This window comes from Eurosta solidaginis, chromosome 4 (assembly GCF_040869045.1).
Source record: "Eurosta solidaginis isolate ZX-2024a chromosome 4, ASM4086904v1, whole genome shotgun sequence".
Lineage (NCBI taxonomy): Eukaryota > Metazoa > Arthropoda > Insecta > Diptera > Tephritidae > Eurosta > Eurosta solidaginis.
Genome location: NC_090322.1, coordinates 194831294 through 194975472, shown reverse-complemented (window position 1 = coordinate 194975472; position 144179 = coordinate 194831294). Strand labels below are relative to the sequence as shown.

General features: G+C 37.2%; 1 protein-coding gene across 3 annotated transcripts; it reads right to left on the bottom strand.

The window, feature by feature from the left end:
• Window positions 1–41129: 41129 nt before the first annotated feature.
• Window positions 41130–125958, bottom strand: LOC137250857 (coactosin-like protein). 3 transcript variants are annotated; one of them, XM_067784480.1, is made up of 7 exons: window positions 125753–125958; window positions 125453–125661; window positions 93565–93832; window positions 46322–46404; window positions 46011–46251; window positions 41884–41983; window positions 41130–41459 (listed from the first exon to the last, which is right to left on the bottom strand). In XM_067784480.1, the coding sequence occupies exons 1-7, from the start codon at window positions 125930–125932 to the stop codon at window positions 41452–41454; spliced, it is 1089 nt and encodes a 362-aa protein (XP_067640581.1). In that variant the 5' UTR covers window positions 125933–125958; the 3' UTR covers window positions 41130–41451. The 3 variants fall into 3 exon arrangements, with proteins under 3 accessions (XP_067640581.1, XP_067640582.1, XP_067640580.1); XM_067784481.1 differs by lacking the exons at window positions 125453–125661; window positions 125753–125958 and adding an exon at window positions 102035–102411; XM_067784479.1 differs by lacking the exons at window positions 93565–93832; window positions 125453–125661; window positions 125753–125958 and adding an exon at window positions 91048–93547.
• Window positions 125959–144179: the final 18221 nt, after the last annotated feature.

Sequence of the window (144179 nt, the reverse complement as noted above, 5' to 3'; positions counted from 1 at the left end):
AAAAAGGGGCAAACATTTTAAAGAGGACCAAAAAAGAGCTAGGGGCTAAACAGGAATTTTCGGAGCTAAACGCAAAAAAAAGTGCTAGATCTGGCTCCAAAAGCACCAAAATGGCAACACTGGTCTCTTAATAGCCATCACCTAGTAAGTTTTCTGACTCCGTATCACGCTCAGTTCTCACGGAAATGCTCTGGATCATTGGAAGACTTGAGAAGCAGATAGTCCGGGAGCCAGCGACAGTTTAGGGTTAGTCATTTTACAAAAGCTGAAAATTTGTCCTAAGCTTTATTTGGTATCACTAGTAAGTGAATGGACCACCAGCTCGCACGGTTCCGGGGGGTGTAGCTGCGGCAGCCTCCCACACACGTAAAATAACAATAAAAAAAAACTAATACCCCAAAATCTGAAATTTTGTTAATATTTTTAATATGTTATAAATAAATGAAAAAACGTGTCCAGCCGAATTTAGAGTGGGGGATTATGCTCCAGCTTTTCACGTAAAGAAGTGAAAAATATGCGCTGAGTAAACTGATACTACAAAAGCTGAAATTTTGTAAACTAATAGTTAAATTAATAACTTAAACGAAAAAAACATCCAGCTTTAAATTTAGTGGGGGAAAAGTGTCCAGTGGATGCTGTGCATGGGTATGCGCTCGGGCGCGTCGTATCTTTGACTGCATCGGCTGGACACTTTTCCCTCACTAAATATAAAGCTGGATATTTTTTTCGTTTAACTTATTTAGTCAACTTGCGGTATCAGATATCTATACTTTTCTCATTAAACACAGCGTGCAGTCCATACAGTTATTATACTCACTCACCTGTTTTTGAATTTAAAGTAAATATTTACACATTTAAATATGTATACATAACATAAAAAGTAAATATGCGGACATAAAGAGTGCCAATAGTAAATATATAGAAAGCCACTTTGCATAATACTGAGCCAAGATTGAATATGGCAGTTTTACCGAATATTATAGCCCAAGCGACCGAAACTTCTAGAAGCGGACCGCACGGCGGTGAGTCTATTGTATCTAATATTTCAAGGCTCCTTTCTCCCCACCACACCGTCCTCAGATTCGGCATAGAATTCGAGCAGATGAACAGCTGTGAACCGGCTCTATCCCCTCTCCTACTAAAATTTGGATGCTCTGTCTTTGTCTCTCCCGCTCTGCTCCGAATTTGCCAGAGTGACGCCAAGCTATCCAGTGCGACCGTTGAACTTGTTCAAATCGGAGCTGCCACAATGTCTAACGTACATCCCTTTTGTGTATATTGCTCCAAAAAAAGCGGAAAATTACATCTTTTTGATGCGGCCAAATTAAATAAGTGTTTATCGATATTAAAAATTCGGAAAGACGGTGATTTGACTTTCTCCAACGTTGTGTTGCCGGAACAGCCGAACAATTTTCAAAGATACCACAGCCAGTGCCATAACCGTTTTACAGCATTACCGCCTAAACAACGAGGATATGATCCCAAAAAGCAGGCATCTTCATCTTCAAGTACAGAGTAAGTACTTATATTTTTGTTGCAAATAGTATTTTTTAATGAAATATATACTTTTGGTATATACCTAGCTATATAGCTATACAGCTATATCAACGAATATAGACTTCTTATAGAAGAAAAGTCACGGGTTAAAATCGAGGGACGAAATCTTGGTACACAGGTATAGTGCGTTATAGGTTTCTCCTGTATAGTCCTGGTACACATCTATAGTGTAGTATAGGCTCTACATGTATTTCAAAGTGTGACCCTGGCGCCAATGCAGAGTGTTCTTCTATACGCAGTCTATATTCGTTGGCTATATAGCTAGATAGCTATATAGCTAGCGTGTAATTGTGCTGTGCAAAATGTATTTACTTATATTTTTCGCATAGCGTTTGCGTCTTTTTAATATTTTTAGTCGTACTCTTTTCTATTATGCATTATTCATTATTTTTTTTATTCACGATAGTGCTGTGGAAGGCGAGCATTTCGCTACAAACGACGACGTTGCTGAAGGCGTCCATGACGGTACATGCGAGGCTGCAGTTCAAGGAGAAGGCGAGGTTGCTGCATACTATACAAATAATAAATTTTTAAGTAATTAATAGTAAACCTACTTTTTATTATCCTCCTTTAGAGCAGAAAAGTTATACGTATACTATCATCCAATAACTGCATGGACGGCACGCTGTGTTTAATGAGAAAAGTATAGATATCTGATACCGCAAGAGCTGAAATTTGGTAATACAATAGTTGACTAAATAAGTTAAACGAAAAAAATATCCAGCTTTATATTTAGTGACGGAAAAGTGTCCAGCCGATGCAGTCAAAGATGCGACGCGCCCGAGCGCATACCCGTGCGCAGCATCCTTCACTGCATCAGCTGGACACTTTTCCCCCACTAAATTTAAAGCTGGATGTTTTTTTCGATTTTGTAGTATCAGTTTACTCAGCGCATATTTTTCACTTCTTTACGTGAAAAGCTGGAGCATAATCCCCCACTCTAAATTCGGCTGGACACGTTTTTTCATTTATTTATAACATAATAAACATATTAACAAAATTTCAGCTTTTGCGGTATTAGTTTTTTTTTATTGTTATTTTACGTGTGTGGGAGGCTGCCGCAGCTACACCCCCCGGAAGTGCGCCAGCTGGTGGTCCATTCACTTACTAGCGATGCCAAGTAAAGCTTAGGACAAATTTTCAGCTTTTGGGCTTTTGGTCACTAAAAAATGTCGCTGGCTCCCGGACTAAGAGGTCGTGATATTTTTGTACACATGAGTTGTGATAGGCAGATGTCGCCGTTGAAGGTTGGATTTTCTCGGCTAAAAGCCAAATATCGCCACCTATTTTTGAAAAAGTGGGTTTATTAAAGGAAGAGCTGCCTAACTAAATGCAAGGGCCCGTAATCATAGTCGAAATAAAATAGAGTTTTATTGGTTTAAGCATTGTTCTCAATTAAATATTTTAAGTCTGTTATAGTCCACTTAAATACTATTGTAACGAATTTACTGAATTCCGCTTATTTGAAACCTTCTCCTAACGTTCGAATCACTACGAATAAATAACTCCACTATTCAATAATGCAAAATGGCTTTTATTAAAGTACTTCACAATAACACTACTATTGCTCGCCAGATAGCGTCTTAAATCAAACTGATTGTCGCGCCTCTACTGTTGCTGCCTTTTATACTGTCTGATTTCCTCGTTGCATATTTCTAGGCTTTTCTTTTTCTAGAACTTACTAGTTAGTTATCAGCTATAAAATTACTCAGCTGTAACTACAGATGCATGATTTTATAGCTTGTGAGCGACACTTGCACAACCATTGCATACTTTCGGGAGTATCTCAGATTTATGCATGTGGTTGAGCGTTGCTTCTCCGCTGCGTGTACGTACATATGTGTAGACATAATGATTGAATTATTGATGTGCATACAAGTCACTGCTTAGCATCGGCTTAGAGATGATATTATCCCTTAGTGCTGCTAATTTTCGTTACACTGCCCTCCACCTAAGTCTGATCGTCCCGATCAGACAAATCTCTCGATCTAAACGCTGCCAGCATCTCCAAATGTACCTCTCTTCTTTTTCGTGGTTTCCAAATGGTTTTTATGCGGTAGATGGTATCACTGATATTCTTCACAACTTTGTACGGGCCTTCCCAACTGCACCAACTGAACTACTTCTTTGCCATCGACATTCCCTCTGACGGTAAGACTGATTGATTTTCTTTCAATTTGCGACACAGATATCACTGGACATTCAATAGCTGGGTTAAGTTTTCGATCTTTACATCTGACTCGCTCTTGCTTATCTCCTCCAGCTCCACAAGTTGGAACTACCAGGACCGGTGCTGCAATGACGAGCAATGTGACCTGCGTTACCGCACTTGAAACATTTGATTGCACCATTATTCTTCTGTTGCGTTCCTTTTAAAGCTTCTAAAATTGCGTCTACCCACTCTGGCCTTTCTACTTCCACACGGCGTGCTTTGAAAACTGGCTTACACAGAAGCGACGCTGTTTCCTGAATCAGAGCATGTGATACATTTTCTCCGAATGTTGGCTTTGGGTTTGCGTATGTAGCTCGCTTTGTTTCGACGTCCCTTATGCCATTTATAAAGCTCTGAATCTTTACCCTTTCAGTGTATTCCACGGGTGCGTCCGCATTCGCTAAATGTGCCAGCCTTTCAACATCCGACGCAAACTCTTGCAATGTTTCGCCAGGCCTCTGGAAGCGGTTCAGTAACTCCATTTGGTATATCTGTCTCCTATGCTCAGTTCCGTATCGTGTCTCTAGAGCGCCCATCAATGCTTCATAACAGTTCCGTTCGCCCTCTGGAATGGTTTGTAAAATCTCAGCTGCAGGCCCTTTCAATGCCATGAACAGTGCAGCAACTTTATCTTCAGCATTCCAGTTGTTCACTGTTGCGGTCTTCTCAAACTGTAGCTTAAAGACCTGGAAAGGAACAGAAGCGTCAAAGGATGGTGTATTTACCATTGAATTACTCGTTGAAACTGCTGGGCGATTTAGTTGCAACTCCTGTATACGACCTCTCAATGTTTCAATCTCGGCATCAATTTTGTCTTCGAGTTGTAAAATTTTTGTATCTTGCGCCTCCAACTTCTAGCAAATACGTCCTTCTTGCTCTTCCAGTTGAGCAGAGATCTGCGATGATATCTGTGCTGAAATTTGCGCCGACATTTCGGATATTCGTGCCACTTGTGCTTCAATCTTAGATGTAATCTGTGTCGACATTTCTGAAATACGCGTTTCTTGTGCTTCCATCTTGGATGTTATACGTGTCTCCTGTGATTCCAGTTAGGATGCTATACTTGTCTTCTGTTCTGCCAGTTGAGATGTTATATCTGTCTTTTGCGATTCCAGTTGGGATAACATTTGTGACGACATTTGCTTCAACACTGCTAGTATCGCGTTAGTGTCAACACTTGCCAATGGATTCGGAGTCTCTATCTTCTCCTCTATTTTAGTCGTTGGCTCTTCCACATCAGGATAAAATACATACTCGTCTATATTATTTCCTTCCAACTCCAATACCTCTCGTAGCCGTGCTTGAAGTTTGATCTTATTGCCGATTGTATTCAATGCACAGCTCTCCAACTCCTTCTTCAGTTGCTGGATCCTCAATTCACTCAACTTTGCCATGTCCAAGTTGTATTCGCAATCTTCGGAATTTATTCAGCAATTCCTCTTCTGACACCAATTGTAACGAATTTACTGAATTCCGCTTATTTGCAACGTTCTGCTAACGTTCGAATCACTAAACTGTTGAATAAATAACTCCACTATTCAATAATGCAAAATGGCTTTTATTAAAGTACTTCAAAATAACACTACTATTGCTCGCCAGATAGCGTTTTAAATCAAACTGATTGTCGTGCCTCTACTGTTGCTGCCTTTTATACTGTCTGATTTCCTCGTTGCATATTTCTAGGCTTTTCTATTTCCAGAACTTACTAGTTAGTTATCAGCTATAAAATTACTCAGTAACTACAGATGCATGCTTCTCTCAACCCCCATGCGCTTGTATATGTGAGCGGCACTTGCACAACCATTGCATACTTTCGGAAGTATCTCAGATTTATGCATGTGGTTGAGCGTTGCTTCTCCGCTGCGTGTATATGCGTACATATGTTTAGACATAATGATTGAATTATTGATGTGCATACAATTCACTGCTTAGCATTGGCCTATAGATGATATTATCCCTTATTGCTGCTAATATTCGTTACACTATTTTATCTCTAAAAAAGTATTTTAAATTTAAAATGACATGAGCCCGATTTTTTTTTTTTTAAATAGGTTTTAAGTTTGCTGTCAAAAGTTGCGAGAAATTAAACAATTTGCTATTTAAACGCGATGAACTTAAATGAAAGTGAAAAAGGGCTTCCCCAACAAGCAAATATACGTCAGGAGCTAATTTATTATACCTAGAATGCGTATTAATATTTTTGTGACGAAAATTAGACAATTTTAAAATGTGCGATGGTTACTTGGCTCCACATATGCGAAATCTTTAATTAAGAATATTCCGCATTCAAAGATATTTGTAAGTTTTAATATTTTAGTATCTTTTGAGGAAAAAGTAGCATCCTATACTGATTTTGGCATTAAATTTAGAAATAAATATGCAATGGAAGGAATAATTTAACACAGGCGTCGATTTTAATACATGTAAAAAAATTTCGGGAGAGGTGTCAAATGACGCGTTTTAATTTCGGAAGAAATAATCCGAAGGCGGCAAAGTAATACTTGTACTCTGTCAAGATGTTTTTGCAAAAAAAAAGTTTAGGACTTTCATGTGATTGATGTAATTTTGGTGATATTGTTTTACACAGAAAAGAATTAACTAAAAAGGTGTTTTGTGCTGATAAAATTTTCATCAGTTTCGCAGCTGTTTGAGGGTAATTATTCGGTTTTTTTGTGAATATCTATTAATAAAAGAACAATTTCTTATTTCCGAATTCTAATTATTGAATTACATTACAGAATTCTTGAATTAAATCCTGCGGGCATTTCCTTTTGTGTCTTCTATTTCCCTTTACATTTGCTAACTCCTCTTAAAAGAAAGTGTGAAATAAAACAAGAATTAGCAACAAAAATTGTAAGAACTGCTTGGTACGGGCGCTGCTGAACTACTTCCCCCCTTTATAACCCTCTTAGTCTATGTCATGATCGATTTGAGTTCAATGATTTTCTAACATAAAAGGGACTTACACTTTGCAGGTCCATGTACAATGGCTCAACATTCTAGGTCACTATACTAAACTCCCTTTATTTATGCTGACTTTGCGAAGACAAACCTAAATTTGTTTTAACCTGATATCATTGAATTTCCGGCATACTTATTAGTATCGAGGTTAGACATATCCCTATTCGGTTTCGGGTCTATTAAATTAAACGGCTTTAACGAGTAGGGCCGCCTAACATTTAAGGTTTGCATCATTTTGGCCGTCACATCTGTCTTAATGCAAACAACTTTTCTTTACAACATTCTTATAAACCATATAAATTATTCAACATGAATACGAGTGAATGCAGGGCCGTAGAGATAAAATCCAGGCCCGGGACTAAGCAATTTACGGGGCCCCTCGGGTATAAAGAGTGGCTTTTCTTGCTTTTTCGTTGCAAAATTTTTATAATAATATCAAAATTTAACTGTCTTACCAAAACGCATTCAACACAAAGCATGGCAAGTCCTAAAACTCGGATCTTTAGATAAACACAATATATGAATGTTTTTGATTCTTGAAAGGACGCTGAAGCAACGTTCAGCACTAGCTACAGTGACAGGTATAGTGCAAAAGATACGTAAAGCAACACAAATGTTGGGGAAAATTGTATATAGATTTTGAACATAGATGGCATTTAGCAATTCCAATGGTGACAGACCTTTATCAAAATTTGCTTCGTAAATGTGTTTCAAGTGAATTATTTCGCATTCTAAGCTTTGAGAAATGTCGGACTTGTATTTTCTACAAATTTTGTTGCACTCGCCCGAACCGTAGTTTCATCCATGTCTTCAAATTGCCACAAAAAGGAAAACGTCTCGCTCAAATTTCTCATAGCTGTAAATCGTTTAGTAATGCCATTGATTACCGAATCAGCGATCACTAGGAATGTATTGTTTGTAAAATCAGACTCTGAATCATCCATAATGATCCCATTTAAATCATCTTCAGAATGTCTTTTGGGTGATCTCTTTCGAATGTCCGTAAACTTTGGCGAGATGTTGAATTGAATAGCAACTGTTTTGCATTCGTTTAAAATTGTCTCCCATTGGTTCCTGATCAACTTCAGCTAATAAGGCATTTAGATGTCGGACCTCAACATCTGTGGTGGCGTCTCTAGCTTGGAGGACCACGTTTCTTTCATTAATGGTAGTCAGTATTTTGAACCAAATTGAGGACAGCAAGATATATTCGAACTTGTTGATGTACTTGAGAATGCCGGTAACATCTCTGTATGCTTGCGCAGTCAATTTTGGATTTTGGCTGAAAGACTATGAAAAGAGCTCGGTACATTTTTTTGAGGATGTCCCACCGTTGTGGAGTGCTGTTGAAAATAGTAAAACATTTTTGTACAACTCCGAAGAAAGTAATTACAGCCATACAACATTCTGCAGCATCAAAACCACATAAATTGAGACTGTGGGTTGCACAAGGCGAGTAATCAGCATTCGAGTTTTTGTCGAGAATGTGACGTAGTGCTCCGTTGTAAGCTCCTTTCATATTGGCGCCGTTATCCTACTCTTGTGCACGACAATCTTCAATCAAGTATGGGAAATTAGATCAGCGATTTTCTGACCAGTTTTTTGGTTACAATTCACGAAAGTCAAAAACCGTTCTTGAATTGTAAAGTTTGTTGCTTTCGAATTGAAATGGAGTTAGTGCAAAATTAACGTAGTCAACGTGACTAGCATCAGGCATAGCATCAACGATAATAGCAAAATACTTGGCTTCCTTGCCTTGATCTAATATAGTTTCCCTCACGTGCTTTACACAAATTTCTATAAACTCGTTCTGAATCTCTGGGGAAAGATAGTGAACTTGTAAACGTTTGTGCTGTCGTTGTGAAATCCTAACTTTCTCCGAATGATCTCGTAGTATCGCATCATAATGGTTTATGAGATGTTAGATGCCCAAAAACGGTCCATTGTTTCCTTCACCAAGATATACATATACTTTCGCTTTTGAAAGCGAGGCCTCCAAAAATAAAATAGTGTCCAAAATTCTATATAAAACTTCTTTCCACTTTTGAGTTTCAGTGATTAGCTGTTCATTGATAAGTGTATCAATTGTAGCCTCCTTTTGAATTAGATTTTGTAAAGATCGCCATTGAATATAACATTTAATGTGATCTTGAGTATTTTCGTGTGATGGCACTTATCGTGTAGCTTCTTCCACACCTGCAATTTCGAATATCCGCAGAACAAATTTTGGGTCGATTTAAAGTATTGGTGCGTAATAGACGACATGGTAGGCAATAAAAAGAATTGCTACTGGCACTCCACACTAACCAGTCACGCTCCATTCTCTCTCCATTCGGGAAGATTCTGTTTAACAACGAGGTAGGAAATGCCTCGTCATGACAATCACGTGGAAAAATAAAACAACACTTTTGATGACCTCGACGAATTATTTCGTTGACTTCTTCAGATCGCAAAATCTCATTATTCACGGTCCCGATATCGAAGTCGTTTAAATAATCTGGACTTTTGATACAGAGTTGGTGGTATTGTTCGAATACTTTTTGGAGATGAACCTTCATCAGTGTCACCACGAAAATTTTACGATCTCGGATTCGTGTAAACATACATTTTTGTTTGATGTTTTAATAGTCCCCTCAGGCCCAGGCAAAAAATCATTATCAATATTCGTTGCTTTTGAAATTCGGCTTAAAATTTGCACATGGAACAACCAAAGACTCTCCTGAATTAAAAAAAATGTCTTAGTACCTCTAAATCGCGGGGCCCCTGAAAAACCCGGGGCCCCGGGAATCAGTTTTTTGCAAAATATGGTCGGGCGAGTGCATGGAATTTTAGTGTTCTTTGCTCAGTAAACAAGAAGGGGAATCCTGCAAACTGCGCCAACTATCGCGGAAGCAGCCTTGTGAGTATAACATTCAAAGCCCTTCAAGGGTATTGTGCGAAAGATTAAAGCCCACTATGAATTGACTTATTGCACCTTATCAGCGCGACTTCAGACCTGGTAAATCTACCATCGACTAAATCTTGGAAAAAACCCGCGAACAGAAAATTGACACACATCAACTTTTCGTCGGCAGCAAGAATAGGAGCTGCCTATATGCCGCAATGTCTGAATTTAGTTTCCCCGCAAAACTTATACGGCTGTGCAAAATGATGTTGAGCAAGACCTTCAGCTCAGTCAGAGTTGGGCAGGACCTCTCCGAGACGTTCGAAACTAAACCAGATTTCAGACAGGCTGGCCTCTATCGTGCGATTTCTTTAATTTGATGCTGGAGAAAAAACACAAGCTGCAGAACTTAACTGCTCTGGAACAATATTCTGTAAAAGCGTGCAATTACTCGCGTATACTGACGACATTGATATCTTCGGCCTGAACACCCGCGCCGGTACTGGAAAGGGAAGCGGAAAGGAAAGGTTTAATGGTGAATGAGATCAAAATGAAGTACATGCTATCATGAAAAAAGAGTCAGCGCACAACCACGCCATTGTTAGCAGCCATAATTTCGAAATAGGAAAATACTCCTTTTATTTGGGAACCAGCATTAACACAAACAACAACGTAATCTCTGAAATCCAGCAAAGAATCCCTCTTGTCAACAAATGCTACTTTAGACTAGGTAGGCAATTAAAAAGTAAATTCCTCTCGCGGCAAGTGAAAATCAAGCTCTGCAAGTCATTCAATGTAGGCACCCATCCTACTACATATATGGTGCAGAAGCATGGAACATGAAAACATCAGATGAAGCGGAGTGATCGAGAGGAAAGTTCTTCGAAAGATTTATGGAGCTCTACGTCTTGGCGATGGCGAGTACCGAAGAAGATTTAATAATGAGCTGTACGAGCTTTACGCAGACATCACCATAGTCCAGCGAATTAAAACGCAGCGGCTACGCTGGCTAGGCAATGTTATGGGAATGAAAGATGACGCTCCGGCTAAGAAAGAATTTTTAGCGGAATCCGCCTGTGGAAGCAGAGGAAGAAAGCGACCCCCGTTCCTCTGAAAGGAGCAGGTGGAAAACGATTTAAATTCCCTTGGTGTGACCAATTAGCGCCAGTTAGCAGAGCGAAGAAGCGACTGGATAGCCTTGTTGGCCAGCTATAATCGTTTAAACGGTTAAGCGCCAATAAAGTTAGTCAGTAAGCTTTGATATAAAAAAAATTATTACGTTGAGCAACAGCTCTTAAAAAACTATTCAGAAAAGTTTTTTTTTTTAATTTTTTTCAAGTTTTATGACTGTCTACTTTTTTGGAAAGTAGAACTCGAGAACTATAGAAAAAGCTAGCCTTTTAAAAATTTATACTTGAATAAACCAGAGAGATAAAAGCCAACGTACTGGCCATGATACAAAAAATGGAGGTAGTTCCATTTACGCCCCGATTCTGAGCGTTACCGGTAAAATAGTACCCAGAACATTATGTAACCGAATATCGTTACCAGTTCTTTTATCCACGCTGTCATCACCGAAAAACTCACCAGCGTCTGTGGAGAAATTTGAAAGGTAGTTTTCTTCGCTTTCACGGTCCATTTGGACAAAAAATGGTCCCTTCCAAAACCATTTGGTCCGCTGGTCCCTTTTCTTCAATTTTGGTCCTGTTTAGGCAGTAGCCACGATTGGTCCTTTCTTTCTTTTTCACTCAGGTAAAAATTCACAATATTGCCCAAAAATTCGCCACACTTTCGTTAGCCCCCATATAATTTTGAATTTACTTCAATGAAACTCTCACCATAAAAAATTGTTCAGTCACTAAAATGTACCAGAACAATAACATTTCACATAGGATATAATTTATTCCGGGCATTAAAAAGAAAAGTGTTGGCAAAACATTGTCGTTAATTGTTGATGAAATAACTGACTAATCAAAAAAAAGCTCTTGTTTTATAATAATATTAATGACGGCTAGATATTTCGATCGGTTAATGCTTGGTTTCCTCGAAAGCGGTGCCGCTATATAGCGGCCGTTACATAGCGGTAGAGTACATTGTCAAAAATATTGCAATGTAAAAGTAATTATGTGGAAACTAAGAAGACGGTGAAGTTCACCGTGATGTAATATAGCGGCCGGGCATAAAACAACCCTGCCGTCATGACGGTAGAAACTCGTTCATCACCGTTTTTTCCCACCGCTGCACAGTGTTTCGTGTAGAACAAGCTAGCTGGACAAAATTATTTTATGAGATTTTCCGTTTCATATGCAGTCATTTATTACAACTACGTCATTTTTTTCAGCCATATGTTCTTTTTTTAAATTTTTTTCCAAAATTTTACTTCATATGCATACATTTGCTTATTTCATATACAGTAACTCATGTGAATAAGTGACATAGATCCAAAAAAATTTAAAGGACTTAAGAATATTACTTTATTGTACTTAAATTGAATGGACTACAAATCTCAATACTCTAAAAAATTCTAACGGTTCCGAAAAAAAAATTAAAATTTTTTATGAAAATTCGTCGAATTTTTCAAACATTTTTTAAATATAATTTAGTTTTTGTTATAGATCGTGACAAATTTTCTTATGGGAAATTAGTTAAAATAAATTTGCGAAAGCGAAAATTGTAAGAATTGTCCAAAAAGGGGTGTCTACTTATGTGAGTGACTGTACATATGTACATACATATTTTGTATTTATTTGAGTATTTATCCTGGCACTACAATTTTTACAAAATTATTTTATAGTACCAGTCAGGAATGTAAAAGTGAATTACAATAATAATAATAACAATGTAAATATCTAAATTAATTATGTGAAAATTACTTATTAAAAAAATTTAAAAGTAAAGTATCATACAAAGTAGAAAATCCAATAGATTTAAATTAAATAAAACCTGATCCAACAAAAAGGTATAGGGTAGGTTATCTTTTATAATTATGTTATTATTCGCTATCATCACTTTCATTCGATGAGTCACTTGTGGAATAGTCATGACCATGCAACACTACTGTGAAAGCTTGAAACAACTGGGGTATTTATTGACTCCTCAATATTATCGGGGGACAGTAAATTTAAGACTTCTGAAGTCAGACTTTTAAATGTTTTCTTAGGTATCTCCCTAAAACTGTTAACTAAAGGATCCGATGTTATAAGCAACATATTCATAAGATCTCTATTCATGGCTTCACGCGACTGCTTTTATGTGTTATCAACCCTGAATCGTCTCAAATCTTTGTTACGGGCTTCCTGTGCTTCCTCAGAAAGTTGACCAATAGGTAAAATTGCTGATTTTATAATATCAGTACTATACACTAAGATTTTATGAACTGTAACAGGCATATTAAACCATGGATAGAGATCTATGTATAGTTTTTTAGTCTCGACCGCAAATTTTTCAAATCTTTTGATATTTATATTTACCCAGATGCTAATGCGCGAAGGAGTGTCGAATCTTTTGATGAGCGTTACATCCAATTCCGTAATCTCAGCACTAGCCTCAGAATTTTCGAAAAACCTACGAGCAGTGTTGCCGTCATTGGTATTGCCGAAACCTGGTTTTGGTTTATCAATCCAAGTACACTTTTAAATTTATTCTGGATTTCGTTTGAACGTAGCTTTACACTCTCTTTATCTGCCTCATTCCTAAGCTGCCATTTTTTTACTTCGAGGCGATAACTTTTGTGAAGCAAGCATTCAAAACATCTTATCTATGCATGGAGAGTAGACAAACCAAAACCAAGATTATCTCGGTTAGGCGTAAAGTCCCGTAACTCATTATTCATATCTTTTCGAGTGGCACCACAAATATAACACTTTTGTGCGGAAAAAGTTTCAGTCAAAGCATTGCAAACTTTTCCGTCAATCATTGTTAGAAGCATATTGTGATTTACGGAAACTTCGTATTCTTCGAGCATGTACTTTGTTGGCAACAACGCATTTATCTCCTCTAAAAGTTTGTTCGTTTCAAAAACAATAAAATCTTTTGTTTCCTTAGAAAAAATAAATTTAATTGGACGACAATACATGATAGAAGAAGGTCGAGGATTCTGCCAAACAATGTTACCTTTTTCATCCTGTAATTGAAGAGGAACGAAAGAAAATATAAACAAAAACTCATCAGTGTCAGAACTGCATGTAAACTTTTGCTTATATGTGCTATGGCCAGAGCATTCATCGCAACCCTACTTGCTGATTAAAGTATACGTCAAGTTTGTAGGTAATAAACTAACAAAAACTTCTTGATTTGCTAAAACTAAACGCTCAACAGTTTTATCTAATACGGACTGGACTTTAATTTCCGCACGTGTTTCACCCACATCAATTTCATTTGGATAGCATTCTGCCTTAGCTTTTCTTAGACTATAAAATGATGGATAAACCTTATGGCCTGACTTGATGCTCCACTTTCGAGTCGTTTTGTACCCATGAGTCGTCGGCTTTCTATCTTCGTAGTATGCTAAAGCTTCTACATTGCTCAAACATCTTGCATCTGGCTCACATGTCATCTTTTTGCCGGATATTTGAGTGGTTTCCTATGATTTTTGTATAATGTTAGCAACATTTCTGTTGCCGGACATACGCGTTGATACTTCTGCCGCATAAAGTAACTCACCAGGACTTCTAGATTGCAAGAGGTCATCCACTCGACGCCGTTTGGTTTTTTCACTGCAGCTAACAAAGTCCTTCCTTCGTATTCCGGGGCCGGGGTTACCTGAAGAAGTGGTTCGTTGGTCTGATGGCAACTTTGAATCCCCCGTTATTGTAAATGTGAAGTCTGGCCCCGAAAGCCACTCCGAGTTTTTATTCAAAAATCGTTCCTTATGGATTCCAGAAGTGTTCCACTTTTGATCCAGCTTCGACGATATGCCGATATTTGTAAGCTTAAACTTTTTATCGAATACTCGGCTGCTTCGCTTAAATCGTACCTAAGTAAAACAAAACTCAATAATTCTTTATATCTGGTTTCCTTCGAATGTTGAACCCAAATGTCAAAAAGCTCCGTTCTTGGTACGGTTATAACTAAACTGCTTTGTGTTGTTGATTTTCCGACAGGGTGAATAGTTGATGATTGTTTTGCTGCCATCTTAAGTGTCGTTGATCGTTCTGATTTGTTATCAGTTGTGCAGTATTTATATTACATTCAGGTATTGGCGTAGATGATACCAAATGCGGTTGTTTTGTGTAGCGTTCCTGTGTGGTTATAAATGCATTAGGATTGCTTTGTATGTACCTGTTTTTATGCCTTGGAGACTGGTGCGGTTGATTGTGGCAGGTTGAAGTCAGTGATCTTCGCCTTTTTGCTTTTGGTGTGCTCTTGTTGACCTTGCGCGTTTATTTTTTTGGCTACGTGTTTGTTCCCTGTACCTGGGAATTGGCTTTGCCGTTTGCAGATCAGCTTTAAAGGTTCAAATATCTCGTCGGAGCCGGTACGTACATACATCCTATTTTAACTATATCTACAAAAAAAAAAATTTAAAATAGATGTGCAAAGAATTCGCAATGGTTTTTTCTTTCGACTATTAGAGAATACTTGCGACTATAACATATTGGTGGAAGACATAGACTTATCCTATGTCAAAATATAGTACCATTTTTGGTTGCATGCACATATATTTGTTTGTTCAGCTTGAATTAACAGAATGTCTTCATTATATTTAGTAAGATTTTATATGGAAACATCCTAAAATTTTGTATTTTATACTAATAAAATAAAACAAAAAATTTGGTCCTTTTTTCGGTGAGTTTTGGTCCCAAATGAAAACGTGGTGTGGCAACCGTGTTCGCTTTACCGAAAATGTCTCACTTGTGGATACGAGGTTAACGAATAAACGGGACGATGTGTATATGCATATTATGCACGATAAGTTTCTACATAGGTATATTGTAATTTATTCTGTGAATGTACATAATGTAAAAAAATATGTATAGCAAGAGGCAACCCTTTTTTACTATTATCTTTACTTATTTGCGCTTACAATTCTTTATTTTTTAGTTTTGCCTTTTTCTAAACAACAGCTGGTGTGGTTATTTCGATGTAACCACCTACTTTTGTGGGTAAAAAATCATCCGGCTACTTTCGCGGGTAGAATACCAAAAGGGTGTAAAAGTTGCCATATGATTTCGTTACCGTGGTGAAGAATGTTGTTACCACACTAGAATCGGGGCGTTAGTGTGACGTTAGCCACATCACTTTTGCGGGGACAATGACAATTTCACCAAAAACAAGCTACCAGATTGAAAAAATGCTACTAATTTTCTAATATTGATGGATTTCATATTAACGGATACGACTAAATTACTTTCATATTTATTTTAAATAAAAAATAAAAATTATATAAAAGTGTTCACTTAAAAGAAAAATGAAGTTTAATATTCAACAAGAATTTCGCAAATTAATCAATGCATTTTACGGCCACTCCTGCCTTCTTACTTCAATTACTCAATATATATGAGCAAAAATATCAAAAAAAAGCAAAAATCCCGTTATTTTGTTTGTTTTCTTTCATTTCTCATTACACTTTTCTTGGAATAAGAACTTTGTTTTTGTCCAGCTAGCTTGTTCTACACGAAACACTGTGCGCTGTTGTCAAAGCGGTGAATATTTTGTCAAATATTTCAAATTATTTATAAAATAAACAACATTTTTGAATTGAAATTTCTTATAAGTTTTTTAAAAGAAAAATAAAAAAAAAAAACTAAAAAAAAACATGAAAAAATGTAAAATTAACTTTTGCAACTCGTCTGCCGTAACAGTTCATAGTTTCCAACAAGGCGTTGCCGCTAGAAACGGTGAGTATAGCGGCCGCTCTTTAGCGGTCGTACATAGCGGTACCGCTTTTGGAGGAAACCAAGCCTTTATACAACACTATGTAAAATATATGAAAATAAAAATTGCTTCTCGCCTAGGATAGCTTATAGCGAGCACTCTGCCGTGAGCATAACACTTATCAAAACTTATACAAAGAAATTCTATGCATTACTTCTCGTTTGGCACTTTGATATTTAAATCTTTCTCACCCAGCTCAATGAGTTCAATGAATTCCAGGACTATTGCGGTGTTAAGCCACGCAAGGTATGATTGGAAACTAAGTATCTTGGCACAAGAAATATTTTAACTCGAAGACAAAAGGAAGCAAAAGCAAAAGAGATTTGATTTCGGAAGAAATGCTTTGTATAAAATTATTCCCGTAGGTGCTAGCAGAACCCCTGAGGCCTGGGATCAAAACTCACACTTACTGAATCTAGGCTCTGATATGAAGTTTAAACGGTTCTGGAAAAAGTAAGGATCTATAAAAATAGTGCTAACAAAATTGCCTAGTTTCATTTATAATTTACTGAGTTTTCCACATACATAGTTCGGCAACACCAGAACGTTTGATTGGTGGAAGACATAGACTTATCCTATGTCAAAATATAGTACCATTTTTGGTTGCATGCACATATATTTGTTTGTTCAGCTTGAATTAAAAGAAAGTCTTCATTATATTTAGTAAGATTTTATATGGAAACATCCTAAAATTTTGTATTTTATACTAATAAAATAAAACAAAAAATTTGGTCCTTTTTTCGGTGAGTTTTGGTCCCAAATAAACGGGACGATGTGTATATGCATATTATGCACGATAAGTTTCTACATAGGTATATTGTAATTTATTCTGTGAAAGTACATAATGTAAAAAAATATGTATAGCAAGAGGCAACACTTTTTTACTATTATCTTTACTTATTTGCGCTTACAATTCTTTATTTTTTAGTTTTGCCTTTTTCTAAACAACAGCTGGTGTGGTTATTTCGATGTAACCACCTACTTTTGTGGGTAAAAAATCATCCGGCTACTTTCGCGGGTAGAATAAAAAAAGGTTGTAAAAGTTGCCATATGATTTCGTTACCGTGGTGAAGAATGTTGTTACCACACTAGAATCGGGCGTTAGTGTGACGTTAGCCACTTCACTTTTGCGGGGACAATGACAATTTCACCAAAAACAAGCTACCAGATTGAAAAAATGTTACTAATTTTCTAATATTGATGGATTTCATATTAACGGATACGACAAAATTACTTTCATAGTTATTTTAAATAAAAAATAAAAATTAGCGGTTGGAAATATTTTAATACGAAATATCAGCATAGAAAAAAGGTTTTTAATACGTTTTTTGCGCTCCCGAACGCATAACGGTAATCCGTAACGGCATAAACTAATCGAGATAGATATATCAAAAAGATCTGGGCAAAAGAAATTCATTTAGACATGTCCGTCCGTCCGTTCGTAAACACGGTAACTTGAGTAAATTTTAAGGTATCTTACTGAAATTTTCTATGTAAGTTCCTGGGCACTCATCTCAGATCGCTATTAAAAATGAACGAAATCGGACTATAACCACGCCCACTTTTTCGATATCGAAAATTTCGAAAAACCGAATTCAAAGCGATGTAACTTGGTAGGTGGGTTGACCGTATGACACAGAATAAAAAATTAGTAAAATTTTGGACAATGGGCGTGGCACCGCCCACTTTTAAAAGAAGGTAATTTAAAACTTTTGCAAGCTGTAATTTGGCGGTCGTTAAAGATATCATGATGAAATTTGGCAGGAACGTTACTCCTATTACTATATGTGGTCTAAATAAAAATTAGCAAAATCGGATAACGAACACGCCCACTTAGAAAAAAAAATTATTTTAAAACTCAAATTTTAACAAAAAATTGAATATCTTTACAGTATATAAGTAAATTATGTCAACATTCAGCTCCATTGTGAAATTTGGTAGGGGCATAGATTCTATGACGATAACTGTTTTCTGTGAAAATGGGCGAAATCGGTTGAAGCAGTTTTTATACACAGTCAACCGTCTGTCTTTCCGCTCAGCCGTTAACACGATAACTTGAGCAAAAATCGATATATCTTTACTAAACTTAGTCCACGACTTATCTGAACTCACTTTATCTTGGAATTAAAAATCGGCGAAATGCGACTATGACCACGCCCACTTTTTCGATATCGAGAATTTCGAAAAATGAAAAAAATGCTATAATTCTATACCAAAATAGAGATTTACGCCGATCACTTTAGCGGCGGCGGCGGCGTAGGCTCTATTATATACCGGCGGTGGCGGCGTGGGCGGCGCGCCGGTGTACGCCGGTGTTCTTACTTTAAAAAGCTTGATTTTTCTATTTAAAAAAATTATAGTTAGGAAAGGTTTTGATTGTATGTATTTAAGGAAATCAACTTGTTGGTCATTCCGGAAAGATCCAGGGTTTTTGCCTCAAGATCTCGCAGACCGTTCAAAAATTTTCAGGAGTAGCTCCTTGCTGAGGGATTGTCCCTCGTTCGCTTACTCTAGAGAGGCTTCGAACCTAAGCCCGGTCATTGGAATTGGTACTGCTGCGTCTGCTGAAAAGAAACAGAGATACATAAAATAGTCACACTTTTGTCTGTATATCTCGTGCAAAGCGTATTTCACCTAGGGTTAACTCCTAATAATCGTCGCGAACACAATTCCTTTAAATCATTCGTGACTCCTTGGTGGCCACGCACAAAGGCGACTTACGGTTGCTATTAAATGTCTTTTAATACTCATGACTCTCGTGGCATAGGGCGCCTCCAGTTGTTTCGGCTGTTTTTAAGAGCTATTCCCGATGTGCGAACAGTAGCAATCCCAATCACCAGTCTCTACCACGCCTCTTGACCCTCACACCATATGCCAGCGCAGAAGCTATAGGACTGCGACTTCGCACTCATACCTTCGTTGACGTCACTTTCCTAGAAGCTCTAGGTGTAGCTCCGAAGACTTTCCAACGGATGCTTTTGTCGCGCTATGCTGCCGAGCTACATCAGAGAAACACCTTGAAACGTTAGGGAGCGACTATTCGGCCAAAGATGCCGCCCTCGAAATCATAAGCAGTCTAAGTGGATGTCATTGCGTAATGGGTGAAAATCATATAATTTTCGGCGCATCTACATAATTAAAATTTTACAAGTATTTATTTGAGTATTTATCCTGGCACTACAATTTTTACAAAATTATTTTATAGTACCAGTCAGGAATGTAAAAGTGAATTACAATAATAATAATAACAATGTAAATATCTAAATTAATTATGTGAAAATTACTTATTACAAAAATTTAAAAGTAAAGTATCATACAAAGTAGAAAATCCAATAGATTTAAATTAAATAAAACCTGATCCAACAAAAAGGTATAGGGTAGGTTATCTTTTATAATTATGTTATTATTCGCTATCATCACTTTCATTCGATGAGTCACTTGTGGAATAGCCATGAGTATCAGCAACACTCCTGTGAAAGCCTGAAACAACTGGGGTATTTATTGACCCCTCAATATTATCGGGGGACAGTAAATTTAAGACTTCTGAAGTCAGACTTTTAAATGTTTTCTTAGGTATCTCCCTAAAACTGTTAACTAAAGGATCCGATGTTATAAGCAACATATTCATAAGATCTCTATTCATGGCTTCACGCGACTGCTTTTATGTGTTATCAACCCTGAATCGTCTCAAATCTTTGTTACGGGCTTCCTGTGCTTCCTCAGAAAGTTGACCAATAGGTAAAATTGCTGATTTTATAATATCAGTACTATGCACTAAGATTTTATGAACTGTAACAGGCATATTAAACCATGGATAGAGATCTATGTATAGTTTTTTAGTCTCGACCGCAAATTTTTCAAATCTTTTGATATTTATATTTACCCAGATACTAATGCGCGAAGGAGTGTCGAATCTTTTGATGAGCGTTACATCCAATTCCGTAATCTCAGCACTAGCCTCAGAATTTTCGAAAAACCTACGAGCAGTGTTGCCGTCATTGGTATTGCCGAAACCTGGTTTTGGTTTATCAATCCAAGTACACTTTTAAATTTATTCTGGATTTCGTTGGAACGTAGCTTTACACTCTCTTTATCTGCCTCATTCCTAAGCTGCCATTTTTTTGCTTCGAGGCGATAACTTTTGTGAAGCAAGCATTCAAAACATCTTATCTATGCATGGAGAGTAGACAAACCAAAACCAAGATTATCTCGGTTAGGCGTAAAGTCCCGTAACTCATTATTCATATCTTTTCGAGTGACACCACAAATATAACACTTTTGTGCGGAAAAAGTTTCAGTCAAAGCATTGCAAACTTTTCCGTCAATCATTGTTAGAAGCATATTGTGATTTACGGAAACTTCGTATTCTTCGAGCATGTACTTTGTTGGCAACAACGCATTTATCTCCTCTAAAAGTTTGTTCGTTTCAAAAACAATAAAATCTTTTGTTTCCTTAGAAAAAATAAATTTAATTGGACGACAATACATGATAGAAGAAGGTCGAGGATTCTGCCAAACAATGTTACCTTTTTCATCCTGTAATTGAAGAGGAACGAAAGAAAATATAAACAAAAACTCATCAGTGTCAGAACTGCATGTAAACTTTTGCTTATATGTGCTATGGCCAGAGCATTCATCGCAACCCTACTTGCTGATTAAAGTATACGTCAAGTTTGTAGGTAATAAACTAACAAAAACTTCTTGATTTGCTAAAACTAAACGCTCAACAGTTTTATCTAATACGGACTGGACTTTAATTTCCGCACGTGTTTCACCCACATCAATTTCTTTTGGATAGCATTCTGCCTTAGCTTTTCTTAGACTATAAAATGATGGATAAACCTTATGGCCTGACTTGATGCTCCACTTTCGAGTCGTTTTGTACCCATGAGTCGTCGGCTTTCTATCTACGTAGTATGCTAAAGCTTCTACATTGCTCAAACATCTTGCATCTGGCTCACATGTCATCTTTTTGCCGGATATTTGAGTGGTTTCCTATGATTTTTGTATAATGTTAGCAACATTTCTGTTGCCGGACATACGCGTTGATACTTCTGCCGCATAAAGTAACTCACCAGGACTTCTAGATTGCAAGAGGTCATCCACTCGACGCCGTTTGGTTTTTTCACTGCAGCTAACAAAGTCCTTCCTTCGTATTCCGGGGCCGGGGTTACCTGAAGAAGTGGTTCGTTGGTCTGATGGCAACTTTGAATCCCCCGTTATTGTAAATGTGAAGTCTGGACCCGAAAGCCACTCCGAGTTTTTATTCAAAAATCGTTCCTTATGGCTTCCAGAAGTGTTCCACTTTTGATCCAGCTTCGACGAATATGCCGATATTTGTAAGCTTAAACTTTTTATCGAATACTCAGCTGCTTCGCTTAAATCGTACCTAAGTAAAACAAAACTCAATAATTCTTTATATCTGGTTTCCTTCGAATGTTGAACCCAAATGTCAAAAAGCTCCGTTCTTGGTACGGTTATAACTAAACTGCTTTGTGTTGTTGATTTTCCGACAGGGTGAATAGTTGACGATTGTTTTGCTGCCATCTTAAGTGTCGTTGATCGTTCTGATTTGTTATCAGTTGTGCAGTATTTATATTACATTCAGGTATTGGCGTAGATGATACCAAATGCGGTTGTTTTGTGTAGCGTTCCTGTGTGGTTATAAATGCATTAGGATTGCTTTGTATGTACCTGTTTTTATGCCTTGGAGACTGGTGCGGTTGATTGTGGCAGGTTGAAGTCAGTGATCTTCGCCTTTTTGCTTTTGGTGTGCTCTTGTTGACCTTGCGCGTTTATTTTTGTGTTTTTTTTGGCTACGTGTTTGTTCCCTGTACCTGGGAATTGGCTTTGCCGTTTGCAGATCAGCTTTAAAGGTTCAAATATCTCGTCGGAGCCGGTACGTACATACATCCTATTTTATATGTAGAGATAACTATATCTAAAAAAAAAAAAATTTAAAATAGATGTGCAAAGAATTCGCAATGGTTTTTTCTTTCGACTATTAGAGCATACTTGCGACTATAACATATTGGTGGAAGACATAGACTTATCCTATGTCAAAATATAGTACCATTTTTGGTTGCATGCACATATATTTGTTTGTTCAGCTTGAATTAAAAGAATGTCTTCATTATATTTAGTAAGATTTTATATGGAAACATCCTAAAATTTTGTATTTTATACTAATAAAATAAAACAAAAAATTTGGTCCTTTTTTCGGTGAGTTTTGGACCCAAATGAAAACGTGGTGTGGCAACCGTGTTCGCTTTACCGAAAATGTCTCACTTGTGGATACGAGGTTAACGAATAAACGGGACGATGTGTATATGCATATTATGCATGATAAGTTTCTACATAGGTATATTGTAATTTATTCTGTGAATGTACATAATGTAAAAAAATATGTATAGCAAGAGGCAACCCTTTTTTACTATTATCTTTACTTATTTGCGCTTACAATTCTTTATTTTTTAGTTTTGCCTTTTTCTAAACAACAGCTGGTGTGGTTATTTCGATGTAACCACCTACTTTTGTGGGTAAAAAATCATCCGGCTACTTTTGCGGGTAGAATACCAAAAGGGTGTAAAAGTTGCCATATGATTTCGTTACCGTGGTGAAGAATGTTGTTACCACACTAGAATCGGGGCGTTAGTGTGACGTTAGCCACATCACTTTTGCGGGGACAATGACAATTTCACCAAAAACAAGCTACCAGATTGAAAAAATGGTACTAATTTTCTAATATTGATGGATTTCATATTAACGGATACGACTAAATTACTTTCATAGTTATTTTAAATAAAAAATAAAAATTATATAAAAGTGTTCACTTAAAAGAAATATGAAGCTTAATATTCAACAAGAATTTCGCAAATTAATCAATGCATTTTACGGCCACTCCTGCCTTCTTACTTCAATTACTCAATATATATGAGCAAAAATATCAAAAAAAAGCAAAAATCCCGTTATTTTGTTTGTTTTCTTTCATTTCTCATTACACTTTTCTTGGAATAAGAACTTTGTTTTTGTCCAGCTAGCTTGTTCTACACGAAACACTGTGCGCTGTTGTCAAAGCGGTGAATATTTTGTCAAATATTTCAAATTATTTATAAAATAAACAACATTTTTGAATTGAAATTTCTTATAAGTTTTTTAAAAGAAAAATTAAAAAAAAAACTAAAAAAAAACATGAAAAAATGTAAAATTAACTTTTGCAACTCGTCTGCCGTAACAGTTCATAGTTTCCAACAAGGCGTTGCCGCTAGAAACGGTGAGTATAGCGGCCGCTCTTTAGCGGTCGTACATAGCGGTACCGCTTTTGGAGGAAACCAAGCCTTTATACAACACTATGTAAAATATATGAAAATAAAAATTGCTTCTCGCCTAGGATAGCTTATAGCGAGCACTCTGCCGTGAGCATAACACTTATCAAAACTTATACAAAGAAATTCTATGCATTACTTCTCGTTTGGCACTTTGATATTTAAATCTTTCTCACCCAGCTCAATGAGTTCAATGAATTCCAGGACTATTGCGGTGTTAAGCCACGCAAGGTATGATTGGAAACTAAGCATCTTGGCACAAGAAATATTTTAACTCGAAGACAAAAGGAAGCAAAAGCAAAAGAGATTTGATTTCGGAAGAAATGCTTTGTATAAAATTATTCCCGTAGGTGCTAGCAGAACCCCTGAGGCCTGGGATCAAAACTCACACTTACGGAATCTAGGCTCTGATATGAAGTTTAAACGGTTCTGGAAAAAGTAAGGATCTATAAAAATAGTGCTAACAAAATTGCCTAGCTTCATTTATAATTTACTGAGTTTTCCACATACATAGTTCGGCAACACCAGAACGTTTGATTGGTGGAAGACATAGACTTATCCTATGTCAAAATATAGTACCATTTTTGGTTGCATGCACATATATTTGTTTGTTCAGCTTGAATTAAAAGAAAGTCTTCATTATATTTAGTAAGATTTTATATGGAAACATCCTAAAATTTTGTATTTTATACTAATAAAATAAAACAAAAAATTTGGTCCTTTTTTCGGTGAGTTTTGGTCCCATATAAACGGGACGATGTGTATATGCATATTATGCACGATAAGTTTCTACATAGGTATATTGTAATTTATTCTGTGAAAGTACATAATGTAAAAAAAATATGTATAGCAAGAGGCAACACTTTTTTACTATTATCTTTACTTATTTGCGCTTACAATTCTTTATTTTTTAGTTTTGCCTTTTTCTAAACAACAGCTGGTGTGGTTATTTCGATGTAACCACCTACTTTTGTGGGTAAAAAATCATCCGGCTACTTTCGCGGGTAGAATAAAAAAAGGTTGTAAAAGTTGCCATATGATTTCGTTACCGTGGTGAAGAATGTTGTTACCACACTAGAATCGGGCTTTAGTGTGACGTTAGCCACTTCACTTTTGCGGGGACAATGACAATTTCACCAAAAACAAGCTACCAGATTGAAAAAATGCTACTAATTTTCTAATATTGATGGATTTCATATTAACGGATACGACAAAATTACTTTCATAGTTATTTTAAATAAAAAATAAAAATTAGCGGTTGGAAATATTTTAATACGAAATATCAGCATAGAAAAAAGGTTTTTAATACGTTTTTTGCGCTCCCGAACGCATAACGGTAATCCGTAACGGCATAAACTAATCGAGATAGATATATCAAAAAGATCTGGGCAAAAGAAATTCATTTAGACATGTCCGTCCGTCCGTTCGTAAACACGGTAAACTGAGTAAATTTTAAGGTATCTTACTGAAATTTTCTATGTAAGTTCCTGGGCACTCATCTCAGATCGCTATTAAAAATGAACGAAATCGGACTATAACCACGCCCACTTTTTCGATATCGAAAATTTCGAAAAACCGAATTCAAAGCGATGTAACTTGGTAGGTGGGTTGACCGTATGACACAGAATAAAAAATTAGTAAAATTTTGGACAATGGGCGTGGCACCGCCCACTTTTAAAAGAAGGTAATTTAAAACTTTTGCAAGCTGTAATTTGGCGGTCGTTAAAGATATCATGATGAAATTTGGCAGGAACGTTACTCCTATTACTATATGTGGTCTAAATAAAAATTAGCAAAATCGGATAACGAACACGCCCACTTAGAAAAAAAAAAAATATTTTAAAACTCAAATTTTAACAAAAAATTGAATATCTTTACAGTATATAAGTAAATTATGTCAACATTCAGCTCCATTGTGAAATTTGGTAGGGGCATAGATTCTATGACGATAACTGTTTTCTGTGAAAATGGGCGAAATCGGTTGAAGAAGTTTTTATACACAGTCAACCGTCTGTCTTTCCGCTCAGCCGTTAACACGATAACTTGAGCAAAAATCGATATATCTTTACTAAACTTAGTCCACGACTTATCTGAACTCACTTTATCTTGGAATTAAAAATCGGCGAAATGCGACTATGACCACGCCCACTTTTTCGATATCGAGAATTTCGAAAAATGAAAAAAAATGCTATAATTCTATACCAAAATAGAGATTTACGCCGATCACTTTAGCGGCGGCGGCGGCGTAGGCTCTATTATATACCGGCGGTGGCGGCGTGGGCGGCGCGCCGGTGTTCTTACTTTAAAAAGCTTGATTTTTCTATTTAAAAAAATTATATTTAGGAAAGGTTTTGATTGTATGTATTTAAGGAAATCAACTTGTTGGTCATTCCGGAAAGATCCGGGGTTTTTGCCTCAAGATCTCGCAGACCGTTCAAAAATTTTCAGGAGTAGCTCCTTGCTGAGGGATTGTCCCTCGTTCGCTTACTCTAGAGAGGCTTCGAACCTAAGCCCGGTCTTTGGAATTGGTACTGCTGCGTCTGCTGGAAAGAAACAGAGATACATAAAATAGTCACACTTTTGTCTGTATATCTCGTGCAAAGCGTATTTCACCTAGGGTTAACTCCTAATAATCGTCGCGAACACAATTCCTTTAAATCATTCGTGACTCCTCCTTGGCCACGCACAAAGGCGACTTACGGTTGCTATTAAATGTCTTTTAATACTCATGACTCTCGTGGCATAGGGCGCCTCCAGTTGTTTCGGCTGTTTTTAAGAGCTATTCCTGATGTGCGAACAGTAGCAATCCCAATCACCAGTCTCTACCACGCCTCTTGACCCTCACACCATATGCCAGCGCAGAAGCTATAGGATTGCGACTTCGAACTCATACCTTCGTTGACGTCACTTTCCTAGAAGCTCTAGGTGTAGCTCCGAAGACTTTCCAACGGATGCTTTTGTCGCGCTATGCTGCCGAGCTACATCAGAGAAACACCTTGAAACGTTAGGGAGCGACTATTCGGCCAAAGATGCCGCCCTCGAAATCATAAGCAGTCTAAGTGGATGTCATTGCGTAATGGGTGAAAATCATATAATTTTCGGCGCATCTACATAATTAAAATTTTACAAGTATTTATTTGAGTATTTATCCTGGCACTACAATTTTTACAAAATTATTTTATAGTACCAGTCAGGAATGTAAAAGTGAATTACAATAATAATAATAACAATGTAAATATCTAAATTAATTATGTGAAAATTACTTATTAAAAAAATTTAAAAGTAAAGTATCATACAAAGTAGAAAATCCAATAGATTTAAATTAAATAAAACCTGATCCAACAAAAAGGTATAGGGTAGGTTATCTTTTATAATTATGTTATTATTCGCTATCATCACTTTCATTCGATGAGTCACTTGTGGAATAGCCATGAGCATCAGCAACACTCCTGTGAAAGCTTGAAACAACTGGGGTATTTATTGACTCCTCAATATTATCGGGGGACAGTAAATTTAAGACTTCTGAAGTCAGACTTTTAAATGTTTTCTTAGGTATCTCCCTAAAACTGTTAACTAAAGGATCCGATGTTATAAGCAACATATTCATAAGATCTCTATTCATGGCTTCACGCGACTGCTTTTATGTGTTATCAACCCTGAATCGTCTCAAATCTTTGTTACGGGCTTCCTGTGCTTCCTCAGAAAGTTGACCAATAGGTAAAATTGCTGATTTTATAATATCAGTACTATGCACTAAGATTTTATGAACTGTAACAGGCATATTAAACCATGGATAGAGATCTATGTATAGTTTTTTAGTCTCGACCGCAAATTTTTCAAATCTTTTGATATTTATATTTACCCAGATGCTAATGCGCGAAGGAGTGTCGAATCTTTTGATGAGCGTTACATCCAATTCCGTAATCTCAGCACTAGCCTCAGAATTTTCGAAAAACCTACGAGCAGTGTTGGCGTCATTGGTATTGCCGAAACCTGGTTTTGGTTTATCAATCCAAGTACACTTTTAAATTTATTCTGGATTTCGTTGGAACGTAGCTTTACACTCTCTTTATCTGCCTCATTCCTAAGCTGCCATTTTTTTACTTCGAGGCGATAACTTTTGTGAAGCAAGCATTCAAAACATCTTATCTATGCATGGAGAGTAGACAAACCAAAACCAAGATTATCTCGGTTAGGCGTAAAGTCCCGTAACTCATTATTCATATCTTTTCGAGTGGCACCACAAATATAACACTTTTGTGCGGAAAAAGTTTCAGTCAAAGCATTGCAAACTTTTCCGTCAATCATTGTTAGAAGCATATTGTGATTTACGGAAACTTCGTATTCTTCGAGCATGTACTTTGTTGGCAACAACGCATTTATCTCCTCTAAAAGTTTGTTCGTTTCAAAAACAATAAAATCTTTTGTTTCCTTAGAAAAAATAAATTTAATTGGACGACAATACATGATAGAAGAAGGTCGAGGATTCTGCCAAACAATGTTACCTTTTTCATCCTGTAATTGAAGAGGAACGAAAGAAAATATAAACAAAAACTCATCAGTGTCAGAACTGCATGTAAACTTTTGCTTATATGTGCTATGGCCAGAGCATTCATCGCAACCCTACTTGCTGATTAAAGTATACGTCAAGTTTGTAGGTAATAAACTAACAAAAACTTCGTGATTTGCTAAAACTAAACGCTCAACAGTTTTATCTAATACGGACTGGACTTTAATTTCCGCACGTGTTTCACCCACATCAATTTCTTTTGGATAGCATTCTGCCTTAGCTTTTCTTAGACTATAAAATGATGGATAAACCTTATGGCCTGACTTGATGCTCCACTTTCGAGTCGTTTTGTACCCATGAGTCGTCGGCTTTCTATCTACGTAGTATGCTAAAGCTTCTACATTGCTCAAACATCTTGCATCTGGCTCACATGTCATCTTTTTGCCGGATATTTGAGTGGTTTCCTATGATTTTTGTATAATGTTAGCAACATTTCTGTTGCCGGACATACGCGTTGATACTTCTGCCGCATAAAGTAACTCACCAGGACTTCTAGATTGCAAGAGGTCATCCACTCGACGCCGTTTGGTTTTTTCACTGCAGCTAACAAAGTCCTTCCTTCGTATTCCGGGGCCGGGGTTACCTGAAGAAGTGGTTCGTTGGTCTGATGGCAACTTTGAATTCCCCGTTATTGTAAATGTGAAGTCTGGACCCGAAAGCCACTCCGAGTTTTTATTCAAAAATCGTTCCTTATGGCTTCCAGAAGTGTTCCACTTTTGATCCAGCTTCGACGAATATGCCGATATTTGTAAGCTTAAACTTTTTATCGAATACTCGGCTGCTTCGCTTAAATCGTACCTAAGTAAAACAAAACTCAATAATTCTTTATATCTGGTTTCCTTCGAATGTTGAACCCAAATGTCAAAAAGCTCCGTTCTTGGTACGGTTATAACTAAACTGCTTTGTGTTGTTGATTTTCCGACAGGGTGAATAGTTGATGATTGTTTTGCTGCCATCTTAAGTGTCGTTGATCGTTCTGATTTGTTATCAGTTGTGCAGTATTTATATTACATTCAGGTATTGGCGTAGATGATACCAAATGCGGTTGTTTTGTGTAGCGTTCCTGTGTGGTTATAAATGCATTAGGATTGCTTTGTATGTACCTGTTTTTATGCCTTGGGGACTGGTGCGGTTGATTGTGGCAGGTTGAAGTCAGTGATCTTCGCCTTTTTGCTTTTGGTGTGCTCTTGTTGACCTTGCGCGTTTATTTTTGTGTTTTTTTTGGCTACGTGTTTGTTCCCTGTACCTGGGAATTAGCTTTGCCGTTTGCAGATCAGCTTTAAAGGTTCAAATATCTCGTCGGAGCCGGTACGTACATACATCCTATTTTATATGTAGAGATAACTATATCTAAAAAAAAAAAATTTTTAAATAGATGTGCAAAGAATTCGCAATGGTTTTTTCTTTCGACTATTAGAGAATACTTGCGACTATAACATATTGGTGGAAGACATAGACTCATCCTATGTCAAAATATAGTACCATTTTTGGTTGCATGCACATATATTTGTTTGTTCAGCTTGAATTAAAAGAATGTCTTCATTATATTTAGTAAGATTTTATATGGAAACATCCTAAAATTTTGTATTTTATACTAATAAAATAAAACAAAAAATTTGGTCCTTTTTTCGGTGAGTTTTGGTCCCAAATAAACGGGACGATGTGTATATGCATATTATGCACGATAAGTTTCTACATAGGTATATTGTAATTTATTCTGTGAATGTACATAATGTAAAAAAATATGTATAGCAAGAGGCAACCCTTTTTTACTATTATCTTTACTTATTTGCGCTTACAATTCTTTATTTTTTAGTTTTGCCTTTTTCTAAACAACAGCTGGTGTGGTTATTTCGATGTAACCACCTACTTTTGTGGGTAAAAAATCATCCGGCTACTTTTGCGGGTAGAATACCAAAAGGGTGTAAAAGTTGCCATATGATTTCGTTACCGTGGTGAAGAATGTTGTTACCACACTAGAATAGGGGCGTTAGTGTGACGTTAGCCACATCACTTTTGCGGGGACAATGACAATTTCACCAAAAACAAGCTACCAGATTGAAAAAATGCTACTAATTTTCTAATATTGATGGATTTCATATTAACGGATACGACTAAATTACTTTCATAGTTATTTTAAATAAAAAATAAAAATTATATAAAAGTGTTCACTTAAAAGAAATATGAAGCTTAATATTCAACAAGAATTTCGCAAATTAATCAATGCATTTTACGGCCACTCCTGCCTTCTTACTTCAATTACTCAATATATATGAGCAAAAATATCAAAAAAAAGCAAAAATCCCGTTATTTTGTTTGTTTTCTTTCATTTCTCATTACACTTTTCTTGGAATAAGAACTTTGTTTTTGTCCAGCTAGCTTGTTCTACACGAAACACTGTGCGCTGTTGTCAAAGCGGTGAATATTTTGTCAAATATTTCAAATTATTTATAAAATAAACAACATTTTTGAATTGAAATTTCTTATAAGTTTTTTAAAAGAAAAAGTTAAAAAAAACTAAAAAAAAACATGAAAAAATGTAAAATTAACTTTTGCAACTCGTCTGCCGTAACAGTTCATAGTTTCCAACAAGGCGTTGCCGCTAGAAACGGTGAGTATAGCGGCCGCTCTTTAGCGGTCGTACATAGCGGTACCGCTTTTGGAGGAAACCAAGCCTTTATACAACACTATGTAAAATATATGAAAATAAAAATTGCTTCTCGCCTAGGATAGCTTATAGCGAGCACTCTGCCGTGAGCATAACACTTATCAAAACTTATACAAAGAAATTCTATGCATTACTTCTCGTTTGGCACTTTGATATTTAAATCTTTCTCACCCAGCTCAATGAGTTCAATGAATTCCAGGACTATTGCGGTGTTAAGCCACGCAAGGTATGATTGGAAACTAAACATCTTGGCACAAGAAATATTTTAACTCGAAGACAAAAGGAAGCAAAAGCAAAAGAGATTTGATTTCGGCAGAAATGCTTTGTATAAAATTATTCCCGTAGGTGCTAGCAGAACCCCTGAGGCCTGGGATCAAAACTCACACTTACTGAATCTAGGCTCTGATATGAAGTTTAAACGGTTCTGGAAAAAGTAAGGATCTATAAAAATAGTGCTAACAAAATTGCCTAGCTTCATTTATAATTTACTGAGTTTTCCACATACATAGTTCGGCAACACCAGAACGTTTGATTGGTGGAAGACATAGACTTATCCTATGTCAAAATATAGTACCATTTTTGGTTGCATGCACATATATTTGTTTGTTCAGCTTGAATTAAAAGAAAGTCTTCATTATATTTAGTAAGATTTTATATGGAAACATCCTAAAATTTTGTATTTTATACTAATAAAATAAAACAAAAAATTTGGTCCTTTTTTCGGTGAGTTTTGGTCCCATATAAACGGGACGATGTGTATATGCATATTATGCACGATAAGTTTCTACATAGGTATATTGTAATTTATTCTGTGAAAGTACATAATGTAAAAAAAATATGTATAGCAAGAGGCAACACTTTTTTACTATTATCTTTACTTATTTGCGCTTACAATTCTTTATTTTTTAGTTTTGCCTTTTTCTAAACAACAGCTGGTGTGGTTATTTCGATGTAACCACCTACTTTTGTGGGTAAAAAATCATCCGGCTACTTTCGCGGGTAGAATAAAAAAAGGTTGTAAAAGTTGCCATATGATTTCGTTACCGTGGTGAAGAATGTTGTTACCACACTAGAATCGGGCGTTAGTGTGACGTTAGCCACTTCACTTTTGCGGGGACAATGACAATTTCACCAAAAACAAGCTACCAGATTGAAAAAATGCTACTAATTTTCTAATATTGATGGATTTCATATTAACGGATACGACAAAATTACTTTCATAGTTATTTTAAATAAAAAATAAAAATTAGCGGTTGGAAATATTTTAATACGAAATATCAGCATAGAAAAAAGGTTTTTAATACGTTTTTTGCGCTCCCGAACGCATAACGGTAATCCGTAACGGCATAAACTAATCGAGATAGATATATCAAAAAGATCTGGGCAAAAGAAATTCATTTAGACATGTCCGTCCGTCCGTTCGTAAACACGGTAACTTGAGTAAATTTTAAGGTATCTTACTGAAATTTTCTATGTAAGTTCCTGGGCACTCATCTCAGATCGCTATTAAAAATGAACGAAATCGGACTATAACCACGCCCACTTTTTCGATATCGAAAATTTCGAAAAACCGAATTCAAAGCGATGTAACTTGGTAGGTGGGTTGACCGTATGACACAGAATAAAAAATTAGTAAAATTTTGGACAATGGGCGTGGCACCGCCCACTTTTAAAAGAAGGTAATTTAAAACTTTTGCAAGCTGTAATTTGGCGGTCGTTAAAGATATCATGATGAAATTTGGCAGGAACGTTACTCCTATTACTATATGTGGTCTAAATAAAAATTAGCAAAATCGGATAACGAACACGCCCACTTAGAAAAAAAAAAATTATTTTAAAACTCAAATTTTAACAAAAAATTGAATATCTTTACAGTATATAAGTAAATTATGTCAACATTCAGCTCCATTGTGAAATTTGGTAGGGGCATAGATTCTATGACGATAACTGTTTTCTGTGAAAATGGGCGAAATCGGTTGAAGCAGTTTTTATACACAGTCAACCGTCTGTCTTTCCGCTCAGCCGTTAACACGATAACTTGAGCAAAAATCGATATATCTTTACTAAACTTAGTCCACGACTTATCTGAACTCACTTTATCTTGGAATTAAAAATCGGCGAAATGCGACTATGACCACGCCCACTTTTTCGATATCGAGAATTTCGAAAAATGAAAAAAATGCTATAATTCTATACCAAAATAGAGATTTACACCGATCACTTTAGCGGCGGCGGCGGCGTAGGCTCTATTATATACCGGCGGTGGCGGCGTGGGCGGCGCGCCGGTGTACGCCGGTGTTCTTACTTTAAAAAGCTTGATTTTTCTATTTAAAAAAATTATATTTAGGAAAGGTTTTGATTGTATGTATTTAAGGAAATCAACTTGTTGGTCATTCCGGAAAGATCCGGGGTTTTTGCCTCAAGATCTCGCAGACCGTTCAAAAATTTTCAGGAGTAGCTCCTTGCTGAGGGATTGTCCCTCGTTCGCTTACTCTAGAGAGGCTTCGAACCTAAGCCCGGTCTTTGGAATTGGTACTGCTGCGTCTGCTGAAAAGAAACAGAGATACATAAAATAGTCACACTTTTGTCTGTATATCTCGTGCAAAGCGTATTTCACCTGGGGTTAACTCCTAATAATCGTCGCGAACACAATTCCTTTAAATCATTCGTGACTCCTTGGTGGCCACGCACAAAGGCGACTTACGGTTGCTATTAAATGTCTTTTAATACTCATGACTCTCGTGGCATAGGGCGCCTCCAGTTGTTTCGGCTGTTTTTAAGAGCTATTCCTGATGTGCGAACAGTAGCAATCCCAATCACCAGTCTCTACCACGCCTCTTGACCCTCACACCATATGCCAGCGCAGAAGCTATAGGACTGCGACTTCGAACTCATACCTTCGTTGACGTCACTTTCCTAGAAGCTCTAGGTGTAGCTCCGAAGACTTTCAACGGATGCTTTTGTCGCGCTATGCTGCCGAGCTACATCAGAGAAACACCTTGAAACGTTAGGGAGCGACTATTCGGCCAAAGATGCCGCCCTCGAAATCATAAGCAGTCTAAGTGGATGTCATTGCGTAATGGGTGAAAATCATATAATTTTCGGCGCATCTACATAATTAAAATTTTACAAGTATTTATTTGAGTATTTATCCTGGCACTACAATTTTTACAAAATTATTTTATAGTACCAGTCAGGAATGTAAAAGTGAATTACAATAATAATAATAACAATGTAAATATCTAAATTAATTATGTGAAAATTACTTATTAAAAAAATTTAAAAGTAAAGTATCATACAAAGTAGAAAATCCAATAGATTTAAATTAAATAAAACCTGATCCAACAAAAAGGTATAGGGTAGGTTATCTTTTATAATTATGTTATTATTCGCTATCATCACTTTCATTCGATGAGTCACTTGTGGAATAGCCATGAGCATCAGCAACACTCCTGTGAAAGCTTGAAACAACTGGGGTATTTATTGACTCCTCAATATTATCGGGGGACAGTAAATTTAAGACTTCTGAAGTCAGACTTTTAAATGTTTTCTTAGGTATCTCCCTAAAACTGTTAACTAAAGGATCCGATGTTATAAGCAACATATTCATAAGATCTCTATTCATGGCTTCACGCGACTGCTTTTATGTGTTATCAACCCTGAATCGTCTCAAATCTTTGTTACGGGCTTCCTGTGCTTCCTCAGAAAGTTGACCAATAGGTAAAATTGCTGATTTTATAATATCAGTACTATGCACTAAGATTTTATGAACTGTAACAGGCATATTAAACCATGGATAGAGATCTATGTATAGTTTTTTAGTCTCGACCGCAAATTTTTCAAATCTTTTGATATTTATATTTACCCAGATGCTAATGCGCGAAGGAGTGTCGAATCTTTTGATGAGCGTTACATCCAATTCCGTAATCTCAGCACTAGCCTCAGAATTTTCGAAAAACCTACGAGCAGTGTTGCCGTCATTGGTATTGCCGAAACCTGGTTTTGGTTTATCAATCCAAGTACACTTTTAAATTTATTCTGGATTTCGTTGGAACGTAGCTTTACACTCTCTTTATCTGCCTCATTCCTAAGCTGCCATTTTTTTTACTTCGAGGCGATAACTTTTGTGAAGCAAGCATTCAAAACATCTTATCTATGCATGGAGAGTAGACAAACCAAAACCAAGATTATCTCGGTTAGGCGTAAAGTCCCGTAACTCATTATTCATATCTTTTCGAGTGGCACCACAAATATAACACTTTTGTGCGGAAAAAGTTTCAGTCAAAGCATTGCAAACTTTTCCGTCAATCATTGTTAGAAGCATATTGTGATTTACGGAAACTTCGTATTCTTCGAGCATGTACTTTGTTGGCAACAACGCATTTATCTCCTCTAAAAGTTTGTTCGTTTCAAAAACAATAAAATCTTTTGTTTCCTTAGAAAAATAAATTTAATTGGACGACAATACATGATAGAAGAAGGTCGAGGATTCTGCCAAACAATGTTACCTTTTTCATCCTGTAATTGAAGAGGAACGAAAGAAAATATAAACAAAAACTCATCAGTGTCAGAACTGCATGTAAACTTTTGCTTATATGTGCTATGGCCAGAGCATTCATCGCAACCCTACTTGCTGATTAAAGTATACGTCAAGTTTGTAGGTAATAAACTAACAAAAACTTCGTGATTTGCTAAAACTAAACGCTCAACAGTTTTATCTAATACGGACTGGACTTTAATTTCCGCACGTGTTTCACCCACATCAATTTCATTTGGATAGCATTCTGCCTTAGCTTTTCTTAGACTATAAAATGATGGATACACCTTATGGCCTGACTTGATGCTCCACTTTCGAGTCGTTTTGTACCCATGAGTCGTCGGCTTTCTATCTACGTAGTATGCTAAAGCTTCTACATTGCTCAAACATCTTGCATCTGGCTCACATGCCATCTTTTTGCCGGATATTTGAGTGGTTTCCTATGATTTTTGTATAATGTTAGCAACATTTCTGTTGCCGGACATACGCGTTGATACTTCTGCCGCATAAAGTAACTCACCAGGACTTCTAGATTGCAAGAGGTCATCCACTCGACGCCGTTTGGTTTTTTCACTGCAGCTAACAAAGTCCTTCCTTCGTATTCCGGGGCCGGGGTTACCTGAAGAAGTGGTTCGTTGGTCTGATGGCAACTTTGAATCCCCCGTTATTGTAAATGTGAAGTCTGGACCCGAAAGCCACTCCGAGTTTTTATTCAAAAATCGTTCCTTATGGCTTCAAGAAGTGTTCCACTTTTGATCCAGCTTCGACGAATATGCCGATATTTGTAAGCTTAAACTTTTTATCGAATACTCGGCTGCTTCGCTTAAATCGTACCTAAGTAAAACAAAACTCAATAATTCTTTATATCTGGTTTCCTTCGAATGTTGAACCCAAATGTCAAAAAGCTCCGTTCTTGGTACGGTTATAACTAAACTGCTTTGTGTTGTTGATTTTCCGACAGGGTGAATAGTTGATGATTGTTTTGCTGCCATCTTAAGTGTCGTTGATCGTTCTGATTTGTTATCAGTTGTGCAGTATTTATATTACATTCAGGTATTGGCGTAGATGATACCAAATGCGGTTGTTTTGTGTAGCGTTCCTGTGTGGTTATAAATGCATTAGGATTGCTTTTTATGTACCTGTTTTTATGCCTTGGAGACCGGTGCGGTTGATTGTGGCAGGTTGAAGTCAGTGATCTTCGCCTTTTTGTTTTTGGTGTGCTCTTGTTGACCTTGCGCGTTTATTTTTGTGTTTTTTTTGGCTACGTGTTTGTTCCCTGTACCTGGGAATTGGCTTTGCCGTTTGCAGATCAGCTTTAAAGGTTCAAATATCTCGTCGGAGCCGGTACGTACATACATCCTATTTTATATGTAGAGATAACTATATCTAAAAAAAAAAAAATTTAAAATAGATGTGCAAAGAATTCGCAATGGTTTTTTCTTTCGACTATTAGAGAATACTTGCGACTATAACATATTGGTGGAAGACATAGACTTATCCTATGTCAAAATATAGTACCATTTTTGGTTGCATGCACATATATTTGTTTGTTCAGCTTGAATTAAAAGAATGTCTTCATTATATTTAGTAAGATTTTATATGGAAACATCCTAAAATTTTGTATTTTATACTAATAAAATAAAACAAAAAATTTGGTCCTTTTTTTGGTGAGTTTTGGTCCCAAATGAAAACGTGGTGTGGCAACCGTGTTCGCTTTACCGAAAATGTCTCACTTGTGGGGTTAACGAATAAACGGGACGATGTGTATATGCATAATTATGCACGATAAGTTTCTACATAGGTATATTGTAATTTATTCTGTGAAAGTACATAATGTAAAAAAAATATGTATAGCAAGAGGCAACACTTTTTTACTATTATCTTTACTTATTTGCGCTTACAATTCTTTATTTTTTAGTTTTGCCTTTTTCTAAACAACAGCTGGTGTGGTTATTTCGATGTAACCACCTACTTTTGTGGGTAAAAAATCATCCGGCTACTTTCGCGGGTAGAATAAAAAAAGGTTGTAAAAGTTGCCATATGATTTCGTTACCGTGGTGAAGAATGTTGTTACCACACTAGAATCGGGCGTTAGTGTGACGTTAGCCACTTCAATTTTGCGGGGACAATGACAATTTCACCAAAAACAAGCTACCAGATTGAAAAAATGCTACTAATTTTCTAATATTGATGGATTTCATATTAACGGATACGACAAAATTACTTTCATAAAATTACTTTAAATAAAAAATAAAAATTAGCGGTTGGAAATATTTTAATACGAAATATCAGCATAGAAAAAGGGTTTTTAATACGTTTTTTGCGCTCCCGAACGCATAACGGTAATCCGTAACGGCATAAACTAATCGAGATAGATATATCAAAAAGATCTGGGCAAAAGAAATTCATTTAGACATGTCCGTCCGTCCGTTCGTAAACACGGTAACTTGAGTAAATTTTAAGGTATCTTACTGAAATTTTCTATGTAAGTTCCTGGGCACTCATCTCAGATCGCTATTAAAAATGAATGAAATCGGACTATAACCACGCCCACTTTTTCGATATCGAAAATTTCGAAAAACCGAATTCAAAGCGATGTAACTTGGTAGGTGGGTTGACCGTATGACACAGAATAAAAAATTAGTAAAATTTTGGACAATGGGCGTGGCACCGCCCACTTTTAAAAGAAGGTAATTTAAAACTTTTGCAAGCTGTAATTTGGCGGTCGTTAAATATCTTTATCATGATGAAATTTGGCAGGAACGTTACTCCTATTACTATATGTGGTCTAAATAAAAATTAGCAAAATCGGATAACGAACACGCCCACTTAGAAAAAAAAAATTATTTTAAAACTCAAATTTTAACAAAAAATTGAATATCTTTACAGTATATAAGTAAATTATGTCAACATTCAGCTCCAGTGTGAAATTTGGTAGGGGCATCGATTCTATGACGATAACTGTTTTCTGTGAAAATGGGCGAAATCGGTTGAAGCAGTTTTTATACACAGTCAACCGTCTGTCTTTCCGCTCAGCCGTTAACACGATAACTTGAGCAAAAATCGATATATCTTTACTAAACTTAGTCCACGACTTATCTGAACTCACTTTATCTTGGAATTAAAAATCGGCGAAATGCGACTATGACCACGCCCACTTTTTCGATATCGAGAATTTCGAAAAATGAAAAAAATGCTATAATTCTATACCAAAATAGAGATTTACGCCGATCAATTTAGCGGCGACGCGCCGGTGTACGCCGGTGTTCTTACTTTAAAAAGCTCGATTTTTCTATTTAAAAAATTATATTTAGGAAAGGTTTTGATTGTATGTATTTAAGGAAATCAACTTGTTGGTCATTCCGGAAAGATCCGGGGTTTTTGCCTCAAGATCTCGCAGACCGTTCAAAAATTTTCAGGAGTAGCTCCTTGCTGAGGGATTGTCCCTCGTTCGCTTACTCTAGAGAGGCTTCGAACCTAAGCCCGGTCTTTGGAATTGGTACTGCTGCGTCTGCTGAAAAGAAATAGAGATACATAAAATAGTCACACTTTTGTCTGTATATCTCGTGCAAAGCGTATTTCACCTAGGGTTAACTCCTAATAATCGTCGCGAACACAATTCCTTTAAATCATTCGTGACTCCTTGGTGGCCACGCACAAAGGCGACTTACGGTTGCTATTAAATGTCTTTTAATACTCATGACTCTCGTGGCATAGGGCGCCTCCAGTTGTTTCGGTTGTTTTTAAGAGCTATTCCCGATGTGCGAACAGTAGCAATCCCAATCACCAGTCTCTACCACGCCTCCTGACCCTCACACCATATGCCAGCGCAGAAGCTATAGGACTGCGACTTCGAACTCATACCTTCGTTGACGTCACTTTCCTAGAAGCTCTAGGTGTAGCTCCGAAGACTTTCCAACGGATGCTTTTGTCGCGCTATGCTGCTGAGCTACATCAGAGAAACACCTTGAAACGTTAACGCGCCGGACGCCGCTGCCGCCGCCGCCGCGCCGATATTTTTGACATTCGGCGGCGGCTTGCGAAAAACGACTCTAATCGGCGGCGGCGGCGGCGGCGGCGTTTATCAGCGGCGTATATCTCTATACCAAATACGAAAAAAGGGATGAAACATGGTGATTGGATTGGTTTTTTGACGCAAAATATAACTTTGGAACATAACATTCCAGGGTTACCCTTGGTTCATTTCCCTACATGGTGATTTTCCCTTATTTTGTCTCCAAAGCTCTCAGCTGAGTATGTAATGTTCGGTTACACCCGAACTTAGCCTTCCTTACTTGTTTATTTATTGTATAATTCAAGCGTAGCGCTTGAGGAGGGAATTGTTAGACCATTTTTTAAGGAGAACATTGCTTTGTAGCTCTGCAGGTTAGCCACTAGTTATGAGAGTTCTTTTTCCCATTGCACCGATGAACACCTTGGGACCAGCCCCGCATATACACATTCTGTGCCCTTTTAGCATTGCCATGGCGTCCCAGAAACGTAACAAATTAAACACCTACCATTCACTGCAGATTTCGGCAGTACACATTTTCTCAATATGCCTTGGGTAATATCCACTGTAGAGGCATGATAATAGGGCCATATTAGAACAACAGGATTTTTCGTGTATTTTTTTCTGTCTAGGGGTCAAGCTGCCATAAAGATATGAATCATTAACCAATTTATGAGTCATTATCCATTATTTTTTAATAAAATTGCATGTTTTACTGTATTCTGAATAGATATGTATGCACATTAGACTGGGTCGATTTATTAACCTATATCGCGCCATCGATTTTTGGATAGGATTTGGGCTCAGGAAAAAAAAGTTCCACTACGCATACCAAAAAAAATAATTTTCGAGCCTGCAAAAAAAAAATGACGAAAAAAAACGACCAAAACACTCCCCAAAACCCAAAAAATATTTTTTTCAAAAAACTGTTATCGCCAACGTTTTTACAACAGTTTTTTGAAGAAAAAAAAATATTTTTTGGGTTTTGGGGAGTGTTTTGGTCGTTTTTTTTTTGCAGGCTCGAAAATTATTTTTTTTTGGTATGCGTAGTGGAACTTTTTTTTCCTGAGCGCAAATCCTATCGAAAAATAGATGGCGCGATATAGGTTAACTTTCGTCCATACAAATTGACCCAGGTTAATGCACATAAATCGTGCTGAAGCAATTTATTATTCTCTCAGATGACCATTGCGCTTTCATCCTGAAGAAAATTTCCATCCCGAAAAACCACAACTTCGCCTTAAAAAGTAACGGTATGGCAACGCTTCCAGCAAAGCAACAAACATTCCTCGTGTTCCAATGACACGTGAACCAGATACGGATAGAGATTTAACATGCAAATGCAACAACAATGTGAACCATATGGTTCTATTCGTATCTGGTTCACGTGCCATTGGAACACGAGGATTATGAAACTTCAAAAATCCCCAAATACGTCAAAAAATTTTGAGTGTAACTACCTCCTTTTTTATACCATGGTAAGGTTCAAACTAATCTTATCATTTCTAAATAAATAAATGCAAATGCTGTGTTTACAATTTTTTTCTTCATTATTTGCAATTATTTTTTCTTACAAATATATTTAATCATATGTATGTGTGTATGTATGGATTAGTAAGGATTTTCAATAAAATTATATTTCTGACTACAAAAAAACAAAATTGCTATGTATGTATTTGTTTCATAGTATGTATGTGTGTGTGCATGTAAAATACAGTTGTTTCTCTTTTTTATTCAAAATGGCTTACAAGTATGTATGTATGTTTTAATATATAATCAATGGGCTTAAATGACTAATCAGGGACTCGTTGATGCGTTGCCACGTTTCCAAATACATACTCGTATGCACTTAAACACCTAAAAAGATTTAAAATTTTATGATTGTAAGTAAATAAGGCATTTTGTTTTTATAAAAAGATTTCATTGGCATAAGACGTCAAACTCTTTCTCCTCCTCCGATCGCTATCGATCCAAACACACTTCAAAATCTTGAATCATCATCTATTTCTTTCTCTTCTTCATTATCTTCGTCTACTATTTTTTTGTTCATTGTCTTTTCTTCTAAAGGCTCTGTGCTTGGCTCTGTGCAATGAAATTTGTTATTGTACTTGTAAATTTTTGTTTTTAATTTTGTTTCGAATTTTTTGCAGTTTTCGGTTTTTTGTTGTTCTTGCTCTGCTTTTATTATATGCTTGAATTTCGTTTTGTTTGCCAATCTAAAGTACAATATGCAATTTTATTGCTCTACCCAATGTTTTCGCGCTCTACCAATTTGGCTCACCAGTGCCGTAGTTGGCTCCTCCCGCGCGTTCCAAGGCATCACGGAAAAGTTCAATGTCCAGTTCGTCATCCACGCCCGCATATAATTCGACAGCGAAATTCTGTTTCAACAAAAAAAAAAAAAAAAAAAATTAAAACATGTGGTCATACGTATTTTGAAAAGTTATTGCAAACTAATCAATAATTTACAAAAAGACTCAGCAGAAAATAACTGCGCAACACTAATTCTAAATAGAAATAAATTTATGGGCCAAAATATGTATACTTCAACCTACGAAAAAGAGAGGTTTGGGCCCTAACTCCAGAATTCTCTAAACTGGAATGCGCTGCTTGAAGTAGATTCATCCCTTGTGAACAAACTGGTAACTCTGGCTGCATGCTTGCATATAGAGGAAGCCTTCTACGATGTCAGACTTGAAGAAATAAAAGACACCCTAATGCCTAGTTTTTCAGTGCGAGTTTAAACTCTAGTTAAAGTTGACTAGAGTTTAAATCTTGCCACTTTGTTCGATAACATTAAATTTTGCTGCTCATCTCAGCTTAAGCGGCCGAAGTGGCAAGGTTAAACTCTAAACAAGTTTAACTGGAGTTTAAATTCGCACTGAAAAACCCGGCCTAAGATGAGAATATCCTTTTGTAAAGTGGATAGCGTCAGCTGAGCTGCACAGAATGATTAGCGCTGAACTTGAAGCCATGGAGTTCACAGCACATTCATAGAGAATGACGCCGCAGGGCGGTATCCTGACGCCTCTCCTCTGTCCTTGTTTTTTATATAGCAAACTTTGCCAAACCAACAAAAATGCGGCGGTGACGTGAACAGCGGGTTCTTACAGAGTTACAGAGGAAGCTAAGAAGTTAAGCGGAGATGGCAGAACTAGTACTCGTCCCCACTAGGTCGGAAATCCCAAGTTACAAACAACTTTTTCTTAATGATCATGAGCTAGATAAATTGTTCTTGGGTTATATACTGCGCCTCGTCCAAAGCGAGTTCCCCGAAGAATTCCAGAATGATGTTAGGCTTAAGAGAGTGTATGTGCCTACTTTCATTTTGCGTCATATACACTGCGTCGCATTCAAGCCGGATGTGTTCTGCCGTCTCATCCTCGCTGTCACAGAACCTACATTGGACCATATACCCAGTTTGTGTATGTGGCTTTTAAGTCCTGTAAAGTTCGAAGGCTGCTTTTTGGGAGGTCAATTATGGGTTTATAAGGCTTTCAGTTGTACAATTTTGTCTGAGCTCTTCCCTTATAGTCTGGGACCCTATCGCCATGATGGGTCAGGCCCTATTGGCTTTTCGGCCGCTTCCTTTCTGCCCAGCCCGTCCGCTTGTTCGTTTCCATCCACCCCTCTGTGATGATCTAATCTCAATTGAAGGTATTGCCTTGAACGCCACCTGACTGTCGCTGACAATACAATAATTATGTGGCGATCATTTCGGTTTGGAAAATGCTCGGATATCAGGGACCGAAGAGCCCGCTTCGATTCTGTCTGGCGTCTTCGAGCCATCGGTGTACAAGAGTGTGATCATGGTGGAGCGATTCTATTTTGGAAGTGTCCCACGTACCTTTGTTCCCCAGCTCTATTTCGAAATGCTTCTCCCACTTAATCAACTTCCCCGGGTAATCACTGGGAAGGTGGTTGGGTGTAATCTGCTATATCATTCTTTCCGTATTCCGCGACTGTATCACTTCGCCTCTGCCTAATCCCTATTTAGCAATTTTCACAAAATGCTCCTGGCTGACGGTCAATTATAATGTGTATAAGCGTTAGCTCGAGCAGCACCTCCATTGTCGTCGTCGAGCATATTCGCATGGTTCCCGTAATGCAGACAAACGCCAAGAGTTGGAGGTTGGTGAACTATTTCTGTACGGCCACTTCAGTTGCTTGTCTTATTAGAGTTGATGCTTAGTCCTACTACACCATTCTTTTGCCAACCTCAATGCGCTTAGCATTATGTAAATAATGGTGCTCTCAAAGCTGCCTCTTAGAAATATGACGATGTCGTCCGTGTATCTCTGACAGCAGAATCCATTCTCTGAGAGCCTCTGTAGAAGCTCATCTACACAAGGCTCTACAGCAGGGGTAACAGGATGTTCCTTTGTGGACACCCCCTAGTTGTTCGTAATCTGTACTGTGCCAATCCTCGTACGTAGTAGATTGTTTATCCACATTCGGATTGGCCGTTGATCCTCTCTTCTCTCAAACACCCGATTGCAGCTATCGTAGGCCGTGTTGTCAAAATGCGCATAGCACCACCTCCTTCGCACTCGATCGCACTTTGAATTTCTGTAGTCATGCAATGTTTCTAAGTTTTAAAGATGAGTTTAGCAGTGGCGGCCACCGTGGTGTGATGGTAGCGTGCTCCGCCTATCACGCCGTATGCCCTGGGTTCAACTCCCGGATAAGATTTTTCAATTAGAAGAACATTTTTCTAAGCGGGGTCGCCCCTCGGCAGTGTCTGGCAAGCGCTCCGATTGTATTTCTGCCATGAAAAGCTCTCAGTGAAAACTCATCTGCCTTGCAGATGCCGTTCGGAGTCGGCATAAAACATGTAGGTCCCGTCCGGCCAATTTGTAGGGAAAAATCAAGAGGAGCACGGCGCAAATTGGAAGAGAAGCTCGGCCTTAGATCTCTTCGGAGGTTATCGCGCCTTACATTTATTTTTTTTTTTTATTTTTTTAGCAGTGTTTAAAATGAATGGAAGGCATAAATTCTGATTAGGTGCTGTAATCACCAAGTACTTTATAATTGGGGCTCATGTGACGCAGCTGGGATTGGAGCGGAATACCTCATGTCGCAGCTCCAATTTTGCAGGGGCGGAGGAAACGGTTCAGCACTTATTGTGCGACTGTGCGCGCACTTTTGAAGCAGAATTAAGTTTTTTGGAAATTCTCCTAGTATTCGAGGAAGGGCGACGGGGCTGCCATCAGGACTTTTAAGCATTCCATTTTTTAAACATATTTTTTATTGGGTAACTCACGACCTGGGGTATCAAAGCAACACATTAGAGTTAATTGGAGTCAAAAGATACACGCCTCACCCAACCCATCTACCAGACCTACAATTCGAGGTGTGACTCGCAAAAAGTGCATTCTCTGAGCGACGGCTCAGCCTACTGCCTATGGTAGTGAGCTAGGAAGGCTACGGTTGCGTTGTTCTGCTGGACAAATGCTGGGAGTACCTCTCAAGGGTGCTTAATTGGCTGTATGAGACAGTTTAAATAAGCTGGAATTTTCTACAATGCCACCGTTAACATCGTGGGTAAAATGGCCGCAGCACGGGCGACAAAAAGGTTCCTGCATCTTGGATTGTGAAACATGGGCAGTTTAGCATCCTGACTGGCTTCAACTTTGTCCTTGCCAACGCAGTCTACTGAGCGCCGACTTCCGCCTCAGTTGCTACATTATACACCCATATTCTCTAAAGAGAGGAATAGGGTGGGGAATTAATATGCGGCAGAAATCTGTTCACGGATGGATACAAATTTTACGGGAGGGTATGTGGAAGGATTCTGCCGGGAGCTCAGCGTAAGCGGTTCTATGGGTAGGCCTTGTCTGGTCCAGACCTGTGTCGGCAGATGAAAATCGAGGCTGACATTGCGTACGAACACTTGCGCAAGACAACTGTGACGCTATTGTTGTTAGATTTAATTGGCCCCATTTAACGTAAAGAAGTGATGACGGGCGTTATGTCGAGACGTCATCATTAATTTGCGTTAAGTCGCATAAGTGATTTTGGGTTTCCTAACAAGTCACGCCAATTACCCCGAATTGACGCCAATTAGGATCGCCAAGAGAGGTTAAGTCTTCCTCCACCTGCCTCTCCCAACTAAGTGTCGGTCTCCCCATCCTCTGCTTCCAAATGGTGGTGTCGACTGAAATACATTCGTGACCGGAACGTCTTCGTTCACACTCATAACATGGCCTAGCCAACAAGTCCGTGGGGCTTGTATTTGCTGCATTATCTTCATATATGCGGAAAACTCATACAGATAAACATTGAGACGGCCCAAATTATTTACAAAGTTAAACTTGAGTTGATGATTGAAGTTATCTTGAACAGAGAAGAATAAAAATTTGAATCTTATAAATAAATCAAGAATCTATATAGCAGCTAAATACTTACACTTAACACCTCACGTACAAGCGCCTTATCCGTTGACATTTTGGCACGTGGCAATACACCGACATACTGACCGATCCACGTAAGGAATACAAATTTCAGTCGTTTCGACATCTCATCACCCATTTGTATGCGGATATAACCAAAGGCGCGGTCATTATCACCAAATTGTTCGCGGAAATCAGCAAATCCTTGACCACGTGCAGTACAAGTTATGGTGGAACCTTGGAATTTGAATACGGCCCTAAAAAATAGTTTTAGACTATTAGTAACCAACGAGTAATGGGAATTGGTAAATAAAAAAAAAAACTTACCAGTCAGTGTCTGTTTGATCAGAGCGCACATCTTCGTAGGCCTCACGAATGGCGTCTTTGTCGAGCTCAGTTGCCGCGAGCATCTAAAAATTTAATTATTAAACGTTTAGTATTTCCCAATATATTTTAAATCATTCTCAAATAAGAGCAAAATGTGCAAAATATCGAATATATAATATAGATATATGTACATATCCTCAGGTAGCGATATTTGGTATGTACAGCGGTCTCTGCTATATTGTAAAATAAATTAAATACAAGAATTATTAATTGCTGCAAAATATATATTATATAATTTGTAATAAGTGCCTAAATATTTTATAAATTTAAATCAGAACTGTCAAAATTTGCAATAAAATTAAATTTTACTGTCATTTTCTTTTTCAAGGATTGTTTAATTTGTTTACGTTTGATTGCATTGAAAATTAATAAAAATTATCTGATTATTTGGCATTGGAATGATCAACAAGTGAAAAACAATAAGTTAAATAAACATAATTAGATGGTTAAATTTCATCAAATAATCAATTATTAATTTTTTTTTTAATTCGAATGCATTTAATTGTAAGATTATAAAAAAATATTTATTATCATTCACTACTAGGATATGATATATATGAAAAGTTATAAGCAATAAAACAATTTAAAATAACAACTAAACATACACCATTAAAAAACAAAATAATTAAAATTTATTAAAACTATTATTCTGGTAATCAAAAAAAAATCTATAAAAATTTTAAGGTTATTTGTAATTAAAAAGTATTCTAAAAATTTTATAATCCCGTTTAAAAAATAATAAAAAATTAAAAAAGAATAAATATCTAAAATAATCACATAATTAGATGATTAAATATTAACTAAAAATCAAAAAATTATTTACTTTTTTTAAATTATTTGATTGTATGATTAAAGGTAAAATTATTTATGATTTTTTCCTCCTAGAAAATGAGTAAACATAAAAAAAAGTTAAATAATTTAAAATAATAACTAAATGTTAATTATATGATACAATTTGATCAAATAATCAATTATTTTTTTTGCTTTAAATATTCGAATGTATTTAATTTTAAGATTATAAAAAAAATTGATTATTATTTCATACTAGAATATGATTAAAAGTTAAAAGCAATAAAACAGTTTAAAATAACAACTAAATATACACCATTAAAAAAACAAAATAATTAAAATTAATATTCTGGTTATCAAAAAAAAATCTCTCAAAATTTAAGACTTAAAAAAAATGTAAGGTTATTTGTAATTAAAAAGTTTTCAAAAAATCTTATAATCCCGTTTAAAAAATAATAAAAAGTGTAAAACGAATAAATATCTAAAATAGTCGCGTAATTAGATGATTAAATATTATCCAAAAATTAAAAAATTATTTACTTTTTTAAGTTATTTGATTGCTTTTAATTGTAAGATTAAAGGTAAAATTAATTATGATTATTTCCTCCTAGAAAATGATTAAACATCAAAAAAAGTTAAATAATTTTAAATAATAACTAAATTTACAGAGCTAAAAAAAAACAAATAAACCGTTTACACCGATCATGTAATTAAATATTATTTGATTATTACTCTGGTGATCAAAAAAAAAAAATCTAAAAATTTAAGACTTAATAAAAAAATTGTTATGGTTATTTGCAATTAAAAAGTATTTCGAAAATTTATAACCCCATTTGAAAAATAATGAATAATGAAGAACGAATAAATAATAATAAAAAGTTACTTAATTAAATATAATCAAGTAACTAGCGTTAATTTTCAAATGGTATGTGTTTATTTGATTGATGATTTTTAGCTGCAAAGAAATTGTTCATATTAATATTTAATAACTTTTAATTGTAAAATTATTTAAACAAATTTTATGATTATTTACGATAAAAAAACAAAACAAAAAACTACGGACTTTTTCAGTCTATGTGAGGTTCTCATGGACCGGCCAGTTCAACCTACGATAAAAAAATAATTAACTTTTGCATAAAACTAACGATTAGTTATTTATGTTATGTTATGTTAATTACTACAAAAAAAAAAAACAATTATGCGAATTTTTAATTATTTAATTGATTACAATTATTTGACTATTTTATAAATTATTTATTATAATTGGTTTGCAACTAAATGAAAAAATTTAAATCATTAAAAACAATATTAATTAAAAAAATATTTACTTAGCGAGACAGGCTCTTCTTCTTGTGCTTTGTGTTATTTTTTTTTTGTAATTGATGTTAGATAAAAATTACAAAATTTGCCACGGTGATGGTTACTCAGAAATTTTTCTGAACTTCACTTCTTCATCAGCTAGCTTTTCAGGAGCTGAGTTTTGAACTCGACACTACCTAGCTCGTTTCACAAAGCATACAAGTCTTGTAATACAAGTAAATTTCATCTGAAAAGAAAAATTTCTCAGAACAAATTCACTTGTATTACAAGACTTCTTTTATTTTTGTGAAACGGACACCTACCTGGTTTTAAGGCAAGTGCCTCTATCCACGCACCCATGTGAATGCCCTGCAGCACGTTTTGTAATTTGCCTCTAAGTTTTGCCTTTCATTATTTTTCTTTATTTAAGTAAAAGCTACTAACAATGATATTTTGTCTAAACAAAACAAATACCCGATCGTTATGATTCTTAATATTTTTTTTAACAGTTCTGATTCAAATATAAATAGATAAATAATAAAAGATTTATTATTTAAAGGAAATATTATAAAAATGTTTAATAATAATATTTGTGGCTACATAAATGTGGTTAGTTGCCGTAGATAAATGCGTTATTCTAGATATATGCAGATCATTTGTAGGTCACAAATGAAGACTAGGAATAGAAGAAAGCTGTATTGGTTTAATCCGTATTAGTTTTGACTTATCGTAAAAAGCTTTGCACAACATCCTTACAGATTTTAATTTCAAAAAACAGGGCAGGTCCTGGAAATAACTTGCTTACCTTTCAAATTATTGTGAATTGAAATCGGTGGGAAAACAACGAAAACTCTTAGTAGCTAGTTTGGGTTTAAATATTTAATTTATTTTATGTTAAATGCATTAATTTGTTTAAATTAAGAAATGTAGCACAATATTTTTACTACGAGCTAGAATTAGTAAATGTTAGTTGAAAAAAGGAAAGCAAAAACTGAACATGAAATAAGATACTTGAGAAAGGTACTTACGTTATTTGGCCTGCGAAAAATAGGGACATGGTCTGAATAAAGAAAATTTTTTACCTACGTTTTCTTGAACAACAAATTTTCACAAAACTTAATGCATTGGTAATTTTTTGAATAATTCTAAATTGGAATACTTTGTGTGAGTGTAGTTTGAATATATATGTATACTATCTTAAAAATCAAATTGGTTAGAGTCGTCTATGAATGAAAACTAAAAATAATTCTGATGTGGAATACTATGTTTGAGTGTGGTTTTAGGATATATACTATAAAAAATGGGTAATTCTATACGACAACTCTTAATTCACGTCCAAAAACATGGGAGAGGAGTCAAAAGTCCCAGTTTTGACCCAGGACCACGGACCGCTCCGAAAAGGGGAGTGGGATCCAATTTATTTTGGAAATATCTCTTGACTGAAATAAAGTGTTCAGTTTTTACTAACGGTTTTGTGGCCCTAGGTCAAAAGCGCCTCTTTTGACACCTCTCCCCATGTTTTTGGACGTGTATTAAGAGTTTCATGCTATCGTGTAGAATGACCCAAAATATTTGATTTTTTTAGAGTGATCTATAATGGAAACAAAAAACTAGTTCTGAAGTGGATACTTTGTATGAGTGTTATTTTAAGACATATACTATCATAAAAGTTTAATTTTTTAGAGTAATCAATAAATGCAAACAAAAACTGTATGTTGAAAACCTAGTTTTACTCTGAAAATTCCCACGCAAGACTCCGCTTTTATAGAAGATTTCCTATATTCATAAATATATAATTGTTATTTGCAAAAGAAATTGAGAAACGTCCTCTCAACGTCGGATTTGAAAAGGGCCCATTACTGATACTTAGCATAGACTTGACTTGGCTTGGCGTAAACTTGGCAACTTAGCCACGATTATACTCCACTTAGCGCATACAATCCGGCATCATAATCAGCTTTGAAATTTATTTTTAAATAAATGTCAATCTGTATAACAAAATGTCAAAATGAAATGGAAACAAACAAATGGCATCTCAAAATGTAAAAGTCACTTAGAACTTATATCGTTAGCTTAATGTGAAAACTTTTTTGAAAAATTGTATTTTAATGCAGTTTTAAAAGTGAATTCAGAATACATCGATCACAAAAATAAATATTTAAATGTTTCATTTTTACGTGCTGTGGGCGATGATGTGTAAATGTGCTAAGTCGTCAACTGTTAAACAAAATGTGCTAAGTCAACCTGTCAATGATATCAATCTGAATTACTAGTAATTTCTTTGCATTTTATTTATTTATTTAATTCATTCAGTCTAAAAGTACATGCTTTGTTGTTGTTTTTGTATTAACGATAAAGACACTCCCCGAAGGCTTTGGGGAGTGTTACCGATGTTGATGGCACTTTGCCGGATATAGATCCGGTACGTTCCGGTAACAAAGCACTATTAAGGTACTACTAGCTCGATCATCTCGGGAACGATTTATATGACCACATTAAACCTTCTAGGCCATCCCGCCATCCCCACCCCCTAGTTCCATGAGGAATATATTGTGCTAGCAACCCCTTAAAATTGGATTTACCCAATTGAGAGATGCCTTTGGTGTATGATAAATGCTTTGCGCTGACCATATTCTAATTCAATGTCGATAACTACATGCTTTCTTACAGACTAGTTAAAAATAGAAAAGAATTCAAGCTTAAACTTATATAAGCTGTTATTAAAATTAGTAACCCTACTGACTCGATTTGCTAGATGTATAGTCCTAGTTTTAGGTTCATTCATAGCATAATTCGTTTTATGAGTTATTTCGATAAATAATCTATTATGCCGAATATCATGCAGCGGAATATATGGAATGAACACATTAGATAAATCAGAGCAATTCGTGCTAGAGTTTGTTACATTATAGGCAAGCATGAGTGAGATAAAAGTTCTTCTGTCATGCAAAGCTGAAGACCAAGCAATGTGTGACTGCTGGTATATGATGAGAGGCCGTCTGGCCAGTGAAGCATACGTAAAGCAATTTTGTAAACATTTTTGGAACTTTCTCAATTTTATAGGAGCTAGATTCATAGAAAGGATTCCATATTATTGAGCAATATTCAATACCACTTCTGATCAAGGATATATAAAGTGCCTTCAACGTCATAGGGTCTTAAAGTCACTGGTGTTACGTCCACTGAACCCAACCATTGCAACAAATTTTGAAATAACGAAATCAATGTGGCTTGAAAAAGAGAGTTTGGAGTCAAAAATTACAACCAACGATTAAGAGATTTAGCATTTAGTTTGTAGATAAAGTATGTGGCAGTTGTCTTTATGGAATAGGACACAACACAGCATTTGTTTGAATTTAAAAATAAGTTATTGTCTGCGCACCATTCGGCAAAAGAGTCCAGATCAGAACCGTTAGAAATAAAATAAATAAATAAATTTAAGGCGCGATAACCTCCGAAGAGATTCTAGGCCGAGCTTCTCTTCCAATTTACGTCGTGCTGCCTTTTTTAATTTTCCTACAAATTGACGGGACGGGACCTACTTGTTTTATGCCGACTCCGAGCGGCATCTGCGAGGCAGATGAGTTTTCACTGAGACCTTTTCATGGCATAAATACACTCGGAGTGTTTGCCAAACACTGCCGATGGGCGACCCCTCTTCTAATTGAAAAACCTTGTTTCTAAAATTTTGATGTTGCTTTGCCCGTGGTGTGAACCCAGGGCATTCGGTGTGGTAGGAGGAACACGCTACCATCACACCACGGTGGTCGCCAATAGTTAGAAATAGTTTGACAAATGAATAGTATTGTTTGTGAAATATATAGTTTTAGTGTTATATTTCAATCATTAAAGGGGAGGAGTGATGGGGAAACATATTGAGTAAAAAGTGCTAAGTCAGGAGAAAAAATTTGTCTTGAGTGAGGAAATTGTGCTAAGTCATAAAATAGCTGCTGGGTTAGCATACATGATTTTTATTTATCTTTTTCAAAGCTTCTACACTCGAAAGTATTGCAACTAAGATATCCTCATTCACAGTTTTGAAAAAAATGGTTATTTCGAAAATTATTCAGTTTTTTTCGTCTCCTGTAAAATTCGTAAAAAGTGACTTAGCACATTTTCACATTAAGCTAAGGATATAGAAAATCAAAATTCAACAGTCTTCTAAGGCACGTTAAGTGTTGCCAAGTTTTGAGTAATCAGTAACATGCAAAGTTCATTTAACAGAACTGTAACTGACAGTTCTCAAGTCAAGTCAAGTCTATACTAAGTATGAGTAATGGGCCCTAATACTGTTTTCACACAGAAACTTAATGATCTCATTTCACCTGCTAATGAAATCGTAAATTTTTTGCTTTCACACAGAAGTAACTGCTCGATTAGTATGAAGGATGAGACAGACAATCATGGCGGAACGATACAAGGTGGGAGCATGGTGACATACCTACAAACAAAAAAAATTCCATGTACTTGTAAATTCGATGGACAAATGTCAAAATCGTACTCTGCCGGTAGTTGATGTATCAAATCAAATAAAAAAGGTTATAATCAGCTGCTCGATGCGGCCACCTTGTATCGTTCCGCCATGCAGACAATGAAATTTGCTTTGACAAATGACATTTTTAAGCACTAAACACACCAAAAACTAAGAAGCGGAAACGGAAGCGGAACGCTGCCAACAGAGTTGCATTGTGCTTTTGACTTCATTAGGCATTCGATTAGCTACTAATGAAATAATAATAGATTCGAATTTTGTAGGGAAGATTGAGCTCAATAAGCGTCTTAATGTAGAAAACTGCCTTTATTATTCAATAAGCCGTCTGTGTGAAAACAGTATAAAGCTTTTTTAAGTTTGAAAATATAAACAGAACGCGGTACTTTTATTTGGCGTGCTCAAATTCCTTTGCCAACTTCTCTATTTCGTGCCAGATGTGATAATATGTTTCTTAAGATTAAGCGGACATTTGCGAGCTTATGTACAAATATATACAACTATTTAATGGCCCACTTTTTACTGTAATTTCAGTGATAAGATTCTTCAGATTTTCATTTCATCTTTGTTCTACTAGTTCAGCTTGCTCTTTTTAGAAATATGGGAAAATCCACTCTGGTCACCCCTGCATGATATTATAACCAAAAAGTAGTGAGCGGTGTTTACTTTTATGGCTACGCTACTTGACTTTACACCTATCATAATAGCTGACTTCTTTGGAGTTAGCTGAAAGTGAGCTATTTTCGGTACTCCAGTAAAACGGTCAAGCACTGGTTAGATTGTTTTTAGCAATTGTCAATTTTTTTCTTTAGATTATTGTGATTATTTGACTCGGCGGTGGCTTGGTGTTCAAGTCGCTGTTGCAGATCGTTAGGCGTTGCTCCGATTTCGGTCGTTTATGATTGCCCACCAGTCTCCTGATTTCTATAATGAGGTGTTTGACTGGGGAGTTAGCCTTCTGTCGATAATCATTAAAATAAAAGTAAACACATCATGCCATTCAGTTAAGGAGGACCGGGGGAAAGATGCGTGTGTATATGAACTAATATGAAGTATAGTGGAACGATTTTCCGTCATACCTTGTCAAATTTGGTTTTGAGACAAGCCGGTTTCGGCGTTGTGCCATCATCAGTGTCGATTTTCGTTCTGATCTGTTGTTGTCGTTTGTCCTGTATTTATAGTTCGTAGGTACATATATGAGCAGGTATTGTCAAATTGATGCTTGTGTATATTTAGTTATGTGTATGTGCTGTGTGTTCATTCAGAACCGAGGGTGGCTTACTAATCGATTTGTGTGGCTGACTGGGGTAGGTAGAAATCTGTGATTTTAGTCGTTTGACCTTCTTTGTCGGTTTTTTGTTTTGGTGTGTTAATTGTTTTGTGTTTATTTGTTGTTGTGTGTTTGTCTGTTGTACCTGTGTGATTAAGTTGTTTCCTGTAAACAAGTTTTAAAGGCTCGAATATTGTGTCAGAAATTGTGTTTATCTGTTCGTTTATTATTCTACCGTCGAATGTTTTCTGTTTGTAGATTTCCATGTTTTCGAGTACGTTGAGACGTCGGCCCTTTTCTTGTATGTGAATAACCCTAACTGTTTTATTGATGTTTGCTGGGGAACATTCATTCTCGACCATGTGATTCGCGAAGTTAGACTCGGGTATAATGTTTGGATTCCGTATTTTTTTGTTGTAATCTCTAATATGTTCTCTGAACCTCGTTCTTATTTGCCGTCCTGTTTGTCCTATGTAACTATGCTGGCATCCGCAGGTAAGCTTGTATACGCCGTGGCTGCTAAACGGATCCTCCGAGTTAATGTTAGTTCTTAGGTTTCGCCCTAGATTGTTCGATGTTTTGAATGTTGTATTTTTTAAAGAAGTTTGCCAATTTACATATATGATGCTTTTCCAGTATATGTCATAGATCATCTTGGGATTCTTTTTGGAATAATTTCGAGATGATTCCTAGATTATTTGTCGGGCGCATACCACCCTGTACTTGTGAAGTGAAGGAAGTTTTCCTTATTTGTCCATTTTCATCGAGTTAGCAACAAATTAATTGCACAATATGTGAAAATTTACATATAGGCATTCTACGTCCCCTCTTTGTTCATAAAATCTCACATTGGCTTTAAAAACGATTTCATTTGATAATATACCTTTGCATTAATACAGAAGTTGTCCCGAAGTGATTTCTGAAATAATGCCGAAGTGATCCTGAAATTATTCCGGATGGGCCACGAAATAGTCTTGAAATAGTTCTGCAGTTGTTTCGAAGTGATACCTAAAATAATTCCGAAATGTTTCTGAAGTGATCCTCAAACTCTCCAGAAATCGTTTCAAAATAGTGTTGAAATTATCCTGAACATAATCCCGAAGTGATCCTGAAATTGTTCCGAATGGGCCCCGAAATAGTTTCCGAAATGATTCTGAGGTCATCCTTTGGTCGGTTGAAACCCCTGTCCTGCCGATACCTATAATCTGCTGTCATAACAATGTCGCAATTTTCGTGGAACTTCCCCACGCCACTTTAGGATATGATTGTGCATTTGCATTTTTTGCAACACATTCATATCGCCGCACTTCCATATCTGTACAAATATGTATGCATTTGCTTGATTTCTGTCCCCTTCATTATGCCGTATCGACTCCTTATCTAGACTTTTTTTAATTTACTTTTAATTGTGTGAGTTGTGTTCTCTTTAGTTGTGATTCACGTGCATAGTCATTTCCACATACAAAATATTTAAACACATTTTTATTTATAAGTACATATGTATGTACTCAGAATTAGGCCTGTGCGTACGGGGGTATCTAGAGGAACCATATGCATTTGCATATTTTTATATACATATATGTGTATGTATGTTTGTACATGTATGTGTACATTTATTTTTATATAAGGCCACGCTTATATTTAAATCATCTGACTCATATGTCTGTTGCCGGTTCATTTCAGTTCGCCATGCAGTTCAATCATCGAATTCAAGGAATTCTTTGTATCACAGTTGCACTGTGCTTTGTATGCTACGGTTGTTCCTATTTCTTCCTGACATTTTGTTTCTTATGCTTTGTTTTGCATATACACACACACAACTTCCTTAGTTTTTTCTTGTTTGTAATATAAATTTGTTAACAACAGCCGTGTTTTTCTTTTACATGTATATACATCTACATTTGCGGATAAAAAAAACGATTATCATCACTTAGATAATACTTAGGAGACCCATCAAGCGGCATTTCTTGAAGACTCGCTACAAAACGGGTTGTGCTTAATAGCGGAGACACGCACCTCTGTTGTTAGTGTATAACCTATAGCAGAATCGTGGACAAACACACACTTTTCGGGCATAGAAGGGGTGAGAATGGGGTAGAGATACAATGGAGAGACACATTTCAGTTGCAACTGAGTATAATGCACACTGAAATTTAGCAGTACTAATTTTTTGCCTACTTAGCAGTCCATATAAAGCTTAAGTGCACAAGTACGGCGGCGAGGAGTTGGTAAGGCGCATGCAGCAGCTTCTTAGCAAAATATGGGCGGACGAGTGCATGCCCGATGATTGGAATCTGAGTGTTCTTTGCCCAGTCCACAAGAAGGGGGATACTGCAAAATGCACCAACTATCGTGGAATCAGCCTTCTTAATATCGCATATAAGGTCCTTTCAAGTGTATTGTGCGAAAGATTGAAGCCCACCGTGAACCGGCTGATTGGACCTTATCAGTGCGGCTTCAGACCTGGTAAATCTACCATCGACCAGATTTTCACAATGCGCCAAATCTTGGAAAAAACCTGTGAAAAGAGATTCGGCACACATCACCTCTTCGTCGACTTTAAAGCCGCCTTCGACAGCACGAAAAGGAGCTGCCTATATGCCTCTATGTCTGAATTTGGTCTCCCCGCAAAACTTATACGGCTGTGCAAAATGACGTTGAGCAACACCATCAGCTCAGTTAGAATTGGGAAGGACCTCTCCGAGACGTTCGAAACTAAACGAGGTTTCAGACAGGGTGACCCCCTATCGTGCGATTTCTTTAATTTGATGCTGGAGAAAATTATACTAGCTGCAGAACTTAACCGCACTGGAACAATATTCTATAAAAGCGTGCAATTACTGGCATATGCTGATGACATTGATATCATCGGCCTTAACATACGCGCTGTTAGTTCTGCTTACTCCAAACTGGAAGTGGTAAAGATGGGTTTGATGGTGAATGAGGACAAAACGAAGTACCTGCTGTCATCGAGCAAAGAGTCAGCGCATACGCACCTTGGCAACCACGCTACTGTTGGCAGCCATAATTTCGAAATAGTAAAAGACTTCGTTTATTTGGGAACCAGCATCAACACTAGCAACAACATCAGCACTGAAATCCAGTGAAGAATCAATCTAGCAAATAAATGCTACTTTGGACTAGGTAGGCAATTGAAAAGTAAAGTCCTGCTATATGGGGCAGAAGCATGGACCATGACAACAGCAGATGAAGCGGCTTTGGGAGTGTTCGAGAGAAAAGTTCTTCGAAAGATTTATGGACCTCTACGCGTTGGCAATGGCGAGTGCCGAAGAAGATTTAATGATGAGCTGTACGAGCTATAAGCAGACTTCAACATAGTCCAGCGAATTAAAACGCAGCGGCTGCGCTGGCTAGGCCATGTTATGCGAATGAAAGATGAAGGCCAGGCCAAGAAAGTGTTTCTATCGGAACCCGCATATGGAAGCAGAGGTAGAGGGCGGCCCCCAATCCGTTGGAAGGACCAGGTGGAAAACGATTTAAACTCCCTTGGTGTGACCATTTGGCGCCGGTTGGCGGAGCGAAGGAGCGACGGCGCGCCTTGTTGGACAGCCATAACCGTTTAGACGGTTTAGCGCCAATTAAGTAAGTAAGTAAGTAAGTACACGTATGTAAACATGTAGAAAAAACATAGCTAATATGGAGCTCATATGATGAGGCAATCGGCCAAGTAACTACACGGGGTCTTCTTAGGAAGAAATTATTAAAAAAAATTTTTTTTGATAAAACCGTAAATTTGCATTTACCAATCAACCAAGAAAACACTGAAAAGTTGGTTCAGCCAAGCGCTTTTGAACCTCAGTTGGATCATAATTTTTTACTATATATAATACGAGCCGGACCCGTGCGGATCTTGCGCAACCAGTCTAAAAGTTTCTTATCAAATATCAACAGAAATCAGCTGTTCTATCAATCAATTAAAACTTACATCTTGCGCTGCCATCTAGCGTACAATAGCAACTACCGGTAATGCAGTGCAAATATTCACAATAGTGCCATAGTACAAATAGATTTCTTTGTGTGCTCACAATCGTTATTTTTGCAAATGATTTTAATAAAATATAGCTAAACAAAACCACTACGACCAAAATTGCCCAAAGCTCGCTAATAGCCCGAATCTCCATCTTTACAACCAAAACTTTATTTATAGATTTGGATTGCAAATAAAAGCGAAAAAGAGACCCGTACATAAAAACAGCAATTAGAAATAATATATATGATTGAAAACAGTAACTTTCTTAGAGCAAAACAGCAAATTTACTGGACCGATTTTCTTAATTCGAGGCTAAAAATGACACATGTCTGTCTGCCCCAGATTTACATACGGGTATTTTCTTAAAGTAATTTCAATACAAATATGTTTTTTAAATTATAAAATTTTACAAAGGGCCCAAACATTACTTAAACTGCTTGCCATGCAACCGTTAACTATTATTAATGGGTACCTAATAATTGTTGAGCGATATTTGGAACAAGTACCGTATCCATACTCTAAATTCAATATCACGTCGCTACCACGAACTGCTATTTTTTGTTTGAATAACCAATTGGGATGTAAAGCCCTGGCAACCTGTAGGATCTGCTTCTTTCTGGATGGATACAGTAAACAGAATAATCGACCTCTTCCATTAATTTGGAACCATTTGTATACACATGTACCTAAAGTATGTTCTGCCATTTCTGCACACTGGCACCAATCCCCGGCTTAATTGTGGCCGCAATATTTCTTTCGAAGCTCAAGCAAGGGACCATATATTCCGTTTGCACGATATTAGATGGCGCTATGCTGCGATGGCCATATGGCCTGCACTCAAGCTGCCCCGAGGCCTTAAGCCTTGTTGCAGTTGCTAATGCGATGTTTTTGGATGTAAGGTCTGCAGGCGGGATGTGTAGAACGGCTTACAAAACTGCTCTCGGGGTATTTTTTTTAGAGCTCCAAAGGCTTTGCGGCCACCGTGGTGTGATGGTAGCGTGCTCCGCCTATCACACCGTATGCCCTGGGTTCAACTCCCGGGCAAAGCAACATCAAAATTTTAGAAATAAGATTTTTCAATTAGAAGAAAATTTTTCTAAGCGGGGTCGCCCCTCGGCAGTGTCTGGCAAGCGCTCCGATTGTATTTCTGCCATGAAAAGCTCTCAGTGAAAACTCATCTGCCTTGCAGATGCCGTTCGGAGTCGGCATAAAACAGTAGGTCCCGTCCGGCCAATTTGTAGGGAAGAATCAAGAGGAGCACGACGCAAATTGGAAGAGAAGCTCGGCCTTAGATTTCTTTGGAGGTTATCGCGCCTTACATTTATTTTTTTTTTAAAGGCTTTCTTCGCTCTCTCTTCCACATGGAGTTTCCACGACAACTTACTATCTAGTATAACTGCTAGATACTTTGTGCTATATTTTTCTTGTAGGGTTAGATTTAGCGAAACTTCTGTAGGCGCTTGGCCTAGTTCAGTGAATTTAGCGATTAAAAAATTCTTTAGATGTTGCTGCTAGGCTCTATATAGCGAATAAATTAAATATGGTGCTGCATTGAACGTTTTTCTATCAAAGTAGGGCTTGACGCGTTCAAACCGTTTGAAGGGTTAAGCCCCAACAAAACAAAAATAAAAAGAAAATACTTTTTTGAAGCACTCTAATGTGCATATGTGAATTGCTATGAAAAAATTAAATAAATTTAAAAAACATAACTAATTGTGAAAACAGACATTTTTCATGACTAACACTTGCGCGTCTTTCAATATTTTCTTACCATAAAGTCAAGTTATATGTTCAAGTGTTTAATTAGCTTGATGCCATTAAAGTGTGGTATTGCCAACGACACATTTTGAACTTTACTTATCCGCTCATAAGTGTATTTAAAACAAAAAAAAAACTAACTGCTTCCAGACAGACGCTCCCGGCATTTTTTCTGGGTGTGTAAAGAAATTCAATACATAGCTACACTTGCCCTTGCTTTCCCAATAACCCAATATACAAAAAAACAACGGTTCCAGAAAACCATCTTCCGGCGAAAGTTATTCATTTCATTAGAATTGCCAACCATCTGGGAAAGGAAGAAATATTCGAATCGCCAACCCAACTGCCAATACATACTGAAAAATATCAGAGTACTAGCATCAAGGTTGATATCCTGTCGAATGCGATGTTGACTTGTAGAGTGCTACATTCCACGAAAACATTTTTTATTTGATCTCCCATCTGTAGTTTTTGGTTTAAACAAAGAAACTCCTCTACTATTAAGTATTTCAAATGTCACCATTTATAAAAGTCATTTCGAGTTCACCGATTCAAATGTATATAAGGTGTATTTTTTGTCAAGCGAGCTTGAACAAAACGCTTCAACTAGCTAAACAGTTTCATTATGCCAAAACCATACAGATGTTGGAGGTTTATCAGCTAATTGTTACTTTTTTTGCTGCTATGACATTTCTACTTCTAGCGCAGTATATTTTTGACACTCAACCAGAGAATTACAAAAACAAAATACATGAAATGCGTGTGTTTGTTTGTATGTATGTCACCCTGCCGCCACGCTGTTATTTTGTTATTTTTGTTTATCTGCACATTTGTATCTTCATTTCTTTAGCTCGTTCACAATAGTGCCCTATTTTTGAATATGCAACACTACACAACACTATCAATCAGGTCGACAATTACCTAAGCGGTTTCAACTGAAAGCGCTTAGCCCACTCAACTCGATTACTTTTTATTGTTGCTTTCCATGCAATTCGGTAAGCTAGCTAGTGTTTTAATTGTACTAGTTAGCACCGAAATACAGCTATTGTTAATTTGAGTGATAGCCTAGATAGTGTTTCCATTCTGTTAGTAGGTTGAACTGACCGGACCGTAAGGACCTCATATAGGCTGAAGGTGTCCATAGTGCTACCAGAAGTTTGTTCGGCGATAAACTAAAAAAAACGCGAAAAGTTAATTGTGAAGTTCTAACTCCGTCCGTTTGATAAATGCCAAAAGATTTCTAGTACTTAACCTAGTTGTTGCTTCGAATTGTCATAATTGTGTCGCTCCTGTTTGCATGGAGTCTTAATTTGGCGGACGAGTTCAAAGGTAGGTGACGCCAGATGGCAGTAGCCTTCAAGAACAATAGTCGTGAGCCTATAGCGCTTTCTCTAGTGATAAGAGCAACTATGTTATTGGTCGAATGTCACAGGACTTGCTTGGTTCCACGCCATGTGCAACTCTTGCTCTCTCTGTATCTAGCCCCATCTAATTGGTACGGTATATACCCTCGTTTTCCAGCGCGCTTTCATTACCATTAATTTTAATATGGCCATTGATCCAGCATAGGTGTAAGTTTCTCTATGCCAAGCAGCGCTAGTTTAAAGCTTAACACATTTCTAGATGCAGCGATATGCGATATTACAGCCTTGATTACCGATTGGCTGTTTGAGGCGTTGAGTCTCGTTGTATTTGTTAACGCAAATAGTTCTTCGTCACCACGCATATGGGTGCACTGTACAGAGTTATATACAGTGCTGCCGTCGCGATGTCTCTAATAGACATAAGGCCGTCATCCGGTGAGTTTTCTAGCACCGTATCACGCTCAACTCTCCTGGGAATGTTCTGGATCACTGAGCGACTTCAGAAGCAGAGTTCCTTATATTTTTGTGCAAATGTGTTGTGATAGGCAGATTTTGATGTTGTGTTTATTTTTATACATAAGGTTGATGGCTAAGCAGCGACATCTATTTTTGAAGGTTGGTTTATTAAAGACAGCTTGCTCAAACTACAGACAATAAACTAAAAAAAATTATCTGTCTCACAAATTGAACCAGATATCTATCAGGCTCAAATCGTTGATGTTGCATTTACGTGCAAAATTGTTTATCTGGTTCCGGATCAACATGGCCGCATGACAAGGATAAAATTAGATAGATACATTTAAGAACTAAATTTTGAGGTAGAGAACGTATTCCGTATGAAGTGCTAATTAAACATGGGTTTGCGGCCTCATGAGCGGTATTCTGACTGCACGCTGCCTTGTGGTGTCACATGCATTTAAATTAAGCCTAGTCAGTGATAGCAGATGGTGGAAGTGCGGGTTGGAGGAGAAAACGATTGGGCACTTTTTGTGCTCATACCTGCGCTCTCGACGCTAAGATTTCGGCTATTAGCAGTGACACAGCTATCAGATCTAGGAGCAACAAGTAGCATAGGACCTAGTTTTATAACATAGGTCTTGGTTTCTGATAGGTGTTTTCAATTTGGTTGTTGAGCAAACTTTTGGTAACACAATGGACTATTTCAGTCTTATGTGAGGTCCTCACGGATCGGCCAGTTCAACAGAATCTCCTTAAATTGAAATTAAATCCAAATGCTTACTGTGTATTTTTGAAAAGTTTTAGTACTTGTATAGTCTTCAAAACACTCCCTTTTATTGACTGCCTGAGTAGGTATGTTTGTTAAAATGGCATAACTAAGTAAATGAAAGGGCGTTTTGTCGAAGAGAACCATGCTGTTGATATTGATTGTTCTGGATATTATAATAACATTCAAAACATAATTTTTAATATCAATGAAAATGATTACTAACCCTCAGCGGGTTAGGGGGTCAGAATATACACGCGGTAGGTATACCTGTCGTAAGAGGCGACTAAAATACCAGATTCAAGGGGCTGTGTAGCGCAACCCTTCAGGTTGCCAGCCCAATATGTAGCTTCTCCAAACCCAATTGTCAACCTTACCTATCCGCGGCGAATCCTGTTTCACTAACAAACGAGGCTCTGGCGGCCCCAAGCTCCGCTTGGAACTTGGGGGTGGGGAGGGAGGGGATGGCCTGAAGGTTTAATGTGACCACATAAAACGTTCCCGAGATGGTCGGGCTAGCACCTTAATGGTGTTGTGGTACCGGAGCGTACCGGATCTGTATCCGGCAAAGGACCATCACATCGATAACACTCCCCAAAGCCTTCGGGGAGCAACCTTATCGCTACAACAACAACAACAACAACAACATTACTAAATCACTAGCAATAGACCCATTTTCCACAATTAATCATAAAAATGATTGGCAATAAAGAAAATTAGCTTGTCTTTAGAAAAATTCACCTTGAGTTTTTAAATTTTATTTTAAGAATGTAAATTTTTTTGAGTGTGTATAATTTTTGTAGTATATTTATGAATAAAAACCAAATTTGTTTTCCATTTAATATTCAAATACAAGCTTAGTCTCCAAGTGCTACCAAAAAATATATTACTAAAGTATTTCCTGCCAATAGTACATTTCATGCTATTTAATATTAATTTATTTTTATTTAACCGCATTTTATTGAAAAAGTAATTGTTTGCAAATAATTTAATTATTTGACTAATTTTGCTGGTGAAAGAGCATGAAGTAGTTACAACAATTGCGAAACGAACGAAATCGAAAGCGAACAAATTACCAAAAATAAAACAAAATAGAAAATTAAATAAGTATTAAATTTGCACAATAATGAATGAGCGAACCAAATTGATGGTCAGTTGGATGGGCGAATGGCCTGATTAAAATGCAGATGCACAATCAAAGCGGAATAGCGGAGATAAAGGAGGGGCATAAAGTATATAATCACTTTTATCTATACAATGTATGAACAACATGGTACAAATCATTCGCACGGACAAACAGTAGCTTTTTTGTAGTTAAAGTCATGCAACTGCAAATTTATTTTAATATACCCTTCATGAAGTTGAAGTGATATATAAGCTTAAGGTTGATGTTTGTGTATAGTTAAAAATTCGGTGACAATACTACATGCTATGCAAAAGGACAAGGAGGTACGCTGATCGATTTTTTTTTTAGGAATTCGGGTCCAAATTGTGTGTTTTTCAATCGATTTTGAAATAACAGACCGGCTAGGATAATAACTCAGAATCCAAATGCTATATAAAACAAAGAATTCCAATTGCTGGAACACAACTCGAGTTATTTGGAAGATTGAGTGAAACGATAGCTTGCTGGTTAGCTACAAAGATATATGAAAGCAAGTAAGGAAGTCTAAGTTCGGGTGAAGCCGAACATTACATACCCAGCTGTATACTTGAAATGCTGTTGTTGTTTGATTTGTGTGCTTAATAGTGTTACAAGGCTGCGCAATAATACATATACATATGGTTCTGTTCTGAAGTATTTTTTTTTCGAGTTATGGCTCCCGAAACATAGAAAATTGCTTTTTTTAAATTTGAAGTTTTTTCTGTTTATTGTTATAAATCCACTTGGGAAATGAAATACCATTGATATAACACACTTTTTTTTTTAAGATATAGCTTATTTTATTCATCCATGACCCTTTTAAAAATCTTTTACATAAAAGTGGACGTGGTCCTTAACCGATTTTGTAAATTTTTCTTCAAAGCATTCCTTATAGTAAAGGCAACCTCTCTGCCGAATTTTGTTAGTATTGGTTTAACGATTTTTGATTTATGATTAATAATATTTGTAAAATTTATTTTATCACAAGTGGACGGTGCCACGCCCATCTTCAAATTTTTTTTTAAATTTTTATCAATAGTCTCAATATCAGTCCACACGTCAAATTTCAACATTCTAGGTGTATTATTTACTAAATAATCAGGTTTTTTGTGTTCTCCAAAATGTTATATATATAAAAAGTGGGCATGGTTATCATCCGATTTCGCTAATTTTCAATACCAATCTATTCTGGGTCCAGATAAGCTACCAAATTTCGTGAAGATATCTCAATATTTACTCAAGTTATCGTGTTAACGGACGGACGGACGGACGGACATGGCTCAATCAAATTTTTTTTCGATACTGATGATTTAGATATATGGAAGTCTATATCTATCTCGATTCCTTTATACATGTACAACCAACCGTTATCCAATCAAAGTTAATATAGTCTGTGTGCAAAGCACGCGAGTATAACTAGCCTAGAATGAGTTCGCATGGATAGAGTTCGTGTATTTGTGTTTATAGTTAAAGCAGAGTTGTTTAATAATTTGCTATTAATAATTAATAGTTAATTATTAACGGGAAATACATCTGCATAAATTTAATAAAACGTAATTCTCATTAAGTTTATTTACACTGGAAAATAAAAGTTGCAGCCTTAATATCAAAAGTTGTTTTTTATGAAAAAATTTATGAAAAGTTTCTACCTTTGTATGTATTTCTTAAAACACTGAGTTTTGATATTAATATTTAGTTTTTTTTTTTGTTTCCTCTGTTTACTTACTCTACACTTTTATGGCAATATTGCGTTGCTCGTAGATTTTATAAATTTTTGTTTTAATGTTTTAGTAGTGAGTAATGTAATTCAATGCTAATATTTTTAAAAATAATTTTTGTAAATGTTTGACCATATGTGGTAAAACTGTGATGTGCCACCTTCAACTCATATGTGTGCAATATAATGCATTATACGAGTGTTCGTGTGCTTGCTCATTTAGGCACAGTGGGTTAATTAGAAATAAAATAATTTAAAAAAAAATTTAAAGTTAAACGATTTTATTGAAAACAATATTTACATGAAGTAATAATAATACTAAAAGCTAGAAAATAATTAGGTAGGTCCTAGGTACTAGTCATCACACTCCTCATCAATCTAGGGCGTTGATCAGACAATTATATAAAAGCGTTGGACGCGTAACTTTCTATTGATAGTCATAAGTAAAATCAACTGAACCTTAATCAGGTTATGCTACGCCTCACATTTTTTTTTAATTATTTTTTTACATCTATAGACGTTTACGCTTAAACTTCATATGGACTGCTAGGCGTCAAACTTTAAATACCTCTGGAATTGTTGCGCATAAAGTTAGTACTACTAAATTTCAATACGCATTATACTCCAAAATTAACTACAATTCATACAAAAAATATGGTCCACTTAACATTGCGTGCGATGTCCTAGGACTGGACCATATACTCCAGCTCCGCATTACATCAGAGTAATTCCTGGAGTACCGAAAGTCCAATAAACATCGTGTAGTGATTACAATCGTTAAAAACGAGCATCGGCTTACAATATGTTCGTGTAGAAACATGAGTTGGTCCATTGCTGCATTTCAGTGGAGTATAATGGTAAGTACTCAAGTGGACCACATGATTCAACGATTTTCGCAGGTTATCTCGATCCTTGCGTCATCTAGCGGCAATTTTTTTCATAGGTCGCTTTTTATTCTTGTATGTATTACGTGTTCCAAATATGAGCCAAATCGGACCACAAATACGATTTTTGTGAATATCTTGATCCTTGCGCCACCTAGCGGCGATTTTTTCCATAGGGCGCTTTCTATTCTTGTATGTATTATGTGTTCCAAATATGAGCCAAATCGGACCACAGATACGATTTTTGTGAATATCTCGTTCCTTGCGCCACCTAGCGGCGATTTTTTCTTATTATTGTATTGCCATCGGGTTCTGAACTATATTCCAAGTTTCAAGCTTTTAGCTTATCGGGAAATTACTTAAATTTCAATTACAAAATTCGTTCACAACGGCCGTGCATGCGGCCGTGCATGCGGCCGTGCGGCCTGCCTGTCAAGTCAAGCTAAATAAAACCGTTTAATAAAAAACAAAGCTATTGTATCTTATAATGGGTTATATAATTTTATGCTGGGTATGTGGAGCAAAAAACATACTCGCAGCTGTAAATGCGATTTGAGTATTCGCGGCAAGGTTATTAATACATTTCAAGTTTAAATATGTAGCATAGGAAATGCATGAATGTCGTGTGTATATTGCGTGCAGGATTGAGGTTCTTCTGCTGTTGCTTTTACTTTTATTACCGTTCAGCATTAGCACTACCGTTGCACCCACAAATGTACAACAACGCGCCTCAACTTCACTAGGCTCGAAGGTGAGAGTGAAAATGCCATTTATGTGCATATGAATGGATGGATTTTTACCCAGCGAACAAAATTATAGAGCTTTCTCATATTAGACAGGAAAAAGTTGACTACATATGTACATACATATGTATTTAAGCAGGTGTAACAGTTTCGAGTGTTGGAGAAGAGATGGAGTTGAGCAACAGGTCACGCCAGAAATCGCTGTTATTGAAGCTTGTTGGGCTCACCAAAGCAGATCAAGTCTTCCTCCATCTGTCCCTCCCATTTCAGTGTCACGAGGTCTTCTCTTCCTCGGCTTCCAAATACTGTTGTCGAAAGAAAGTCTTTCTACATCGGAACGTTTTTATTTATTCGCATAACATGATATGGTCAGCGAAATCGTTAGGCTTTTTGTTATATATTCATATTTACTATATTCATGTGTGCCCAAAGCTCGTACAGCTTATCATTACACCTTCTTTGATATACACTGTTTGCATCACGGACAGAACCATAAATCTTCTAAAGAACTTTTCTGTAGAATACTCCACGATTAACCCATCTTCTCTCAACAACGTTGAGAAATTTGTAAAGTGTGGAATATGTTCATCGGGAGAGGACTTTACTTTTCAATTGCCTACTCAGTCTGATAAAGTCAATACTGGTCCCTAAATGAATGAAATGTGGTTTACGAATCGCGAATGCGCTGATTCTTCCTTAGATGAGAGAAAGTAGCTCGCCTTGTTGTCATTTACCTCAATACACACTTTCTTTACCTCTTTATTCAATCCAGAGAACTTACTAATTGAATTCAAACAGAATGCTTTCTTCGACCCAGTCTAGTGGATGTTGTACTAGCTGATCACGGCACAAATAGGCCTCATGCGGGGCGAATATGACTGAAACATAATACGTCCTGGCGCAGCTCCACTATGGTATTGTCCACCCCACTGTCAGAACAGGATGACTTTTGTAAATTTGTTTTTTTGGTTTCGGGTTTACAGTCCAATGAATCAGAAAAACGCCTTTTTTATTTTATCGATAAAATAAAAAAGGCGTTTTTCTGATTCATTGGACTGTAAACCCGAAACCAAAAAAACAAATTTACAATAAATAAAGAAAACAGTCGGTAGTACAAAAATAGGATGACTTTTGTTTGAAACCCCATTTGCGAGAGTCTCCCAGAAGTCAAGGCTGTTAAGCCTAGTGAGCTTATCAAATATGTAAATTAAAATGGTTGGATATAGTGGTTAGTATACAACCTGAGGTAAAACAATGGAGCTTTAGCGTTATTTGAAGACAAAAGGGGTTCGCAGCACCAGCCAATCATCTATTTTATTTTCATATACTAAATTTTGGGACTTGTTTTTGGACCAGTCTTATGAATGTTTTAAAACCGGCATGTAATTTTGCTAACTGGGTTGAAGAGAGGGTGGAATGCATATGTGCCTCTGTGTGCTCAAGTGCAGCGAAGTGATTGCAAAGGAAGAAAATATAGTGGTAAACTATTGCTATAGGGAGAAGGGGTCCCTAAGATGGAACTTGCAGGGAAACCAAAAAAACAAATTTACAATAAATAAAGAAAACAGTCGGTAGTACAAAAATAGGATGACTTTTGTTTGAAACCCCATTTGCGAGAGTCTCCCAGAAGTCAAGGCTGTTAAGCCTAGTGAGCTTATCAAATATGTAAATTAAAATGGTTGGATATAGTGGTTAGTATACAACCTGAGGTAAAACAATGGAGCTTTAGCGTTATTTGAAGACAAAAGGGGTTCGCAGCACCAGCCAATCATCTATTTTATTTTCATATACTAAATTTTGGGACTTGTTTTTGGACCAGTCTTATGAATGTTTTAAAACCGGCATGTAATTTTGCTAACTGGGTTGAAGAGAGGGTGGAATGCATATGTGCCTCTGTGTGCTCAAGTGCAGCGAAGTGATTGCAAAGGAAGAAAATATAGTGGTAAACTATTGCTATAGGGAGAAGGGGTCCCTAAGATGGAACTTGCAGGGAATATATGTATGTGCATACTTATACCGGACAGGGGAGATATATAGAAATTACAGCACCAAGTAGAGGAATTCTATTGCACATTTTTGACTTCAAATAATTCTGGATTCTCTAAAGTGCAGGGCTCCTCCTTTCCGTTGATTGATTGTATACATACATATATATACATACACATATATATATATATATATATATATATATGTAGGGTATATATGTAAGGTAAATATGTATGTAGGTATGTATTTGAAATGTATAACCATTGTGTTTTATGGAATATTTAAAAATAAACTCAGCCCCGTTTTATTATTTAACAACTTTACAAATACATAAACACATATGTACATATTTATGTACATATAAATGCATACGAGTAAATATTTGGTGTCTCCAGTGCGCTTGTACAAAAAATATAGAAGAAAATTTCTTCGATGTCAACATGGAAGTTATTTTTTATGGCGTATGGCACTTCAAATATTCAAATTGATTTTTTTGTCTCTGTAAAATCGACAAAACAGTGAATTATCGCCTGCAAGTTGGAAAACGTCCCATCGCCGAAAAAATGGGGTCAAGAGAGTCTAAAAGAAAGAAAATTGATAGGTTGTGTTAGGTTAGGGTGAAGTGGCTGCCCGAGGGCACACCTAGACCAGTGACATTAGGCCCGTTGTAACAACACGAAAATACACCGTCACCTTTCCTCTTCTAACCATTTTAAGGACCTGATAAAAACTACCATGACCTTGATGTCATACTCCACGACCTGGCGCAGGTTATCCAGAGAGAGAACTCCCAGAAAGCGCTGCCCTGCTACACTCCCCGGTGTTTGTAGCTATCTGTCGCAGACTTTACGGCACATATGCTATTTAGCTTCAGCTTACATGAGGCAAGGGGCTTACTTAAGTACTTGTTCAGGAAGAATATGCATGGTCATACCCTGTCTAGCGAGTTTGTCTCCAATGCAGTTTTCCTCCATGTCTCTGTGTGCCGGGCCTCAGGCGACGTGTACACGGTTTTGCTCGTCTATCTCTTTAAGAGATCGCATATAGTTTAGTGTTTGTTTTAGTTCAGTATTGAAGCAGTAAGAGCCATAAGAGCCTCGCTGAAAATAGCCGAAAAAAAGGAAGAAAGGAGGGCAAGGCCGAGGAGTTGTTGTTGAAAGTCAACCTCCTCAAAGACCTCTTTTGCGGTTCGTTGCGATACCACATTAACTTACGGTGACAGTTATTACTTATGAAGTGAATTGCTGCGTAGCAACGATACACTTTGGGATGAGATAAACATCGATCGCCGACATTTTATACGGACACTCGTATACATCCTTACCGAAGCATTTACCACTTTTCCTTGCTGGTCAGTTGAGCATGATGTGATTGGGTGACTCCACCTCGGCATCTTCACACAAATAACACAGTTACATTTTTCCAGAATACTAATCCCCGCTGCAGTGCACCGTAATCGTTCCAACACCATTGAGAGATCGGCCTTAGTGGACCATAGTAACGTTGCGGGCAGGTTCTCGACACCGAGGAATGCCCACCGGGTGTTTATTTAACATTGTGTTCAAAGCAGGAGTTAGTTTTGTGAGAATGGCCCCGTTGAATACAATCAGGGTAATTCGTTGCTTGGTATTTACGTGCATTTCATCAGATCAACACTCCATAGAAGTGGATCGGCTTGATCACCATCGTGCTCCTTTTAATTTTTCCTACGAATTGGCGGGTTTTGTGCCGACTCAGAACAGCATCTGCAAGGCAGATGAATTTTCGCTGAGAAGCTTTTTATGACAGAAATGCACTCTGAAAAACGTTTTAATTAGTTTTCGATGTTGCTTTGCCCGGGGCTTGAACCCAGGATCTTCGGTTTGGTAGGCGGAGCACGCTTCCCCCACACCACGGCAGCCATCATCCACCCTATCAGATAGTATGTACTAGTAAAACTCCGTCAGTGATGAATGGTCTTAAAACAGGGATATTGTACCTCCTAGTAAATAGAACCAGCTCAGGTCCTCCAAAGTGTCCGGGTATTTGGCCCTGACATGGATTGCTAGACTGCGGTCCAAAATTCTGTAAATCGAATCATATACGATTCGACTTCCAGTCCCGTGTAAGCCCTCTCTATGGCTGGACAGGAAATAATTGAACGCTCCTTCATTTTTATGCGCCCGAAAACCTTTCTATCAGTTCAATAACACTGGACCACGAATTTCAACTTTTTCTCTTTACCAGAAACGCCGTTATAAAATTCGTATGTAAAACAACCCCGTGATTTCGAAAATTGAGTTCATTTTTGATTCTATGGTACGGTTTTTGAGATATTTGCAATTTACCGTTATTCGAAAAAACCAAAAAGATGGCTCCCTTTAATTACGTATATCTCACGAACGGGTAAAGCAAGTTTACAGAATCGGAAAGACGATAAAATTTTCTATGAATACATCATACATTGTTTTTTGCACAACCAGACAGTTTTCGAGATATTAGCTTATCATTTCAGATTTTTGTTTTTTTTTATGAAAAAATATGAAAAAAATTACTTTTTGCGAGGGCAACATTCCAAAACCACAACTTTTTATCCATATATTTTTCCTTTGCGTAAAGCTCTGTTTAATTAGAAAAAAGATAAGATATCATCGAATAAAATCGATGCAAAACTACGTAAGTTATAAGCGATCAAATAAAAATACCCAGGTTGCGCAACTTCAATGTATGTATACATACATATATTAAAGGTATAAAGTGCAAATGGGATATTATCCGGATAAACGAATAACACCATAACAATGATAATCCTTTTTCTTTAAATAAATCAAATAGTACTTTTAATACTCGAATTGTTTTATATTAGGTAGAGAGGTTGCATCGAAAGGAAGAGTGATTGGGTTCGAAACCTGCTGTAGGCATGTAGTTATAAACATGTATTTCCGTCACTTATGGGTAAGTATGCAGGTAGATTTTCAAAATTATAAGACACAAAAAAATGTTTAAAGCCTACATCTAAAGCAGGTAGTATTTTCTTTTCCCGGCTTCGTATAAAATGGAACCTTTGATTTTTTCAATTTTATTCTTGTTCCGAGTATAAATATGAGTTAATGCGCCTTGAAACTTCATAACATCTGTAAGGCTCGCCGAATATAGTTCAGTTCATAAGTCAAATTTCAAAACCGTGATTTATTAAAAAAAAAAAAAATGAGTAAAAGGAAGCGAGAATTTGTTTGTAATAACGATCCAGATATTTTCTTTTTCATGTGTGGCCAATATACTATCATAAGGCGACGACGAGTATTCTCAGATCATATGAAAACTTTATACTCCAAGTATTTTGGCATTGAGCCTAAAAATGCTGAAAAACCATGGACACCGAACACTTTGTGTACATCGTGTCGAGTAGAATTGATTCAGTCGGAATCAGGACAACAAATAAAATTTGATACACCAATGATATGGAGAGAACCTACTTGCCATTCAATAGAGTGTTATATTTGTCAAACAAAAGTAGTTGGCATTGGAAGATCAAGAAGAGTAACCTATGCCAGCGTACCTACAGTGACATTAACAGTACTACATTCAACGGCAGTTGCGAATCCAGTTCCATTGTCAACAGTAATATCTGAGTGCGGGGAATCAAGTTATACTGAATTTCGTATGGGAAACGAGAGAAACGTTCTGTTACAAGCACAACTTAATGATTGGATAAGAGATTTGGAACTATCCAAGGAAAAGGTCGAGATCCACGCTTCTCGTAGGCAACAGTTTAAATTTGTGTCATCCGATGTTCAGGTGATATATTGTAGAACTCGTCACGAACAATTTTCCAAACACTATACCAAGAAAGACAGTATATGCTACTGCAACGACATTCCTGGTTTATTCAAAGAGTTTGGTCAAACATATGATTCAAAAGACTGGCGATTGTTCATAGACAGCAATAAACTGAGTTTGAAGGCTGTATTATTGCATATTTGTAACAAAAGGCCTTCTATCCCGATCGTACATGCAGTAAATACAAAGGAAACCTACGAGGAAACGCAAAAACTACTCAAATTTATCAAATATGAAGAGCATGATTGGAAAATATGTTCTGATCTCAAAGTCGTTGCAATGCTATGCGGTCTACAAAGTGGCTACACCAAGCACTGCTGCTTCCTTTGAAAGTGGGATAGCCGAGCTCGTAGGGACCATTACGTCAGAAAGGATTGGCCGGAAAGAGTCGAGTTTACCGTTGGTGTGGATAACATCAAATACACCCCTCTTGTCAAGAAAGAGAAAATCATACTTCCACCCTTACACATTAAGCACGGTCTCATTAAAAACTTGGTTAAGGCTTTGGACAAAGAAGGCGAAGCATTCGACTATATGAAAACAATTTTCCAGATATTTCTCAAGCCAAGATAAAGGAAGGTATTTTTGTTGGAGCACAAATAAAAAAGTTGATCAACAGTAATCAATTCAAAAGACTACTCTCATCAGTTGAGGCAGCAGCGTGGGAATCCTTTGAAAAGGTCGTTGCTTCTTTTCTCGGTAGACACAAAAGCCCTAACTACGAGCAGATAGTGAACGACTTAATCAATAATTATGCGAAAATGGCTTAAAGGCTTATTAAAATTAGTTTCCCAAAATTCTATAACTTGTTTACCTAACTAATATTTTCTTTCCAGGCGTAAATATGTCCTTAAAAATTCACTCTCTGCACTCACATTTGAGCTTTTTTCCGGCAAATCTTGGCGACGAAAGTGACGAACATGGCGAAAGGTTTCATCAGCAAATGAAATTAATTGAGAATCGATATCAAGGATTCTGGGACGTCGCAATGATGGGTGATTACTGCTGGTTTCTCATAAGAGAAACCGATCCTAAACTGAATAAGCGTCAAAGTAGAACACATAATTATTTCGACTACATAGTAAAATCAAATTAAGATAAAGATTGTTAGAATATAGTATAAACATAAATAAATTAAAAAAAAAGTTAAAAATATGGGAAATTTCATTCATAAATTGAACTTTTAACTAAATAGAAACAGAGCATAGCTAGATATTTCACTCTTCTTTATACCATCCATACGTTTTGAGGTATACGTTGAAATTGCCCAACCTGGGTATTTTTATTGGATTGCTTATAACTTACGTAGTTTTGCATCGATTTGCTTCGATGGTAGCTTATCTTTTTTTTTAATTAGACAGAGCTTTGCGTAGAGAAAAAACATCTGGAAAAAAAGTTGTGGTTTTGGAATGCTGCCCTCGCAAAGAGTAATTTTTTTCATATTTTTTCATAAAAAAAACAAAAATCTGAAATTATAAACTAATATCTCGAAAACTATCTGGTTGTATTATATATTTATAGCAAATTTTATTGTCTTTCCGATTCTGTAAACTTTTTTGCAATTGCTTTACCCGTTCGTGAGATATACGTAATTAAAGGGAGCCACCTTTTTGGTTTTTTCGAATAACGGTAAATTGCAAATATCTCAAAAACGGTACCATAGAATCAAAAACGAACTCGATTTTCGAAATCAGGGGGTGGTTTTACATACGAATTTCATAACGGCGTCTCGGTAAATTTTGGCCGTCGACCAGTGTAACCTAATGGAGAGCTGTTTCAGCAGACATGCCTTTACAATAGTCATGTTGCAATGCCGGTAATCTCTTTCGAGGAATGCTCAAAATGAATAGTAAATCTACAAAGAAGAGGCCGTTGAGGGGAAATCGGTAGGGGGAAACCTGGAGGAGTGTTCATGTGAGGCAGTGTCCAGTCAGAATACCCGTCATGAGCCAACAGTCATCTTTTTTTATTGTGAGTCTAAAGTTTTACACTACACATGATCTTTTACACTTTGCAGCCCCGCTCTTGGGCTCATGTCTTTCTTGCTTGGTCGATTGTCTCCAACTTTCGCCTCTCTTTTAAACTCGCCCAATCTAGTTGTGTCGTCTACGATGCAAGCTTCGAGGGATGCACACTTTTTACCTAGATCATCATGTATTCCCATATGTCCTGGGACCCAATATAGATGTATTCCCATTCTTTTCAGACTGTCAATGGGAATCTTGAGGCGGCTGCAGTTTTAGCAATTTTCTACTGCAGTGTTCCTACTGCTTTGGTTACGGCTACTACTTCCGCCTGAAAAGCACTATAGTGATCTGGCAGCTTATACGATCAGTTTATTTCTGGATCAGCACAGTATACCACAGACTCTACTCCTTCCATTACCTTGGAACCATTAGTGTACGTGTGTATTGCCTCGTCTGCCATTTGGGCATCCTCGTGTCAACCATTCACCACTATTGTGGCTGTAAAATCGCCATCGAAGCGCAGGTAGGAAAATAAGGTGGTCTGTTTGTCCAATATTTGATGACGCTATACTACTATGCCCGTATGGTGTGCTCTCAGGTGGCCTGAGACATTGAGTTACGTTGCAGTTTTTAGCGCTATGTTCTTCGCCACCAGGCCTACAGGTGCAGTAAGCAAAATGGCATAAAGTGCAGCTGTCGGGGTTGTTTTTATGCCTCACATTTTGCTAAGCACTGATAGCCTGCATACCCTCTCTTATTATTTGAGGTACGTTATTTTATGAGTGATCGTCCACCAAACAAGGACTCCATAGGATAGGATAGGCTTCACAATCGCCGTAAATATCCAATGATAGAGGGGGTGATAGACCCCGCGGACACTCCAGCATTCTTTAAAATCCATGAAGTGCCGTCGAAGCATTTTTCATTCTCTCCCCCACATTGATTCATAGATATTTAGTATAAGGTTTCTTCTGCAGGATCCCCCTCCTAGCCTGGTCTGATTCGGGACTTTATACCTCCTAGTAAGGAAGACTATATTCATATTAAAGGAGAGCGATTAAGAAAAAGATACGCAGTGAGAAACACATTTATTGCACAAAACAACTTCGATTCCTTCGTTATACTTTTTTCATGGCTTTAATTAGCTTTTCGACTGTAGGCGCACTTCATTCTTAGTGTTGGCGAGATCTTAAAGTTCGTGAGCTGTGCTTAGATCAACTTGATCAATGGCCTGCATATCGATCTATAAAAGTGATGTTTGTATCTATGCATATTGAATCTCTGCACTTAATTTTCGCGAACAATACATACACGATTTACCAGTCATTTAACAATCAAGCCACAAATAAGCAGCCGCCTTGGCAACCGCCCATTCACATTTCAACGCATCACAAAAAATTTCAGTTTAAATACTTTCACCTCTCAGACAAATCCGCTCGACTGCAGTTTACTGCTTGCAACTGGCCATTGTCCACTAACTATAACACGGTGTGTCCCCTTGCCTTTCGATTGTTGACTTGATAATGCATTTTGGCTTATGAGCTACTCAAAATGCGTATTTATTTTCGATTTGATGCGCTTGATTTGTTGTAAATAAATAAAATCCGTTTAAATTTAGCTAGAGACCAGCTCAAGAAATTCGCATAATTGCGTGAGCTAAGTGCTTTGACTTTCTTGCATTTCTTTTAAGTCACTTTTCAATGTTGTCGGCGAGTCATTGGAAACAATGGAGTTTGTGTCACCTTGAGGAATTTCGTTTTTTTATGACTTTCATGAACATTAAATGAAAAATTTAACTAAACAAATAAGTAGCGATAGGTCTATCATTAAGTATGCCGAAATGCTCAGGATGACGAGTAGAGTCGATATAACCATTAGGGTGGGTCGATTTGTATGGACGAAAGTTAACCGATATCGCGCCATCGATTTTTCGATAGGATTTGAGCTCAGGAAAAAAAAGTTCCACTACGCATACCCAAAAAAATAATTTTCGAGCCTGCGAAATTTCATTTTTTTGACTTTTTTCGACTTTGATTCATGACCTACTAAAAAAATTTTCATTTCATTGTAAAACTTTCATGTATACCCTGTCCGACCCAAAAATGTACGCTAAAAACGTTGGGGATTTCTTTTTCAATTCTTTTTTTTTATTGCCAACGTTTTTAGCGGACGTTTTTGGGTCGGACAGGGTATACATGGAAATTTTACAATCAAATGAAAACTTTTTAGAAGGTCATGAAAAAAGCCTTAAAAATCAATTTTTGGGTCGGGTATACATATGAAAATTTTTTTATGAAAAAAACCTTAAAAATCAAAGTCGAAAAAAAGTAAAAAAATGAAATTTCGCAGGCTCGAAAATTATTTTTTTAGGTATGCGTAGTGGAACTTTTTTTTCCCTGAGCCGAAATCCTATTGAAAAATCGATGGCGCGATATCGGTTAATAAATCGACTAAGTCTAATAACCATATCGACCTAACAGTCTATATGTAGATCTGTCTACTTGTACGTAAATTTGTCTCTCCAAGTTGTGGCATCGATTGAAGTCGACATCTAAACAGTTAAGCAAGAATGCAAAAGACTATTCCACCTCGTCACTTTACCTGTAGCTGTATAAGTGCCCCTAACAGCAATAATAAGTCTGAGTAAACTCATTTAGATATATGAAGCACCTGTCATCCACCCCTGGCTTACAGCATTTTGTTACCATACAAGATATAGCGCAAGCTTTGTTGATTCGAAGCTGATCACTTCTAAATTTATCTATAGGTAGCCTCCGGAACTCTTACTTTTCTACAGCCTGCAACGACAGGTTCAAAATTAATAATTGAGACCAACATATCTTGTGGACAGTTTTGGTATGTTTCGGATAGTTGGTATGACAGTAATCCTAAAATGTTTCGTTGTGATAGAGGGCAAGATCAAGCGTTCTCTGACCAATTTCGACTCTATCATTGCTGAGGTCAATCGGCCATCATTGTGTCGAAGGCCTACATGCAGGGGTATAAGACACCTGGGGTCTCCTTCGCATTAACCTGTCAGTACAGCTTATTGTCCAGCTTACGCCGAGATATTTAACCCTATCTGCCAATACCAGCAGCACTCTCTTAAATATTTTCGTAAAACGAACGAGTTTTGTTTCGGTAGGCTTGAAAAGCATAAATGACCGTGCTACTAAGACTCCCAACCATCTGCCTAGGTAAGCATTCTGCAGCATTGGCTTTGAGGTCCACAATTATCTAGTTTACGACTACAATCCAGAGTTGAGCGTCACTTCTATGTTCATAAAGTCGCCCAAGATAAATTTAATTTGCTCTAGGTAACCGTTTGTTTGCCAAGCGATCGAATGTAGAGCAATTTACAATGTGCATGTTGCGATACCCCCTTGGAAACCCAAACCAAATGTACAATTACTATGCTTTTGAAGAACACATAACAAATCTAAGTCCAGTTGTTCTGAAAACATCGAATTTTTTCGTCTGTTCTTTGTTGGAAATTTGAATGTGGAGGAGAGAGTGAAAAAAGCTTCTAAGGAACATTACGCATCTAACAGAATGCTGGGGTGTACGGGGGGCAATCGCCCTGCCTCTCTCTCTTGACTCTTAAGTACAGATAAATAAGGCGCTTCAAAGGAGCGGCAAGATACTGGTTGGGCTGTTATTTTTCGGAAGGCAGAGTGTACGTGAAAGCTGGTAACAAGCAAAATTATTGTCCAAAGACGAATCCGAAGAAAGGTTCACTGCCAATTTGGTGGTCACTCCACAACCCTGATTGAGAGATTGAAAATTTTATTGTCCTCAAATCTTTTTTTTTTATTGGTGCATTAGTATCGAAGTAGAGAGCTTCAGTTAATAGTTAGTGGCAATCATTTTTTATTTCAATTATCATACGTATTATGCAGACAAGCTTGAAGTAAATTATTATTAGCTAGATTAAACTTTCTGCAAGCCAAATATGATGTTGAGCAAATATCACATGTGGGCAGTAAATTAATAACCCTCAAAAATCCAAGTAAAATAAACTTATTTATAGGTACGATTGCATGTATGAACATTAGACTGATCCTTAAATTTATAAAACTACTAGCTTGCTATTGAAAAACCCTTTCTTTCTATTTCCTTCATATGTAGACCACCATTGTATGGAAGTAGTACCCTTGTCAACTACACCGAAAGCGTTGGCTTCAAGTCCCTCGAAACAACATCAAAATACTTTAGAAAAAGTTATTCTAAGCGAGGTCGCCCCTTTCGGGAACAAAGCAGTTCAAGCAATACCCAGGAGTGCCCAGGGCAAAGGCAGGTCCAATTGCTTATACTTCCAGCAATGAAAATATCAACCAAACTCATTACTGGGTGTTCCGTAGTTTACGACATCACGTAAGTAAGTTAAATCAATCCGATACACAAATTTATCGCTTTTGTGAGCTGGCTGTCAAAACGCTGGTTCACATTCTGTGCCAATGCGTCACTCTGACAATTAAAAGATTCTCCCATCTATGTGGCATAACTCTAAATCTCTTCGTGATATAGTGCAAAAAGCCTGAAGAGGTATTTGAATACATTAGAAGCCTCCATATACAGTAGTAGGCTGATGGGAGGTTAAGCACAAAAGATCTAAATAAAGGTCGCATTGCATTGAGGCCTAATAATAATTATAGTAATATCATGTTCGCTTTCATCCCAACTTAGACACCTGCGACTATTTATATACTTTTGTAAAACTTTTGACTGTTTTAGCGCCAGTCTAATGTCCGTATCTACAATGAGCAAATAAAGTTAATAGCAGTGTCATCAAATAAAATTATTTTGATAAACTGCAGATAAGAAAGTTGCTTTTAGATTGTCAGCATGTTTATGACGTTTAGTAAGTTTGTACTTGCTCAAAATATTGAAGCGGCGCCTGCACAGACTAATTTTTTCCCATAGTTAATAAATATGTTCCTAAAACTTATAGAAAGTCATAGATAAGAACGTAGTTTCCATGATTGAATCTCAAATGCATTTCAGTTAAGGCAGATCGTGTCAAATATTTTTTTAATAATGACGTAAGTTAAAGTAAGCTAATTTAAGACCATACTTAAGCTCACTTTACATGGTATATTATTGATTTGTTATCGGCTTGTTATCGATTACAGTTGTTCTCGAAAATATGTCAGTACATTATCGAATTGTCGAATCGGTTTATTATTGAAAATGTATCGTTTTGTTATCGCAAAAATATCGATTTGTTATAAAAGTGTTAGCGAAAAAATATGTTGTCAAAAAGCTATCGAAGGCATATCGAATTTTTATCAAAAAAAAATAATAGATATTTGGTGCAAAAATCTCTATTTTTTAACCAAGAAATATTTATTTGCTATCGAAAAAGCATCGATTTGTTATTGAAACGATTTTAATCGAAAGGTATCGATTTGTTGTCGTATAAGTATCTATTTGTCATAAAAATTCCATCCATTATTGATTTGTTATCGGCTTGCTATCGATGACAGTTGTTCTCGAAAATATGTCAGTACGTTATCGAATTGTTGCCGGTTTATTATAGAAAATGTATCGTTTTGCTGTCTCAAAAATATCGATTTGTTGTAAAAGGGTTATCGAAAAAATATCGATATGTTGTCGAAAAATCTCGATTTGTTAACCAAGAAGTATTGATTTGCTATTGAAAAAGCATTGATTTGTTATCGAAACGATTTTCATCGAACGGTATCGATTTGTTGTCGCAAAATTATCTATTTGTCATAAAAATTCCATCGCTGTGATAGATTTGGTATCTAAAAAATATCGAAAAGAACTAAATATGCTGCCGAAAAATTATCGATTTGTTATCGAAGAGCTATGGAAAAATCGATTTGTGCTGGAAAAGTTGTCGAAAAAATATCGTGTTGCTATCGAAAAGTTATCGATAACTTTGCTTTTACAAATGCCCTTTCTACACAACGACTTACGAAGTCAGAAGTGTAAAGAAATCGCAACTTCCAACGTTTCGGAATATGCGCAGAAAAGAAAGTTGTTCTTGAAAAAATTTGTTTCTAAGTGGCGCTAAGAATGGCACATTTGAAAAGTGATTAAATTTTGTCTACCTTCGAAATTAATATACATACAACATCGCGCTAAAAAGTAAGAAAACGCACGAAAAGTTGGCTTTATTAGCCTCAGTGCAAACTCTGATAAGATTACTGCTTTCACCTTGAGCTCCGTGCCCCGAAAAATAAAATCAGGCATAATCAACAAAACATCTTAAGTGCATAAATTAATTAATGCAAGTAGAGTAAATATAATATGTATATATGTATGTACTAAGTATATACATAAATACTACGTCTGCACATATAAAAATTAAATAATATTTTATCAGCATAAATAAGTTGAGTTGACTTGATTGGATGATGAAAATGTATTAAATATAATCCAATTAGTTTTTGAGGGTTTATCAACAAATGTGGCATGGTTTCGTTTGAAAAGAGCGAATAGTTCGAGCAATCACTTTTCTCCAATAAATTACCGGTTAATCGATTGACAAATGTAGAGTACTAGTTTTTAGTAGTGATTTGAGGTTTGCGATCATGTTAAAAACCGATTTTTTGGCTTTGGTAATCTAATGAAATCCAAACTGTGCTGAGTGAAATTTTCGAAAAAAAATGCGCGAAATACATCGAAATAGTGTCGCAACTATACGGACCTAAATAAACCAAAGAATGTTATTATTTTCCAAAACTGCTTAGACGATCTATATGAATTATGAACTATGTGAAGTTTGAATGTTGGTTTGTCTGGATGTTTGACTCAATTGAATTTTGGCATATATAGTTCTTCTTTTTGAAGGTTGACGCCATTTGCCCTGTGAGGAGAGTTTTTTAAGAATAATCTTAATAGTCTTAGAATAGTTCCAAAAAAAATCTCGAAATTAACCGGCATGAGTTTCAAAATAATCAGAATCAATCCAACCCAAATATGATACTCAAACACCCTCGCAATTGCTTAAAAAAACTCGAAACCATCCGATATAATCCCACAATAACTACGAAATTAATCCCAAAATTAAACGGATTTAACCTCGAAATAGTTCGGCGATATTATTACGAAAACAACTTAGAAACTGACCCCAAAACAGTCCCGAAAAGATCCCAATCACTATTCCTTCAGGGTCGCAAAATAATTCTTAAAAAATATTGAAATAGCCCGGAAAAGGCTCTTAAATAACACTGACCGACGACCAATATTTACCAGAGACTGCGTTATGAAATTCGTATGTAAAACCACCCCCGGATTTCGAAAATCGAGTTCATTTTTGATTCTATAGTACCGTTTTTGAGATATTTGCAATTTACCGTTATTCGAAAAAACCAAAAAGATGGCTCCATTTAATTACGTATATCTCACGAACGGGTCAAGCAAAAACGTTTACATAATCGGAAAGACGATAAAATTTGCTATAAATGCATCATACATTGTTTTTTGCTCAACCAGATAGTTTTGTAAAGCTATCATCGAAGAAAATCGATGCAAAACTACGTAAGTTATAAGCGATCAAATAAAAATACCCAGGTTGCGCAACTTCAATGTATGTATACATACATATATTAAAGGTATAAAGTGCAAATGGGATATTATCCGGATAAACGAATAACACCAAACAATGATAATACTTTTTCTTTAAATAAATCAAATAGTACTTTTAATACTCGAATTGTTTTATAGTAGGTAGAGTGGTTGCATCGAAAGGAAGAGTGGTTGGGTTCGAAACCTGCTGTAGGCATGTAGTTATAATAATGTATTTCCGTTACTTATGGGTAAGTATGAAGGACGCGAGAATTTGAGTGTAATAACGATCCAGATATGTTCTGTTTCATGTGTGGCCAATATACTATCATATTGTTAAGTTTTTACGTTGTTTGATACGCATAGCTTTTAGTCTGTAAGAAACCCGTATTTCATAGACCTGAATAATTATAAATATGAATAAATAAGGCGACGACGAGTGATCTCAGATCATATCAAAACTCTATACTCCAAGTATTTTGGCATTGAGCCTAAAAATGCTGAAAAACCATGGACACCGAACACTTTGTGTACATCGTGTCGAGTAGAATTGATTCAGTCGGAATCAGGATAACAAATAAAATTTGATACACCAATGATATGGAGAGAACCTATTTGCCATTCAATAGAGTGTTATATTTGTCAAACAAAAGTACTTGGCGTTGGAAGGTCAAGAAGAGTAACATATGCCAGCGTACCTACAGTGACATTATCAACGCATACATACGCAACGGCAGTTGCGGATCCAGTTCCATTGTCAACAGTAATATCTGAGTGCGAGGAATCAAGTTGTACTGAATTTCGTATGGGAAACGAGAGAAACGTTCTGTCACAAGCACAACTTAATGATTGGATAAGAGATTTGGAACTATCCAAGGAAAAGGTCGAGATCCACGCTTCTCGTAGGCAACAATTTAAATTTGTGTCATCCGATGTTAAGGTGATATATTGTAGAACTCGTCACGAACAATTTTCCAAACACTATACCAAGAAAGACAGTATATGCTACTGCAACGACATTCCTGGTTTATTCAAAGAGTTTGGTCAAACATATGATTCAAAAGACTGGCGATTGTTCATAGACAGCAATAAACTGAGTTTGAAGGCTGTATTATTGCATATTTGTAACAAAAGGCCTTCTATCCCGATCGTACATGCAGTAAATACAAAGGAAACCTACGAGGAAACGCAAAAACTACTCAAATTTATCAAATATGAAGAGCATGATTGGAAAATATGTTCTGATCTCAAAGTCGTTGCAATGCTATGCGGTCTACAAAGTGGCTACACCAAGCACTGCTGCTTCCTTTGAAAGTGGGATAGCCGAGCTCGTAGGGACCATTACGTCAGAAAGGATTGGCCGGAAAGAGTCGAGTTTACCGTTGGTGTGGATAACATCAAATACACCCCTCTTGTCAAGAAAGAGAAAATCATACTTCCACCCTTACACATTAAGCACGGTCTCATTAAAAACTTGGTTAAGGCTTTGGACAAAGAAGGCGAAGCATTCGACTATATGAAAACAATTTTCCAGATATTTCTCAAGCCAAGATAAAGGAAGGTATTTTTGTTGGAGCACAAATAAAAAAGTTGATCAACAGTAATCAATTCAAAAGACTACTCTCATCAGTTGAGGCAGCAGCGTGGGAATCCTTTGAAAAGGTCGTTGCTTCTTTTCTCGGTAGACACAAAAGCCCTAACTACGAGCAGATAGTGAACGACTTAATCAATAATTATGCGAAAATGGCTTAAAGGCTTATTAAAATTAGTTTCCCAAAATTCTATAACTTGTTTACCTAACTACTATTTTCTTTCCAGGCGTAAATATGTCTTTAAAAATTCACTTTCTGCAGTCACATTTGAGTTTTCTTCCGGCAAATCTTGGCGACGAAAGTGACGAACATGGCGAAAGGTTTCATCAGCAAATGAAATTAATTGAGAATCGACATCAAGGATTCTGGGACGTCGCAATGATTGGTGATTACTGCTGGTTTCTCATAAGAGAAACCGATCCTAAACTGAATAAGCGCCAAAGTAGAACACATAATTATTTCGACTACATAGTAAAATCATATTAAGATAAAGATTGTTAGAATATAGAATAAACATAAATAAATTTAAAAAAAAAGTTAAAAATATGGGTAATTTCATTCATAAATTGAACTTTTAACTAAATAGAAGCAGAGCATAGCTAGGTATCTCATTCTTCTTTATACCATACATACGTTTTGAGGTATACGTTGAAATGGCGCAACCTGGGTATTTTTATTTGATCGCTTATAACTTACGTAGTTTCGCATCGATTTTCTTCGATGATAGCTTGTCTTTTTTCTAATTAAACACAGCTTTACGTAAAGAAAAAATATCTGGAAAAAAAGTTGTGGTTTGGAATGCTGCCCTCGCAAAGTGTAATTTTTTTCATATTTTTTCATAAAAAACAACAATCTGAAATGATAAGCTATATATATAGAACATTTTATCGTGTTTACGATTCTGTAAACTGTTTTGCAATTGCTTGACCCGTTCGTGAGATAACCGTAATTAAAGGGAGCCATCTTTTTGGTTTTTTCGAATAACGGTAAATTGCAAATATCTCAAAAACGGTACCATAGAATCAAAAATGAACTCGATTTTCGAAATCAGGGGGTGGTTTTACATACGAATTTCATTACGGCGTTTCTGGTAAAGAGAAAAAGTTGAAATTCGTGGTCCAGTGTAATCAAGAAATGGTTCCTTAATATCCTTAAATTATCTTGAAATAGCCCTGAAACGAATGCGAAAACAATCCCGAAGCGGACCTGAAATAATATACTATAAAAATAAATAACTGTCCCGAGAAGTGACTGCTTTTCCAAAATTATTTAAACCAAAATACCAATACAAAATCTAAAGGTACCATGAACCATATATCAGATATATTATTTCTAATTGCTGTTTTTATGTACGGGTCCCTTTTTCGTTCTTATTTGAAATCCAAATCTATAAATAAAGTTTTGGTTGTAAAAATGGAGATTCGGGCTATCAGCGAGCTTTGGGCAATTTTGGTCGTAGTGCTTTGTTTAGCTATATTTTATTAAAATAATTTGTTAAAAATAAACGAATGTGAGCACACAAAGTGAATATTTGCACTACATTACCGGAAGTTGCTATTGTACGCTAGATGGCAGCGCAAGCCGTAAGTTTTAATTGATTGACGACAGTTGCTATTATACGCTAGATGGCAGCGCAAGCTGTAAGTTAAGAGAACAGCTGAAATCTCTTGATATTTGAGACTTTTATATTGGTTGCGCAAGATACGCAGGTCAGGCTCGTAATAATAAATGACTGACTACTGAGTGGATGTTTCGATTCCGTGATGTCCAAATAAGATAAAACCTTGGCTAATAGATAGCTAATACTTAAAAACGATATTTTTATATTTTATCCTAAAGTTACCCCGAAATTAGTCGGAAAACAGTATTGTAGTGATCCGACGTTAGTCCAAAAAAGTGGCTTGAAAAAAGAAAGAGGCTTGGTATTCCTTGCAGCGAATCGCACTTGTTCGAAACCAAGGCAGAAATATTGCATTAAGAGTCGGCACTAGCTCTAATTTTTCTCCTCGCAGTGCTTCTACTGAAACTTACAACATTATGATGACCTGCGAAACGGCAATCACTCCCTATGCAGACCGCTTGAATGCTTTCTGAACTGGTTCAGTCGTAGGTGGTTCCAGAGCTTCATTGATTAGTTTAAAAACATATAGATCAGACTTAAGCGCTGTTGGTACAAGTGGGGCTGCCAATTGTCCCGCCCTCGGGTGGAGACTGAGCCACTGCTCACTGTTGCCGTACAGCAGACACTGGAGCTTAAATTCAGGAATGTGGTTTCACATGGCCTTAATAATGCTGTGTAACTCTGGGCGGCGTTCAGTGATTGTATTGAGCGCTGATAGCTAATTTTGCAAACTTGTGCCGTAGTTTCGTCAGTGGCGCCAGCCCCTACACTAGTTTAAGCTCTTCTGTGATAAAACATCATCTCACTGCACTTCAAATTATTGGCACAAGGTTTCGGTCGAAAAGGGCTGCAGCGAAATCAATTAATCTGTTTCAAACGCTAAATTACTAGTGTTTCTGCCATATTTTACAAATCATCAATTGTCGAACACTTCAACTCAATGGCGTTGACGCTGGTTGGTATCAGCGGCGCTCTTAGAACAACACCTATCTTGGCATTGAATCTCATGTTGAAAATAAATCTGGTGGATATTTCTATTGGCTTTCTCATCTAGGGCAATCCAGCAAGCTTGACGTCATCCAAGACAAGACAGAATATTCTTGCAAACAACTACCCTTGTGCAAGCTTCAGAACAGTCAAGCCCTCGAAAAAGGGGAAGTAGGGGAGGAAATTTATATGGGACAGTGGAAGGTGAACTGGTTCACGGATGGGTCGAAGTTGGACGGGAAGATTAGAGGAGTCTCCTGTCAAGAGTTCGATGCAAGCCGCAAGTTTAAATTGCCTGAATTGTCATCCATGCATAGGCTTTCCAGTGCTACTACGGCTAGATAATTCAATATCTTCTCCGATGGCCAAGCGGCTTTTCCGGGACATATCAATATTCTTAACAACTCCTGGCGCACCGGGGTATAACTTAACTTAATATAAATGGCTGCTGGGAATACAGAGTACCCTAGCCACTTGTAGTCTGTGTTTTTATGGATGGGCCTCGATTCAGCTAAGCAAATGCTTGGGCGGTCACTACCTCTTGCAGGGTAGCGAAATCTTTTTGACCGGAAGTACATAGGAAGTAGTTTGCTGAAATTATTGCGTTCACCAAGGCTCATATCTAAATGGTGGTTGGGGTTTTGACGGATACCTATCCAATAGGAATACTGGAAACCACTCCTGCTGCAACTGCATGCCTGATTATCCAGCTTTTGTTAAGACTAGAGGAAAGTATTTTGGGTCTAGACTCACTAGGTGCTCCGAAGCACTTATCGAGGGTCGAAATCGGTCTTATTCGAAACAACATTGTTGCCATGAACGGTTCTCTGAACAGCTCTAGCTTACGACACCGTTACCTTGTGTTGTATTACAACACATCTTCTTGTTGTCCAAGTGAGTTACACCTGCTGGGCATACAAATTTCGCATTTACTGAGCAGAAGCAAAATTTCGCTTGGGGCAATTATGCTAAAACTTGCGTTGATGCCGTTCACATGATATCAGCGTCAAAAAAGCGCCCATACGCAGCCATAGGCCTTACCCAACAAACATTTAGGTTAGAAAACGATTAGAAGGCGAATCGAATTCTAATGTATTTCTCTAAGGTAGAAGGTTAGAGGACGATTTGCGAAACTATAGCGAATTATAGAATTCTCGGCAAAAAGGGGACTTCGTTCTCGATATCGAGAAAAGGGTTAGAATTCTAATCGAATTCTAACGTCAATTTCTAATGAGTTTCTAATGAGAATTTTGAAGTGATGCGCAATTAAGTTCAATTATTTAAAACAGCGGAATCTTCATTGTTTCATTATATCAAATACTTTTATTTGGTTATAAACTTATGCATTAAGAATCAATATATTTTAAAGACTTTTTCCGTTATACTAAATTAAAACTGTACTTAAAGATTGAGCTCAGCGTTGGTTTGAGGTACGGATGAGGATGCGTTTTCTTCATGCCATTCAAATAGCACTTCAATAATCTGCTCGATTTCCTTTTTTAACTTTTTTTATTAATTTTCAATTACTAGCATTTATTATTATAAAAAAAAAACTTATTACGCAACTTATATTATTTCCACACATCTTTTCACTATTTTTATTTTGTTTGTATAACACTAAGTATGAGTGATCATGTCGTGCAAATAATCGATAACTGTGACAATGATCATAACATCGCATTTCTAGTGTTATTCGAATCGTTTAACAGTCGAATTCTAACCTAGTTTTCGAATCGAAATGCATTAGAGAACTACATTAGAATTCTAATGTAAAATTACAATATTTCTCTAACCTTAGAAACTGTGTTTGCTGGGTAACTAGACCCATGCTAAGGTACGACAAGTCTTACAATATTACAATATTTAAATAATCGAACTTAAAGCTGCACATCTAATTGAGACGCCTAAATCGTTTTCTTTCTCAGTTTACCAAACCTCCACCGCCCACCCTTATTTGTCTCAACTTTTCTACACAAAATTCCACACTTTAAAGTGAATTCTTTCAAAAAGTATTTTAAAGCATTTTATATCCCTGATGACTAAGTTGGCGTGCTTGCAAGATGCAGATAATACTACGTAGCAGACGGATATAAGCACGACGACTAATAAATCAACATATTTCACTGTTACTACCTACTACCTTTACATAAATGAATTTTATGGAAATATGAGCTTTAAGTACTTCAATATTTAAGTGTGAGACGGCCACTCATAAAAGTCAGAGTGTTATTGTCCGAAAGGTGAGTACTATTGGAATTTGTAAACACACATACGCAGGGAAGTGACCTTGTAGGGAAAGCAATAGCTAGTGAGCTTAATTTTATGTTCAGTGCGTTAATTTTTGTAAGTCGCCGTTACACCCTGACTACTTTAGTAATACCTAACCATTCCCTGCTTTATCCGATTTTCATTGCAGTCGATATTTTTGTACTATGATTTTTGCGGTGCGGTATTGTATACGATCTATCCTTATTATATGCATAAATGTGTATTATATGTATTTTTTGTGCCGTTATATATTTTAATATCCCCGCAAGCAAAATAAAGAATGTATAATTTTGTGAAAAATGGCCTAGCATCATTGCATTGCAAACTTGTGTGGCACATTTTTTATAGTAAACGGCTATGCATTTCCTACGTAATGGCAAATATGCAACATCCAGTACCAATTTGTATGGGAAATCAAGAGGAGCACGACGGAGGTTATCGCGCCTTACATTTTTTTTTTTTTTGTGAATATCAAATCAACTACTGTCAAAACAAAACTAAATATGCAAACAAAAAAATGAAAACAAAAAAATGTGGTTCAGGACATGGTGCAATAACCAGGTGAAGTAAGCCGTCAATTGTCTCGCTGCAAATTCTTCTTTGTTCTGTCATTCGGCTATCTGAAAATTTTTCAACAATGTTGTTCCCAAAAAGTGTTATTTTTTGCACTTTTCAGGAGTAAAATATGATCGTTTTAGTACTTTTATCACATAAATTAGTAGGTGAATATCGATTGACCTTTACTGGATTTAATTACAGAGATTCATTATTGGGGTATCTTTGGTGTTGGCTTCCACAAGTAAGGCCGTGCTAAGCTTTTACGTCCATATATGTATGTTTAATTTGTTCCAAAAAAAATTGAAACAGGTCTTTGTTAAAGCAAACTATTTGTATTTACGTCATATCCAAGGATTTTCGCCTGTGCAGCGCTACTGAAGACTTTCGGGGAATGTTTCTGTCATTCCTACAAAAAGAACACCTCACTTATTTAAATATTTCGCTAAAACAATGGAATTCTAAATATAGTGACAAAAAAATTTACTCACTGTTGTTGTTTTGCCCTAAAAATCAGACCAATAAGATAAGATGGATTATAATTTAGAATATATGAATCCGGCTCGATCAAATCGGAATCTTCTGATTCTAGACCGATTGCCGCGTGGCAATATATCCCCTGACATACTTTAGTAAATAATAACTTGGTAAAATTAGTAATACATCATGAATTCAACAGTCAGGAGTTTTTGGGGATCTTCGGATAAAGTCTGTATAATATATTAGAAGGTTTATAATATAGTAGAAGGCTTCCTTCGGACTCTCAACGACAAATCAACAGAGAAGACGCCAATATCAATGCATTTCAAGGGATGGTAACACATTTAAAAGTATTACGATCACTTACAAGTGTGACTTTAAAACTTTTCACCTAACTCGAAGCCCATTTAAGTGCGCAAAGTTACTACAGTTGAACTACATAAAAGGATAACACTTCCTCCTTTTATATCCGGTCGATGAAAGTTTCAACTTTGGTTAAAGTTGAGGTCGTTTATTTAGACGCATTTTTTTTATTCGATGCCAAAAGTAATGTAAACTCCCACTGGTCCAGTGTATCCCTTCTGCATTGGCGTTAGGTGGCACTAATATGCTGAAAAAACACCGTTTCTGTCATGGCTTTCTTAGAAAGATATTTATTTTTCTACTCCTATTTTTCAAAGCGGGTACACATTTTTTCCCCTTCTGACCGTTCAAAATACATCACTACCATTTCAGATGGCGTACATCTTCTATCTTTTCCTATTTACTTCATCTGGTGATTCCACCATGGTTCAGGATCCGTAGCTTCGCTATAGCAACGTTTCGAACTTCAAATACGCACAATTTTGAACTCCCGTACTATTTCGTTTCAATGTGGTATAATACAAGAAAAATCACTTTCAAATCAATTCAATAGTTCGAAGATCTATTCCGCCCTCATAAATGGCAAAAAGAATAACATAGAACTTGTATATCCTTTTCGTATTATATTTCTAGCGACAGCCAATTAAATAGTTGACTTTAAATGCACTCGGGTAAAATTACCGTCTAAAATTAGTTACTTTGCCTGCAGGGATACTATGAAAATATATATTTATATGTTATATATGTAGTTGTATAATTATGTGTACATACATAAGTGCGTGCGTGTATGTGTAAATGGATATAAATGTCATGACTTACCCTTCTTGGTCGGCATTCGAATTTTTCCAATTTATACCATCCATCATCCTCATAGTCGTCGTCTCCTTTGAACACTTTACTTACCCCCAAACAATCGCAATCTTCTTTTACCTCATTGCTTGATTCTTTCAATTCTTCTTCAACCACTTGTCTTGTTAACTCTTCACTAACTCCTGCCTCTTCTAATTCTTCTATACCTACCGCCTCCTCTACAATTGGCTCAACATCTAAAACTTGGACTACTTCTTTTTCTTCCTCTTGTTCTTGTTCTTGCTCTTCTTCTCCTTCTACCTTTACTTCAAATTCTTTTCCCCCTACATCGTCGTTCTGCTCAGCTTTATCAAGAACTGCATCTAAAGCTCGCATCGCTTCATGTTGCTCTTCATCTAATTCTTCCCTCTTTGCAGATCCATCCTCTTCAGTATTCTTTGCAGGTTCTCCTTCTGCTACAATTTCTTCCACTTCTTCTTGTTCAGCTGCTGGTTCTTCATCAAAATCGCTTTCGGGTTCTTCTTCCACTTCCTCTACAATTTCTACCTCTTCCCCTGCCTCTACTTCCGCAGGTTCTTCCTCTTCTGCAGGTTCTTCTTCTTCATCCCTTGCAGCTTCTCCTTTTTCACTCTCTGCGGGTTCTTCTTCTGCCACCTCCGCAGATTCCTCTTCTTCATCTGCAATTTCTTCTTCTTCAGAAAGTTCCTCTGCTTCAACTTCTCCAGGTTCTTCTTCATCCTTATCTTGAATTAGAGCTCGAGTCTCCAAATTTTGCTCTTCATCCTCCTCAGGTTTTTCGTCTTCTGCAGGTTCCGCTTCTGCGTATTCATCCTCCGCAGCATCTACTTCTTCTTCAGCTTCACCAGCAAGTTCTTTTTCCGCAGGTTCTTCTTCTCCACCAGTAAGTTCTTCTGCAGGTTCTTCTTCTTCAGCCTCTTCGTCCACTGCAGGTTCTTTTTCCGCCTCCTCTTCAATGTCCTTTTCAGTGCGCTCTTCCTCATCGTCATCTTCAGCAGGTTCTTCATCTGCCTCGCCCTCCTCGTCAACCTCTTCTTCGTCTTCAGCCTCTCCTTTTACAGGCTCCTCCCTTTCTTCATGCTCTATTTCACCAGCCTCGCCTTCCTCTTCCACTGCTGGCTCTTCAACTGCTTCTTCCTCTCCGTCATCTTCAGGTTCTTCACCTGCTTCATCCTCTGCAGGTGCTTCTTCTGCCGACCATACCTCAACTTCTACGGGTTCTTCTTCTTCTGCAGGCTCTTCCGGTACCTCTTCTGTAGGTTCTTCCTCTACTTCTACGGGCTCGTCTTCCGCAGGGTCTTCCTCTTCTTCTGCTTCCTCTTCTGCAGGTTCTTCTTCTTCATCAGCAAGTTCTTCTCCCGCAGATTCCTCTTCTTCATTCTCTTCAGGCTCCCCTTCATCGTCCTCTGCAGGTTCTTCTTCTGCCTCCTTTTCAACTTCCTCTTCTTCTATGGGCTCTTCTTCATAGTCATCCTTGGCAAGTTCTTCATCTGCTTCGACCTTCTCCTCAACCTTGTCTTCGCCTTCAGCATCTTCTCCTACAGGCTTCTCCCTGTCTTCATCCTCTACTTCATCAGCCTCGTCTTCCTCTTCTACAGGTTCTTCTTCTTTTTCTTCGTTTGCAGGTTCGTATTCGTCCTCTGTAGGCTCTTCTTGGTCGGCTTCTGTAGGTTCTCCCTCTTCATCTTCTTTAGGTTCTTCTTCGGCCTCGATTTCCTCTATATCCACTTCTTTATCTGCAGGCTCTTCGTATTCCGCACGTTCTTCCACGTTATCCTCAGCCGATTCCTCTTCTTCGACTTCTTCAGGTAATTTCGCTGCCTCTTCTTCGTTTTTCTCCCCTTCTTCTTCCCCTACAAGCTCGTCTTCAGCCTCGCCTTCTGCTATTTCCTCTTCGTCTTCTGCAGGGTTTTCTTCATCTGCTGCAGGTTCTTCATCATCCGCTTCCACTTCCTCCTCGTCACCTTGCTCTTGCTCTTCCGCTTCTACCTGTTCTTGTTCTTCAGCCGGTTCCTCTTCTTCTTCTTCTTCCTCTTCCTCTTCACTTTCATTTTCTTCTTCTACCACATCTTTCACTTCATCTTCTGCTTCCTCCTCTGCTGATTCTTCTTCTACTTCTTCCCCTGTCGGTTCTTTCTCCTCTGTAACTTCATCATATTCTCCTTGCCCTTCTGCAGTTTCTTCTTCTTCCTCCACAATTTCCACTTCATCTTCTGTTTCTTCTTCTTCTCCTAAACCATCTTCCTTCTCAACCAGCTCGCCTTCATCTTCTTCATCGTTTTCTACGTCTTCTTCTTCTACTCCGTGTTCATCAATTGTCTCATCTGCGTCTGTATATTCAGCCTCTCCTCTAAATATTGCAATATCTAAAGGTTCTTCCGATTCTTCATATTTATCCCCCATTTCCACCACAGTTTCAGCATCTTCATTTTCGCTTTCTTCATAACCGTCTACTTCATCCACAACATCAAGTTCAAAGTCGTCAGAAACACCGCTGGCTACACTTACCTTTCGTGGTTGATCCTCAACCTCGTCCACTTCTTCATCTTTCGTCACTTCATCCGTGACTTCAATCAATTGCTCCACTTCAACTTCAGCCATAATTTCGTTGTTGTAGTTGGTAGTTTTAGGTAGATTTGTTACTTCTGCAATCGTAAAACGTGGTTGTTGTTGTTGTTCCTCTTTTTCTTGTTGTGGATTTTCGATTGCTATTTTTTCTGGATGTGGCCAGGTGAGTCTATTTGAGCGAAAGCTGTATGGAGTTCGATGACGCACACTGGAAATGGAAAAGCGTCATTTTAAATATGCACAAATACAAAAACAACAATATGTCAACAAATAAAAACTACACGTTACTTGAATTTAAAGAAATAAATATGTGTGAATGTATGTAAGAAACAGAGATGATGCTGCCTTTTTGTTGTTTAGCAATTTGGATCTTCATATATCAAATTGCGAAATTTTTTTTTCAGAGACTTTGATTTTTTATCTATTACGAAACGTTTTGAATACCTTTCTTAATATCAGAATGTAAATCTCATTCAAGGACCTGCTCAATCCCCAGAGCCTAGTACGCCACATCTTTTTATAATGGTTATCGGGCGCTGGTGGTGGGACAGAGACTTTGATGCCAAGCTCTATGGTCGCAACTCGCATCAAAGCTACGACCTTCAAAATATCTTTTATGTATCGTTGCGCCACATCGTAGAAGTTAAATAATGCGGCCACAGATTAAGTAAAGCATGGCTTCTGGAGAGGTCACTCTACAATAGAAGCCAAAGCGGAGATGAGTGCAGTAAAGAAAGCCACGGCAGCTTCTCACCGATCAAGACAGGTAGTATTGCTGGTCACGCCAGATTCCATGAACGCTCTTAACTCAGCCAGGTGAAACGACATGCTTGGGGGAGAAGGGCTATTTCAGGGTAGATGTTGCAGCTGTCATAGATACGCGTAGGTGGGAGATGGCAAAGTTTAAGGAACACTAAAAACGGAGATCGTCATTCTTACGAAGAGACGGATATCCACTATCATTAACATGACGGTTGGGGACTAATAATAATGGAGCAGTAGCACTGTAGGAAATTGGACGGAAATAAGTTCCTGAACTGAATCCATGGTTGAAGCAACCACACGGGGAGATCGAGTTTTACGTGATCCCATTTTTAACCGAAAACGGTTATTTCTTCAAATATATTCACATAATATGTAAGGCTAAACCCCGAAATACCTGTACTGCGGAAATTTAGACGATGAACGCCACGACAACAGCGAAGGAGGGTAGAAGATATGCTTTGCGACCTCTCGCCAGGCAGTGTCATCGACAATAGAACCTGCCGATGCGACAGACGTGCTACAGTCAGCAGATATATGAGACATATCTTATCAGCAAACGAAAATATGGTTGCCTAGACCCTTAGCATGAGAGTAGCCATGGAGCTCACGTTGCGCGTACCCGTACCCGAAATAATGCTAGTTGCGCTCCCAGGTACGGGGTGGTTTGTAAGCTCATTTTTGCAATGTGCTCCAAAATTCGCCCTGGCAGCAGATCCCATTCTTCGAAACCAGTTGCAATGAATCGTCGACCACAACACTCCAAAGGAATGCCTAGAGCACTCCTCTTTGTGTGCTTTCATTTTACTGTGACTTAAGCAATTCTAATTCGGAGCAGAGATTGTATACACTTATTGAATGGCTCCAAACCTATTGAAACTGCAAGTTTATTAGGACTTCGGTTGGGGGATATAGGTGAGTAATCGCACCTATTTACGGGTAAACTGGAGAAAGTGCTCTGTAGCTCATAAGCCATGGATGTCAGAAACTTATCTTTTGCTCTTTACGAACTTCAGATATTGTTCCCCATCATAAGGGACATTCAGATTACGGACTTCCAATGGCGTTCATTGCGTTAAAAGCTTGCGGTGCAAGTATACGTAGTCTTAGCTGAACCTTTCAGCAATTTCTTAGCAATCCCTTCCTTGATACGACATAATTTCTTATAAGATAGACTTCGACGTGGGATAAGTCCTACCGAGATACGAAATGAAAGTAAATTGTTGACACTCAAGGAGTTCTGGTGTTTATCTTTTATCTCATATTGGGTTAACATGTATCCTGATCTTAGCAATGTATAGTCATCATTCCAAGTGACTTTCTGCGATTGATGTGAGATGCTAGTCAAACACGACTTGGCAAAAACTCGTTAAAGTTACTGAACGTGGCTTCGGTGGCCGAAAGCAGGCAGTGCTAAAATTTGTTGCTTGAAAATATGGTTTGGACTATGACGAAGTGAGAACGGCAATATCCCGACTAAAAAATACAATGCACTGGCTGCCGACGGACTACCCGCCGAGCTGTTCACACACGTAGGCGAAGAGTTGGTAAGGAGAATGCATCAACTCCTTTACAAAATATGGTCGGGCACGAGCATGCCTGCAGATTTGAATTTAAATGTACTCTGCCTAATCGAAAAGAAAAGCGATCCCGCAAACCGAGCTAATTACCATGGAATTAACTCGCCTAATACCGCATATAAGGTTCTATCTACTGTGCGTACTGTGCGAAAAAAGAGCGCGTAGTCAAGAAACGCATTGGCCTTTATTAGTACAGCTTAAGACCTGGGACATCTACTATCCTGGAGAAAACTCAAGATAGGGTAATCGACACGCGTCATATTTTTGGTAAGGACGCTCCCTCCAGGCAAGAAAGTATTTCAATCGACAACTCTATTTGTGGGGGCGACCAAAATCGCTTAGGCGGCTAAGCTGCAATTAATGATGATGAAGGTTCAGCCAAACTACGTTCTATCCCCTTTGAACGGTATAAACAATATAATGTAGTAAGAAAAGCTAAACTCAGACCGAGTTTCATTTTAAAAATAGAGTTATTTAATTTTATCATTGCATAGCCATAAAGGGTATTCAATTTTACCAAAGTAACAAAAGCAAAAGCAAGGAATAAAAAGAATATTTTTCAGAACAAGAGATGACAAAACTTGTTTCGCGTACTTGCTTTTGCTGATATGCATTTTCGTTAAACTAAACAGAACATGTGCTTGTATGTATGCATTTGTGTGGGTAAGTCTTCGACTGGACTTTGGAAACATACCGACATACTCTGCAGTGGAACACCAAATCAAATCGTCTTAATAGTCGTACTAAATAGTTCTTATTGAAATTGGAACTAGTCCAAAAAAGACAGAACTTGCGAACTGAAACAATTCGAAAGCTGTAGTGAATTTTTGTGTGGTCAGAAGCTTAAGGAACACCTTGAGACCGGTAACTACTCTAATTTAAAGCATTGCCGTAAATGGGTTTGTGTGCAGGCGGAGTTCTCAGAACCACGAGCGTGTTTAATCTAAACAGAGAACACCTACGAACTCTCACTGGGTACTATACAGGAATAGTCTACGATATCACCTAAGTAAGTTGGATCTAATGGGATACACAAATCTGTCGCTTTTGTGAGCTGGATGATGAAACACCGGTTTAAATTCTCTGCGAATGTTTCGCAAGGCAGAGACTCTCCCATTTAGGTAGTGTGACTCTTAGTCCCTTCGTGATATGGCGTAAAAAGACTGAACATGCAGTAATTTCAAGCACAATTGTGTGGCATGCACCATGCATTGTGTGTGCGTGATTAGAAGCAAACACACCCACAGCAGAATGAGAGTGGGATGGGTTTTGATTACGCATTTCAGAATTAGCTACACCCAGAAAATCGTTTGAAAAAATTGTGATTCATTCAGAATTTGGTGAAAATTTATTCATGAATTTATAAAACTAAACCTTTATATATATATTTCGTCTGCATGTGTGTTTGTGACTGAACTCCTCTAAAACGATTGAACTTTTGCGTGTGTGTTCGAGAAGATTTTAAGATGCTTAAGATTCACAAATTGGTTTAGTTCTTATATTTCTGGGAATTGAACCACGAGTCGACCTATCTAAAAGAAAAAATTTATGATACGATATGCATGAAATTTGTACAGGGTTATTTTCTTGACTAGCTTATTGTTTAGAAAGTGTTCTTTCCGGAGATTGGACCAGAGACCGATCTATTAAGAAAAAAATATACAATTTTTGTTGCGATTCAATTGAAATTCTATATAGGGGTACCGCTTTGCCAAAGATAATATTTGAGAAACTTTTCATTCTGGGAAGTGAACCAGGGGCCGAACTATTCTAAAAACGCTTATGTTGCTATTTGTTTGAAATTTGGTATAGTGGTACTTCCGATACTTGCTCGTTATTTATGAAACTTTTCTCTGCGGGAAGTGGACCAGGGGCCCACCTTTTCAAAAAAAAAATCGAATTTATGGTGCCATTTGCTTGAAATTTAGTGTATACGTTCCTCCTCCTTGACTAGCTTAATATTTGAGAAACATTTATTTCTTTAAAAAGAAGAGCGAGACAGAAAAGGAAGAGTTATACGAAAAGCCAGAAAAATGAGAGCCAGGAGTGGGAGTTGCCGAGAGGAGAAAAAAAAGAAAGAAAGAAAGTGTACCGGCTTCTCTGTTACACGTTTTTAAATTTTTTAAACAGATTATTGTTCAGATCTGGGGACTGTAACTACACAAATTCATATATGTGCAAAGCTCCTCCATCAGTCCTGAGCTGGGAGGGACGACTGCGTTAATTGTGGCCACTTAGTGCCTTAGTGGGAACACCTGCCTTCCCTATTTTAATAGGGAAAGACGTAACACTTACTTCACTAGGATTTCAATGTACATATCTCTGAGCTAAAAAGCGGAAATATGACAGAGTATATGAAAGTAACAAAAAAAATAATAATAATAGTTCATAGAAAATCTCGTATTGCTGCAACTACCTGATGCAATCGCCCCTACCTTTAGAATCTCAGAATTTTGAAGTGCCCATTGTGGACATAACTCTTTGGGAAACAGGGAATCCATATGCACACCCTGACTGAGAGGTCTGCTTCACGGATGGATGAAAAATTTATGACAAAAAAACGTGGGCTGGCATCTATGGGTCGAACTTCAAGAAATTGGTATCAATCGGATGCTATCGCACAAATTTTCAGGCAAAAATTCATGCAATGGAAGTTTGCGGTGGCAAATGTGTACGAAGCAGTTTATCCTCGTGGAGTATCCTCATTATGTCAGACAGCCAGGCAACCTTACGTACCTTGCAACTATTTTTAATCTAGTGGATGATCGCATTGCAGTTATAAATGCTCTGGGAGTCAAAAACAAGTTTTTGTTAGAATGGTTTTCTGGGCATAAGGAACATGAAGGTAATGAACAGTCAGAATGCCTAGCCAAGTAGGGTGCTTTAGCATTATTCTAAGGCTAACGACAGAGCGGAAAATTAAAAGCTATGAAAATTATTACTTATGCCAAAAAACCTATCAAGCTTATAAAATATATAAAAATAAAAATTGTTTCTAGCCTGACATAGCTTATAGCGAGCACTCTGCCGTTAACCTAAGGACCAGAGCCCTTTTGTGAACTTCCAAAGGCACACACTATGTAAACCATAAGTAACTGGGGAAGTAGACCGTGCCGTGCAAAAGTTTGGCCCTTATGTTGAGAAGGTCTTGGCATTTTTTTTATTTTTGATCTTTAAAATACAGCCGAAATTGTTTTTTGTTGTAACTTGATAATTTTAAACCTGATTTTTAAATTTGGTATGAGATTATTGTCTTGAGAATCCTAGTATTTCTAATAATGTCCTTTTGAGTTCCGGAGTTGTTTTCGTATAGTTTTTTTCTGCTTAACCAATGGTAGCGCCTTAAAGTATGATTTTCTCATCACCAAACTATGTAAACGAGTACGTGAGAACGACTACAGAGCTCATTAAAAGGAACTATAGAGATTATTAAGGCAAAAATCGGCTGTATTTGCAAGGAGCAAAAATCATTGTTTTTTTTACTTTTTCGAGATCCTCTCAACATATGCTGCAAATTTAGAAGGAGGACTTTTGCAACTTTTCTTTTTCGTGTGGGGACCAATCCAGTCTAATGCCCAGAGTAAATGCAATCCAAATTGTTTATGTTTCCAACAACGAGAGTATCAGCCAAACTTATTAATCTAAGCAGAGAGGGGAACTACGAACTGTTGTTGTTGTAGCGATAAGGTTGCTCCCCGAAGGCTTTGGGGAGTGTTATCGATGTGATGGTCCTTTGCAGGTTACAGATCCGGTACGCTCCGGTACCACAGCACCATTAAGGTGCTAGCCCGACCATCTCGGGAACGATTTATGTGGCCACATTAAACCTTCAGGCCATTCCCTCCCTCCCCACTATAGCTATATATTGCGCTGGCAACCTGAAGGGCTGCGCTACACAGCCCCTTGAATCTGGTATTTTAGTCGCCTCTTACGACAGGCATACCTACCGCGGGTATATTCTGATCCCCTAACCCGCTGGGGACCCTACGAACTGTCACTGGGTACTATACTGCACGCTGTAGTTTACGATATCACCTAAGTAAGATAAATCTAGTGGGTACAAAAATCTGCCGTTTTGTGAGCTGTAGGATGCAATGGCGGGTCACATTCTCTGCGAATGCGTCGCTCTAGCAGGGCAGATACTCTCCCATATAGGTAGCGTGACTCTTAATCGACTTTGGTGATATGGAGTAAAAAGCCTCAAGAGGTGGACCATAATATTTATTTATTTATTTATTAGTCTACAAATTTAACAAATAATCAGACTAAATATAGTTACGGATTACAGATTAATTACAGAAGCATACAAATTGAACAAAATTATATTATAAAATATGTATATATATTATTAAATCAGTTGTCGGGATGGACGGTGATGCCGAGCAACGGGAATTGATTATTATTGCTGTCGGAATGGACGTGATTTCGAGCAGCTGATGTATATTTAACACACAAAAAGTAGGGCTGCGATGTGTGGGAGGTTGGAGGGGACGTGATTCCAAGCCACCCACCCAAATCATTGCGTATTTAAGGTAGTCAGCAGATATTTTTTTATTACGTGGAGTGAGTCACACGTATCAATGTTTTTGCCGTGCCTGTTGAAGTCAGTACTAGAGCTAACGATTTCTCGAACATGTTCGAGAAGAGATTTCTCGCGGGTCTCGCCTTCTTGCGAGATTCTCGAATCTCGAATTATACGCAAGGCTCGCGAGCTTCTCGACATTCAACTTAATCGATTCATTGGCTGTTTTATATAGAGCTTACGATTTCTTCTGGAGCACAAGGCAAAATGTCCACAAAAAACCCCGAAATATATAGAATATTGCCAATGCAGCGACTGAATTGAAAGTCGAGAAGATCGCAAGTATTACGAGTAATTCGATATTCGAGAATCGCGCGAGCCTTACGAGTAATTCGTGATTTGAGAATCTCGCGAGACTTACGAGTAATTCGAGAATCTCGCGAGAAGCCGTGTTCTTGATGTCTCGTTGAAAAATAAAATATTGCGAACAAAATTATATGCATAATAAATATGTTTTGAGTTAAATGTCATTGAAGCAATATAATCAACAAAAAAGTCACAAGTAAAGTGTATAAATACTGTCCATGCAGCGATTAAGTAAGAATGCCGAGAAGCTCGCGAGATTTACGAGTACTTCGAGACACGAGAATAAGAAGTCGAGTTCTCGATTTCTCGGGTCTCGAAAATCTCGTTTGTGTTCAAGAAGAAATCGTAAGCTCTAAGTCAGTACACAGACAACGAAGAGGTTCGTGCATTTCTAAATTCGATCTGCATGTGCTTATATATGAAGCGGTTGAAAATGTCTAGATGGTCTAAAGGGTACATTAAATAAAATTTTACCAAGCAGAAAAGGGCTATTTACCATCCCTCCAATAAGTTTTACTACAAATAACACACCTGCAATCTCCCTACGACTACGTAATGTAGGGAGCTGAATAAGTTTTAAACGGCAGGAGTAGGGAGGAAGAATGCTTGAGGGGTCCCACGGTACGTCCCTTAGCGCAAAAATCAGGTATTGCTTTTAAACCGACTCTAATTTGTCGCAGTGCGTCTAGTAACGAGGGTTCCAGATTATAGAAGCGTATTCTAATATTGGCCGCACCAAAGATATATAGAGAGTTTTAGTAATATATGGATCATCGAAGGTGCTTGAATACATTAAAATCCTCCACATACAGTAATTAGCTGAAAATTCAAGCACAATAGAACCTAATAAAGGTGGCAATGGGTTCAGGCCTAGTAATAATAATAACTGCAATAGTATTTTGACGTTAGCTAGGGCGTTTTTGGAAAAATTTTCTATGAACTGGCAGCCGAGATAGGGTGATATTCCACTTAGCAGTCGATTTTCTTAATATTTTATTTTTAAAAGTTTCAAACTTTTTTATATTAATTAAGTTTGTAAGGTGAATTTGCAAGATCACTCATACACTCACAATAAATACGTTTTATGTGCTTTTTGACAATCTTCAAGAGGTATTATATATATGTACAATTAAAAAAAAAAACACAATGTATAAAAAGAAATTATATTTTTTCTATTCACCTTATTTCTTGTAGTTACGTTTATAACGTTTTTTGGCAATTATTTTTACACGCTTATTCTTATATGTGTGTGCGTATATATTTTTTTGTATCACCTTAAGCGCTTTAGTTTAGCACACACTAATTAATTAAGTTTAGATATCGAATTTGGTTTAAGTAACAAACGGTACAAATGATTAAACCAAAAAAGGGAATAAAAGTTCTTGTCTGCAACTATTTTCTTGTTTGTTTGTATGTGTAAACCGACTAGGCGACGCACGGCAAACGAAAAAAAATTTTAATTATATACACAAATATTTCTAAATTATTTGAATAGCGACAAAACAAGACGATACCACAGAAATGCGTCCGATTCCGGCGGGTTGTTGCTCTCGAATACAACTCGAACGAGTAAAGTTGGAGCAACTTAAACTATTGCTTTGTGGCGGGTTTGGTCTGACGATAGGCAGCAGAGAGCTGCAGAGCTGCACCTTCCCATAGCGAGTTGACTCAGACACAGCAACAATATGGGTGCACTAATAACAACAACAACAAAGGCAAAAACACAGGCAGAAACGTGAGTGATAGCAACATTCACCATATCAGCAACACACAAAAACCGACAGCCAGCCAGCAAAAGGCAGATGCAATATAATGTAATAAAGCAGCACAAAGTATTTGTTGGTATCTGTGTAGAAAGGTGGTGGGGATGTTGGGTAAAAAGTCGTCTGTGTGTGCGGATTGGAGCTAAAATGAAGAGCAGAGCACAACGCGTGAGTGAAGTACATATGTATGGATATCGGCGATAACGAGAATGCCGGCACTCCATTTAGCTTACAACACATACAAACGCACTTATGTATGTAGATACAACAAGTAAGGACGTCTTAGTTTTGATATAGCTCCAAAACGTTTAATATTGTACAATTACATCAATCTTTTTCACATTGCACTATTTTGGTGCAACACCAAAATAAGCTTTGATATTACTTCGAAAAGTGTTAACACTGCACATAATTTTGTTTGTTTTCTTTGTTTGTACTCTTCAAATTTTTTTTAAATACTAAGAGAAACTCAAATTTTAAACCTAGTTTTGTAATGCTAAATGATGGTTTACAATAGCATTTAAACAATGTTTTTTAGTGTTTAGTTTCGAAAACGTTGCAACAAATTATATAGTCAATCAATAAACTATTGCGGAACTAAGCTTAAAGTTTATGTCGTCGAAAAATACTCTCCAAAGGTTTTGGATGTGAATCTTGTACGAGCCCGGCCTCTACAAGGGCGATTTGGTTGACCTTTGACCGAACTTTTGAATCGCTTCACTTTGCTTTATCTGATATTATTTGAGGCGTTGAGATGTGCATATTTAATCATATTAGGGTGGTTCTTACATATCAAATATACGAATTATTCCAGTCTCACCATTTCAAATGTCATAAGAAGGTTCCGGACTACATTTTCTATGCTATACTATAACACTAGGTGTTGTTTTTTTTGCAAGCGAACTTGAAAAACGCTTCAACTAGCTAAACAGTTTCATTATGGCAAAACCATACAGATGGTAACTTTTTTTTAGCTGCTTTGACATTTCTACTTCTAGCGCAGTATGTTTTTGACACTCAACCAGAGAATTACAAAAACAAAATACATGAAATGCGTGTGTTTATTTGTATGTATGTATGTCACCCTGCCGCCACGCTGTTATTTTGTTATTTTTGTTTATCTGCACATTCGTATGTTCATTATATCCGTTTGTTCACAATAGTGCCCTATTTTTGAATATGCAACACTATACAACACTATCAATCAGGTCGACAATTACCTACCGCTTAGCCAACTCAACTCGATTACTTTTTATTGTTGCTTTCCATGAAATTCGGTAAGCTAGCTAGTATTTTAATTGTAATAGTTTGCAACGAAATACAGCTACTATACTATAGAAGATACAAAAAAAAAATAATTAAATTTTTTAATCTCCATAGGAGAATCGTCGTAACTTTGACCCCTACACTGAGAGAAAAAGTCGTTCTAAAACGAACGAAGGAAGCTCAAAATTAAGAACATTCGTTGACAAAATTCTGTTAAGTACACTCAGAGAAAAACGCCGTTCTAAAATCCAGCAACACTGGACTCAATTCAAGCTTTTCATGTTCTTAAAAAACGAACGACCTATTCTCAAAACAACAACCTTGTTCTTGAACTGATAACCATTTTCTTGAAAAGAGAACGGCTGGTCTTAAAATATGAACAAATGTTCTATTAATGAGAACAATATTCTCAAATTAAGAACAATGTTCTTAAATTAAGTTCAAGAAAAGAGAAACGGTATAAATTGTGTGTACTACAATGTTAAATACAGCATTTGGCACAAGCTATTAAGCAGTTGTAGTGGCCCAGCAGCTACGATGTTGCTGTTGCGATCGTGTGGCACGAGTTCGACCATCGTCAAACTCTGAAGTTTTTTAAAACAATTTTTTTATATTCTATTTTTTTAACTCTTATTTTTCGTTGAGTTCCATTCACATATGCACAGGCAATTCTCAATCTTGTTATGCAATGTTTTAAATATATATTCAGGTTACATCATCTAATAAGAAGAATTTCTCAATAAGAGAAATATGTATGTATATGAAAAAATGCATATTATGCGTTTTTTCTAATCTTTTGAAATTTTAATAATAATTTTTTTTGTTAAAAATATTTTTTATTGATGACAAAAAAATTATTTATTAATAAAAAATAAATAAATGGTACCTTCCCACTCCCCAAATCATTCTCGAAGCGTGAGCACGAATGATCTTAAATCAAGCCCAAGTAGTGCTTAAAATGAGCACAGAAGGTTCACTTATCAATACCAAACTGGTCATAAAATATGAACGGTGTGCTTGGAAAAACTGTTCTTAAAACAAGTCCATCGGTCGGGAGTTAAGAAAAAAATGTTTCATTTGTAATTTAAAGTGTTTTACACCACAGTTTATTTTTGGCATATGCTCACAATGATTTTGAACTGGTTTAGAAATATTTAGAAACTAGAGCAAGAGAATAAATTTTTCCAAAACACAGTAGCTTTGCTATGAAGTCCTTGTGTGGTTGAGGGTCACTTAAAAAAGAACGTGCCTCAAAAAATTAGAGAGGGTATGTAGGCAATCAATACTTAACATAACGGGAGCCTAGAAAATAACACCGACCACTGCACGGTGTGCCGTTCTCCACATTCCTTCTGTAGATCTAGTGGCGAAAAACAAAGCGTTAACAACTACAACGAGACCCAATACCTCCGCTTGACCTGTGCTCGGAAGGCTAAGACTCCAGCTATTAGGAGTCGCACATCTATCAGATCTAGAAGCAGCAACAAGCATATGTCCCAGAAATTTCTGGTTTCTGAAAGGGTTTTCAGTTTGGTCGTTGAGCAAACTTCTGGTAACCGTTTGGACTCTTTCAGTCTATGTTAGGTCCTCACGGATCAGTCAGTTCAACCTAACCTAACCTTCCATTGCTTTGAGTTTTGCATACACAAAAATGTTCTTCTTAATCTAAAAATCTTCCTATAAAAACCTAAATATACAAAATTGGTTGAAAATCATGGCCTAAAGAGATTATTGACCCGACCTTCAATCAGATCTTTTGGGATTCGATCCTATGTAGCATCTAAAATAGCCGCTGTTAAGGTAATCTGTCAGAGCTTAATTTCGTTATAAGATGATATCGTGTAAGCGGACAGACGGATAAACATTTTGCAATAGATTTATTATCTAATGCTGATGGCTTTGTTGCTACATTTCTCGGTGCGTTAATTCATTTACAAAACCATCTTCAGGCGAAGGTTTGTATTTACTATGTTTACAAAGCACAACTGAGTATAAAAATAAAATAAATGTAAGGCGCGATAACCTCCGAAGAGATCTAAGGCCGAGCTTCTCTTCCAATTTGCGTCGTGCTCCTCTTGATTTTCCCTACAAATTGGCCGGACGGGACCTACATGTTTTATGCCGACTCCGAACGGCATCGGCAAGGCAGATGAGTTTTCACTGAAAGCTTTTCATGGCAGAAATACACCCGGAGCGCTTGCCAAACAGTGCCGAGGGGCGACCCCGCTTAGAAAAATTTTCTTCTAATTTAAAAACTTTATTTCTAAAATTTTGATGTTGCTTTTTCCGGGGTGCGAACCCAGGGCATACGGTGTGGTAGGCGGAGCACGCTACCATCACACCACGGTGGCCGCCAACACAACTGAGTATACAAATAAGAATAATAAATTAAATCAGAATAAACACATACACGGTTATGCGCTACATACTATATGTATAGCAAGTGACTCAAAATGAACATTTAGTGTGAAACAACAACGGAACTGACGATAAACATAAAAATCAGGAAAAGTTGCAAAAAACAAAAAATTATTCGCAAAAATACAGCTGCAAAGCTTATAGCATATCCATGAGTGAATATACATTACAACAACAACTATAGCTAAGGAGCAACTTGGCACTACGTGAGTTGGTGTTGTGGTAATAATAACAAGTTTAATTTGTACCCAGTAGTTAAACCAACTCGTTGCCAATTACCTTATAATAACATAAAATGTAAATATTAGGCCCCAATTACTCAGACGACTCGTACTTTTTTTGTTTTAGCAATAAAGTCACTCGCCGAAGATTTTGGTATCGTGCGTTCCGGAATATAGCACTATTATGGTGCTGGCCTGGAACGATTTGATGTGGTCACGTACAACCTTCTATATCATCCAACCCTCTCCTTCCGTGAGGAACTTATGAACGCCAGAGCTTCGACTGCTAAATGAACAGGACACGTATTGCGTTTTACGATCCGTGACTAAAAATGAACAGGTTTCGATTTTGGTAGGTGTGGCTGACTATTTGTTTGGAGAGGCGATAATTTGCGCTATGCAATCCCTTATATCCCTACTCAGACGACTGTCATGTTTGAATACGTTCAATCCATGATAATTATATCATTTAGTTCGGACGAAAATATACCTGTACAAAGTATATAATAGAGTGCTATAAATTGGGAGCATTTACCAGTAATGTGGAAAAGGTACCCCTAACCACCACACAGGAAAGGCGATGGATGGGAAAGTTATGAATACAATCGGGGATTTCGACATCTACTATAAAGGAAATCGAAAAATTTAAGAATATTTTCTTAGGTGGTGAAAAGTTACTTAGCAAATTCATGTGCTTGAAGATATCGTTCGGAGTCTTCATAAAATATATGTATGTAGGTCTCGTCCAGCCAATTTGTTGCACGATGACAAACTAGATGAGAAGCTGAGCCTTAATCTCCTCGAAGGTATGTATATTGCGCCAAGTTATTGTTATAACGATTCTCACTCTAGCCACATACCCAGACGGAAAGGTTTGCCGTATTTGAATCATTTATCAGATGATAAAGTAGATTACGATTATGGCTATTAATTGACTGACGTAATTGAAACACCTCACAGATAATCTAGAAGATAATTGAACTTTTCCTATACAAGTTAACAAATATTAATATGAATCAAATGCTATACCACAAAATGTGAGTGCATTTTAATACTAAGAATATCAAACTTAGCCGGTCCCAATTAATGAAGGAATTGTATGTCGCGTATAAAAAGAAAATAGAACATAAAATATCGGTGAAGTTGTAGAATACTCCATAAGTCCTACGCCGCTTAAATCCTTGAACCATATCTACATATGTATGTTCAATAAACGAAATTTTATTGGTAAGGTTGAAATAGGCATAGATTTATAGGGATTTGTGAAAAAAAATATTCTATTCAGGGCAGGCGACGGAGGCACTTCTCGCTAAACTGTTCGACAGGCGGGTGGGACACTTCACTCAAACAAAATTGTTCGGAGCGCGATCTACGTAACACTTGCACTAATCATTGGTTTAAATCAAATAGACTCAGAGCAACAACGATTTATATAGCGATTTCTATGGCAATTATAAATAATTAAAAGTATACGTACCCAGGTGGCGTGGAAGCCCTATTTTTCCATAAACACATTTAGTTGATTCTTGAAATCCCATTGAACTCCTAATTTTTCTAAAAACACATCCCAGATCTTGGCTATTTAAATGAGAAATTTCATCGAAGTCCGTCCAGCTGTTCTGACGTGATTGAATAACAAACACAAACATCCAGGCATGAAAACCTCTTAACATCCAAATTTTTAGATTTGTAATGTTACTAAGATGAGATATAAACTGCCTACTGTTTTTCGGTTAAGCGAAAGTTTTTCGGTGACCATGCTTAAATAATTGAGAGGTTCGTAATTTGGCAAATGGTTCCTATAGCAATAGTCTCTAGTTTTTCCATTACGAGCGGCTCATGAGTTCAAAAGAGAAACGCTTTAATTTATTTTCGAATTTTTATGACAGACTGTAATCTAAAAATAAAAAGGGGCTTATAGCAATTTGTCTACTCGGCTTTAAAAGCTGGGCTCAAATCGTGCTTTTCGTGATCGGTTCGACAATCGTATGGGGAAAGTTCACTTCACTGATCGTATGAGAGGCAATATTGGTATCGAGACATTTGTACGTTCATAATCGGACAAGGTGTTTAATATATTCGGTTTGTAATAGAAAAGATGGCATTCAAATATTCAAAATATTATGCTATATTATATTTTATTAATATAATGGGATAATTATGCAGAGGTAATTTTTGACCAATCTCATAGGTTATCCATATATGCTTAATATATACACTGACTTGTTAACGGTCCTATCGGTGGAATGTGAGACAGTCGATGTGAACGGAATACCGTATTTATATACCTGTACTTTGTCAGGAGTCAGCCGAAGTTTGGAGCTGCCAGACCACTGCAGCGTGTTCCAAAAATGATGCAGTTATGAAGGATACGGTGAGCATGAAGATTTTCAGTGAGTTATGCGTTAGGGAGTTTAATATCCAATCGGATTGTCAGGGAGCTAAACAATCACTAAGCGCCAAAACTTTGCTGTCTTGAAATAGAAAAGGAATTGGAAGATCTCACTTATGTACATACTTCATGTTTATTCCTTCTGTTTGCTTGTTATCTTTATTTTATATTATTCAAAATAATTATTCATATCTCTAGGTCCATATGTCATTAATGCGATCCACCATTTGTTGTGATTTAATAAATAAGTTTCGATCACGGATCGTAAAACGTAATACGAGCCCTGAATTGTATACGAAAGCCTTTTTGCTATTGTATGCAATTTTGTGACGCTTTCGAGTTATGGAGTTCATTTACTGAACTCGCAATACTAAATAACTAATTTTACGAGACAAGTTTCTCGATCACGGAAGACGTGATTGGATCCTCGGGGCTATATCGTGGCATACGATCCGTGGTCGAAGTTAATTTTTTAAATCGCAACAGCACTGAAATTGTAAAACGAATTAAGGAAATATGACTATGAGTACTCATTAGATCCATAATTTATTATAATTTTTACGATCAGTTTGACGGATTCATATTGATCGTTTGAATGAAAATCGTTTTCGATACGTGATCGTAAAACACGATACGGGCCCTGCTAACTCTGCTTTTTATTATATTTATTATATTATATTTTATTTTTCATATTGCTCCAGACTACTAAACCTAAAAACGAAGTCCAAAAAAAATATTTTGAAATTTCGAAGAATGACTGTAGTTTTCATTAAATTGAGCTTTATTGATCTAATAAAACATTTTATTGAATGAAGTTTTGGCGAATTATGTTTGAGTGAAAAAGTACTTTCGAGCGCAAGTGATTTTTACAGCACTCAATCTATTGGTGTGACTGTCGCTACTTATGTATAAGCCCTCCATAACTCTAACCACTCAAAAATTGAAAGGAATCCCGCATTGCAGGCGCCGATACAAAAAAACAAATACCAAAAATATGCATATTACCCACCAAAAAATTATGTTAAATAAATTATGTTATTAAGAAATAAAAAAAAAAAACAGAAGATTACAGACATACATATCTAATTAAAATGATTAGGGCCGAAAATATGATCTAAACACTTCATACACAGCAGCACCTAATTCCGTATAACAAACCACATAATTTAATCAAAATTCGATCCTGACACGTGTATTGAACTTTAATATGATGGCAGCCTTAAAATAACCTCTCTGCAAGGTAGTTGAAGTCTCTAGCAGCTGTTGGCGTGCAAAATGAGGAATAAGTACATAAGAAACATATTAAATATGAAGATGAAAACCCAGTACAATTCGGTACAAATTTTCACGAGTTTTGTCATTCGCAAATTCCCCTAATGCTTAAGTTCAAACTAGCGTGTCGTATACCAGCCCTATTATTCATTAAGTTGTCTATTAAAAAAGGTGTTAAACTTAAACCATTATTCTAAGCTGGTATCAATCTTTTTCACATTTCATTTTATTCTCAATTGCGCATCTTCGTTTTTGACAGAATAACCGTGCAGGCCAGAATCGCGTTTACATGAACTGGTAACAATTTTCGGTTACATAATACATACACCGATAACAAATTTACCGGTAACGTTCGGAATAACGTCGTTAATTTCAAATGCTACAAACTGACCTTAAACAAATACGAGAAGACATTTAATAACATTTGATGAAACTCTTTAAAAATGTATCTAAATTTTTTTGGTGGGCGTCTCAATTGAATCAATTTATTGTTCGTATATTTTTTCAATTTTTTTTGCTAAATGTGGCACACTCGTGCATATTTGTCAAAGATTTTTTAGTGTTTTAGACATTAAAATTTTGAGTTTTTACATGAAACTCATGGGAAGCTCCATGACAAACGGAACCTTGGTGCTGAGATAATTTTTTCTTATAAAACTGGAGACTGGATATAAATCGTATATGTTGTTAATGTAAAAACCTCCAATCAACCTAAAAATAAAGCGCTGATTTAATTATTTCAATTAGGTTGAAATAGCTTGTTTCGAAAAACCTATCAAACGATTTGTAATTTATCTCTCGAATGATTTTTCTCTAATATCAATGATTAGTAAGAAAAATAACTACCGTAATTCATACTTAATTAACGAAGCTGATTAAAATACCAAATTATATTAGCCCTATATTATTGTTATTTGATTTATCGAATAGTATAGGAACACAATCTCTAAGAAGATACAGAGGAAAAGCAAAGCCGCCATGGTGGAGCAATGAGCTGAGTCTACTAAGAAGACAGGTAAGAGAAATGTTTAAGCTACCAAAGACCGCGGAAAGCGAAGCGTATCGGGACGACTACAGGGATCTACTGATGATCTACAAGCGTGAAATTTCCAGGTCGAGTTGGAAAAGTTTCTGTACGGACATAGAGTGCTCCAGCGAAACAGCACGGTTGAGAAAAGTCCTAGCAAAGGGGAAACATAGTCCTGGGACTAATAAAGAAAGAGAACGGGGAATGGTCACGTAATAGTGAGGAATGCCTTGAGGTGCTTCTCGATACAGATTTCCCATCGGGAGTTGGTTTAGAAGAGCCAGCAGACAGCACTCACACTTCGATCACGGAGCGGGTAGTGCCGGGCTTGGTGACTGATACCAAGATCGAATGGGCCGTGAAGACGTTTGCTAAGTTTAAATCGCCAGGCCCAGATGGTATATTCCCGGCCATGCTACAAGTTTCAAGTAGGGAGGTCGTGGAATGGTTTAAAATAATATTCGATGAGTGCATAACACTGAATCATGTACCGCACTCTTGGAGAACTGCTCGTGTAGCTTTCCTACCAAAGGCGGGAAAGATCGGTCACGTGTATGCCAAAGATTACAGACCCTTTAGCTTAACATAATTTCTGCTGAAAACCTTTGAGAGGCTGATAGATGTTTACATAAAGCCCAACGTGGATGAAAAGCTGCTCTCCACAACACAACATGCGTACACCAAAGGCAAGTCGGTAGACACCGCATTGCATAGAGTGATAATAAGCGTAGAGAAAGCCCTGGAATATAAGGAATATGCTCTAGGAGTCTTCTTAGACATTGCCGGGCCTTTCAATAATGTTTCTAAATGGCCGATTATGGATGGTCTTAATTACATTAAAGTACATTCAGCCTTAACCAAATGGATCGGCTGGTCATCAACCAACTGCACAGGCGATTCGATGAGGGACCCGTAAAACTTACGGCTTACGCGGATGATGTTGCAATTGTCATAAGTGGAAAGTGCCTTCCAACGATTAGCTCTTTGATGGATCGGGCGCTTGCGGAATTAGTAGCCGTAACCAAAGCAGTAGAAACCCTGGAAGAAAATAGCCCAAGCTGCAATCGTGTTAACTTTTATATTGACAGTCAAGCAGCAATTAAGGCAATAATCTCTCATAGCACAGCATCTAAATGCGGGTTAGAGTGTAAGCAGTCCCTGGAGAGAGTCGGGACAGGCAGGGGCATACATCTGTATTGGGTCCCAGGGCATATAGGAATAGATGGGAATGAAAAAGCGTATGAACTAGCTACGAAGGGCGCATCCCTTGAAGCTTGCTCCGTAGACGTCCCAATTAGACTCGGTGAGATTAAGCGAAGGCGAGAGGTGCACATGATCGACCAAGCAGGAAAGGCGTGGGTTCAAGCGCGGGGCTGTAAAGTGTCGAAGATTATGTGTAGGTCTTACAACCTTAGACTAACAAAGTTGCTTCTATCATTAAAAAGAGAGGACTGTATACTCATGACGGGTAGTCTGACTGGACACTGCCTTCTGGCGTCACATGCTTTTAAATTAGGCTTGGTCAGTGATAGCAGATGTAGGAAGTGCGGGCTGGAGGAGGAAACGATCGAGGACGTTCTGTGCTCTTACCCTGCGCTAGCCAGGCTAAGACTTCCGCTATTAGGAGTGATACAGCTGTCAGATCTAGAAGCAGCAAGTGGCTTAAATCCTAGGAAGTATTTGCGAAGAGGACGGAGTTATTTTATAACATAGGTCCTGGTTTTTGATAGGGTTTTTCAGTTTGGTCGTTAAACAAACTTCTGGTAACACTACGGACTTATTCAGTCAATGTGATGTCCTCATGGAACGGCCAGTTCAACGTAACCTAACCTAGGAACACAATGGTGACCCGCAACTTAAAACAACTTTTTCTTGGATAAATTAAATAGTTACCTTGTTTGATAGAGGATCAAATAGAACGATTTTCCCTATAACTACTTTGTTTTTCAAAAAATTGCATACATTTAAAAAAATTGCGAATTTAAAGTGGAATTCTCATTTCTTGTATTGGTTATAAATTTTATTTTATATATATTTTTTGTTTTAAGTAAAGCACAATCTTTTAAATTTTTGGTAGAGCTACTATTTCTAGTACTTAGCAGTTTTTAAAAAGTAAAATAAAATATAATACAATATAAAAAAACAAACCCAAATACAATAAAATACAAAATAAAAATAAATAAATTTAATTCAATTAAATTAAAGTAAAATGCCACCGTGGTGTGATGGTAGCGTGCTCCGCCTATCACACCGTATGCCCTGGGTTCAACTCCCGGGCAAAGCAACATCAAAATTTTAGAAATAAGATTTTTCAATTAGAAGAAAATTTTTCTAAGCGGGGTCGCCCCTCGGCAGTGTCTGGCAAGCGCTCCGATTGTATTTCTGCCATGAAAAGCTCTCAGTGAAAACTCATCTGCCTTGCAGATGCCGTTCGGAGTCGGCATAAAACATGTAGGTCCCGTCCGGCCAATTTGTAGGGAAAAATCAAGAGGAGCACGACGCAAATTGGAAGAGAAGCTCGGCCTTAGATCTCTTCGGAGGTTATCGCGCCTTACATTTATTTTTAAAATGATATAAAAAAGAAAATAAAGTAAAATAAAAAATATAAAGTTAAATAATTTAAAATAAATTAAATTAAAGTGAAATAAAATAAAGAGAAATGAACTAAATAAAATAAAATTATACAAATTAAATGAAGTAAAATAAAATATCCTAAAATTTAACGATTTCTTTTGTAAATCAACTTTTTTGTGCCTTGCTTGAACTAGAAAAATTGTCTGATTGGGGAAATTTTGACAAAAACTAATTCAATCAATATTATAAAACTTATTTTAATTTTTGTGTCGAAGTTTAAGAAAATATTAAAACACTCCAGGAAACTTAGGGTCCCATTCTCTATTACAAAACGCTCTTTCGTTTCGCCTCAGAAGCGAATCGCTGGTGCATTTACACTATGTTAAACGATGGCAACATTTCATTTGACAATTGCTTTCTCCTTCCTGTTTGACATGAAGTAAGAAACGTAAAGGCCGAACGAAAATGATAGATAATACCATTACTAGACCGAATCGTTTGAAGGCGAATCGTTCGTCTGAGATATCGTTCGCAATACAGAATGAAGGCCTTAAATATAATTTTTCCACATGTTTTGTTTGTGACAAAAAAAAAAATTTAATCAAACCCCTTAGCCCAATTGCAAAACGGCAAGCTATTTTTTTAGGTCACAGTTAATTTAAAAAATTTGTAAAAAATGTGTGAGTTTAACCTCTCATGTCACGTTAACTCTGAGCTAAAAAGTAAACTTACCGTTCTGCAAGTTGGCTTTAACAAATTGGTTTTTGGTTAGGTCTGACAATATATCCAAAGTTGTTAAAAGAAGTCTTGATATTTTCAAAAATTCATATGTTCTAAAAACACTGTAAGGAAAAATGTTTCCAAATCCGAATCCCTCATATGTAAAAAGTTCTTATGGAATAAAAACAGTTATCTTTTGTAGGTATTGCTGAGGCAGTCTAATGTACATATTTGAGTCTGGCACTGATAATGAAGTTTGTATTCTTGATTGTGAGACTGAGTTTTTTTTTGTTTATATTGACATTTTCTTATTTGGCTGGCGCTTCGTATCAAAAATATTCCGACTTTTATAGCATCCAAATATAAAACAATAATGAAAGCAATTCTATAATGAAATATGTATGTATGTTTAAGGAAATTGATTAATATATTTATTTTTACACATACATCCTTATATACATATTAGATATAGATTATATACTTAGGAAAGTAGAGAGGAAATTTTATACAAAAAGATCAAGTTTATCACCTGTGACCTGCAGGTCCCAACAAATTCTATTAAAACTTTAAGTAAAATGCTACAATTTGGAACAAGTTTTGCTTTATTGTTTGCTTAACGATTTCAGTGCAAAAGTGTCTGATAGGCTAGGAACTTGAAATTCGGAGGCGTAGCTCAAAACCCGTTAAAAGTGCAATTTAACTGTGTTTCTATTAAACATTTCTTCTGATTGACTTTTATTCGATCAGATCAAATAGTCAGAACCGTAATCGAAAGTCTTATTCAATCAAGAGTCCTGACGTACCGGAATCGACGCTCTGTTATATCCATAGCCTCTAAACAGTGGCGATGGGTTATAATATAATATTATAATGAATTTAGTGAAATTCCGCTTATCCCAAACCTTCTGCTAACGTTGAATAAATCGCTAAACTGTTGAATAAATAACTCCAATATTCAATAATGCCAAATGGTCTTTATTAGACTACTTTGAGGGTACTTAATAATAATACTTATACAACCAATAGAGTGCTTAAATCAAAACTGATTACTGACTACTCAACTTTCGCTGCTTTTATACTCTCGGTTTCCTCGTTCACCCATTTCTCCTAAGGTCTAGTAATTTCGTGAACTTCATGCTTGGTTACCAGCATATATATTTGTATTTAGCATATGGGTGTATATGTGAGTACTACTTCGGCTGATGATGACATGCGTTTATGAGTATCTCTCTGCTGCCTTGATGTATGTGTGTACATGATGATTGACTTGTTTACGTACATTCGAGTGGCTGCTTAGTATCGGCTTAGTGATACTAGTATCGCTTAGTGATGATAATATTCTTCACAATATGTAGAACTGGAACTTTGGTTGGTACCTTTTATTTGGTGTGGTCTGTATGTGTCACGTCAGGTCCGGAGGTCCCATAAGCTTAAGGGTACGCTTACACAGCCACCGATAAACCGAAAAATTGCAATCATCTGTTGAAATCGGCCGGGGTGGTGTTAAAATTGCAACCGATTATCGGCCGGCAGCTTTTTTTTTACATTTTACTTTTTCGCAAAAATACGCTTGCGTTTGTGCTTTTATGTGCTTATCCCATAAAGGGCGCCTGTTTTTTTTTGTGAGAAAATAAATATGTATATATGTATACTAATATTTTGGCAAACATTCACATTAGCACGTGCGCATATTTATTTACATACATACATGCAAACATATGTGCAAATATTATATATGATTGTTTGGGTTTTGTATGTATGTGAAAAATTCTAATAATTAATTCACAGAATTAGGTACACTTTTTTGAATCGAAATTTCACAGCACTTCCAGACGATGCTCATAACTCTTAAAATTTTCCACATACACATGTAGGTACATATCTATTTATTTATTTATTTAATCTTGAAATTGTTACATTTCTTACAGACTAATTACAAATGTAGGCAAATACCAACTAACTTAACTGGTCATTAAGTAGCATTTTAAACCTATTTTCACAAAAGGAGAAATCCAAAACTGAAGATTTCGGAAGCAAATTAAACTCTTTAAGAGCTCTGACAACAGGAGCATTGGCAGCATAATTAGTCCTCGCCAGCCCCACATAAAATGTGGCATGATTCCTTAAACAAATATTAGGAATAACAAAGAAAATACGTTGAAGTAAAAAGGGGCAGTCCACCACCCCAGATATCAAATTAAAAATGAAAGTTAGGGATAAGAAGGTTCTCCTACAATTTAGTGTCTTAAGACCGATAAGCAAACATCTAGACTCGTAAGCGGGAACCGGAAGTTCAAAATGAAGGGGTCGCAGAGCATACTTAATAAAGATTTTCTGAACTCTCTCCAATCGAACAATATGACAAGAATAATACGGACGCCAAATAAAAGCAGCATATTCTAGTTTTGAGCGTACCAGTGAAGTAAAGAGTGTCTTTAAAGTATACGGATCGGAGAAATCTGAACTGAAACGTCTGACAAAAGCCAGCATAGAGTACGACTTAGCTATGGTATAGTTAAGATGGCTATGAAAAGTAAACTTGGAATCAAAGACCACCCCAAGATCAGTGATTTTAGAAACAATGTCTATTTGTGAGCCACCAATAAAATATGAAGTAGGGATAAGAGTACGGGACTTGGAATAGGAGACATGGGAGCATTTTTTAATATTTAAGGGAAGCATATTTTTCTGACACCAAGCTACAACATTGTCAAGATCACTCTGAAGTTTCGTCGAGTCAGAGGAACACGTTATTTTGCTAAAAATCTTCATGTCATCAGCATACAAGAGAAATTTAGAATATTTAAAACAAGTAGTAATATCATTGATGAACATCACAAAAAGAATCGGACCCAATATACTTCCCTGAGGAACCCCAGAGGAGGCAATAAAAGAATACGAGGACACCCCATCAACTACATCTTCACATGATCTATTAGAAAGATACGATTTAATCCAATTTAAAAAATTTGAATGAAAACCGAGATTTGGTTAACATTCCATGCTACCACGCTCTGCCCAGGAGCTAATGTAATGACGAAACAGACTGCATTCTTGGCTAAGGTCAAGCTCCTGAAAAAATATGCTCCCTCTGTATAATTTGAGTATGCAATACACTGCCTCAGACTATTCCTTGATAGTTTTCTGTATAGTTTCAATCGATAGAAACCAACTCCAACATCGTTCAGTTGTACTTGGGTCGACAGCTAGGTGGCAAATTGAGACCATCAATTCAACGAAAAATAACGCAAGTAAAACCTAGGAGCTTAATTTCCGCAACGATAAAAAAGAGGAAAGCGTTATTTACCAATAATCAGAGTCTTTATTCAAGGTCCTAGAGTAGGCTAAGAAGGGGATAAAACTTGTAATGAAACATAACTTAGACTGATAGTAGAGCCGTTGATAAATGGTGATTTGCCTAACCGATTTATTTATTAACAAAAGTTGTCTGACAAAATAATCGATTATCACTTATCGACTAGTTGTTTGAATTCGATTACTGACAGATTTGACTATTCGAATAGTTTGTTGTGGAATATTTGAATGATTTTGTGGAAACTCATTTTGCAGTAAATAACAAAAACTTTAACTTGTCAAATTTTTATTTAAAAAAAATTTAATTTCAGAAACCGTCAGTAATCGAATGATGAGAGCTGGGTGGGATGCATGCTATGCTGAAATCTAATACCAGCTAGTCGATTTTCAAACACTGAAAAAGTTGCTACCTGACTAATCGACTAGTCGATTAGCGGAATAATCGATTGCAAACCAGAGCTCTAAGAATGCTAGATTAAGAATGTTTAATGATTTCGCGAATCGTGTTCTTCGAAACCCCCTTTCTTTACAAAAATGCATTTGCCACTAGAGATCTTTCAATCATCACCTGCCATATGCCGTGACTATACTATGTAAAGACGCTGATTGGAATGAACATTCGTCATTTCCACTTTGAGAGCATATAAACGCATGACTGACTGATTCTTTCCGCCAATCTAATTCAGTCTCCTCCGCATACAATCTGTCCCTAAACTCTGCTTGTACTAGCTTAGATACAATACGTTTATCGTGAAACATAGACTTGTACATTCTTTAAACCTTTTCCGATCACAAAATTTAAGCTTTAAGAGACCCATCCATGTACACAGCCATTCTTCTGTGTCGGCTTCAGTACCGCGCCATCACTATCTAATGGTCCTCCATTCGCCGGCATGTACAGTCGGATCGTGGAGAACGTTTTCTGTTTAGCAATTATTTAATTGAAAAAAAAAAGATATTGCCTAATAAAAAATATATGGTTCTTAATGTATCTGAGCCAAACATCTCCCTGTGGATGGAACGAATAGAGAACTTTTTCCAATTAGAGAAGTGTGTAATTGTAATGAAATTGCATTTATCCAGTTTTAATAATGGTGGCGATTTGACAGTGTTTCGATTATGCATTTCGGGGTTTTGTAAAAGTAAAGTTTTTAGCTCAAAGGCCATAAGTTCAAGTGATATTATGGCCACTACAAATTGTCATAAGGCAATTGGCTTTTTGACCATAAGGTACATAATGTCAGGATTGAAATCCAGCGAAAAATCACTTTTGCCAATAAATGCTTCTTTAGATTGAAAAGTAAAGTCCTCGTTCGGCAAACAAAAATCATGCTCTACAACAGTGGTGGTCAACATCGCCAGAGCTTCGAATACAAGCGCATCTTTTTTTGTACTAGTATGTGTTTACATGGAAAATATTTGAGCATAGAATTCACGCATGAGATGTTTACTGCTTAAAGTACAACTTAAATACTGATTGCTCGCTCACACGACATGCAGATAAACGCCGAATAGTTTTCCGATGTTTCATGAAACTCTCGAATGCACCACTGCTCTAAAAGTCACCTACTGTACTCGTCCTGATATATGGTGCAGAAGCTTGGACACTGACAACATCTGATGAGGTGACTCTGGGAGTGTTTGAGAGTAAAGTTCCTCGAAAGATTTAGGTACATCTACACTTTGGCGACGGCGAATACCGAAGGAGATTTAATGATAAGCTGTAAGAGCTTTACGCAGAGATCAACATCATCATCATCATTAATTAGCGCTTAACCGCCTATCACTGTTTCGCGATAACTGACGCCGATTGGGGGCATCAAGGGAGGTCAAGTTTTCCTCCATCTGCCTCTCCAAACTAAATGGAGGTCTGCCCCTTCATCTGCTTCCAAACTGCGATGTTGACTCAAATACTTTGTTGGCAGGAGCGTTTTCGTCCATTCGCATTACATGACCTAGCCAGCCAGCCTTTGGGTTTGTATCTGGGTAAGGCTCATACAGCTCATCATTATACCTCCTTCGATACTCGCCGTCGGCATCGCGGACAGAATCATATATTTGTTCCTCATAAACATTTTTACAGTGGTTATGTTAAAATTTCAGCATAAAAGATCAACAAGATTATGTCCTTGTTTAAAGAGACATTTTTCGTTTCTTCTGGCCCTATTATATGGAAGAAATACTTAAAGTATTTTTTTCTTATTTTTATTGCAATGTCAAGGTGAGCTGAACTAAGTGTAAGGTTTCATGTATCTAGCTTAATGAGTAGTTACTTAAAAATCGATCGCATTATTCCACAATTCTAAATGGACTTTTTAATACCTCTAATCATGTCGATCCTAGGATTTTTTTATCCCATATATCAGGCATGCTTAACGAACGAAACGATATCATTTCGTTACGATAATCAACGTTAATAAACGTAACGAAGTCATTTCGTTTCGTTTACTAACGTTAAGAACGCCAAATTAACGTTAATTTGACGATCTTAACGTTAATAAACGAAACGAAGTGACTTCGTAGCGTTTATTAACGTTGATTAACGTAACGAAATGATATCGTTTCGTTCGTTAAGCATGCCTGCCATATATTCAAACCTAATTGAGCCTAAAGCTATGTTCAAAGTTGCAGGTCACTGTGTTATCGGAAGTTCCTTAAAATTCAAACGCGATGTTTCCAAGTTCGTAAATTTTTTTGAATTTTCACGATCCCTGGACCACCTGCGAAAATTGTTTCCCTCATGTTGCATTGTCACCGGGTTCTAAAGTATGTTCTTATTTTCAGGAATCTAGCTCTACGGGAAGTTACTCATATAGCTGTCGCACGAGTCCACATGTTGTAATGGAAATATCTCGATCCCTGTCCTAGTAAGAAAACTCTTTTATAATTAATATTCCAAAATAATAAACTTCCAAGTTCGGACTTTTTTTAATTTTAACGATCCCTGGACCACCTAACTAAGTTTTTATACTCAGCATAACGGTACCCTGTAACGGCATAAACTAATCGAGATAGATATAGACTTCTATATATCAAAATGATCTGGGCGAAAAAAGAAATTCATTTAGCCATGTCCGTCCGTCCGTCCGTAAACACTATAACTTGAGTAAATTTTGAGGTATCTTGATGAAATTTGGTATGTGCCCGAAACTCGATCTGGATACTGGATACTGAAATAGCAATTCCATTTCTCTCTTTCTTTTCCTACGTATTTTTATAATGTTTTATATTTTCATTTTAAGTGCTGCTCATCGTAAACTCCGCGTGCGATACCATATACAGTTGTGTTCACAAAAATTGTAGCAAAAATTAATAAATATCGAGAATTTTAGTAAAAACTTTTAAGGAATTTGCAAAAAGGTTTTCAAAAAAATTATAAATTTCAAGAAGTTTTTAAAATATTTATTAAATTAATAAACCTTTTATTTCAGAATGTATAAGAGGTAGAATGTTGTAAACTGTAATCAAAACATGTAAACTGTAAACTGTAATCATAACATTGAGCTTTGAGCATTAAATATCAGGATATGAATACAGGACCTGTACAGACCAATTTTTTTCAGACCATGCATATATCATGCGTACCCCTAAAAGGGCAAACCTTGAGAAACCATAAGATAACAGACTGATACAAATTTCGGAAATATAGAGATTTGTTGAGGATCTATAAACGTGAAATCAGCAGGTCAAAGAGGTTTCATGGAAAAATTTCGACGAAACTGAGGAAAGCCCTATCTAACAGAAAAATGGTGCAAGGACTGATATAAAAGGACGACGGGGAATGGTCACACAATAGTGAAGAGCCGCTTTAAGCGCTACTTCACACACTTCCGAGAATCATCTGCACCCAAAAGACTACAGGTCTATAAGTTTAACACCTTTTCTGGTCAAACCCCTAGAGAGATTAGTAGATTTGTGTATATATTGAATCAAACATGTCTGAAGCATATTATTCTCTTAAGCACTACATGCTTACACCAAAGGCAAGTAAGTCAATACTGCATTTTATAGGGTGATCATGAATATAGGGAAACACCAGGAATATTCCCTAGGTGTTTTTCTGGGACTTTCAACAATGTCTCGAAACGAGCAATCAATTTGATTGAAGTACATCCCGCCTTAACAAATTGGATCAAACCCATGTTAAGCTGCAATCATCATGAGCGGCACATGTCTACCAACAATCGCTTTCAGACTTAGGGTTCACGTTGGGCATACTAATTGGACACTGCCTACTGGCGTCATATGCATATAAGTTATCCCTCGTCAGTAACAGCAGATGCAGGAAGTGCGACCTGCAGGTAGAAACGTTTGAGCACGTTCTGTGTTCGTGCCCTGCACTCAAGAGGTGAAGGTTCCCGCAACTAGGGCGGTAGAGTTACCAGATCTGGAGGGAGCAATTAAGTTAGATCCTAAAAAACTTCTAGTATTTGCCAAAGTGATTCTATAACATACGTCCTGGTACCTAATTGGGATTTTCCCTTTTGGTCATCAAACAAATTCTGGTAACAATGTGAGGTCTTTATTGACCGACCAGCTCCACCTAATACAATTCATTGGAGACTTTTCTTCGCTTAACAAAAATAAATAAAAGAAAGTAAATTATAAAATTTGTTAATAATTTTGATTACAATTTTCGTGTCCGCAGCTGTTCATACGTACATACATATGTATGGATGTAAGCTGTTGTAAACGATCACTAATCTCGCTTTCAATCTGTTGAGCGGCTGGCTTTTGGTCAACTCAAAATTTCATCATCCTCCACAATACATAATATATAGTATGTATATTAGGGTGGGTCGATTTATTAACCGATATCGCACCATCGATTTTTCGATAGGATTTGGGCTCAGGAAAAAAAGTTCCACTACGCATACCCAAAAAAATAATTTTAGAGCCTGCGAAATTTATTCTTTTTACTTTTTTCGACTTTCGACTGATTTTTAAGGTTATTTTCATGACCTACTAAAAAAAATTTCGTTTGATTGTAAAATTTTCATATATACCCTGTCCGACCCAAAAATGTATGTATTTGGTATGTACGTTCCTGGGCACTCATCTCGCTATGTAAACATTTCGAAAAACCGAAAAACTGCGATAATTCATTACCAAGGACGGATAAAGCGATGAAACTTGCTAGGTGGGTTGACCTTATGACGCAGAATAGAAAATTAGCAAAATTTTGTACAATGGGCGTGGCAACGCCCACTTTTAACAGAAGGTAATTTAAAAGTTTTGGAAGCTGTAATTTGGCAGTCGCTGAAGATATCATGACGAAATTTGGCAGGAACGTTACTCCTATCACTATATGTGTGGTAAATAAAAATTAACTAAATAGGATGACGAACACGTCCACATTAAAAAAAAATTTTTTAAGTCAAATTTTAACAAAAAATTTTATATCTTTACAGTATATAAGTAAATTATGTCAACATTCAACCCCAGTAATGATATAGTTCAACAAAATACATATATAAAAGAAAATTCCAAAATGGGCGTGGCTTCGCCTTTTTTCATTTAATTTTTCTAGAATACTTTTAATGCCATAAGTCGAACAAAAATTTACCAATCCTTGTGAAATTTGGTCAGGGCATAGCTTCTATGACGATAACAGTTTTCTGTGAAAATGGGCGAAATCAGTTTGAAGCCACGCCCAGTTTTTATACACAGTCGGCCTTCTGTCCTTCCGCTCGGCCGTTAACTTGAGCAAAAATCGTATTTCTTTACTAAACTTAGTTCACGTTCTTATATGAACTCAATTTATCTTGGTATTGAAAATGGGCGAAATCCTACTATGACCACGCTCACTTTTTCGATATCGAAGTTTTCAAAAAATTTTAAAAATGTCATAACTCTATACCAAATACGAAAAAAGGGATGAAACATGGTGATTGGGTTGGTTTTTTGATTCAAAATATAACTTTAGAAAAACTTTGTAAAATGGGTGTGACACTTACCATATTAAGTAGAAGAAAGAAGCAGGGCGAAATCAAAAGCCCTTAGAATCATGTCAGGAATACTGTTCGTGGTATTACATATATATATAAATTAGCGGTACCCGACATGATGTTCTGGGTCACCCTGGTCCACATTTTAGTCGATATCTTGAAAACGCCTTCATATATACAACTAAGGGCTACTCCCTTTTAAAACCCTCATTAATACTTTTAATTTGATACCCATATCGTACAAACACATTCTAGAGTCACCCCTGGTCCACCCTTATTGCGATATCTCTAAAAGGCGTCCACCTATAGAACTATGGCCCACTCCCTTTTAAAACACTCTTTAATACCTTTCATTTGATACCCATGCCATACAAATACATTCCATGGTTACCCTAGGTTAATTTTCCTACATGGTGATTTTCCCTTATTTTGTCTCCAAAGCTCTCAGCTGAGTATGTACGGAACTTAGCCTTCCTTACTTCTTTAAATTGCCATCTCTAGCTCTCCGGAAAGTTACTCAAATATGCCAATTGCAAGATTCTGCAATTTTGTAGGGAAAAAACATCAAACGAAACTATCCCCGAAGGCCTTGGGGAGTGTTATCGATGTTGATGGTCCTTTGCCGGATGCAGATCCGGTACGTTCCGGTAAGAAGCACCATAAAGGTACTAGCCCGACCATCTCGGGAACGATTTGGTATGAGCACATGAAACCTTCTAGTCCATACCGCCCTCCCACCCTCTAGATCCATCAGGGGGTCGGGGTCGCCAAAGACTGGGGTGTTAATGAAACATGATTCGCCACGGGTAGGTGAGGTTGACAATTGGGTTGGAGAAGCTATATATTGCGCTGGCAACCACTTGAGAGGTTTGCGCTACACAACCCCTTGAATCAATTTGGTATTTTAGTCGCCTCTTTCAACAGACATACATACCGCGGGTATATTCTAAGCCCCTTAACCCACTGGGGCAATTTTGATAGACCTTTTAACTTGTACTTTGTTGGACTAAAATTGTATTGGCTATTTTTCTGTTCGCTGCTGTATACGTAGTATTGGCTTTTCATCCGAGACTCACAATTCAGCTGTTATTGAAAGCTTACACCTTTGGATATAAAAATATGACGTCAATACTTGCGTTTTGTTCGCCATAAAAAGCTGTTTATGATTGCTTAGCCTTATTTTGCATGTGTTTTTCTTTTTATTTCAATAATATGCATATCTGTGTTGAAAATATCTTATCAATCAGACTAAACGATATCTGATGAGCAAAATTGGTTACACACCTATACGAAAAAAAAATTATATAAAATTATGACAAAGTTGATATTATCCCATAACTAGTACACATATACATACACATCATATACATATACAAATAAAAATATAAATTAATAAATAAAAGACGAAATCAAATTTATAAAATTTTGTTAAGCGAATTAGTGCAATATGTGTAAGTCATAAAGCATAAAATGCAACTAATAGATCATAGAGGAGAAATGATTTTACTCAAGTCGAGTATATAATGTTTCTGCTCTACATTTTGTTAAGAAATGCATAAATTTACATATATTGATTTTCAAAACAAATATGTAAATATACACTGCTACATTCAACTACAAAACTTAAGAAAAATTCCTTAATACATGTTTGCAAAAATATTTTTTCCTCAAAATTCACTTACGTTTTTGTTTGATTCACTGATGCTGTTATCGATGTTGTATATTCGTACATAACTTCCGATTTATACCGATAACGTCCTCTCATTTTGTTTTTATTATTATTCATATCACGTTTCCAACTAATTACGTTTTCTCCAAAGAATGGACCCAATGTAAATGTCAAAGTTATTTTATTAACACTGCTAATGAAGCTCAAAATAATTTTTACTTTCTGCTTCGAGAAAAACAAAAATAAAAAAATTGTTAAAATTATTTTTGTGCGCTGCCTATATAAATGATGAGCTTCAATTATCAGTACTCACTTTTCTGTCAACTGAATGACGATAATCGTTTTTATATCCAACCCTGCGTGTGAATGTGATTTTAATTCTATTCGTAACTTTTTTCGTTTTTAACGTCTCGCCTTCCAATTTAGGGTTGAGCGATATGTTTGTTTGCATACATTTTTGTTGTGCCCTTTCAATGTTATCTCCATTATCCATAACTTGTCGCAGTTTGTTGTATGTATTGTTCCTTAGGAAGTTCCTACGAAACTCATTCAAAATAGGCTGAGTTTTCTTTAATATGTAGTGCTAATCGTACATGTTGCAGCGAAAATGATTATAACGATCGAGTTATCAAATTTATTATAAACTAGCTTTACCCGGCGTACGTTGTAACGCCCGAGATCGAATGAATGTTGTGTTATTTTTATACTCAGCTGAGCAGAGCTCACAGAGTATATTAATTTTGTTCGCATAACGGTAATCCGTAACGACATAAACTAATCAAGATAGATATATACTTCTATGTATCAAAATGATCTGGGCGAAAAAAGAAATTCATTTAGCCATGTCCGTCCGTCCGTCTGTCCCTAAACACGATAACTTGAGTAAATTTTGAGGTATCTTAATGAAATGTGGTACGTAAGTTCCTGGGCACTCATCTCAGATCGCTATTTAAAATGAAGGAAATCGGACTATAACCACGCCTATTTTTTCGATATCGAAAATTTCGAAAAACCGAAAAAGTGCGATAATTCATTACCAAAGACGGATACAGGGATGAAACTTGGTAGGTGGGTTGACCTTATGACGCAGAATAGAAACTTAGTGAAATTTTGGACAAAAAGGTAATTTAAAAGTTTTGCAAGCTGTAATTTGGCAGTCGTTGAACATATCATGATGAAATTTGGCAGGAACGTTAATCCTATTACTATGTGTGTGCTAAATAAGAATTAGCAAAATCGGATGACGAATACTCCCGCTTTTTAAAAAAAAATTTTTAAGTCAAATTTTAGCAAAATATTGAATATCTTTACAGTATATAAGTAAATTATGTCAACGTTCAACTCCAGTAATGATATGGTGCAACAATATACAAAAAAAAAAGAAAATTTCAAAATGGGCGAGGCTCCGCCCTTTTTCAATTAATTTGTCTAGAATACTTTTAATGCCATAAGTCGAACAAAAATTTACCAATCCTTGTCAAATTTAGTAAGGGCATAGCTTCTATGCCGTTAACTGTTTTCTGTGAAAGTGGGTGAAATCGGTTGAAACCACACCCAGTTTTTATACATAGTCGACCGTCTGTCCTTCATCTTGGCCCTTAACACGATACCTTGTGCAAAAATCGATATATCTTTACTAAACTTAGTTCACGTACTTATCTGAACTCACTTTATCTTGGTATTAAAAATGGGAGAAATCCGACTATGACCACTCCCACTTTTTCGATATCGAAAATTTCGAAAAATGAAAAAAATGCCATAATTCTAAACCAAATACGAAAAAAGGGATGAAACATGGTAACTGGATTGGTTTATTGACGCAAAATATAACTTTAGAAAAAAACTTTGTAAAATGTGTGTGACACCTACCATATTAAGTAGAAGAAAATGAAAAAGTTCTGCAGGGCAAAGGTTTTGCTTCACTTTGAACACCCAACGGTTGTCAATTACCTTTTGATCTTTCGGAGCATCAACTAGTTTCCAAGTGCCATTAAGCATGAGGGATTCATATTCTTCATCCATCGCATGCTTCCACTGTTGCACTTCTTTTGAATTAGTTGCGTCCTCATATGATAGTGGTTCACACATTAACGCCGAATAACCTGATTCGATCAGTCGACTTGGTGTATTAACTTTTGGTCGAAAATTATATTGCTCGTTTTGTCGCGATTCAGGATCATCACACGTCTCCTCATCATTTGTCAAAACATTTTCTTTTTGGGAAGTGATTTCATCTTTATGTGCAGACTCTTGCTCACAATTGTTGCTGACCTCGCTATTTTCAATTTCTGATTCTTCGTGAATCACATACTTGGCAGGTTGCTTCTCGTTGAATCGAATGTTGCAACTCATAAAAACCTTTTCGCTACATTGATCATAAAACCGAACATTTTTATTTGTGGACTCGAAACCAATTAAATCAACCTTTTTTGCTTTTGGGTCCCATTTCTTACGACCTGTTTGTTTCGGAATCTGTACAAAGCATTCGGTTCCGAAATTTTTACATGACCCAAATGTGGTTTGCGATCAAACCATTTTTCATATGGCGTGCTTCCAACGCAATTGCTGTTTGTTGTGCGATTCAATAAATATGTTGCTGTGCGGACTGCTTCCGTCTATAGTGATTTCAGCAAACCACTTGCAATGAGCATCGTTCTCGCACTTTCTTGGACAGTACGATTGTCACGTTCGATGTGACCATTTTGTTCGGGAGTGTACGGCGCGATGCCTTCAAGCTGAATACCTTCATTTCTTAATAAGTTTGTCAATATTTTTCGATTGATAAGTTCTTTTCCATTTTCGCATCGAAAATGCTTGATTTGTGCACCATTCATATTTTTAACAAGTGGTACTAATGACTTCAAGTGACTATAAGCCTCATCTTTTGACTTAGTAAAAACACAAAACGAAAACTAGTGGCTTCATCTTTCACTAAAGCAACATCAAAATTTTAGAAATAAGGTTTTTCAATTAGAAGAAAATTTTTCTAAGCGGGGTCACTCCTGGGCAGTGTTTGGCAAGCGCTCCGGGTGTATTTCTGCCATGAAAAGCTCTCAGTGAAAACTCATGTGCCTTGCAGATGCCGTTCGGAGTCGGCATAAAACATGTAGGTCCCGTCCGGCCAGTTTGTAGGAAAATCAAGAGGAGCACGACCCAAATTGGAAAATAAGCTCGGCCTTAAATCTCTTCGGAGGTTATCGCGCCTTACATTTATTTTTTTAGATAAATATTTCGTCGATGTCAATAAAGACCTTACATAGACTGAATGTGTTCATAGTGTTACAAGAGTTAGCTTGACGACCAAACGGAAGAACTCCATATGTTATAGAATAACTCCATCCTTTTGGCAAATAGTAGAAGTTTTCTGGAGCCTAGCTTTATTGCTACCACGGGATCTATCAACTCTGCCGCCATCAGTAGCTGCTCAAAAGTCAAATAACCTGGGCTGTAGGGTCGTTCAAGGCCTATAAGTCTCCGGGCCCGGATTGAATAATTCCTGCGCAATTTCAGGAGTCTTTGGGGATTTCCTGCCGCTGGTTGGCCATCATCTACACTAACTGCCTCAGGCTTAACTATATCCCGAAGTCTTGGCACACGGTTAGGGTTAGTTTCATTCCGAAGGCCGGCAGAAGCTCTCATCTCATGTGGATTGGCGGTCAACCCGGGAAAAACGGAATTAGTTCTTTTTACAAGGAACTATAAGATGCCAGATTTCAGAACTCCCTCGATTGGAGAGGTACCATTGGTACTTTCTGATAGGGTTAAATATTTGGGGATTGTTTTGGACAAGAAACTGTCCTGGAGACCCAATGTGGAAGATCGGGCCAGGAAGGCCGCCGTTGCCTTGTACTGCTGCAGAGGGGCTATCGGAAAGAGATGGGAACTCTCGCCTGGAGTAGTACACTGGCTTTATGAGATGGTGGTCAAACCGATTCTGCTATATGGGGTGTTGATCTGGTGGAAAGCACTGGACACGGCGAGCACCTCCAAAATGTTAATGTCCGTGCAACGGACGGCCCTGATCGGTATCAGTGGCGCTCTCATAACAATACCTACCTTGGCACTGAACGTCATGCTGAACATATACCCAGTAAATATTGCGGGAAAGGCGGCCGCGGCTCGTCGTTGGTCAGGCTTCGTGATATGGGCTTTCTGGCTGCGGACACTCTAGCCTTCTTACCAGTTTGGACTTTATCCCGGACAAAACGGACTATTGTATGCCGATAACTGCTCCCTATACAACCTTCACCCCAGTCATTCCACCGAGAGAGGAGTGGGGAAGAGGAATTATCTGGGGCATGGCACCGGTTAACTTGTTGACGGATGGGACGAAGTTGGACGGAAAGGTTATTGGGGGGTCTTTTGCCAAGAGCTAAATGTAAGCCGCAAGTTTAAGTTGGTTGACCACTGCAGTAGATATATTCCAAGCGGAAGTTGCTGCGATTAAGGATGCGGTGCATGAAATGCTATCCAGTGCTACTACGGTTAGGGAATTTAACATCTACTCTGATAGCCAAGCGGCTATGAAGGCCTTGAGCTCAACTACAGTGCGATCGGGGGTGGTCTGGGAGTGCCTCGCTTGCGATTGCATATAATTATTTTACAATTAGGATTATCTGGGTCCCGGGCCATAGCGATATCCCGGGTAGCTGTCAAGCGGATCTCTTAGCCCGCATCGGTACAACTGAACCGGATGAAGATGGCTGTAGGGATTTCGGGATTCCGCTGGCCACCTGTGGATTGCTCCTCCATAGCTAGGCCTCGAGTCAGCTCAACAAACGTTGGGCGGACACCACGTCTTGCAGGGTAGCAAGATCTTTCTGGCCGAAAGTGGATGGCAGGAGCTCTGCTGAAATAATTGGGTTCACTAAGGCTCACCTATCAATGGTCATTGGGGTTTTGACAGGGCACTGTCCCATGGGTATCCATGCGGTTCGTCTCAATATACTGGAAACTCCATCCTGCTGCAGCTGTATGGAGGATGACGAGGTGGACTCATCAAATCTCTTTATGCTTGATTGCCCAGCTTTTGCCAGAACTAGGCGAAAGTGCTTCGGTCGCGACTCACTTGGATCTCCCGCGGATTTATCCAAAATTGAGATCGGTAACATTCGGAGCTTTATCTTTGCTACCCAACGATTCTCTAAGTAGCTAGATCTAGGTCACCGTTATTTTTGGTGTATGTGGTATCACAACGGACCTTCGTGTTGTCCAAGTGAGCTTTCCTTATAAGGGTAGCTACCAGCTAACCTAACCTAACCTAACCCTTACCATTTTGGGGTATGAAAAATATATAAGATAACGACCTGTGACACCAGAATTTTATATGACAGGTTAAAAAAAAAAACCATAAAATCGGTTAGGGAGCGGTACCCGACAATTTATAAAGAAGAGTAGAAAAATTATCTGTCCGACAGTACGCGTTGGGGCATAAAGAAATCCTGTGAGACGCTACCCGCTTAAACAAGTACATTTGGTCTTTCCATAGGACATGCTCAAACAAATGGGATTACTCCTACCCATATAAAGATATCAAAACTGGGTTTGGTCGCATATTCCATTGCGACTGATCCTGGAGTCATCCTAGACTTCGCACTCTGCGTGATTTAACTGATAGGAAAGACCATGCACACATAAATACTTATCAACTTTTATCACGAATACTGCGCCTAAAAGCATGCTAAACCAATTTTAAATAAAATTGCGAGTTTTGGTCTTTACGACTTTGTTAGCGTGTTTTTTAATCGTTTAGTTGTAATGCCAAAACTAGTTTTATTTTATTAAAATTGCAAACAATGTGGTAACTGAATATAAAATTATATTCTCTTCTTAGATAAACAATTTACCCAATTCACTCTCCATATGCACACCTCCCACCCCAGCAGTCTATGCAATTATCTTTTGATAATGATCGATATTCACGTCGGTAATAATAATAGCATTCTTCTTCTCTTCATGCAAATGATCGAAGACCATTTGTCCGCGTGTGTGTGTACGATCTAATTCACAGGCAGCCTGATGTGTTTGTTTCTCCTTCACTACCAAATGAGGAAAAATATAGGCGGCGATGGTCATTGCAACGCAAGCTAGCCAACGTTTGTTGACTTTGAACAAATTTCCTTCCACGTGATTCATAAGTTGGACAAAGGATGTCGTCCTGTGCCAACTACGTATAAACGCCAATCCTATATAGAAATATAAAAATGAGCAAATCTTGGTCTATGAGTCTATATGAAATTGAGTCGTATATATAAGAGGGTATCTGCCTTGTCAGAGCTCCGCATTCGCAGAGAATGTGAACCGGCGTTTCACGCTTTAGCTCATAAAAGCGACAGATTTGTATATCGAATGGATTCAACTTAGGTAATATCGTAGACTACAGCGCCCCGTATTGTACCCAGTGAGAGTTCTTAGATCCTCTCTGCTTAGATTAATGAGTTTGGCTGATACTGTCGTTGCTGGGAGTATAAACAATTTGGTCTGCCTCTGCCTTGTGCATTCAATCCAGTGTCGTTTGAACTGTTTTATCCCACTTACTTATTGTTTCCTTAGTGTGTGTGCGTTTGTGAGTCCACAAAAGGGCTTTGGCCAATACAGTACTGCCAAAGCAACCTACCTGGCTGTTCATTACCTTCATGTCCCTGATGCCCGGGAACCCATCCTAACAAAACCTTCTTTTTAGCTCTCAGGCCATTTAGGACTCAAATGCATTCATCCACTAGCTTAAAAGTAATTGTGTAAGACTGCAGGAATGTAAGGCTGTCTGGCTGTCTGACATAATGAGGATATTCCTTGTAAATTAGCCTGTTCGTAGACATTCTCTACCGCAAACTTCTAGCGCATGGATTTCTGCCTGATATAGTGGGTTAGCATCCCATCTATTCCTTGAAGTTCGATTTCTTGAAGTTCGGCCCATAGATGCCAGCTCCCATTTTTCTGTCATCAAATTTTTATCCATTCGTGAATCAGAGCTCCTTCGACTTCCTGTTTCCACATAGCATTTTGTCCACAACGGACACCATTGCATCAGGTATGTTTCCGCTATTTAGCCCGGATATATTTTGAAGTCAATTGTTGGAAAAATTAAAAGAAGCACAGTGCAAATTGGAAGAGAAGTTCGGCCTAAAATCTCTTCGAAGGTTATCGCGGCTTACATTTATTTTTATATTTTGAAGTCTTAGTGCGTCGAGTGTTGCCCCTTTCTCTATAAAAATAGGGAAGGATGGCTTTTCGCACTAAGGCACTAAGTGCATCTGCAGAGGACATTATATTCACATCCGCCATGCTAATAAAAACTAGTCGATGCAGTTGTTGCTCTTCTTAGCGTGGTGTTTGGTCACCAAACTAACGGAACATAGGTGACTATTGGCCTCAAAACAGTATTAAATGTCCATTATACTATTTTGGGAAATCATAATAACATAAATCTTAACAGAAGCACGACATAAAGCAAGCAGTTAGTTGACCTATTTAGGTCTTTTGTTATGGAACAATAAAATAGATTTTTACACCCGAAAGACCGATAATACCGAAACAATGATTGATCTGCTCTTTACGAACAGTGAACCCATTTCATGTGAAAAATTGGAAGAGCATCAGATTTCTGATCATGAAACCATACAGTTCAAAATCAAGTTAAACAGAGAATTTCAAATGAGGGCTAAAAGAAACATAACTTCTTGGGAATATTATGTATGTGATAGTCTTGTCAACCAATTACGACAGGTTAACTACTCTGGCTTTGGGAATCTCAGTGTCGAAAACAAGGTCTCATTCCTAAACAATACATTATCGAATGCAATGACTACATTAACATACTCAAAAGAAATCTCTGTGAAACTTATGAACAAATGGTACGACTCTGAACTAGCGAATGTGCACAAATATAAATTCAATCTATACAAAATAGCTCAAGGAACAGGTGAATGGAACGAATACAACCTTACAAAGCGTAGGTATAAACGTACAAAATCGGCCGACGCATCTCTTCAAACACCGGCGACCAACTAACACACATTTTAGCCTTTCTTTTTATATATATAGATTTTTATTTTTCACACTTCACTATAATATTAAAACGAAATGCAGATTTTCGTTGCTTTTGAAATTCGGCTTAAAAATTGCACATGGAACAACTAAAGACTCTCCTGTATCAAAAAATATCTCATAGTACCTCTAAATCGTGGGCCATCTCAGAAACCCCCCTCCCTCCCCCCATCGGCGGGACTGGTGATGTGCTGTGCTTGATATCATTCGCTATAATATTTTTTATTGATAAGCAAGTTGTTTAATTAAACACCATGCAATTACACGGAAGTATATCCGCACCACCTGAAAATATCAGTGCCACTGCGTATACGTAACATTTTAATATTACGTATATACAAATAAAAAAAATTGCAATAAAATAATATTGCGACTATAAACTGAGATATAACCTATCCCATATTTAAAGTTAGATCAAACTACACATGGGGTGCAAAAGAAATTCAAAATCGGTTCAGTAGTTTAGGAGTTCATTGGCCTCAAACTTGTGACACGTGTTTTATAAACGGTTTTATTTAGCTTGAGTTGACAGGCTGCACGGCCGCATGCACGGCCGTTGTGAACGAATCTTGTAATTGAAATTTAAGTAACTTCCCGATAAGCTACAAGCTTGAAACTTGGAATATAGTTCAGAACCCGATGACAATGCAATAATAAGAAAAAATCGCTGCTAGGTGGCGCAAGGATCGAGATATTCGCAAAATTCGTATTTGTGGTCCGATTTGGCTCATATTTGGAACACATAATACATGCAAGAATAGAAATCGACCTGTGAAAAAAAATCGCCGCTATGTATGTGGCGCATGGATCGAGATATTCGCAAAATTCGCATTTGTGGTCCGATTTGGCTCATATTTGGAACACATAATACATGCAAGAATAGAAATCGACCTGTGAAAAAAATCGCCGCTAGGTGGCGCAAGGATCGAGATATTTACCAAAATCGTATTTGTGGTCCGATTTGATTTGGTCCATATTTGGAACACATAATACATACATGAATAGAAAGCGACCTATGATCCCCGATTTGGCTCATATTTGGAACAAATATTGCATACAGTCCAGTAGAAGTGACATCAAATTATTTTGGAGTTGGAGAAGGGACAAGCATACGTGTCGCAGAGTCGAGTAAAGTCTTTGGAAGGATTATGTATTGAGGACTTAGGTTGTTACAAATTGTCAGGAAAGAGTCCTTGTAATAATGAGTCACTAAATGAACTAAATAGAATGAGAAATAATAGGCAATTAAATAAAGACTAAAAACTTGAAAATAAAATAATTAAAAACAAATTTTTAAGTTAAACGGTTTTATTGAAAACAATACTTACATGAAATAATAAAAATACGAAAAGCTAGAAAATAATTAGGTAGGTCCTAGGTACTAGTCATCATACTCCTTATCAATCTAGGGCGTTGATCAGACAATTAAATAAAAGCGTTGGACGCGTCATATTTCTATTGATAGTCATAAGTAAAACCAACCGAACCTTAATCAGGTTATGTTACGCCTCACATTTTTAGAAATTTTACGCCCCCAACGCTTTTATTTAATTGTCTGATCAACGCCCTAGATTGATAAGGAGTATGATGACTAGTACCTAGGACCTACCTAATTATTTTCTAGCTTTTCGTATTTTTATTATTTCATGTAAGTATTGTTTTCAATAGAACCGTTTAACTAAAATTTTTTTTTTTAATTATTTTATTATATATTAATATTGTAAAAGAAAGTCTAGACAAAGGGGTAGTTCATATCCTGTGGAAAACTTCAATTGTGGTACCAATAGAGAAAGTCAAGAATACTATAAGAGCTGGTGAGATAAGACCAACTAACACGTTAGCGTGTGATGAAAAGATACTGGAAATTGTACAAGTGAAGTACCTAGATGATAATAAAGTTATTATACCGCAGCAATCAGGTTTTCGGAAAAAACATTCCTGTGAAAGTGCCTTGAACCTTGTTTTAGCTTACTGGAAAGAAGACCTGAGCAGAAATAGCTGTATTCCTAGACTTAAAACGTGCTTTTGAGACTACTGATAAAAATTTATTGCTAAAAAAACTGTATAGCATAGGTGTTACTGAAACGGCGATAAAATGGTTCCAAGACTTTATCATGAAGAGAAGTCAAAGAACTGTAATTGGATCATCCCTGTCAGAAAAAATAGAGGTGCCTGTTGGACTTCCGCAAGGGTCTGTCCTGGCACCCATATTGTTTAATATCTATATTAATGATATAACCAATTCTCTAAAGTTCTGTGATATTAAACTCTTTGCTGACGATACATTGTTGATGCTTAGTGGAGATAATATCACTGAAATATATATAAAATTACAAGAAGACTTAAACAGTGTATGTGATTTGTTATGCTCGAATATATTGAAACTGAATATAAGCAAAACAAAATTTATGGTTATATCAAGAAGTAATTTTCAAAACAATGAATTACCACTTCTAAATATAAACAGCGAAGCAATTGACAAAGTCAGTACTTTCAAGTATTTAAGAATCAAAATCGATGATAAACTCAACTTTAGTGAGTACATCGGTAACACGGTGGGGAAAATAGCCAAAAAGATATATTTCATGCAAAGAACCTGCAAGTATTTAAGTAGACGGTACAAGGTAATGGTTTACACATCGATAATCGAACCTCACTTCATACATTGTCCAACAGTATTCTTCTTTATGAAGACTCAAACAGCCAAATTTACAAACTGCAAACGCAACAGAACTGAACTATGCGATTTATTCTTAGGAAACGCTATGACACACCTATCAGAGATATGCTCGCCGCTCTAAATTGGCTAAGCATTAAACAGATACTGTTTTATCATATGATGAAGTTTATTAGAAACATAATAAAAGGCAACTGGCCTGATTATTTGAAAAGTAATATAAAATATGTAAGAAATATTCATTCCGTAAATACAAGAAGAAGGAATGATTTTAATTAACCAGCTTATAGAACAGAAGCAGACAAATGTAATTTGTACTATAAAGGACTAAAATTCTACAATGAATTGCCAAGTGAAGTAAAATCTAGTAACATAACGGAATTTAAACACAAACTGTCCAATTACTGTAGAACACTGCCATTCTAGTGCAAGGTGGGCAAACTTTCGAATCACCAATAGCATTGCATATATCCCGAGTACTCTACGCTGGGACTCGGAAGCTTTCCCACGTATACAAAAAGTAGCCGAAGCTCATACTGTAACGCATCACTCAACCTAATAAGTGCATCGTCGTTCAGATTTTGCCTTCGCACTTTAAATACGTTAACAGCGTCAGATACAACTGGTACAATCCTTGCGTTGGTGTCATTCGTCTACTACTTATCTCTCACTGCATTTAGGCAGTCAATAGACTCCATAAATAACTTAGTTTAGATTATTTATTAATTACTGTATATACCATATAAGCTAGGCTTATTATAAGATGTAAGAAGAAATAAATAAATAAATAAAGGCTTAAAAAGTTGAATTTGCTAAAGTCGATGATGAAGAGCCTTCTTGTAATAAGATTTTGTAGAACAGTCGAAGAACTCACCGATGATTTGGTGAGGGCAGAGGGAGTGATATTCATTTGCCGATATGTATTCAACCCTCTTGCCTTCTTCCACCTTAAGAACATGTCCAAATGCAAAAATCAGTTTTAGTAGCATGGTATTCGCCGTATTATCATGGAACGCACTGTAATTTTAAGGTTTGCCGTCATATAAAATTCCTAATAGTAGATTTGAAGACATTGATATGGCTACCTCTTTCAAGAGGATATCGTTATGTTTGTTTGTTTCAATGGTGTGTTCAATTTATACTTATTATTAAGAATTCATGAGCTTAACACCGGCTTATAATAATTGAATATTCAATTATTATGTTTTTCTAAGAGAAACTGAAAAGAAAGAAAGAAAGAAAGAAAGAAGCATTTACTGGCATATTGCGATGGTACCATTTCGAAAACCGCCGAGAAACCATCATCAGGCAATTTCGTAATGTTATCAAAGGTTTCGCCGAGATTCAAACCGCGAATCACACGATTAAGGCAACTGCAGTTTAAACGCTGCCAGTCTTTCCAAATGAACCACTTTCATTTTGGTTCGTGGTTTCCCAATTGTTTGTACGCGGTAAACTACATCATTAATCCGTTTCATAACTTTGTATGGGCCTTCCCAATTACACTGTAATTTCGGTGACAAGCCTTTTTTTCGTTGTGGGTTGTACAGCAGCACCAAAACCTTCCGAATTAATTGCTTTATCATATCTGGCTTTCATCTTGTCGCTCATAATCTTGGTTCGTTGTCTTACAAGATCATATATTGCACTCAGCTTTTCCTCCAAGACACCAGTGGATTTCTTGGCATTTCTCTCCGCATCGGCACATATCCCAAACTCCAAATCAGCTAGCAGTCGAAGGCCTTTGCCAAGAATTACTTTTGCGGGGGTTTGGCCCGTTGGCCGATCGGTAAGCTATCAAGAATAATGGTATGCGTGTATCCCACTCTTTATGGAACTTGTCCAATACTTTTTTAAGTGCTCCTCCAATGTTCTATTGAATCGTTCCACCATACCATCGGACTGAGGATGCAATGCAGTTGTCCGTGTTTTTCGAATGCCCAACTTCTTACACATTTCTTGGACCAAAGCTGATTCAAAATTTCTCCCTTGGTCAGAATGTAACTCCATTGGTACACCATATCTTGCAACCCAATTGTTTATGAACACTTCTTCTACTGTTTCCGCTTCTTGATTTGGGATTGGGTATACCTCTGGCCATTTGCTGAAATAATCCATAACCACCAGTAAATATTTGTTTCCGCAGTTGCTATTAGGAAATGGAGCTGCGACATCCATAGCGATCCTTTCAAATGCCGCACCTGAGTTATATTGCTTCATCTGACCATGACTTCGGGTTTTGGGCCCTTTTGCTCTGCTGCAAACGTCGCAGTTGGCAATCCACTCAGTGACCGACTGAAGGCAACCAACCCAATAGAATCTCTGCTTAATCTTCTCGAGCGTCTTCGTAATTCCAAAGATGACCTCCACTTGGACCGTTATGTAGCTCACTGAGAACGTCGGGAATCCTTTTCCTTGGAACAACTATCAGTTTCCTCTTACTTTGACCATCCCTCGATGCAGGCAACCGGATATCAATTCTAAACTGTTCCACTGCGCCCAATATGACTTCGCAATAGGACTCTCTGCTGATATTTCTTCTTTATTTGGTTTTTCGTTTCGTTCGAGCCCTCGCATAACATGTGACATGCTGACACTTCCTTAGTTGTTCCATGTCCCATTCATCCGAACACATTATAGTCATAAGCCGGACATCTATGATGTCTTCCTTAGTCTCAGTTTTCGAACAGTGTTTGCATTCCAAATTACATGGTCTTCGTGACATTGCGTCGGCATTGCCATGGGTACTACCTTTCCGATGCTCAATAGAAAAGTCATAGCTTTGGAGTGGCTCGATCCACCGTGCCAATTGACCTTCCGGATTACGGAACTGCAGGAGCCATTTCAACGCTGCGTGATCTGTCCTGACGGCCGTAGAGGTACTTGTGAAAATGTGGTGTGATGGTAGCGTGCTCCGCCTACCACACCGTATGCCCTGAGTTCACACCCCGTGCAAAGTTTATTTCTGCCATGAAAAGCTTTCAGTGAAAACTCATCTGCCTTGCAGATGCCGTTCGGAGTCGGCATAAAACATGTAGGTCCGGTCCGTCCAATTTGTAGGGAAAATCAAGAGGAGCACGACGCAAATTGGAAGGGAAGCTCGGCCTTAGATCTCTTCGGAGGTTATCGCGCCTTACATTTATTTATTTTTTTTACTCTACCAATGCCAACAGCTCTACCCGTGTAACGCAATTCCTCCTCTTTGGCTTTCCAATTGAACGGCTGTAATATGCAACTACCTTATCCTGTGCATCAACCAGTTGTGACAAAACGCCTCCTATAGCATATCCGCTCGCATCTGTATCTAGAATAAACGCTCTGTGCAAAAGCTTTATTTTTTCTTGTTTGCTCGTGGAGGCTATGGGCTACGCTGGCAGAATTGGCACAAAACGGCTGTAATATGTGCACAACCCAAGGAAACTTCTCAACTCGTGAGGAATCTGTGGTCTTGGCCAATCCTTCACTGCTTCTATCTCTTCATTCTCGGTGCAGATGCCCTCCGTCGTTACTTTATGACCCAAGTATCTAACGTGCTTCTTGAACAGAGAACACTTTTTGGGACTAAGTTTCAGACCAGCACCAGCTATTCTTTGGAAAACTTCCTCCAAGTTCTTCAGATGTTCTTCAAAGTTCTTTCCCAATAGGATGATGTCGTCTAGGTACACTAAGCATGTTTTCCAATGTAGTCCTTTCAGTACCTGATCCATAAGTCTTTCAAAAGTAGCTGGTGCATTACATAGTCCAAAAGGCATCACTGTAAATGGCCAAAGACCATCACCGACACTGAAGGCTGTTTTCCCTTTGTCTTCCTCCTTCACTCCCACTTGCTAGTAGCCGATTTTCAAGTCCAGTGTGGAAAACCATTTCGTAACAGGTAGCGAGTCCAGAGTGTCGTCAATTCTTGGCAATGGGTAGCTATCCTTTTTCGTAACGTCATTCAACTTCCGGTAATCCACGCAAAACTTCATTTTTCCATCCTTCTTCTTCACAGTAGCACCGGTGAGCTCCATGGGCTCGCTGATGGTTCGATTACGCCGCTGTCTGTATGATTTGACTCACCACTTCCCGCTTCAACAGTGGAACACCACGAGGAGCTTGACGGATCGGCCTCGCGTATCCAATGTCAATGTGATATTTCACAGCCTTGGTGCGGCCTGGTGTGGAGGCATCTTGGTCAAATATTTTTACGTACTTTACGATCATCTGTTTTGCCTTACTCTGATAGACTTCCTCTAGAGCCTCCGTCCATGCCGTGATGTCATTTGAAAGATTAATCTTGCTAGTTGAAACGTTTTCCTGGAGCTTTTCACAGTTAGTAACTATTTCAGCCTCTTGGCATCTTCCCAATATAGCTCCTTTGGTCAGTTTGAGTGGTGACTTGAACTCATTGAGTACTCTTACCGGAATACGTCCAGCCGAAATTAAGTGGCACACTCATGTTCGTATCACCTTGCATTGCATATCGATCTTGATGCCTTGATCAATTAAGAAGTCCACTCCAATTATGATTTCATCAACAATCTCTGCCACTATAAAATTGTGTAGTACCGCGGCGTTCCCAATTGCTACTTCACATGTTAATTCTCCAATTACCTGGGTGTCCTCTCCCGTGGCTGTACGTAATCTTGCTCCAAGCAATGGTCTTATCTTCTTGTTGACTAAATCTGATCGAACGATGGAATGAGATGCACCCGTATCTATAGTCAGTAAACGTTCCTTTCCATCCACATGTCCTCCGACAGTAAGATTGCTTGACCTTCCAATTTGCGAGATAGAGATTATGGGGCATTCAATTCCGGGAGCCAGCTGTCGCCCCTTGCGGCTGACTCGCTTTAGTTTAACGATTGAGTAGATTTGGAGATTTGCTCATCTCCTTCAGCTCTGCGTTTACGGCCACACACATTGTTGGAACTGTTAGGGTTGGTACTGCAATAACGTGCAATGTGCCCTGGCTTACCACACTTAAAGCATTTGACGGCACCATCGTTTTTCTGCTGCGTTCGTTTTAATGCTTCCAAAATTGTGTCTACCCAGTCTGACCTTTCCACGCCCACGCGATGAGCTTTGTATGCGGGCTTACTCAAAAGTGACGCTGTTTCCTGAGTCAGTGCATGGGATACTGTTTCAGCAAATGATAGCTTTGGGTTTGCGTATGTAGCTCGCTTCGTTTCCACGTCCCGTATGCCATTTATAAAGCTCTAGATTTTTACCCTCTCGTTATATTTCACGGGTGCGTCCGCATTTGCTAGATGAGCCATTCTTTCAACATCCGAGGCAAACTCCTGCAAAGTTTCGTTAGCTTTTTGGTAGCGGTTTTGCAAGTCTATTTTGTAGATCTGTTTCCTGTGTTCGCTTCCGTACCGTCGTTCTACAGCAGCCATCAATGCTTCATAACTGTTACGTTCGTACTCTGGTATGGTCTGTAAGATCTCAGCAGCCGGTCCTTTTAAAGCCACGAACAGTGCAGCAACTTTATCTTCGGCATTCCAGTTGTTCGCTGCTGACGTCTTCTCAAATTGGAGCTTAAATACCTGGAAAAGAACAGAACCATCAAACGTTGGGGATTTTACGCTCAGAGTAGACGTTGAAGTGATTGGACAGTTCAATTGTAACTCCTGAATACGATCTTTTAAAGCATCTATCTTGGCCTCCATTTTATCTTGTCGACCATTGAACCCTTCCTGAATCTCCGTTAGTTTCTCTTGCATGCGCGCCTTCAGTTGTGCAGAGATCTGCGATGATACCTGTGATGAAATTTGTGCCGACATTTCTGATATACGTGCCTCTTGTGCTTCAATTTTAAATGTTATTTCGGACGACATTTCTGAAAAACGTGCTTCTTGTCGTGTCTCCTGTGACTCCAATTTCGATTACATGTTGGTGTATATTTGTGATGACATTTCGGACATTTGTGCCGATATTGCAGCCAATACATGTTCAGGTCTGTGTTCGCCATTGTCTGTGGTGTTTAATTTTTCTCCTCCAATTTGATGTATCATCGCCATCAAGATGAAAGACATACTCTTCCACTTTAATTCCTTCTAATTCCATTGCCTCTCGTAGTCGTGCCTGAAGTTCGAGTTTATTGCCGGTTGTATTCAATCCACGGCTCTGCAACTCCTTCTTCAGTTGCTGGATCTTCAATTCACTCCACTTTGCCATGTCCTTGTTGTACCCAAAATCTTCGGAATTTATTCAACAATTCCTCCTCTGACACCAATTGTAACGAATTTAGAGAAACCACTTATTCTACACCTTCTGCAACCTTCGAATCGCCAAACTGTTGAATAAATAACACCAATATTCAATAATGCAAAATGGTCTTTATTAGACTACTTTGATAGTACTTCACAATAACACTTATACAACCAATAGCGTGCTTAAATCAAAACTGATTACTGACTACTCAGCTTTCGCTGCTTTTATACTCTCTGTTGTCTCGTCCACCCATTTCTCTTAAGGTCTAGTAACTTCGCGAACTCCATGCTTGGTTACCATTCAAATATGTACATGTATATTTGTAGTCTATAGCAGGGATAACCATTTAGTTGAATAATTATTCGCGCCACTTCACACGTATTTGTTATGCTCTTTCGTCTTTAGTTGTCGCTCAACAAGCAGAGTAGCAACATCGATTGTTGGTGTCGCTTGTTTGCGTACGACTATGCTATTTATGCGCAAAGTTTCGTAATCTTGCGCATAGATAAACAAAATTCTTGCATACGATGTTGCCTCGTTGCTTACTAATAACCGAATGAATCATGCATCAAGTGATTCGTATGATCATCGTGCCCTCACTAATACAGCCACACTTTTAACTTTGGTTAACCCTGGTGTAAATACACTAGCGATTCGTCTCTCAGGCGAAACGAACGTTCGTTTCGTAATAGAGACTTTCTTACTTGTTTTTATTTAACTTTGTTACTTTGAAATTATACTCAGCTGAGCAGAGCTCACAGAGTATATTAACTTTGTTCGCATAACGGTAGTCCGTAACGACATAAACTAATCGAGATAGATATAGACTTCTGTATATCAAAATGTTCTGGGCGAAAAAAGATATTTATTTAGCCATGTCCGTCCGTCCGTCCGTAAACACGATAACTTGAGTAAATTTTGAGGTATCTTGATGAAATTTGGTATGTAGGTTCCTGGGCACTCATCTCAGATCGCTATTTAAAATTACGGACGGACGGACGGACGGACGGACGGACGGGCAGACGGACATGGCTAAATCAACTTAGCTCATCCCCTGATCATTTTGGTATACTTATTGGTGGGTCTAACGGAAACATATACATAAAAAATGATTTGGAGCCTTGAAAATGAAAAAAATCGATTTCGACCAAAACAAGTCCCAAAAACCAAAAAAAAATTTTTTTTTTTTAAACTGTTAATGCCAACGTTTTTATCGCATAATTCTAAGTGGGATAGGAACTGTGGAACAAATTCGTTATCATCGGCAACACCTTTGCACGTTTCTGAAGAAACCCTTAAAAAAATGGCGAAAAAATAAATTTTTTCACCAAAACACTCCCCAAAACCCAAAAAATAATTTTTTTTTTTTCAAAAAACTGTTATCGCCAAAGTTTTTAGCGGACAATTTTGAGTCGGACAGGGTATACATGAAAATTTTAAAATCAAATGAAAACTGTTTAAGTAGGTCATGAAAAAACCTTAAAAATCAATGAAAAAAGTCAAAAAACTCAAATTTTGCAGGCTCGAACTGTGGAACTTTTTTTTTCTGAGCTCAAAACCTATCGAAAAATCGATGGCGCGATATAGGTAATAAATCGACCCAGCTTAATGTATATAGTTGGTAACCAGGCATGAGATACAACTGTTCTCGAACACATTTTCGCGAAACGACTAGACCACAGAAAAAATGGGTGAACGAGAATACTGAGAGTATAAAAGCAGCGCAAGCTGAGGAATCAGTAATCAGTTTGATTTAAACACGCTGTTGTGAAGGACGTGATAGTAAAATATAATTGTACTACTCCCAAATTAGTCTAAA

What these genes read in the sequence shown, in the direction of transcription:
- LOC137250857 (XM_067784479.1), bottom strand. Translation starts at nt 93,459, where the DNA reads ATGGGGGATAAATATGAAGAATCGGAAGAACCTTTAGATATTGCAATA. An exon ending in TCGAATGCCGACCAAGAAGG is followed by an intron (nt 46,405 to 91,047) that starts GTAAGTCATGAC and finishes TTAAATTTTTAG; the next exon opens with ATGCTCGCGGCAACTGAGCT. An exon ending in GATCAAACAGACACTGACTG is followed by an intron (nt 46,252 to 46,321) that starts GTAAGTTTTTTT and finishes ACTATTTTTTAG; the next exon opens with GGCCGTATTCAAATTCCAAG.